Here is a 102,348-nt window from a genome sequence, read left to right as displayed (position 1 = left end):
CAGAGTTTGAAGGACAGGGCTGGGCTGAGGGTATGGATGCATTTCCCCATTGTGTCATACAATCCTCCTTCTCAGGCTGACTTCTTTTAGACCCAGGCTGGGTAGTACGGTGTGATAGAAAAAATCTGACCAGAATCTATATGAGCACAAACTGGGAAGAATTCTTTAAAATTTGAGAGTAATATAAAATTTCTCTCAAATCCTGGGCTCCAGTAGGTGTACCCACACAACACAACCTAAAGAAAACAGTGCAGATGAAAATATTGTAGAAGCTCTACTGAACAGCCAGACATTTTCGTTGCCCCTAGGACTAAGATATTAGAAAAGAACTGTTGATTTTCTTAGAGGATAATCTAACCCGTTCTGATTTCTCTCCATTTCCAGAAGTTGCTGAAAAACTGAGGTCACTATAGATCACGATCTGAAGCTTTTCAAAGATCCCATTTAGCTGAGATAATTCCATTTTTCTCTCTTTCTGAATTCTGATGTTTCTGGTGAAAAAAAACCAATTCCGCCAGTGACACATAAGGACTCAAAAAGCCAAGAACATCTGCACATTGCCTGAATAATATTGGGGTTCATGTTCCCAAAAGAGATTAAGGTAATATTTAATTTTAGTTCCCTGAAGGTTGTCTTATATTTTTCCAAAAGGATTTATTCCTGCAATCTTCTGTGACTATCAACACAATTTAATTTTCAGGAAATCAAGGGAGGCAATTTAGTGTTGTGGGAAAAGTGCTGCTGACTTTGCCACAGATTTTACTGTAATGCCAAGCAAATCACTTTCTGAGCGTCAAAATCTTTATTAAAGAAGGGGATTGGATTAGATTGCACTAGATATTCACAAAATTTTTTCAAATTCTAAAGTTCTATTCTCAGCCTCTATCCTGACAGTTCTGGCCTTCATATGATGTCCCATGCCAATTGCCATGCAGAATAAATTAGAACTACTGGTTTCTAGAAACTTATGGCCTGTAAAATAGCAATAGTCAGATGTCCTTCACACACTGGTGAGTGTGGGAAGCTCTTGGAGAAGTGCAGAGTGGGAGGGTGCCAAGGACCTGAAAGGTCTTATGAAGCTCCCTGCATGGAGAACGAGAGGGAATTCGGAGGCACTTTCTGAGTGATGAAGGAAGAGATTTCATGTTAGGTACATGTTAGGTACTTTTATGTATATTATCACAGTTAATCCTCACAACTGCTTTGTGAGGTAGGTACTATCATTATCCTCAGTTTATAGATGAGGAAACAGAAATTAAGCAACTTTTCCCATGGTCCCAGAGTTAGGAAGTCATGGAGTTATGATACAAAACTGGTTTGCTGTTTCCAAACGCCAGATGCTAAACCATTTCACCATACTTCCTGGCAAAGGAGTATATTATTGTGTCAGAGAAGACAGAAATTAAGCATGAGCAGTTCACAGGCACAAGAGACAAACGTGTATTAGAGCAAAATTACAGGAAATTGTCTCCAAGGCTAGGAATTATATAAGCATAAAAGAGTGGGAGAGTCCTCCAGTGTCTGTTTTGTGGGGGAGTGGGAGTAAAGGAAGAGACTGGCTTTAGCAAATGCACAGAGTTAGGAAGGAGCAAAGTGAGCAAAGAGGCCACTCCAGCTAGAGCAGCGTCCATGAAATCAGGTTCTGGGGAGAAAGGGTTGGAAAGATAAGAACTGACCAGTCTGTGGGAGCCCTGAATGCCAGACTAACAAATATATAATATTTTTTCACCATATTAGGCATACACGAGATACTCAGTAAGTATTTGTTGATTGTCACAAATTAGAGAGAATTAATTTCAAGCCTAGCTACCAAATGTAAGTAGGAAACTGTTTTCGATATGGGCAGTATCTGTTCAACTTGAGTCCCCTGACCAACTAGAACAGGAAGAAAGCATGTTAGCACATTGTTTTTAACTCCTTCACTTTGTGATATGCTTCATAATTTCAAAATCTTTTTTTTTTTTTCAGTTCTATCGAGATACAATCACATATCAAAATCTTTATAGTTAGCTTATGTGGAGGTCAGGAATACCATACTCACTGATAAAGATAAAGGGAAATGATCAAGATGACGGCAAGAGAGAAGATGAAGAGATTTTAAAAATAATAGAACTGTAAAGAACAAAAGTATTGTAGGATGCAAGAGCATGGAATCCAGTGAAAAGTCCAGCTCTGATGACTTAGGAGAGCCCAGGGTCAGGCCTCAGAGCCAGGTAAGTACTGAAGAGCCAAAAGAGGGCAGGTGGGGGCACCTAGACCTATAGGAAGCTAGACAAAGGGTCTGGCTTCCTACACACAATAGTGTGTTCAAGTTGGGACCTACCATATTAGCAACAGAAAGAGGAATGTAACAGTGTGATCTCACCAATGGGATAATCCCCTAACAATATTACATTTTTTACTTAATTTAGTATATCGTTTCTCACCATAAAGATCACAATGGTTTCAAATACTACATTCTCTCAAACCATTCCTGAGAGGCATGAAAGAACTCATAACGGTTTGCCATTTATGTGTTGAACCTGTATCTCTAAGAGATGCAAACAAGTTAAACTAGACTAGAACTTTGTGGTCCTGTTAGATACAGTATTTTATTTTAATTGAACTGTGGAAGTAAAGACTGAAGCTTTAAAGTCTAAAAATTTTCGTCTGGGATGTTTAGTCTGTAGCCAGTCATCTGACAGTCAGAAGTTTGGCATGACTAATTCTTCACAGTCCATTTGCTAAATGACACATTATAAAAGCAAGCACACTGAAAAGGATGTGCTTGTTTCCAAAGCTTCAACCTCATTGTAGACTGATTGTTTTATATTGGTGCTTGTCTAACCATTTTATGGTGCAAAAGGCTCTAACCACACATATATGTTAAAGACTCCTTGAAATGTTCTCACATTGGCAAGGATCAGAAACACTAGATAAAGTCCAGAGAGGTTGTCATGCTGGCCTCAACATAAAGGCCACCCAGAAGGATCAGGATTTTACTATCCTGATTAAGATAAGATTTATTAACCCCTGAAATGCTTATTCTTATAAAATAGCTTAACCTTCTCTATCCCACAGTTAGAAAACTTGTGCTGAAAAGTAAGCAGATCCTAGTAGAACGGTTGAGAATGCTAATTAAGTAAGCTCAGCAGAGCTGCTTCAAAATAAAAAAAACTGAACATGAGAGAGATGCAAACTCTGATGACAGGAAATTTAAAGATGGATCCAGAAACAGTAGCTTAGGTTGACACACTGTTGATAGTTTGTTTTTCAAGGCCTTTGTCTATTTCGTCTTATTCGTCAAATTTATTGCCATAAAGTTGTTCATAATGTTCCCTTATCGGCCTTTTAATATCTGCCAAGTCTGTAGCGACTTGACAACATTGGGCTGAATAAGCAGAATTGGTTTGAGAAAGAAAAAAAGGAGAAAAACTTTGAGGCTTCTTTGATAGACCATATGAAGCCACAACGTTTGCAAAGAGCATTCCCCCCACCTCAGCCAAGAAATGCAGGTGAGGCAAGTGGGGGGAAAAAAAGGAATTTTTTTATGGTTCTAGTGATGGGGCTGTTGGTCAGATTAGCTGTCCATTTGTCTGCAAGCTGCTTTCTCCTCCCATTCAGTGCTCCCTGCCATCACAGTGCAGCTGCTGGCCAGGAAGCCTGAGGAAGGGGCTCCCTCTGGAGCTGATGGCAGTGGCACTTTGGAAAGTGCTGGCAGGGGGTGGGCTATAAAAAACAATTTGGTCTGGGAACAAAAGGCATCAATCACAGCAGTGTCATCAACCCTTGATTTGAATGGGGGGAGAGAACTTTCTGGGTCACCTTGGAAGCAGGAAAGGAACAACCAACATCATTTTATTTAGTTCTCCTCTCTTTCCTATGGACTAAAAGGTCTGGTTTAATAGGAAAAGCTATGCATGACTGTTCCACAAAGATCTTTTCCTTTGGTGAGGTGGCAGAAAGCTATCTTATTTGCAACCTCTATCTGAAATTGCCAGAAATCACGGCACTCTATCTTTAGAAGTAAACTTCTGTGTTAAAGGCTCTCATAAACCTGGGAGTTTCTGAGATTTAATTAACTTTTGGAAAACAATTATGGATCATAAATGAAAGGTGTAAAGTTTCTATAGGGAAGGTTATTAGTGAGGGGACTAACGAAAATAAAGAACCCAAGAAAAGCCCCTGAAGTCACAGAAATAGCAAACAAAGAAGAGAAGAATTGGGCCACCTCTGATTCAAAAATCAAAGCTTTATCTAAATAGTTTCCACAAAGAGTTAACTGCATAAAAGAAGTGGCAGTATTTCTGAGCTGGGAAAGTATTTCCTCAGAAGTATCTGTGATCCTTTCAAATCAAGCTAATCTGTGGCACCTTAAACCAGGGCAGAAAAACTGTTGCCCTGGGCTCTCTGCTTCCAGCATTATTCTACTCTTCAAAACCCCCCAAACAGAAGCTGAGGTAGGGATGTCGGGGTTAGCAATGTACCATACTTCTTGGCTAAGTATAAGAAGATGCAAAGAGGCCTGGGAAGAGGGAGCCTCCAAGATGCCATCCCAGACCTAAACTTCTAAGGAGTAAAGGAAAAGCTAAACTTCTCTTTAGTTCCAAGTCATAAGAAAGCTGCATCCTTGCTTGCCTTCTTCTTTGGTCTCTTTGAGTCCTGGAGAAAGAACTAAATGAAGTGATATATCTCAAGCAATAAGAATAGCACACTATCATTCAGTGTGAGAAAAATGCATTAAATCACGCATTTAACGACCACAAATTTGCTTGCAGTATGTTGGTCCCACCTAACAGGATATGTCAGAAGGCAGTCTTCTCCCCTTTTTAGTTACCTAGAAAGTAAACAAGGAGGCAGTCTTCTCATTTTCCTATTCACCCTATGCTATACTTTCCATTTCTGGCCCATGAAATAATGATCTCAAATGTGTCCAAAATTAAAGAATCCTACAGCTAACTATATTATTTTCCCTATGTGTGTATTTTTGTCTATTTCATCTCCAAAATATATTTAAAATTGTCTGTTTTCTCTAATTTTTTTCCCTCCATTTTTATTTAGTTCTTTATTTTTTAAAGATTGGCACCTGCGCTAACATCTGTCGCCTTCTTCTTCTTCCCTTCCCCCTCCCCTCCCCCTCCTCCTCCCCTCCCCCTCCTCCCCCTCCTCCTCCTCCCCCTCCTCCTCCTCCCCCTCCTCCTCCTCCCCCTCCTCCTTCTCCTTCTCCTCCTCCTCCCCTCCCCCTCCCCCCTCCTCCTCCTCCCCCTCCTTCTCCTCCCCCTCCTCCTCCTCCTCCCCCTCCTCCTCCTCCTCCCCCTCCCCCTCCTCCTCCTCCTCCCCCTCCTCCTCCTCCTCCTCCTCCCCCTCCACCTTCTCCTCCCCCTCCCCCTCCTCCTTCTCCTCCCCCTCCCCCTCCTCCTTCTCCTCCCCCTCCCCCTCCTCCTTCTCCTCCCCCTCCCCCTCCTCCTCCTCCTCCCCCTCCCCCTCCTCCTTCTCCTCCTCCTTCCCGTCCCCTTCCCCCTCCTCCTTCTCCTCCCCCTCCCCCTCCTCCTCCTCCTTCTCCTCCCCCTCCTCCTCCTCCTTCTCCTCCTTCTCCTTCCCCTTCTCCTTCTCCTTCTTCTCTTTTTCTTCTTCTTCTCCCCAAAGCCCCCCAGCACATAGTTGTATATTCTAGTTGCAGGTCCTTTTGGTTGTGCTATGTGGGACGCCGCCTCAGTGTGGCCTGATGAGCAGTGCTCCATCTGCGCCCAGGATCTGAAGCACCGAAACCCTACGCTGTTGAAGGGGAGCTGTGAACTTAACCATTCAGCCACGGGACCAGCCCCCTTCCCTTCATTTTAAAAAGACAAATGGCAGGTCTGGAGACTGAAGCTGACTTCCAGAATGGAATTTTTCTGCCGTAAACAATGCTGTCTCTTTTTTCCACAAGAGGTGGAAATCACCTCCTGAAGGTGTCACACTGGAATCCCATTGTAAAAACTATTTGCTTTTTCCCATATGCTTTTGGCTATTGCTCAAAATATAGCGATCTACTATTTATCTTTGTTGTTAAGATTTTAGTTTGTCTTCCCAACACTGATGCAAAAGGTGTTTTGAAATACAGTAGGCACACCAGTCTCAGGAGGAATATGTCCAAAAATTCAGATAAACACCAGCACTGAGAAATTGCAAAACATCTTGGCCATAAACAGCATAAAGATCATCTGTTAATAAGGAAGTGTTGCCAACCCTTTTAATGCTGACATCCATTAAGATGTTTATCTTTTAAACCCTAAAAAAACTACAAAAGCAGTAACATGATCACTGTACAAAAACTTAAAATACAGCTAAGCAAAAACAAGAAAAATAAAACAGCATATTCCCACCATCCAGAGATTATATAATAATATTTGAGTGGGTATCCTTCTATATCTTATTCTACATATATATACACATACGTATCTTTTTATCAAAGTGAAACCACACTGTATATATTGCTTTCTAACATGCTTTTAACTTAACCATCTTTACCTTCCAACACAATATATTTTCATCTCATCTGATACTAAGTGTAGGTTCAAATCTTCCCAGTTGTCTCAAAAATGTCCTTTGCAGCTCGTCTGTCTAAACCAAGTCCAATCTAGAGACAAGTTTTGATTCTGATTATATATCTTAAGTATCTTAATCTAAAACAGTCCCTTTTCTCGTGACACCAATTTGCTGAAAAGACCTGGGTAGCTGTCCTGAAGAACATCTGATTTTCTAAATTTTTCTAGTTGCTTCTTTATGGTGTCCTTTAGATGGTCACTTGATCTCCTATGTTACTTTAAGCTGGAAGTTTGGCCTAAAAGCTTGATAATTTTAAGGTACACATTTGGCTAGAACAAATCATAGATGATTAGCATATTTCATTTGTATCAAATCAAGAGCTACATAATATCTGAATGTCTCCCTCTCAGTGATGTGAAAAATTAGCCACTAGATTATGGTGGTAACAGTCAGATTGTTTCTTTTTTTTCCCCAACTTCATTTATGAATAGTTTTAAAGTACAGAAAAGTTGAAAGAATAGTACAGTGAACACTAGGGCACCCGACACTTAGACTGAACAATTGCTAATATTTTACTAAAATTGCCTCATCTATACGTGTATAAAAATATTTCTTTCTTCATGAACCATTTGAAAATAAATTGCAAACATCAAAAATTTTAAATAATTCAGAATGCATCACCTAATAATAATGACATTCTCCTTTTATGGCCATATCATTTTGGCCCTAAAAAATTTAGCAATTATTCCCTCATGTCACCTAAAATTTAGTCTATATCTAAATTTCCTTAATTGTCCCCTGCAAAGGTCTTTTATAGATTTTTTTTTTTAAACCAGGATCCAGTCAATATCTACTCATTGCATTTGGTTAAGAAGTTTCCTTAGTCTCTTTTAATCTAGAACAGTTCCTCCTCATTTCTACTTTTTGTTTTATAATGACATTGGCTTTTAGATGAGGCCAGTTTAAGCATTTACTCTTAATAAAAGTGATTTGCAATCTGGATCTTTTCTAAGTCAAAATTTCTTTAAGAAATGAGAATTTTACAACACTTTTTTTTTTTTTTGAGGAAGATTAGCCCTGAGCTAACTGCTGCCAATCCTCCTCTTTTTGCTGAGTAAGACTGGCCCTGAGCTAACATCCGTGCCCATCTTCCTCTACTTTCTATGTGGGACGCCTACCACAGCATGGCGTGCCAAGCAGTGCCATGTCCGCACCCAGGATCCAAACCGGTGAACCGTGGGCCGCCGGGAAGCGGAACATGCGAACTTAACTGCTGCACCATCGGGCTAGCCCCACAACAATTTTTTGAAACCAGTACCTTGTCACAAAAACATAACTGGGAAACACTAACCTACAGACTATTTTGGAGAGTGACCAATCATCCCATTTTGCCCAGAACTGAGGGGGCTTCCAGGATGCAAGTGATACAACCAGGAAATTTCCAGGCAAACCAAGATGAGTTGTCACCCTACATACGGTCACCTTTGGAAGGCACTTACTAATGTTGAGGAAATAGTTATATAGTGATTATTTAAAATCATAACCTAGTTCTGATCATTTTCATTATACCAAATAAGTATTTATATACTCATACTTCTTAAACTAAACTGTGAACTGAGCATTAATTATGCATGTAGATATAAGATACATGCTTGGGAAAACGTCATAACTAAAATTCCATGTCTTACTTCTCAAACTTTAAAAAAAAATACAGCAACATAATACAGCCTTCTATTACTTAATGTTACATAATTGTTAAAATCATACCCTAAACCAACAACGACTGCAGTACATTGAGCTCCATAGAGACAGCACCAGGGCAAGCGAGAGCCAGATGGGCACTGGTTGACGTTGTGCCTTGCTGAGAGGAAATAACTAAACATGGGCAAAGCAGATCCCAAGAGACCAAGAAGCAAAATGTCATCATATGCAGTCTTTGTACAAACTTGCCGGGAGGAGCACAAGAAGCAACCAGATGCTTCAGTCACCTTCTCAGAGTTTTCCAAAAAGCGCTCAGAGAGGTGGAAGACCATATCTGCTAAAGAGAAAGGAAACTTTGAAGACAGAGCAAAGACAGACAAGGGCTGTTATAAAAAAAAAAAAATGCAGGGCCAGCCCAGTGGCATAGTGGTTTAAGTTCACATGCTCCGCTTCAGCGGCCTGGGGTTTACGGGTTTGGATCCCAGGTGCAGACCTACACATCGCTCATCAAGCCATGCTGGAGGTGGCATCCCACATTAAGAATGGAGGAGGAACATTGGCACAGATGTTAGCTCAGTGATAACCTTCCTCAAGTGAAAAGAGGAAGATTGGCAACAGATGTTAGCTCAGGGGCAATCTTCCTCACCAAAAAAGGAAGGAAGGAAGGAAGGAAAGAAGGAAGGAAGGGAGGGAGGGAGGGAGGAAGGAGGGAAGGAAGGAAGGAAGGAAGGAAGGAAGGAAGAAAGGAAGGAAGGAAGGAAGGAAGGAAGAAAACCTATATTCCTCCTAAAGGGAAACAAAAATAAGTTCAAGGATCCTAGTACACCCAAGAAGCCACCTCCAGTCTTTTTCTTGTTCTGATTATTGCCCAGAAATCAAAGAAGAACATCCCAGCCTATCCATTGGTGATACTGCCAAGAAAGTGGGAGAGATGTGGAATAACACGCTGCAACCTTGAGAAAAGAAGGCTGCTAAGCTGAAGGAAAAATACGAAAAGGATATTGCTGTATAAGCCTATGCAGCAAAAAAGGGAGTCATCGAGGCTGAAAAAAATCAAGGAACAGAAGGAAGATGAAGATGATGATGATAAACAAGTTGGTTCAAGTCTTTTTCCTTGTCTATAAAGCATTTAACCTCCTTGTACACAACTCATTCCTTTTAGAGAAAAAAGTTAAAATGGAAGACTTTGTAAGACCTGTTTTTTAAACAGTACAATGTCTTTTTTGCTATAGTTAACACACTGCTAAATGTGTCTTTAGCTAGCCCTGTCCGGTGGTATTTTCAATACCACCAACCTTGCCTGGTACGGTATGGGGGTTGTAAACTGTCACAGAGATTTAAAGCAGGTTCTTGTTGGTGCACAGCACAAGTTAGCTATACTTGGGAATGGTAGCTTTTTCATCTGCAGTTGTCTCTGATGAATCCTATTTGAATTAACTGTTGCTTTCTGAACTGAACACCACTTTGTAGTTGCAAAAAGAAAAAAAGTTGCAGTTGTTTTATTGGCATCCTATATGCTTCTAAGTAAACACAATTTTCTTTTTAGAAAAAAAAATAATCCCCTAAACCTATATTTTACCCTAGTGAATGTTATCTGCTGCACAAAACACAGTTATTCTCTTAAAACTTATTTTTAAGAAGTAATTTATTTCACGCGTAGTTACTTAAACCTTTAGGAATTATGTTTTCTTTCTTTCTTTTTTTTAAGTAGAAGCATGCCTTTTACAATACAATAGTTCGTGATTTGTTCTTTAAAGGACTTTACTTTTAAAACGTTCTTCTGCAACTGGATGGTGACAAAGTTTAGGTTTGTTGGGATTATTTTTCAGCAGCCAATCAGCCAGCCAAATCTATGAAAAAATGAAAAACATCCTCAAGTTAATAAACATTTAAATACTTTATACAACACATAGTATATCAATTTAAAACAGTTTTCAAAAATTGCTTTAAGAATAATGAGAAAATGATCATTAAAAATTGAAACACTGAGTTTTACATTATGCAAGATTGTCAAGTACAGATCCAAACTGGAAAAGAAGTAAAACTATCTCCATTCACAGAGGACATGGTCCCATATTTAGAAAACCCCAAAGAGTCCACAAGAAAGCCACTAGAACTAATAAATGAATTCAGCAAAGTTGTAGGTTAGAAAAGCAACACATAAAATTCAGTTGTGTTTCTATACATCAGCAATGAACAATCCAAAAAGGAAATTAAGAAACCATTTTTGGGGCCAGCCCAGTGGTTAAGTGCACACATTCTGCTTTGGCGGCCCAGGGTTTACCAGTTCAGATCCCGGGTGCGGACATGGCACTGCTTGGCAAGCCATGCTGTGGCAGGTGTCCCACATATAAAGTAGAGGAAGATGGGCACGGGTGTTAGCTCAGGGCCAGTCTTCCTCAGCAAAAAGAGGAGGAGTGGCAGCAGATGTTAGCTCAGGGTTAATCTTCCTCAAAAACAAAAAAAGAAAGAAATCATTTTTATTATAATAGCACTGAAAAAATATATCTAGGAATAAATTTAACCAACTTGTATCCTGAAAACTATAAAACATTGCTAAAAGAAAATAAAGGACCTAAATAAAAGGAAAAATATCCCGTGTTCACGGAAAGACTTAATACGGTTAAGATGTCAATACTACCCAAAACAATCACAGACTCAGTACAATCTCTGTCAAATTTCCAACAGTCATTTCTGCAGAAATGTAAAAGTCAATCCTCAAAATCATATGGAATATTTCAAGGGGCTCTGAAAAGCCAAAACAATCATGAAAAAAACAAAGTTGGAGGATTTTCCGACTTTTATCCTTCCTGGTTTCAAAATCTATTGCAAAGCTACAGAAATCAGGGGCCGGCCCCATAGCCGAGTGGTTAAGTTCACTCGCTCCACTTCAGCAGCCCAGGGTTTCGCTGGGTTTGGATCCTAGGCGTGGACATGGCACCGCTCATCAGGCGATGCTGAGGAGGCATCCCACATGCCACAACTAGAAGGACTCACAACTAAAAATACACAACTATGCACCAGGGGGCTTTGGGGAGAAAAAGGAAAAATAAAATCTTTAAAAAAGAAAATGCTACAGAAATCAAAACAGGGTGGCATACAGAGAGACAAAAAGACCAACAGAATAGAAGGTGAGAGTCCAGAAATAATGGCCATACACATATAACCAATTGATTTTTTTTTTTGAGGAAGATTAGCCCTGAGCTAACATCTGCTGCCAATCCTCCTCTTTTTGCTGAGGAAGACTGGCCCTGAGCTAACATCCGTGCCCATCTTCCCCTACTTTATATGTGGGATGCCTGCCACAGCATGGCTTGCCAAGCAGTGCCATGTCTGCCCCCAGGATCCGAATCGGTGAACCGCAGGCTGCCAAAGCAGAACATGTGAACTTAACTGCTGCACCACTGGGCTGGCCCCTGACCAATTGATTTTTAACAATGATACCAAGTCCATTCAATGGAGAAGGTACAGTCTCTTCAACAGATGGTACTGGGACAACTGGATTTCCACATGCAAAAGCATGAAGCTGCATGCTTACCTCACACCACATAGAAAAATTAATTCAAAATGGATCAATAACCTAAATATAAGAGCTAAAACTCTTACAATATTAAATGAAAGCATAGGAATAAATCTTCATGACCTTGAATGTGGAAATGGATTCTTAGATGACACCAAAAGCATGAGCAACAAAAGAAAAAATAGATAAATTAGATTTTGTCAAAATTTTAAAACTTTTGTGCATTAAATGACATTATCAAGAAAGCACCTAAAGGGGCTGGCCCCATGGCGGAGTGGTTAAGTTCACGCATTCTGCTTTGGCGGCCCAGTGTTTCACCAGTTCGAATCCTGGGCACGGACATGGCACCACTCATCAAGCTAGGCTGAGGCGGCATCCCACATGCCACAACTAGAAGGACCCACAACTATGTACAGGGGGACTTTGGGGAGAAAAAGGGAAAATAAAATCTTAAAAAAAAAAAACAAAGCAAAAAGATAACCTACAAAAGGGAAGAAAATACTTGCAAACCATAGATCTGATAAGAATTTAACATCTTCCACATATAAAGAACTCCTACAACTCAACAAAAAAAAACTCAGTTAAAAATGAGTAAAGAACTTGAATATGAACAGACATTTCTCCAAAGAAAATATACGAATAGCCAAACAGCACATGAAAAGATGCTCATTATTAGTTGTAAAGGAAATGCAAATCAAAACCACAACAATAGACCATTTCACATCTACTAGGATGGCTATAATAAAAACAAAAACAGAAAAGAATAAGTGCTGCTCAGGATGTGGAGAAACTGAAACTCTCAAACATTGCTAGTAGCAAAGTAAAATGGTGCAGTCGCTGTGAAAAACAGTTGGGTGGTTTCTCAAAAAGCTAAGCACAGAATTAGCATGTGACCCAGCAATTCCACTCTTATGCATATACCTCAAAGAATTGAAAACAAGTACTCAAACAGATACTTGTACACCAATGTTCACTGCAACATTATGCACAATAGCCAGAAGGTAGAAACAACCCTAGTATTCATCAATAGATGAATGGATAAGCAAAATATGATATATACACACAATGGAATAATATTCATCCATAAAGGAATGAAATTCTGATACATGCTACAACCTATATGAACTTTGAAAACATTATGCTAAGCGAAATAAGCCAAACGCAAAAGAAGATTGTCTGATTCCACTTATATTAAATATCTATAATAGGCAAATTCATGGAGACAGAAAGTAGATTAGAGGTTACTAGGGCCTGAGGGGAGGAGATAATGGGGAGTTATTGCTTAGGTTACAGAATTTCTGGTTGGGTTGATGAAAAAGTTTTGGAAATAGATAGTGATGATGGTTGCATAAAATTGTGACTATAATTAATGCCACTGAATTGTACACTTAAAAATGGTTAAAATGGCAAGTTTGATCTTATACATATTTTATCACAAAAAACTAAAAAGAAAGATTGTTAAGTATATACAGAAGCATTGAAAATAACGTTAAAAGTAATTATTTATTGTGGTATTGTTGTTAGAACGTAAAGATCCTTGTAACAGAATACATGCCAAGATATAGAATTTAATACATGATAAGTAAGGCTTCATAAATCAATGTACAAGGACAACTGGTCAGAAAAAAATCAGTTTAGATCTTCATCTTGTGTTACACACAAAAATAATTCCAGATGCACGGGAAAATTAAGTATAAAAAATTTACAAGTAAACAAAAGTGAATATTTAGCAAAACTTTCAATGGGAGAGGCCTTTCTAAACTTAGATGGTAAATGAAAACTCACAATAAGGAAAAAAATCAAGGTCTGACTTATTGAATATTATTTAAAACGCAAAATTGAAAGTTAAACAAAAAGGGAAATATTTTTGCCGTAAGTCTGATTAAAGGTTGATGTAACTAACATACAAAAAACTCTCACAAAACTCCAACAGGTAAGCGGACAAAAGACAGATAGATAATTCACAAAGGAGGAAATACAACTAAACACAAGGGAAAATGCTTAACCTCGCCAGTAAATATATACATATAAGTTAAAACAATTGAAATATCATTTCTTTTGTCTCTTTTGCCTGTTATCAGATCAGTCCCACTTCCACTTCAGTGTTTTTAACTTACATCTAATACTAATGTGGATGGGGTGAAATGGGAATTATACATTTGTGATCACAGTGTAAACTGGCATGGCCTTTCAAGAAAGCAATATGATAGTATGTACTGTGACCTGAAAATATTCACATTAGAAATAACAACACAAAAAAAGTCAAGAAAATTCTGAAAAAGAAGAGTAACTAGGAGGCTTAGAACTACCTGATTTTAAAATATAAAGCTACAATAATTAAAGCAGTGTGGTACTTGCAAATGAACAGATATATAGGTAAGTAAAACAGAAAAAAATACAGAAATAAACCTAAATGCATGCAGGAACTTAGTATATGTTAACAGTGCAATCTTAAATCTATGAGGAAAATAGAGATTGTTCAATAAATGGTTTTGGCCAATTGGGTAACCCAGTGGAAAATAAAATAAAATGTGGCTCCCTACCTCACTCTCGATAGCAAAATAAATTCCAGATGATCAAAAATATATATGTAAAAAAAGGAACATAAAAAGTACTAGAAGGAAACATGGGAGAATGTTATTTATAATCTCAGAGCAGAAAACCTTCTTTAAATACAGCCAGAAACCTAGAGCTCAATAAATTCGGCTACATTAAAATTAAAATATCTCATGAAAAAAGTCAAAAGACAAGCGATAAACTGAAAAAATCTACTAAACAACAAAAGGATATTTTCCTAAATATATAGAATTCCAACACAATAAGGAAAAGATCTAGAACCACCCTTCTCCTCCAAAAAATGGACAAAGGGCATGGGTAGGAAGTTCCCAGAAAAGGAAATGCAAACGACTTTAAGCAGCATATGTAAAAAGACACTCAGACTCACTCATAACAAAAGAAATACAAATTAAACAGATTAAAATGGTACCAGATATTATTTTTCATCTATCAGATTGGCCAAAAAACGCAAGGCTTGAAAAACATCAGGCACTCTCATTCATTTTTGATCTAAGTATAAAATGGTACAACCATTACAAAAGGTAATTTGGCAATATTTATCCAAATTAAAAATGCACATATCAAAAACATCAAAATAACATTCTTTTTGACTCAGTACTTCCATTTGTAGGCATTTATTCTATAGACAAATGGTGTGCTGACATGTGAATGAGGATATTCACTGCAGCAGTTTACAATAACAAAAGAGTAGAAAGAACCCAAACAACCATCTAAATGGGACTAATTAATAAATTGTAGAGCATCCATACAACAGAATGCCATAAGCTGTTCTTTTAAAATGTGGAGATTTTGTTGGTGGTGCTATGCAAAAATTTATAATACGTATTAAGTAAATAAGGTTAAAAGTGTCAAATAGTATATTTAGTGGCTAGCTACTAAATTTTGTATGTGTATGTGTTTTTAAGCACATAAACATATGTATGCTTATCCGTGCATAGGTTTTCTCTGAAAGGATACACTAAAGGCTGGTAACAGTGACTCCAAGGAGTACAACTGGGTGGCTGAGGAAGAGGAATAAGAAGAGTTACTTTTCACTATATATCCTTTTGTAACTTTTGAATTTTATACGATATTCAAATATTACTTATTCAAAAAAATAATTAATCAAAAAATAAAGTTCTTTAAGGGCCAAAAATTTTTAAACTTCATATATTTTGACATAATTCTACTTTGATCTCTTTCCAAATGAAACAATCCCAGTGTGTGAAAAGCTCTATACTCAAAGCTGTTTATTATCACAGTATTTATAATAGCAAACAACTCAAACAGCAAAAAAGGAATAGTAAAGGTAATAAAAGAAATAGATCATGTGCCTATTAAAATAATCTCTATAGGGCCAGCCCCAGTGGCCTAGTGGTTACGTTTGGCATGCTCCACTTTGGCAGCCCAGGTTTGGTTCCTGGGCGCAGACCTACACCACCTGTCTGTGGCCACACTGTGCCAGTAACCCACAGATAAAATAGGGGAAGACTGGCAATGGATGTTAGCTCAGGGCAAATCTTCCTCAGCCAAAAAAAGAAAAAAGCCCACCTCTTTTAAATATAGCAATGTTCATGGAATATATGTTTATATATAGTCATATAAAAAATAAAACCTCAGCAAAGAAAAAAAAAGGACTGGAAAAAAATAACAATAATAGCAGCTGATATTTAAGCACTTATGCATTACACACCTTGACTAAGAATTTTACAAGCATTTATACATTCAGTCCTAACAATATCCCTATTAGGTAGGTAGGTACCAAATATATCTGTATTTTACTGAAGAGAAAAGAGAGATTCAGAGAGAGGTTAGGAGTCTGGAGGCAGAGGTGAATCCAGGCAAGATGACATCAGAGACTATGTTTAGGAAATGGAACCAGGGGTATCTTTTTCTTCTCTTCTTTACATTTTACATTTTTACATAGTTTCAGGTTTCCTACTAAATAAACATATATTACTTTTATAATATAAAGAAATAATCTGCCTATCTTTTCTTTTTGGTAAAAGTGACAAAGTTAGTACAGGAGATTAAATTTTTTGTCTTCCAAAGGGGATTCCCTTTGGGAGTGTTTACAGAGTCTAGAAATATTATTTTGGTAGGGCTGGTATTGAAATAACCTTCCCTGATTATCTTGGAGAGTCTTCAAATGGGTGGGAGCAGCTGTAAAGAAGGACCCAGGATGACATTTGGCCCTAGACAACTATCCTAGCTCTTCCTCCCCAACCATTCTTCCACCCGCCTGAGCAACGTTGAGGCATGTAGGGATGTGAATGAATACAAGTTTTCTACTTAAAAATTTTAGATATCATGAGAAACAAACATGTTGAACAGGGGCTGGCCCGGTGGCGCAGCAGTTAAGTTCGCACACTCCACTTCTGGGTGGCCCGGGGTTCACCAGTTTGGATCCTGGGTGCAGACATGGCACTGCATGGCACGCCATGGTGTGGTAGGCGTCCCACATATAAAGTAGAGGAAGATGGACACGGATGTTAGCTCAGGGCCAGTCTTCCTCAAAAAAAAATGTTGAACAAAATTCAAGTACGTATCTAATTTTACCCTTTGATTATATAAGTTGTACACAAAAAAACAATGCTCAGCAATTGAAGGATGCAATAATTGAAAACGTATTTAGGAACAATGTTTTTTAAGAGTTAAAACACATCAAGGAAATAAGTAATCAAAAGTTATACACAAAGAAACATCTAAAATGTATATGAAATAGTTTTTAAAAACAAGTCCCAATACTTTCACTGTTTCAAAGAATACAATGTTTTAAATATAAAAACCATAGACAATATTCTTTAGTGTAAATAAAAAGATTTCTTACAAAAGGATCTGCTGGTTTTTGCTTACAAAGCTCTGTGAGTCCTTCAAGCAAGGTTGGTGTTACATATAAATTTAAATAGTCCTTAGCAGCTTGTCCAACTGGAATGGGCTCAACAATCACTGCAAATACAAATGTATTCCCATTAAAGCCAAAATAAATGATGAAATATTATATAGTCATTAAAAAATCTTCAAAGAAATTTTAATGCCATGAGAAATAAAAAGCTTTTTTTTAAAAAAAAGGAAACAGAACTAGATACATAGCATAAGTTTGTTCAAAAACACACAAGCACACACAGAGAAAAATAATAAGACTACATAAGACTGGCAAAAAACATATCAAGGTGCTAATAATGATCATGTATAAGATTCTGATTATGTTTTCAACTATATCCTTTTCTGCATTTCCACTTCCACGTTTTTTATAGTAAATAATGGACAACATTATAAAAAGAAAAATACGAATGAAAAACATGTAAAATCCAGGAGATTAATTCATTTCAAAAATTAATTTCTGCCAAGAAAATGGCAGGCACCTTGCAAAGTGTATAGATACAACAGAAAATAATATATAGTTTTTGCTCTCTTATAGACTACTGAATATACACATAAAATCTATTTCTGTCTATATAATATGTATCAATATTCTTGCTCTTATTTTTCAGGTTTTTAAATAAATTATTTCAGATAGGGAGATTTTAGTCTCTTCAGCTTTGTTTGAACACTATGTAGGTGAACCAAACTTGCAATACAACAAAGAATATATTTCTACAAGAAAGAATATATTTTATAAGTCTTGGTAGGTCTTTAGAGGTTGATGTCCATCGATATGCTACTTTTGATAAAGATGAGAAAGTGAAGCTACTGGTCTCATGTGGGCAGATCTAAATCTTCACTGGTCCAAGGGAAAGGAGGGTGGGAGGACAGATTTCTGTAGGACTAGTGTACAGGCTCAGTCTCCATGAGACAAGGACTAACAATGGGAGTCCTTTGCCACGATGCCAGGAAAAGCTGAGAGAAGGCTCACAGGTCTTGGATAAAAGGTTCCTTTCCCATTAGTCTCATAATAGCACCCTTCATTACACTGATCACTGTAACAATTTTATTTCAGTTACACAAATATTTGTCATCTGTCTCTTTTACTCTTTCAGTTCCATGAACGTTAAGACCATGTTTATCGTGTTCAATGTTCCCTGTGCCCAGGCCTTTGGTAGTATCTTAAAAATGAGAATCTGATGTTGTCCCTTCCATCCTTAAAATGCTTCAGTAGCTCCTCATTGCATTTATAGTCAAGACAGAACTTAACACCATGGCTCACAAGACTCTCTACCATGTGACCTCCATATATCTCTCCAATCTCATCTTACATTTCTCCACCCCGATCTTTCAATTTATAGAATGTGCCATCTTCTTTCCTGCTTATGACCTGAGCACATGCTGTTCCTTCTGCTAGAATGTTCTTCCCTTCACTCTGGTTAACCACTACTTATCTCTTGGATCTCAGCTAAAATGTTACTTCCTCAGTCAGGCCTTTCTTACTGTAGTCTCTCACGATACCCTCTAATTGCCTTGCATAGTACTTACCATACAATAACTATGCAATTATTACAATGATTATGCAATTATTTGGGTAATTATTGTTTAATGGCTATATTTTGAACACTAGACTATAAACTGCATGGGAACAGGAACCTCATCTATTTTTTATAATTTTATTTTTAAAAAACAGCATTATTGAGATATAATTCACATATCACAAAATTCACCCACTGAAGTATACAATTGATTTTTTATAAATTTATAGTTGTGTGATCCTCACCATACAGTTTTAGAACACTTCCATCACCCCAAAAATGTTTCCTTGTACCCGTTTGCAATTCCGTGCTTCCACTCCTATCCTCAGCCCTTGGCAACAACTGAGCTTCTTTCTGTTTCTAAAAATTTGCCTATTCTGGACATTTCACATAAATTGATCATATAATATTTGGTCTTTTGGGGCCGGCCCCGTGGCCGAGTGGTTAAGTTTGCGTGCTTTGCTGCGGCAGCCCAGGGTTTTGCGGGTTTGGATCCTGGGCGCAGACATGGCACTGCTTGTCAGGCCATGTTGAGGTGGTGTCCCACATGCCACAACTAGAAGGACCTGCAACTAAGATATACAACTATGTACGGGGGGGATTTGGGGAGATAAAACAGAAAAAAAAATTTTGGTCTTTTGTGCCTGGATTCTTTCACTTAGCACATGTTTTGAGATGCATCCATGGTGTAGCATGTATCAGTAGCTTGTTCCTTTTAATTGCTGTGTAGTATTACAACATATAGCTATATTAAGTTTTGTTTATCCTTTGATGGACAGCTGGATTGTTTCCAGTTTTTGGCTATATTAAATAATGCAGCTATGAACACTCACATGCGTCTTTATGTAGATGTATGTTTTCATTTCTCTTGGGTGGGTAGATTCCTCTAGTAGAACTGCTAGTGGAGTTACATGGTAAGTGTATGTTTAACATTTTCAGAAATTGCCAAACTGTTTTCCAAAGTGGCCGTACCATTTTACAATAATGTACGAGGATCACAGTATCTCTATATCCTTGCCATTGACTATAGCCATTCTAGTGGGTATGCAGTGGTATCTCATTGTGGTTTTAATTTGCATTTCCACAATGATTAATTATGTTGAGCTTTTTTTATGTGCATATTAGCCATTCATATATCTTCATTTGTGAAATGCCTATTCAAATCTCTTGTCTAGTTTTTAGTTGGGTTGTTTGTCTTATTATGGAGTTGTAAGAGAGTTCTTTATATGTTCTGGATACAAGTTCTTTATCTGATACATGACTTGCAAATGTTTTCTCCCAGTTTGTGGCTTTTCAAATTCTTTTTTTTTTTTTTTAAGATTTTATTTTTCCTTCTTTTCCTCCAAATCTCCCCAGTACATAGTTGTATATTTTTTTTAGTTGTGGGTCCTTCTAGTTGTGGCATATGGGACACCGCCTCAGCATGGCCTGATGAGTGGTGCCATGTCCGCACCCAGGATTAGAACCAGTGAAACCCTGGGCCGCTGAAGCAGAGCACGCAAATTTAACCACTCAGCCATGGGGCCAGCCTCTCTTTTCATATTCTTTTTTTTTTTTTATCAAGATTATGATAGATTACAACCTTGTGAGATTTCAGTTGTACATTATTGTTAGTCATGTTGTGGGTACACCACTTCACCCTTTGTGCCCTCCCCCACCCCCCCTTTGCCCTGGTAACCACCAATCAGTTCTCCTTGTCTATATGTTAACTTCCACCTATGAGTGGAGTCATATAGAGTTCGTCTTTCTCTGTCTGGCTTATTTCGCTTAACACAATTCCCTAAAGGTCCATCCATGTTGATGAGAATGGGACAATTTTGTCCTTTTTTATGGCTGAGTAGTATTCCATTGTGTATATACACCATATCTTCTTTACCCAATCATCAGTTGCTGGGCACTTGGGTTGGTTCCACGTCTTGACTATTGTAAATAATGCTGCAATGAACATAGGGGTGCATGGGACTCCTGGAATTGTGGATTTCAGGTTCTTAGGATAGATACCCAGTAGTGGGATGGCTGGGTCATAAGGTATTTCTATTTTCAACTTTTTGAGAAATCTCCATACTGTTTTCCATAGTGGCTGCACCAGTTTGCATTCCCACCAACAGTGTATGAGGGTTCCTTTTTCTCCACAACCCCTCCAACATTTGTTACTCTTGGTTTTGGATATTTTTGCCAATCTAACGGGTGTAAGGTGATATCTTAGTGTAGTTTTGATTTGCATTTCCCTGATGATTAGTGATGATGAACAACTTTTCATGTGTCTATTGGCCATCCTTATATCTTCTTTGGAGAAATGTCTGTTCATGTCCTCTGCCCATTTTTTGATCAGGTTGTTTGGGTTTTTTTTGTTGAGCTGTGTGAGTTCTTTATATATTATGGAGATTAACCCTTTGTTGGATAAGTAGCTTGTAAATATTTTTTCCCAATTAGTGGGCTGTTTTTTTGTTTCAATCCTGTTTTCCCTTGCCTTGAAGAAGCTCTTTAGTCTGATGAAGTCCCATTTGTTTATTCTTTCTATTGTTTCCCTCATCTGAGGAGTCATGGTGTCCGAAAAGATTCTTTTGAAACTGATGTCAAAGAGTGTACTGCCTATATTCTCTTCTAGAAAACTTATTGTTTCACGCCTAATCTTTAGGTCTTTGATCCATTTTGAGTTTATTTTTGTGAATGGTGAAAAAGAATGGTCAATTTTCAATCTTTTACATGTGGCTGTCCAGTTTTCCCAGCACCATTTGTTAAAGACACTTTCTTTTCTCCATTGTAGGCCCTCAGCTCCTTTGTCAAAGATTAGCTGTCCATAGATGTGTGGTTTTATTTCTGGGCTTTCACTTCTGTTCCATTGATCTGTGTGCCTGTTTTTGTACCAGTACCATGCTGTTTTGATCACTGTAGATTTGTAGTATGTTTTGAAATCAGGGATTGTGATGCCTCTGGCTTTGTTTTTCTTACTCAGGATTGCTTTAGCAATTCTCAGTCTTTTGTTGCCTCATATGAATTTTAGGATTGTTTGTTCAATTTCTGTAAAGAATGTCATTGGGATTCTGATTGGGATTGCGTTGAATCTGTAGATTGCTTTAGGTAGTATGGACATTTTAACTATGTTTATTCTTCCAATCCATGTGCATGGAATGTCTTTCCATCTCTTTATGTCGTCACCAATTTCTTTCAAGAAAGTCTTGTAGTTTTCATTGTATAGATCTTTCATTTCCTTGGTTAAATTTATCCCAAGGTATTTTATTCTTTTCGTTGCGATTGTGAACGGGATTGAGTTCTTGAGTTCTTTTTCTGTTAGTTTATTGTTAGTGTATAGAAATGCTACTGATTTATGTATGTTGATTTTATACCCTGCAACTTTGCTGTAGCTGTTGATTGTTTCTAATAGTTTTCCTATGGATTCTTTGGGGTTTTCTATATATAAGATCATGTCGTCTGCAAACAGCAAGAGTTTTACTTCTTCATTGCCTATTTGGATTCCTTTTATTTCTTTTTCCTGCCGAATTGCTCTGGCCAACACCTTCAGTACTATGTTGAATAGGAGTGGTGAAAGTGGGCACCCTTGTCTTGTTCCTGTTCTCAGAGGGATGGCTTTCAGTTTTTGTCCATTGAGTATGATGTTTGCTGTGGGTTTGTCATATATGGCCTTTATTATGTTGAGGTACTTTCCTTCTATACCCATTTTATTGAGGGTTTTTATCATAAATGGATGTTGGATCTTGTCGAATGCTTTCTCTGCATCTATTGAGATGATCATGTGGTTTTTGTTTCTCATTTTGTTAATGTAGTGTATCACGTTAATTGACTTGCGGATGTTGAACCATCCCTGTGTCCCTGGTATAAATCCCACTTGATCATGGTGTATAATCTTTTTGATGTATTGCTGTATTCAGTTTGCCAGAATTTTGTTGAGGATTTTTGCATCTATGTTCATCAGTGATATCAGCCTGTAGTTTTCCTTCTTTGCGTTGTCCTTGTCAGGTTTGGGGATCAGAGTGATGTTGGCTTCATAGAATGTGTTAGGGAGTGCTCCATCTTCCTCAATTTTCTGGAATAGTTTGAGAAGGATAGGTATTAAATCTTCTTTGAATGTTTGGTAGAATTCTCCAGAGAAGCTGTCTGGTCCTGGACTCTTATTTTTGAGGAGGTTTTTGATTACTGTTTCTATTTCTTTACATGTGATTGGTCTATTCAGATTCTCTATTTCTTCCTGATTCAGTTTGGGGAGGTTGTAGGAGTCTAGGAATTTGTCCATTTCTTCTAGGTTGTTCAATTTGTTGGCATATAGTTTTTCATAGTATTCTCTTATGATCCCTTGTATTTCTTTGGTATCTGTTGTGATTTCTCCTCTCTCATTCCTAATTTTACTTATTTGAGATTTCTCTCTTCTTTTCTTAGTGAGTCTGGCTAAGGGTTTGTCGATTTTGTTAATTTTTTCGAAGAACCAACTCTTTGTTTCATTATCCTTTCTACTGTCTTTTTTGTTTCAATATCGTTTATTTCTGCTCTAATTTTTATTATTTCCCTCCTTCTACTGACTTTGGGCTTTGTTCTTCTTTTCCTAATTCTGTTAGGTGTTGTTTGAGGTTGCTTATGTGAGATTTTTCTTGTTTAGTGAGGTGAGCCTGTATTGCAATGAATTTCCCTCTTAGGACTGCTTTGCTGCATCTTTTCATATTCTTAATGATGGCTTTTGAAGCACAAAAGCTTTTAATTTTTATGTAGTCCAATTTACCAATATCTTCTTTTATGGATCACGCTTTTGTGTCATATGTAAAAATTCTTTCTCCAACTCAAAGTCACGAAGATTTTCTTCTATGTTTTCAGCTCTTATGTTTAGGTGTATGATCCATGTTGAGTTCAATTTTATGTAAGGTATGAAACAAGGGTCTAAGTTCTTTTTTTGCATGTGGATATCCAGTTGTCCCAGCACCATTTGTTGAAAAGACCATCCTTTCCCCCATCAAATTGCCCAGGTACTTTTGTCTAAAATCCATTGACCATAAATCTAAGGATTTATTTCTACATTCTCAATTCTGTTCCATTGATCTATATGTCTATCCTTATGTTAGTACCATACTGTCTTAATTATTGTGGATTTGTAGTAAGTTTTTGAAATCAGGTTAGTGGAAGTCCTCCAACTTTATTCTTCTTTTTCAAAATTTTTTTAGCTCTTCTAGATCCTTTGCAATTCCATATAAATTTTAGAATTAGCTTGTCAATCTCTATATAAAAGCAAGTATGGACTTTGATAGGAATTGCATTTAATTTACTGATCAATTTGGAGAGAACTGCCATCTTGACAATATTGACTCTTCTGATCCATGAACATGGGGACATTTATTTATTTAGATATTCTTTTATTTTTCTCAGCAATGTTTTGTGCTTTTAAATGTATAAGAACTGAGCTTCTTTTATCAAATTTATTACTAAATATTTTATTATTTTTGGAGTTAATGTGAATGAAACTGTTTCCTTAACTTCATTTTTGGATTATTTGTTTCTGCCTCATCTATTTTTGCTGAGCATTTATTATTTGTCTCTAGAAACTAGGGTGGGATGAATTAATGAGAAAATAAAACGTGTTTTCATGTTTCTTACATAGATGAACTTTCATTATGCTTTTTAATGACATTTATAATTTATACATTGCATTGTATATTTATTTTTATAGACTTTTAAAATATGATCATCTTGAGAGCAGGGACATCTTATTATTCTTTACATGTCTGGCACATAGAAGGTAACTCAATAAATTTGTTAAATGAATGACTATAGCAAAGCTTTGAATTAGCCACCCCTATTAAAAGGGAAAGGGAAGACCACTACCTTTTTCAAAAGTTAAGAACATGTCTTTGAATATCTTTTAACTTGTTTTAATTACTCATCATATAGGGTTTTGCACATAGTTCTTGACTGACTGCTAAGCTAGAGGGAGTTCATACCAAATCTCAGAATTTACTTCAAAGAACTTCACATTCCCACAGCAAAAGATCTGCAGTGTGGTAAGTAACTAATCATTTATATTTATCCTACAACTGCTGCTTCTCAAATGTCTAATTATATCTCTTAAACTCATGTCTAGAGGATTAACCGGTAAAATCAAGGCCAATCTAAAATCACAGTTTAGGGATAGAAACCTATGAGTAAGAAGAACTTCCAAATGTATCTTCTACTTAAGAGAAAGTACGTTTTCATCCTCTTTTGGTTAAAAGCTAAAGAGGAAAAGTCTAATTCACTAGTAGGACTAAATCTAAAGTGCTACACATTAAAAAGACATCTCATGCTTGAGATGTGCTTCAAAATAATATGGAAGCAGAAGTAGGACAGGGGTTATACACGAAATAAGACTGACCACAGGGGCTGGCACTGTGGCCAAGTGATTAAGTTCACACACTCCGCTTTGGCAGCCCAGGGTTTCACTGGTTCGGATCCTGGGCACGGATCTAGCATCGCTCATCAAGCCATGCTGAGGCAGAGTCCCACAGAGAACTAAAAGGACCTACAAGTAGAATATACAACTATGTACTGAGGGGGCTTTGGGGAGAAGAAGGAAAAAAAAAAAAAAGATTGGCAACAGATAGTTCAGGTGCCAATCTTTAGGAAAAAAACAGACTGAAAACAACTGTTGATGTTGGGTGATGTGTTCATTAGGGGTTTATTATACTATTCTGCCTACTTTAGTGTATGATCTAAATTTTCCACAATAAACAGTTCCAAAGAAAAAGATACTTCAATGGAATGGATATGTGACAGAAATTAGATCAGTAAGAATAAAAGATGTAAGCAGGCAAACCCTTTTGTGTACAAATGTCTACAAAACAGTTTTTGTTCGTTTTAGAATCAGGACTTTTAAATCTCCAGGACAGTTTTCAGTTTTCTTTGAATAAATCTTCTGTAGAAAATACTGAGGAACAGGTCTAAATGAGTTAGAGAAAAATAACACGCCCCCCAAAAATTCAAAACTGCCTTGTGCTTTGCATTTTTTTTCTTTATAATGAAAATCACCAAATTTTCTTCCTACCCTAAAAATATTATTGAAAACAAACTAAAAATCTCAGTGTTGTTCCTCATTATGCCCACTTCTAAAAGGTTTACAACTTCCATAAGGGATGGAAACAAAAAAGGGCCTGAAAACTATTAATTTTATAACTGCATGAGCATTTGTTAGGCAAACAGTAAATTTTTAGAGAAAATGGTAAATCAATCATAATTTCCAAGGGAGATTCTTGTTTTCATGTGTAACAGACTTTACTGATGCATTAGGGATAACTAAAAGGAGTTATAACACAGAAGGAGAAGAGAAACCCTAAATATGTCTAGTCCAAGAGCAAAGAAAGAAAAAATATATAAACTTTTCTTGAAAGATTCCCGATAGGGCACAATTTAGTTCCAAGGGAAATGCTGAGTTTTCCATTTTTGGCTTCAAGTTTTCGTTTTTTGGTTTTTTTGCTGAGGAAGAGTTGCCCTGAGCTAACATCTGTTGCCAATCCTCCTCTTTTTCTTGCTTGAGAAAGATCTGCCCTGAGCTAACATCTGTACCAATCTTCCTCTATTTTGTATGTGGGTCACTGCCACAGCATGGGACCCCACCACAGCATGGCCAATGAGTGGTGTAGGTCCATCTCCAGGATCCAAAACTGCAAACTCAGGCTGCCAGAGCAGAGCACAGCACACTGAACTTAACCACTATGCCACAGGGCTGGTCCCAGCTTCAAGTTTTTAAGGAACTACAACTTGAAAATATGACAAAATATATTGGAGAAAAACCGTGTTATCTTCTGTCCCAGCTACATCCCCAAAATAAAACAAAAAGCAAACAATAAGGAGACGTGATTGACTAATTACTCATCTGTAGCTCACCTTCAGGAAACATGAATCGAATTTCTCTTTCTGCTGCAGCAAAATCATTACTCCCATGAAGTGCATTCCTTAGGTCATCTGTGCCATAAATTGCCCTTAGACTAAAAGCAAGTTAGAGATGATGACCATCCAATTTGACATCCTTTCCTTAGTTTTCACATGTGTATTCTACTTAGGAATTTTACAAAAGCATTGCCACTTCTCATATATACAGGTTTTAATCTATTTCAAATTTAAGCTTAAATCTATCTAGACTAGGGTCAGATATATTTAAATCTGCAGGAGAGATACACTGGGAAAATAGGAGTTCTCTGGGTAAAAGGAGGTGTAGTTTTGTGAGAAGTGAAAAAGCAATGCATATTCAAAAGTGCAAGAACTCAATGTCCTCTGGTTTCCAGACATTAATGATAATGCTGAAAATCTGGATTTCTGGTCTGTATTATCAATATTCTTCTAAAATACCATACCAATTTTCCCATGAAAAATCCTACTTCAGTGGCAGTTTAATTCAAGGTTGAGAAAAGAATAAGCCTCATCAACCATAAATCAGATATTCCATGAGGCCTTTTGTGGTATTTGGTATTAAAGATAGACTTTTAAATAGTTAAGGCATAAAATGAACCTCCCCCACACAACATACACACAAAAAGCAGCTGATTCAGGAAGTCTCAAATAAAAGGAAATTCCTATTATAATGAAATCAGATTTTTTTTTTTTTCATTTTCATAGTTGGATTTCACTTTTCCCCCTAGGAAAGTTACCTGTCTGGGTGTGTCTCCTTAGCTAGTAAGCTATTACTTGGTCCCAAAAGTTCTTTCCAGTAAGAGATGGCTTTATGTCTAGCTAATATCATAGCAACAAGTGGCCCAGAACTCATGTAAGCTGTTAAATTGGGGAAAAACATTTTCCCATACTGTTCCACGTAAAAGTTACTACAGTGCTCAGGGCTGAGATGCAGTTTTCTTCTCTATAAGAGAAACAAAGTTAACAAAAGCATTTAAAATGACAGCTCAGTAATACATCATTAAGTCATTAATAACTTGAAATTAGTAACAATCTGATTACAAGTTTGAGATATATTTTTGTATTATGAAGAAAGAGTGAGATAAGAAAGTTAAATGTAGGCTATAAATAAAATTATAAGATTATTTTCATTCTAGGCTGGGAATATGAGGTGTAGGAGGACTCTGGACTCACCCCCTCCCACAGACAAAACAAATTTACAACTACTCTTGGAACAATTACCTCTGAGAGAGAACCAGAAACTGGATAAAAAGAATGCCCACAACAAGGGACAGTGCTGACTGAGGTGGAAGAGGCAGAAATGCCTTTCTGGAGAGGAAAACAGCCACATTCTAGCCATGGCACTTTACATCCAGGAACAATCTTAAGATATGAAGCTTCCTGTGGAAGAGCAGGGGATCTGAAGAGGAGAGCTATGCCATAATAAGCAGCTTTTGAACTCAGCACAACTGAGACAAGTGTCATAATATCTGGCTTTGCTGGCTATTAACAACAACAAGGAATACCCTCAGAAAAGCTACCAAACATAAGAGAAAGAAAAGCCTGCTCTTAAAGGGTACACACACAAATTCACCCATTTCAGAAAGCAACACAAAATCACCAGGAAGAAAGGTACACAGTCCTTTGATGAAGAGAGACTGACTTGGTGGGCTCTGGGTGCATCTCAGGGAGGCAGGAGGCAGCTGCGGCCACCTCCCCAGGAACTGAGACATTGGTGACAGCCATTATTGTGCTCTAGTATAGGTGTGCTGACACAGACACAGGCAGACACCACTGGAGTTCTTACCCTGGTCTGTTAGCACTGGGGTTTGCCCTGCCCACTAGAGTACTGATTTAATCCAGCTCAGCCAGGGCAGGCAGCCTGCCCTAGGAATGGACCCCACCCACCAACAAGTCCTGGAGCAACTTGTGGGTCTGCATAGACAGGGTGTGTGGAACCTCTTCAGCAGGATGAGTGGGTCCACTCAGTGGGGCATGGCATCTTCATGGGGCAGGATTGTGTGGACAGGGTGGGTGGGCCAGTGGGTGGTGGGGCTTGTCAGCTGTAACAGACTTGTTCTTCTCAAACAGCCATATAGGGGATCTGCCCCACCTTCCAATGCCTAAAGCAATTGTGTGCTGCCACGCCTGGGGCCAGCCCCACCCAGCTGCACTACTGAGAGAGCTGACAATAGCCTTGTACACCAGAGGCCTACAGCAATTGTGAGCCCCTGAGCCTAGCAACCAGCCACATTAGGGTCCTACTCACTTAACAGAAAAACTGTAGCAGGAATGTGCTATTAGACCTTGCAGCCAGCTGTGCTGGGGCTCCCACCATCTGATAAAGTGACTGCAGCAGCCACACGCAACTGAGCCTTACAACCAGCTGTCTAGGGGGATGGCCTAGCCTTCCCGTGCACCTGCAGTATTGGCAAATCTGCCACAACAGAAGGACACATATAGCCCACGCAGGGGACACTCCTGGAACATTTGGAACTGGTGACAAGAGGGAAGCACATTGCTGGGCCTTATAAGGATCTCCTACATAAGGCCACTTCTCCAAGATCAGGAGACATAGCTGATCTACCTAAAACACAAACATAAGAACAGAGAAATGGAAAAAATGAGGAGACAAAGGAATATGTTCCAAATAAGGGGACAGGACAAATCCTCAGAAAAAGAACTAAATGAAACAGAGATAAACAATCTACCTGACAAAGAGTACAAACTAATAGTCATAAGGACACTCACTGATCTTGGGAGAAGAATAGATGAATATAGTGAGAACTTCAACAAAGAATTGGAAAATATCAAAAAGAACCAATCAGAACTGAAGAATACAATAATGGAAATGAAAAATTTACTGGCAGGAATCAGTAGCAGAGTAGATGATACAGAAGAATGGATCAGTGAGCGGGATGAAAGACTAGAGGAAATCACCCAAGCTGAACAGAGTAAAGAAAAAAAATTAAAAAGAACCAAAACAGTCTAAGGGACAACATCAAGTGCAAGAACATCTGTGTTATAGGTGTCCCAGAAGAATAGGGAGACAAAGGGGCAGAGGATCTATTAGAAGAAATAATAGCTGAAAACTTTCCTAACCTAAGGAAGGAAACAAACATTCAGGTACAGGAAACACAGAGAGGGCAAAATAAGATGAACCCAAAGAGGTCTACACCAAGACACATTGTAATTGAAATGTCAAGAACTGAGACAAAGAGAATCCTAAAAGCTGCAAGGGAAAGGCAACAAGTTACATACAAAGGAACTCTTTTGTATGGCTAACTTCTCAGCAGAAACTTTGTAGGCTAGAAGGAAGTGGTATGATATATTTAAAGTGCTGAAAGGGAAAAACCTACAGCCAAGAATACTCTACCCAGCAAGGTTATCACTCAGAATGTAAGGAGAGAGAAACTTTTCCAGACAAGCAAAAACTAAAGGAGTTTATCATTGAGAAACCAAACTTACAAGAAATGCTAAAAGGACTTATTTAAGTGGAAAAGAAAAGACTACAAATAGGAATAAGAAAATTATCAAAAATAATAATAATAAAAATCACTGGTAAAGGCAAATATACAGTAAAGGTAGCTGATCAATCACCTACGAAGCTAACATGAAGGTCAAAAGAACTAGTACTATCTATTTCCAAGATAAAAGGTTAATGGATACACTCACACAAAAAAGAAGTTAACTATGATATCTAAAACAAAATGTGGAAGGAGGGGAGTAAAAGAGTAGAGCTTTTAGCAAGAGGTCAAACTTAAGAGACCACCAACTTAATATAGATTGCTATTTATGTAGTTATTATATACAAACCTTATGGTAATCACAAACCAGAAACCTATAACAAATACACAAAAAATTAAAAGGAAGGAACCCAAACATAAAACTAAAGAAAGCCATAAAACCACCATAGAAGTGAGCAAGAGAAGAAGAAAGGAAGAGAGAAGAACTACTAAAACACCCAGAAAAAAGTAACAAAATGACAATGACTACATACTTATCAATAGCTACTTTAAATGTCAATGGACTAAATGCTCCAATCAAAAGACAGAGGGTAGCTGATTGGATTAAAAAACAAGAGCCATATATATATGATCCATAAAAGAGACACATTTCAGACCTAAAGACACTCACAAACTGAAAGTGAAGGGATGGAAAAAGATACTCCATGCGAATGGCAATGAAAAGAAAGCTGCGGTAGCAATACTTATATCAGACAAAATAGACTTTAAAACAAAAACTGTAGCACGAGACAAAGAAGGGCACTACATAATCATAAAGAGAACAATTCAGAAAGAGGATATAACAATTATAAATATCTATGCACCCAACATGAGAGCACCTAAATATATAAAGCAATTACTAACAGACATAAAAGGAGAAATAGACAGCAACAGAATAATAGTAGGGGACTTTAACACTCCACTTACATCAATGGATAGATCATCCAAACAGAAGATCAACAAGGAAACACTGACCTTAAATGACACATTAGACCAGATGGACTTAGTAGATATCTACAGAACATTCCACCCAAAAACCACAGAATACACCTTCTTTTCAAATGCACATGGAACATTCTCCAGGATAGATCATACATTAGGCCACAAAATAGGCCTCAATAAATTTAAGAAGACTGAAATAACACCAAGCATCTTTTCTGACCACAATGGTTTGAAACTAGAAATCAACTACAGGAAGAAAACTGGAAAAGCCACAAACGTGCAGAGATTAAACAAAATGCTACCGAACAACTACTAAGTCAACAAAGATGTCAAGGGAGAAATAAAAAAGTACCTGGAGACAAATAAAATGAAAATATGACATGCCAAAATTTATGAGATACAGCAAAAGCAGTTCTAAGAGGAAAGTTTATAGCAATACAGGCCTACCTCAACAAACAAGAAAAATCTCAAATAGACAATCTAACAGCACATCTAGGGAACTAGACAAAGAAGAACAAAGCCCAAAATCACTAGAAGGAAGAAATAATAAAAATCAGAGTGGAAATAAATGAGCTAGAGACTAAAAAAAAAAAAAATAGAAAAAAATCAATGAAACTAAGAGCTGGTTCTTTGAAAAGATAAACAAAATTGACAAGCCCTTAGCTACACTCACCAAGAAAAAAAAGAGAGAAGCTTCAAATAAATAAAATCAAAAATGAAAGAGGCAAAATTACAACGGACACCTCAGAAATACAAAAGATTCTAAGAGAATACTATGAAAAGCTATATGCCAACAAATTGGATAATCTAGCAGAAATGGATAAATTCTTAGAATCATACAACCTTCCAAAACTGAATCAAGAAGAAATAGAGAATCTGAATAGACCAATCACCAGTAAGGAGATCAAAACAGTAATCAAAAACCTCCCCAAAAATAAAAGTCCAGAACCAGACGGCTTCCCTGGCGAATTCTACCAAACATTCAAAGAAGACTTAATACCTTTCCTTCTCAAACTATTGCAAAAAACTGAAGAGGAGGGGAAGCTTCCTAACTCATTCTATGAGGAAAACATTACCCTGATACCAAAACCCAGACAAGGATAACACAAAAAAATAAAACTTCAGGCCAATATCATTGATGAACATCAGTGCAAAAATCCTCAGCAAACTACTAGCAAATCAAATATAACAATACATTAAAAAGATCATAGACCATGATCAAGTGGGATTTATTCCATGGATGCAGGGGTGGTTCGACATCCACAAATCAATCACTGTGATATACCACATTAACAAAACGAAGAATAAAAACCACATGATCATCTCAGCAGATGCAAAGAAAGCATCTGACAAGATAAAGCATCCATTTATAATAGAAATTCTGAATAAAATGGGTATAGAAGGAAAATACATCAACATAATAAAGGCCATATATGACAAACCCACAGCTAATATCATACTCAACAGAGAAAAACTGAAAGCTATTCCTCTAAGAACAGGAACTAGACAAGGATGCCCACTTTCACCACTCTTATTTAACATAGTATTGGAAGTTCTAGCCAGAGCAATCAGGCAAGAAATAAAATAAAAAAATAAAAGGGATCCAAATTAGAAAGGAAGAAGTAAAACCATCACTATTTGCAGATGACACAATTTTATATACAGAAAACCCTAAAGAACCCACCAAAACACTTTTAGAAATAACAAATGAATACAGTAAAGTTGCAGGATATAAAATCAACATACAAAAATCAGTTGCATTTCTTTTTTCTTCTTCCCAAAGCCCCAGTACACAGTTGTATATCCCAGTTGTAAGTCACTCTAGTTCTTCTATGTGGGGTGCCACCACAGCATGGCTTGATGAGCAGTGTGTAGGTCTGTGCCCAGGATCCAAATCAGAGAACCTCAGCTGCCAAAGCAGAGTGTGCAAACTTAACCACTTGACCACCAGGCTAGCCCCCAGTTGCATTTCTATACACTAAAAACAAAGTAGCAGAAAGAGAAATTAAGAATACAATCCCATCTACGATTGCAACAAAAAGAATAAAATACCTAGGAATAAATTTAACCAAAGAGGTGAAAGACTCGTACGCTGAAAACTATAAAATATTGTCGAAAGAAATTGAAGAAGACACAAAGAAATGGAAAGATATTCTGTGCTCTTGGATTGGAAGAACATAGTTAAAATGTCCATACTTCCTAAAACAATCTACAGATTCAACGCAATCCCTATCAAATTCCAATGATAGTTTTCACAGAAACAGAACAAAGAATCCTAAAATTTATATGGAACAACAAAAGACTCCCAATAGACAAAGGAATCCTGAGAAAAAATAAAACTGGAGGCATCACACTCCCTGATTTCAAAATGTATTACAAAGCTATAGTAATCAAAATAGCATGGTACTGGTACAAAAACAGACACACAGATCAATGGAACAGAACTGAGAGCTCAGAAATAAACCCACACATCTATGGACAGTTAATTTTCGACAAGGGAACCAAGAACATACAATGAAGAAATGAAAGTCTCTTCAGTAAACGGTGTTGGGGAAAATAGGACAGACGCATGCAAAGAATGAAAGTAGACCATTATCTTACACCATACACAAAACTTAACTTAAAATGGATTAAAGACTTGAATGAAAGACCTGAAACCATAAAACTTCTAAAAGAATACATAGGCAGTACACTTTTCAACATCAGTCTTAGTAGCATATTTTCAAATACCATGTCTGGCCAAGCAAGGGAAAGAAAAGAAAAAATAAACAAAAGGGACAACATCAAACAAAAAAGCTCTGCACAGCAAAGGAAATCATTAATAAAAAGACAACCTAACAATTGGGAGAAGATATTTGCAAACCATATATCTGATAAGGGGTTGATATCCAAAATATATAGGGAACTCATACATCTCAACAACAAAAAAGCAAACAACCCAATTAACAAATGAGCAAAAGATCTAAAAACATTTTTCCAAAGAAGATATACAGATGGCCAACAGGCACATGCAAATATGCTCAACATCACTAATTATTAGGGAAATGCAAATCAAAACTACAATGAGGTATCATCTCATGCCCATCGGAATAGCTATAATTAACAAGACAAGACATAACAAATGTTGGAGAGGGTGTGGAGAGAAGGGAACTCTCACACACTGCTGGTGGGAATGCAAACTGGTGCAGCCACTATAGAAAACAGTATGGAGATTCCTCAAAAAATTAAGAATAGATCTACCATATGATCCAGTTTTTCCACTTCTGGGTATTTATCCAAAGAACATGAAAACACGAATGCATAAAAATATATGCACTCCTATTTTCATTGAATCATTATTCACAATAGCCAAGACTTGGAAACAACCTAAGTGCCATCAAGCGACAAGTGGATAAAGAAGATGTAGTATATACATACAATGGAATACTGCTCAGCTATAAAAAAAAAAAAAAAAAAAGAAATCTTGCCATCTGCAACAACATGGATGGACCTTGAAGGCATTATGCTAAGTGAAATAAGACAGAGAAAGGCAAATACCTATGATCTCACTCATAAGGAGAAGATAAAAACAACAAACAAACACATAGACCCAGAAATTAGATTGGTGATTACTCGAGGGGAAGTGGTGAGGGAGGAGGGTGAAAGGGGTGACCAGGCACACGTGTGTGGCGATGGATGATAATTAGCCTTTGGGTGGGGAACATGACGTAGTCTACACAGAAATCGAAATATAGTGATGTACACCTGAAATTTATATGATGTTATAAAGCAATGTTATTTCAGTTAAAAAAAAAAAAGATTTAACCTAATTAAGAAAAATCATTCCTGTTTGGCAGCCTTCTTCAACATAGTTTGTTAATGACAAATTCACAATACCCCCTTCTTGAAGTAAAAACACTCCAATCAATAATATTTTGTTAATATATACTTTGTATACATTAAAATAACAAAATTGGACATTATAATATTCCAAATTCATCTTTCCCTATCTATTTGTTGTACTATCCTATTTATTGTGAAATTTTCCTATTTTAGTTTAGGGAGCTGGTCTCATTATGGTACTTAGAAATAACATGCAGTATAACCAGGCAGTAAACAAGTTTTTCAGCATAATATGAAAGTTGTGTATTCTTTATTCTGGTTCTGCTAATAAATATGTTGATTCACTGTGATCTTAAGAAAAATTAGTTGGCATTAAGTTTCTCAATTCAAAAGAATATGAAACGCTTAAGACAAATAAATGTTATTTTCTTCACAAATGAGAGACTATACAAATGAATCATTAAATTTAAAAAATCATAGAAGCTGAGTTGGTCATTCTTCCTACTGGAAAGTATCATACTTTCCCTAAAAGTAGCTATTTGAGTGCTTTTAAAAAATTATTCATGGGGCCGGCCCTGTGGCAGAGTGGTTAAGTTCACACACTCTGCTTCAGTTGCCCAGGGTTTCGCCAGTTTGAATCCTGGGCACAGGCATGGCTCTGCTCATCAGGCCATGCTGAGGTGGCATCCCACATGACACAACTAGAAGGACCCACAACTAAAAATACACAACTATGTACCCAGGGGCCTTTGGGAGAAAAAGGAAAAATAAAATCTTAAAAAAAAAAAAAATCATTCATTACTACTGTTTTTCAGTTCCACTAAAAGTGGATCATGAGGGAAAAGGCTCAAAATATAAGAGAGGGATTCAAAGTAGACGTCAAGGAAGAATTCTGGCTGGAGTAAGGATGATGAAACATGGAGATAAGTCACTAGGTGAAGGCTGAAAAATTTCCATGATTGAGGCAGAAATCCATCTTTCTAAAATGGGTTAGATTTTCCTGAGAGTACAGTGTAAATTTTACCAAGCGACCTACCTTTTAAAGCCCCTTCCAAAACTATCATGTGTCCTCAGGTTTGAGAAACTTGGTAAAATTGCTTGATTTGTACTGAGGAACCTAGGTTGTCCAGAGCAAGAAGCCTGGAAAGATGTTTACCTAGGTGGGTCAGCACTGGTACAAACAGGCTCTACTGGACAAACATGACATTCTCACCAGGCAAGAACAAATTACTACAAAAAAGGTGCTGTATCTGTGCTCATATTGAAATTCATATAGTTGAGAAATAGAAGAAATTTGACAAGTTACAACAGCAACTGATTTAGTATAATCCACGATTCTGTTATTTAAAACTAAGACATGCTAGTATTTGTGATTCTTATGCATATTAGTGTGGAGTCTTGTTGTTGCTGGGTTAAAAAATAAAAATCTCATCCGTCACAATGTAAGCCCTTACCTGCCACATACCCCTTAGCAAGCAGGGGAAGCTACTTTCTGCAGGTGTGCTGGCTAATGCAGCATAATTATAAAAATGAAGGGCTCATCTTAAATTAAAGTTGATAATGAATCAATGAATCCATTGGTCACTAGATCAGGTAAAATATTTTGGAATTTGAATGAATATTTTCACAAAGAAAAGCACTGGTACTAAAAAATATCAGAAAAGGAACCATGAGTTTGTGAAGGAAAGACTGCCACCTACTGAAAGGACACATCATTTTTCAGAAGGTTTTCCCTAGATGGGATAAGTAAGCCTCAAGTTCAATGGATTCCCAACTACAATAAAGCCTATCTTAAAAGCACACAATACAAAGGACAAATATTGTATGATTCCACTTACATGAGATACCTGGAATAGTCAAAGTCATAAAGACAGGAAATAGAATAGTAGTTACCAGAGCCTGGGGAGGGGGTAAACAGAGAGTTAGTGTTTAATGGGTGCAATGTTTCAGTTTGAAATGATGAAAAAGTTCTAGAGATGGATAATGGTGATGATTGCACAACAACATCAATGTGCTTAATGTCACTGAACTCTACACTTAAAAATGGTTAAAATGGTTGGGGCTGGCCCCGTGGCACAGCGGCTAAGTTTGCATGTTCCTCTCCGGCAGCCCAGGGTTCACCGGTTCGGATCTCGGGTGCGGACACGGCCCCATTTGGCAAGCCATGCTGTGGTAGGCACCCCACATATAAAGCAGAGGAGGATTGGCAGCAGTTAGCTCAGGGCTAATCTTCCTCAAAAAAAAAAAAAGGTTAAAACGGTAAATTTTATGTTGTATATATTTTATCACGATTAAAACAAAAAAGCAGCATACAATATACCAAGGCCTTCTTTGGTCTGAAATGTACTGCTGACTAGGCAAAGTGTTAAATATTAATATTTATACTAATTTTTAATTTATAATTAACATTAACCATTTAAGTTTGTCACTAATTCTTTTTAAATGATGGACTTTTTTAAAAACTTAAATGGATATCTTTATCTTATTTTTATATTTTTTTTTTCTAAAATTAATGGGTAATATACTTACAGGGTTAAAAAATTCAAAGCAATATAAAAAGGTATATCCTGGTCCTAATCTACCCTGTTCTTCCCTGCCTTCAATTGGCAACTTTTTTTATTTTTTTGAGGAAGATTAGCCCTGAGCTAATTACTGCCAATTCCCCTCTTTTTTCTGAGGAAGACTGGCCCTGAGCTAACATCCGTGCTCATCTTCCTCCACTTTATATGTGGGACATCTGCCACAGCATGGCTTTTACCAAGCAGTGCCATGCCCACACCCAGGATCTGAACCAGCGGCTGCTGAGAAGCAGAATGTGCGAACTTAACCTCTGCACCACCGGGCTGGCCTCGCAACTATTATATTTATTTATCTCTTAGTGTTTCATTTTGCAAATACTGGCAAGCATGAATATATATCACTTTTTCTCTATGACAAAAGGTTGTTACACATTGTTCTGAATCTTGCTTTTTTTTTTTTCGTAACAGAGGGTTCCTTATTCTTTTTACAATCAGTCACATAGTATTCAATTTGGTGGATTCGCTAGAGTTTATAACACTGGGCTGTTTTCAACCTTTTGGTGGTAAATAAACAATGCTGCAAAAAATAACTTGTATATATGTCATCTCATATTAATACATGGATTATAGGAAGGGTTCCCAGAAGTAGGAATGCTGGGTCAAAGGGTAAATGCCTCTGTAATATTAATAAAATAATCACCAGATTCCCTTCCAAAGGGGTTGCGCCATTTACTTTTACATTTTTGCCAGATGGTATCTCAGTATCTTTTTAATTTGCTTTTTTCCTTAGATTTCAGGCTAGTTAAGTAAATGGGTCTACAAATGGCCAACAGAAACCAGAGGAAATCAAATCTTCATGTGGAAGGGTGTCGAGGGAGAGGGATTGTCCTATTTTATGGGGGGAAAAATGTTTTTAAATGCATAAAAAAAATCCTGGAAGAACAGAAAGTGTTCAGTGGTTGCCTCTCTCTGGAGCCTGGGAGTTGGGGTGGGAGAGAACAGGTGAAAGGAAAAGGAATTTTACTTCTCACATCCTTTTGAAGTGTGAAAAAAATTTTTTAAAGCTATCACATATAACTTTTATACTTAGAAGAATAAACCTAAATTTAATGCTAAATACTGAGGATCTAAACAGATTAACATATTTGCATAAACATAAAAAAAGGAGCAGAGAGAAAAAGACATGATCACGTGCCCAGAAGTTACCTGAACAATGGTGAATCCAGATCTGAGAATAATATCTTGTATCTCCTCCTCCTTGTCAACAATATCTGGTTTGATAATGGCCAGAGTTTTTTCTACATATATCTGAGGTGGGGGCATTGATATCTCCATTCTGGTTTTTCAGGGTACAATTTAAGAGATTCTTGACAGGTATCAACTGCAATGACATGCATTCCCCCACCCCAAATTTAATGTAATCGTGATTAAGAATAGCATTAGGTGCTTGATTTTATTAATTTATAAAGTTAGAAATTGCGGATCTTTTTCTATAAGCACTGTCTCAGTAATACGATTTCTACTCTGCGACTAAGTCGTGCTGTGGGTTTTCCTAAGCGCTTTCGAGGTGGAGAGGTCAAGGGACAATCCGAGGGCCTAGGACTGGCGCAGAGTCTCGGGGCAGCAACAACAGACTGAGTCGGCAATCCCTCCGGCCACTCCAGCAGCAGATGAGCTGCCCGCTACGCCTGTCCCCGCCCAGCCCCGCCCGGCAGGAACAACCACGCAGAAGGTCAGGCCTGTTTGGAAAGCAGAATCTCTAGGTCCCCTGGGCCCTTCGGGGCTGCAGCTGCAGATTCCGAGTCCGACCCTTGTCTGGGACTCACCTTAACACCTCTCCTCCAGTGCCACCACAACTGGTTTCTAGGAGACCTGAAGCCCTGCTTAAGGACGGTGGCTGCAGAGGGCCAATCCCAGCAGAGTGCTTCACAGCCTCTGGCCGGTTCCTTTTAATCAAGACAGGGAGCCAGTCACAGGCGTTTTTATCCCCCTTGCAAATCTTAGAACACTAGATGTCTTTCAGCATTTCTCATAATTTATCTTATCTCATCCTCCTAGACATTTGAAGGACACTTCAATTATCTCCACTTTACAAATGATGAAGCAAATCACATACACTCTCCCCTCATCCTACCCCACCTCCTTCCAAACAGTGTATGGAAGAAAACTCATGTCAAATACCTTACTCATTTCACCAGATGATACTGTCCCCTCTATTCCCACCTTCTGTCATCATTAAAAAGCAATCTTTGACTTGTGAAATAACATTTATTTATAGAGGAGTAATAAGATGTCTAATCTAGTTACCTCTAAATTAAGCCTATGGAACAAAGATGTGGACACATTTACGGCATAACCCAAAGCTCAGCTCTCCCCATTTTCTATATATTATGACCACAGGCACCTTTGACTCCTTGGTTGTGAGTTAAGGCATTATTCTTATTAGAAAAGACAACTGAGAAGTGGTAAACAAGTAGTGGGAGCCTCTGTGGGCCAGAGTCTCAATGAGAGGTCCAAATTCCAGAAAAGTTCACGGTAGCGGCTCCAGGTTAACAAGACAGGTTTTCCACCATCCATGAAGTCGGCTGCTTCTCACTCCAGACTATTTAAGTCTCTTCTTTTGTCTAACCAAATACTCAGCACCTACAGGGTCAAGGCAGATAACAAGCTATGAATCTTCAAAGCGACAGAGGTTTGAATGCAATTTTATTTTTCTGCAAAGAGATTTGACTATGCTGTTTTCCTTAAAGTATGATGCTGCCCATAAAAGAAACCCTCAAATGTTTTCTTCTGGCTATATGTCTTATCCCCTACAGATGGGACAGTGTGAACATACACTAATAACAAGTGTAGCAACCAAAATATAGAAAGTGACTCCAGCCTCTGGTTTGCATGTTTAGCCCTCTAACTTGAAGCTTGGGAAGCAGGAGCTCCTGTTACTTTATCTATCCCCAGCTCTCTTGAGAGCTCTTCACGGCTGCCTGCTTTCCTGGACTACTTTACTTCACTATCTATTAAAGCTGGTCTTGCAGAGGCTCAGGGTTTTCTTAACTAGCACGTACGTCAATCCTTCAGGGCCTTGAATCACCTCTAAACACAAACTCTAGGAGCACAAGGTCACTTCAACATCACCCTTAGTCTCACAGACTTTCTAAAATCAGATTCCAGAGACTACTCTCCTTTTTCTTGCAGTTCTCTATGTACAGTACCTGAATCTGCTCCAAGACTTCTCGCTGCATCTCCACAGCCATATGGTATACATGATGATCAGAGTCATTGTACATCACAGCATTTTGGAACATCAGCATCAGGTCCCTCTGGAACTGAGCCATGGTGCGAATCCGTCCCTTAGACAGATTCCTTTTCAGGCTAGTCAAGTCCATGGGTCTACAGGCGGCCAAGAGAAACCAGAGGAAATCAAACCTTCACGTGGAACATGTGGTGGGTGACCTAATACGTTCTCTTGGAGAACTACCCAGCTCTTAATGAAAACAGTAATAAAGATAATAATCCCCATCAGATAATAAAATAGCATCAGCAGCTAACATTTGACTGTGTACAACAGGCCAAGCGTAATGCTAGGTATATGAACTCACTTGATCCTTTCAGTAAACCTATAAAGTGGGTATCATTATTATCACCAACTGGCAATGAGGAAACTGAGATCTAAAGAGGTTAATTACTTGCCCAAAGTCAAACAGCCCCAGTTGCAATTCAGAGGCAGCCTGACTCCAGAGCCCTGAGGCCCAGCCACTACACTCTATTATTGTAGGGGGAGTGCTGACCCCAAGTACCAAAGTTGTAAAGAGCTCCAACGATCATTGTAACTACATGGTAGTTACTGACTGACTGTTTACAATGTGTAGTTATATACTAGGTATTTAATCTACTTCTCTTAATACATAATCAAAAGCTAAGAATTTTTTCTTCTTTCATGGAGATGAAAAGAGTGAGAATCAAGTGAATATTAGGATAAATAATTATTTAATGAGATATAGAAAGTGGGTATATAAGAGAAGGCACAGCAGTGTAGAAAGAGGGCTGAACTGGGAGGTAGGGATCTGGGGTTTAGTTCTAGCTGTGCTATTCACTATTGATCACAGGCAAGTCATGACCACCTCTGAGCCTTAGTTTCCTCCTCCAGAGAATAAAGGAGTCTGTCTCCAAAGGTACTTTCCTGTTCTTTCATACTCCATTAACACACTGCTTTTTTTTTCTTACTTTTATTTTTTTTTCTGTTAATGTAGTATTAGTTTATTGTGCCAAAATCAATCAGTGATTTTTCACAAATCTTAAGCAAAATTAATTGGAACAAAGATTAAAATCAGTCATTTTATTAAATTACCAGATCTTGCTAAATAAAACAACTTTGGTTCAATTTTACAAGTAAGTAACACACTGCTTTATGACAGCATTTTCGACCAATTATGCTATAAAAATCCAAAATACTGCAATCATCCAATGTTTGTAACATCCATTGGGATTACCATCTTTGCCTTAGCACACCTATAACTGGCTGAATAAAGACGGTGTTTCCTTTTAATGTTTTGCTCCAACAGAACAGTGTCAAAAACTACCAAAGGCTAATGTAAGATAATAATGAATGGATCATTTTACTTAAAAGCCAATACTGAGGGGCCAGCCCACTGGTGTAGCAGTTAAGTTCGTGCACTCTGCTCCAGCAGCCCAGGGTCCCCTGGTTCAGATCTTGGGTGTGGACCTACACACTGCTTATCAAGCCATGCTGTGGCAGGCATCCCATATATAAAATAGAGGAAGATGGGCATGGATGTTAGCTTAGGGCTAATCTTCCTCAAAAAAAAAAAAAAAAAAAAAGCCAATACTGAAAACAAAAACCTATATTATCCTTTTGTTCCCTGCCTTCCTTCTCAAATGAAGACTGAGCTCACCATAACTTTACAAACTTATTCAGCTATAAAATATATCTTGAATTTGTAAGTAATGTAAATGAAATAAGGACATAATCTAATAGATGGGAAACAAAGTATGAAAAGACAGATATAAAAGCAACCAACCTTTCTTGACCCCTTTTCCACTGACCTTTTCACCACATCCTTGTATCCTGGGGCCTGCCTTTCTGACACAGGCTTCAGAAATGGACTGCTGAACCTGTTAAAGGACAAACCAAGAGAGGATGAAGAAATTCTGGAAAGTCGCTCTAAACGAGAAGTGTGGCTGTGAATGCCAAGAATGGCTAAGAGACCTACCTGTGACTGGCAATCATCTTCCAGACTGGCAGGAGAGTCTTCTTAAATAGCAAATGATCCTGAACAGGGTCACTCTGGCCTAGATCAGACCTATGGGACAAAATAGGACAGAAAAGAAACAGTAACTTCACAAATGGTATTCTGTCTCCCCAAGGTGGGCAAAGAAGTTTTCTCAACACATAGTGTTCCTAGTTAACATCTGAAGGAAATAACACCATAAGAATAAAAACATATTTAATGCTTCCATAAGAGACCCCAAATTCTGTAAGTATTCTCTCATTGGTCACTATTATCGAATGAAGTGGTTACTTCATAAAGCATACTACAAATCTACAATTGCCTCTTGGACTTGCTGATTTGCTCTTCAGCACCTGTGACTCTAAAGAACTGGTCTATGAAAGTGATCTTTGTTCACTGATGTTTCACAAGTGCCTGGCACATAGTAGGTGCTCGATTAAGTATTTAATAAATGAATCTGATCCTGTTTTTATGCAGAAATATGCCACATTAATAAGTATTTCTCCCATATTTCCAGAGAAAGAAATACTTGGTTTCACATTCCAAGGAATTCTCTTATGTTTCATCTGAATGCTACAATTTAAACATTTTTCCTTTTTACTCTCTTCTATATAGTAATAGTTAAAATACCTAAGAAAAATTCATTTCTCCTCAGGGCCCTTCCTTCTCTGGGCTAAACTGCCTCATTTATTTAGTTTTTCTCTGGAGCTGCAATGTTTTATGTCATTTTATACTTTTCCCAGTTGGCAAGTTTTCTGTTTACTCCAAAGTTAAACATCATGTTGCACTTCCCACTTTACACACTACATTATACTCTCTAAATGGATTCTCTTCACACCTAAGGTTTTGCACCCTCATTTTGCTTTATGTACTGTATTGTGTGCGTTCATTTGAGCACAACTCACATCTCGTTTTACTTTTATCCAATTTGAGCAACTCTACATAACTACTCATTTTCATGATGCAACATCTCACCTCATCTAAATTACATACCACAAAAATCAACATACCCTTAAACCCAGAACCCTATCAAAACAAGGCAGGTAAAGCCTAAAACAAACATCTTCCTTTGTTTCTAGTCAGCAAACCAGAATGAACAGTAGCTCCTTGGTATGGTGCAATCTTGTTCATACACCAACGCAACAGATATTTAGTAAGTTTCCATTATGTGAAAGGTGCTGCGCTAGGTTCTGTAACCTCATAATCAATCACCTTTGCAATGTTTTAAGAAATAATCCCTTGCTTACCTTTATCTCTATGTATTTAGAAATGCATGTCAAAAAACTACAAGTAAAAGTGTGGGAGTGGAAAGGACCTACAGACTTGGACTGGTGCTACAAAGGCTCTACTTCTCTTTACTCCTGCGAGTCAATACAAACTAAGGGAGAAGCCAGAAAAGAGGCACTTGGAGAATGTCTATCTTTCAAAGAAGTTTTAAGCTTCCCCAATGATTACACAAGAACTCAGCTTTCTATCTCCCCTTAAACTATCTGGCCAAGCAGATTCAATTACTACTATCTATTGCGTTCTAATAAAGATTTTGTGTTTAATCTAATTTCTAAGATAAGAGTGTGTAGTTTGCCATTCAAGATGCTGAAATGTTATGAAAGAAAATGTCCCAGATTAGAGATTTCCTGTTTTTTGAATAGTCATAATAGGCCAGCTGCTCATACTTACACAGGGAGTTACAGAAAAGCAAAGGAAGCAATTCTTCAACAACCTAGATTTTAAGCTGTATTCTTTCTGCGTAACCAAAATTTAAAGTCTGCTATTTAAAAAAATATATATGCATGGTTCGGTATCTTAAACAAAAGAAGGCTAGAATAACTATTTGCTTGCCTTTCCACAGATAATGTAGGTGGATCTGGGATGTAGTAAAGGAAAAAAAAAAGAGAGATCATGTTATCTTCTCTCAATAGATAGATACAAGGCTAGGCCCAGAAACAGAACTATTTATTACCATAACAAAAATACTTTGTTTAGGGGCCGGCCCAGTGGCGCAGCGGTTAAGTTCGCATGTTCCTCTCCGGCAGCCCGGGATTCACTGGTTCGGATCCCGGGTGTGGACACGGCACCACTTGGCAAGCCATGCTGTGGTAGGCATCCCACATATAAAGTGGAGGAAGATGGGCACGGGCGTTAGCTCAGGGCCAGGCTTCCTCAGCAAAAACAGGAAGATTGGCAGCAGATATTAGCTCAAGGCTAATCTTCCTCAAAAAAAAAAAAACCAATAAACTTTGTTTTTCTGATTTAAAAAAAATTCACTTAGGAAAAATTAAGATTCTAAAATGTGCCCTTAGCCTCATAATTATTTATAAAAAGATGAGACTATTATATAAACAATTTCCCAAGATTCGTGAAAAAGAAAGAACGGAGATGATAACTTTAAAATAATTTTGAATTTCAAGTTAATAGGAGCTGTTTTAGTATATTGAAAAGGATAGTTTGCATAACATTAGACTTAAGGTACAATCTGATGCAGCAATGTTTCCTAAATAAATAGAAAGCAATTAGAGAGAAGGGTTATTTATAAAAGAGATTCTTAATGTTGATGAAACAGACTTGTTTTATAAAAGAAAAGCATACAGACTTCTAGTTATACAATAAAATTATACTTAATTCTATTTCTACTGTTTTCCAACTCTAATTGCCTTTTTTTTAATTTACAAAAGTAATCCATGTTCCTGGGAACAAATTCAAATGGGCATAAATAGAAGTAAAAGTATGAAACTTAAGAGCCTCGGATAAAAATCTATACTTACAGCTTTGAGGAGGTAGCACGACTGAAAAGGATATCCACCAGAGGAGTCTCCGGAATGCTGAAGCCATCATCACACTCACCTGCAGAGGGCTGGTCTTCCATCTCTGACACATACCCTTCACCCAGGTCCTCCTCTTTGGATTCTTGCTGAACCTCCCCCTGGGAATGCCAAGAAACAAAGGAAACTTTAGAAAGAGATTTACTATCTGCAAGGTAATTTTACTTGTATGGGGTAAAGGAAGGTTGACTTTAAGGTGAGAAAAGGCCAATTATATAAAGCTATAAAAGAAATTAGAAAAAGGTGACTTAACTAGACCTGTCAGTGAATTATTGGCAACAATCTTGCTGGAGAACTTTGTAACCCAAGAAAAAGTGAAAAAGCAATAAATTCAATTCTAGACGGATGCTGCATTCTTTTAAAACTGCCATTATCACTTGTGGCCCTGGAGCTAACTAGTCTAGCTGGTCAGATAATATTAATGATAATGGCACTCTAAATTTTACTGATTGCTTACTATAAGCCAGGCACTATGCTAAGTGCTTTAAATGAATTGTCTCATTTAAACCTCACAGCAAACCTGTGAGGAAAGAACACTATAATCCATTTACAGCAGAGTAAACTGAGGTTCTAAAATGTTCACTCACATGCCGAAGGTGGCACAACTAATTGGTGCTGAAACCAGGATCTGGACCCAGGTTAGCTGAACTCCAGGAGTTAGCCTATGTGCTCTAACCACGCTGTTCTGCTTCCCTGTGTGGAGGACCAATCTGAGTGCTGGTTTAAATTATTCACTTACCTCTTCACTCTCTGTGGGTAGTCCCTGAACTGCACAAATATCTGAAGGAGCTGGAGCCACCTCCAGGCTTCTATTTTCTCCCAGTGACCTCTTTTCAACTACCAAGGGGTCTACCTTGGCTGAAAGCTCTTCAGGCTCTCTGAAGGGCTCCCCTTCTCCTTCAGCGGCTTCAACTTCCCTTCCCTCTTGTCTGGTACCAGATGGAGGGCAGCAGCCTTCACTTGATTCTTTGCTACTAATGCATAATGGCTCCATTAAATAGGCTACCTGCAATCATAGTTTATTGTTAGATGCATAGGAACACCAATGGAAATCATCATCCATATCAATAATGCCATATGATTATACGGCCCCTGTGACTAAGTCTGAGACGGCAAATAGGTTCATTCATTCATTCAATCATTTAAAATTTATCAAATATCTTCTATACACAGGCACTGGACTAGTTGCTAGGGACCTAACAGAAAACAAGATTGATATGGTTCTTGGTTCTTCAAGGAGCTTATGTTCTAATTTTTCAGCTCAAGTGTCAACTCTGATCAGTTGAGAGTGGCTGTCTACAAAACTGCGGAAAATTTTGTCTGACGCAGAATGCAGATAGAAGTGGCAACATTTTAACTGGATTCTTGCTGATCTTGACCTAGGTTCTCCTGAATGTGTGCAGTTGCCACATAAATATAAACTCTCTTTCCAATTCTGTTCATTTCTGGTCCTCAGCCCTTAACCAGGTAATAAGGACTCTGTAAAATACTGCCTTGAAGTCATCATGTTATAAGCTTCAAGGAGAGTTTGGGTGTCACCTCCCCTGACTCTGAAAGAACGAATTGCAAGGATACTCATAAGGCAGTCCTGCATACAGAAATTCCATTTCCTATGACTCAGGCTCCTAATAACTGGGGTCTTAGAACATTCAGTCAAAAAGTACATATTTGGCACATATTTTGTATTAGCACCAAGTGCTGAAGACACAGCAATGAACTTAGTCCCTGCCACTGTGGAGCTTTCATTTTAGTAAACAGTATTAAGAGTGGTAGAAATGTGTACAGGTAAGCATTCTCTCAGAAAGTTGAGACTTTTCCAACTTTGGGAATAGTGGCTCCCCATTACCTCAGAGAGAAAGTGGAGGAGGTTCTGGCGGCTGACTTGCTCTGCCTCTTCCTGAGATTCTTCACTGCCTCCATCCCCCAAAAGCAGCTCACTAGGTTCTCTCTCTGGGCTGCTTTCTTCTAGTTCCTCAGCACCTGGCTCCTCAGTTTCCCTCCAACTGCCCACATCAAGATCCAGACTGGAGTCCCATGAGCTGAAGAGGGACCTGCAGTCGTTGCTCAACTCAGAGTCATTCGAATAGTCTTGTTCAGAATCCAACCAAACCCACTCATGTCCCATCTGTAAATACACAGAAAAAGATGCATTTCATTCACTCAGATCAATATCCCTAAGGCATTTCCATCTCCCAAGTTCAGGAGAAAGATAAGGAGCCAGAAGTTTCTTTCCAGTCATTACTAGGAAGAGTAAAAGCTAGCTGAAGGGAGACACCGGGAGACCAAACGATCTGTCACTGGGAATAAAGAAAAAGCCCCATGTCAAACAGTGTTACCCAATAATTATTTTTTCTTGGATTTCCTCATACTCCAAAAGAGTATGAGAACAACTGGAAGAGAAAAAACTAGAGCATAGCTAACTGAACAGAAGTCCTCTATCCCAAATCACCCTTAAACTCAATGGCAAGGCAATAAATTTGAGGAACAAAGGATTCTTTCTCAGCATATAGACATTTTTAACCTATCAACCATTGACTCTTCAAAGCACACCTTAAGATTACCTGTGGCATCCTTCTGGTCATATCCAACTCTGACTTCTCAGAATGAGAACCGCAGCATCAAGTTTTTAAAATATCTTCCCTTGCTTTCATTACACTACACTACCTTGGCTTTCTTACCCCTTTGTCCTCTACCTTTTACAACTTTCAATAAATCTTTGTCTTCTATGTTCTTGCTTGGTCCTCTGCTTCCTTATTCATGCTTCCTTAAAAAACTGAGGTTTCAACTTTGATCTCTATTCAAGTGGCTCCCAAATCTCTCCACCTTTACTTCTTATATGCATTCTGGTCTCACTTCCCCATGTACCCCAAAGTCAATTCCCTTTAGGTATCCTATCCTACTTCAACTCAGCATTTCTAAAACTAAAATCACTTTTCTTCCTGAATATCTCCAAAATCATTTGCTCTCCCCAATTTCTTTATCCTTATCAACACTATTTTCTTAATCCTGTTTTGACTCTTCCTTCTCTTGTATTCAGTAAGCAAGTCTACTTCCCAATTTTCTTCCAGTTTTTCTCAATGCTCATCCTTTGTTCCTAAATAAATGCCACAGCCTCCTGGTCATTTATCTTTAATCCAATCTACTCTGAACAGACAGCCTCCCTAATCAAGGCTTTACAGTAACTATCACCTCAGATATAAATTTCTCAATCTGCCACTCAAAGTCCGACATACGTTAAGCCCTATTTTGTCCCACTGGCCCAGTTATCTGTACTTCACTATTCCTTAAAATGATCCGTTCTAATGACATTGGTCTCCTTATTGCTCCCACCACAGATGCCTATACCTTCAACTCAGGTTGCTAAAGCTCATCCATCACCTTCTCTACCAACTCAAAATCTGTGTCCTTTAATGGACCACCTCCTCCACAAACTTCTCCAACCTTCAGGGTTTCATTGCTTACTTCACATGCATGTTTGCAGACTGTTTTGGGAATATCCTGTAGTTGTTTAATTTTCTAACTAACTCCTAGATTGACTGAACTCCTTTCTCTCACCTCACAAGGACTGTATCTTCTATTTCCTTAGTATCCTAACAAGCTTTAGTTCTAAGCCAAAAAGATCTGTGACTTCTAATCATCTTTCTAAAACCCATCTTTCTCAAGAAGGCTCAAAGTACTAGATAATACTTTATTAATCTCCATCTCTTTATAATAAGACTTCTAACTAATTCATTTCACTGAGATAGTTTTTACTTAATAAGAGAAGTGGGAATAAACTCAGGTGATAAATTTGCTAACTCTTAAACTGAGTTTAGCCTTCAAACATCAATGGTATGAATTCTAAAACACACAAGAACCCTACACAGAGAAAAAGATAGAAGGAACAGTAAAATACTATCCCAGAAATACCACCTGCAAAGATAGTATTAAGGAGGACAAATGTCCGGGATAAAAATCAGTGCTACCCACATCCATGCTCAAATCTTCTTTAAACAATGCCAGGAACAGAACTCTGAAAACCTTAAGTTTTCCCAAAAATTCAAGAAAAGTTGAATAATATAGTCCTTATTGTACAATGCAACACTTTAAAATATTAATTATAAATTCAATCTTGGTTACTTACCTTCTCTGAGCTGTAGAAGAACAATTCATACTACAAGACCACTATCCCCTCTAACAATCTCACTCTCACAAATGATGAAAGTTATTATGCAGAAGAAATCACAAGTTACACATACACACACACAAAGAACACACCAAGGCTAGAGTTTTCTTTTCTTTCAGAGTTTATTGTATACATACACATTTCACAGGGTTTTTTTAAAAAAAGTCTGTACACTTCACAAGACAGTACAAACTAGCTACAATCTGCTAGCTACACAGTAGGACATTAACACAGCCCATGATTTTTGCCCTAAAACAGGCAATTGTGTTACTCCAACTCTCTGAAAGAGATTTTCCCAGTTCATGTCACATGGCCCAGGCGCCTCCTCTTCTGTAACTTCCACTTCTGGAACTGGGCCCACAAGCCCAAGCTCTATCTTGTTTACTTCTATTTCAGGTTCAGCCTGATGAGCATACTCTGAGGCTTCATTTTTTCATCTTCATATCTGCTTCAATGGCACAGCGACGGCCCCGGGTTCCCCCATCCTAAATGAGAGGCAAACAAAGAAAGGCAGCATGAATGAGTTGGTTAGGAGGTAACAGAGAAGGTGCAACAAGAATGCTGGGGATTTGGTTTTTTGGGGGAGTGGGGAAGAGAATCAGCAGAAAAATCCAGGAAATGAGGGGTATATATATCTGTCTTCCCATAGAGTAGGCTAAAAAGCACCTGGTAGTAGTTTGTAAGAGGAAACAGAGGACAGAGAGTCTTGCTCCTGCCCACCAAAGAGGGCGCCAGAGTTTACCTGGGGTCCCACAGAATGACTATCAGTCATCCCACCCAGGCCCCAAATCATATACAAAGGAACAGGAAGAGTAAAGGAAAGGTGGGAGAGTCAGAAAGGGCAGTGGATAGTGAGATTCTTGGCTAACATACCTGTCCAGCTGTTGGTCCCTATAAGAAAGGCCTTTCCTGCAGACTGACCCTGGCACTAGTTCCCTAGCACCTCCTGACAGTTGTTTTCCATGAGATCAGGACAATCAGAAGGCTTCTTTCCATCTGCTGCTCTCTCCCTGCAGCCCAGCTCCTTCCTCTTGTGCAATATTTTGCTGTCTTCAATAGATAAAAGATCCTATTAACCAGCCTTGCAACAGCCAGCCAATTGCTTGGGGATCCAGAGTCACTGTTGCAGGCCAACAAGAAAGAATGGAGATTATAGTGTTCTGTCCGTGGTACAGGCTGAGGCCTGTAGGCGAGATGAACTAGTGAACACTTTTGCTGGGCCAGGCCATTTTTACATTTCTAACAGGCAAGGACTCTAAAATTTTTAGAGCTCATGAACACAAGTTGCCTTTGAGACAACAGTAAGAATAAAAATACCACCTTGCATTTGTATAGCACTTTAATTTTTTTTCAAGCCAGTTCCATATCTATTATCTTATTTTACCCTCACAACATCCCTGTGAGGTAGGCTGGACAGGTACCTCATTATATTAGCTCCATCACACAGATGAGGAAAACAAGGCTCCAAGAGATAATCCGGTGAATTTAAGATCATGTGGTTTTCTAGCCTGATGACCTTCCATTACATCATGCCTCAGTGCCCCATAATGAACAACAGAGAGTCACAGAGTCATTCAATTCATGGCGGAAAAGACTGAAAGTCTTTAGACTATCTTTGCTAATAAGCTTATCTCTAATTCCACCAGACACTATTGTATGCATTGGTCATTGTTACTGAGATCTTTATCTTAAATTTGTGTCTCAGGCATCAGTCTTGCAACTTAGTATTAGGGAAAAAGCAAAAAGAACTATGTGCTGAGTATCTGGTGGTATAAGGAACATTTTTTAAAAAGCCAGCTAGCAGCTGCTGTTCTAAGCAATCTTCCACTTGTAAGAAAAGAATTGGCAAAAGGTGGAGTCAAGAAATGAGGAGCAGGTGCATCCTAGATCCTTACCAAGAATACCTTATTTCAGCCCAGGGAACTCATAAACAGTCCTACCCAGAACACACACACACACATGCAGAAAGACAGGAATGCGGAAGACGACACAGTTTCTTATTCCATGACCTGAATAAACAGAAGTTCAAGACACTGCCACAGTCTGCATGTTCAATTTCCCTCTGCTACCCACCCCCAGCAGGAGCTGAGAATCTTTGTGGCAACACCGCCCCTTGCAGCCATTCAATACTTACAAAGAGAGAGAGAAGGAAGGCAGGAGAGCCCATGGGGACACTGTCCTGTTAGAGGACAAACAAACACTGATCAGGTTCCACGGAAACTTTCAGCCGCAAGCACCCCAAACCTCAGGACAGAGACATAAGCACCACACACACACAAAGACAAAATTTAAAAACTCAAGAACAAGAGGAAAGAGATCCAAAAGCAATCTGGCCATTATGCCTCTAGAACACGAACTGATGGTCCCCAACTGCTGCAAGCTAAGTCATTTCCCCCACCTTGCGAGCACACTCTCAGAGGAATTAATAATTCACTCACTCAGCTCACAATTTCTCCCATGTGACTGGGCCTTCCAGTCACAGCAAGTTTCTTCAATGTTTGGATGGAAGCAAACCACCACCATTCTAAGATCTACATGTCTATACACTGTTGGAACGTAGAAGTCCAGCAATACCAAGTACTAACACAAGGTTCCTTGGATGCTTCAGACTTCTGGCAGTGAACACTAGCACATAGGCTCTTTCTTGGTCTCCTCACCTTCTCTGAAGCATCCTGTTTGCGGGTAGAATCTCTCCCTCGAAGACTTTTAGCACTGATCCCAGACTCAGATGTTTGCATAATCAACTGTGTGGCCAGGAATTGCTGTAGAAGAAATAGGGTTGGCCTTAGAGACCTGATCCAGTAGGGAAGAATTAAGACAACTTGGGTTTTGTAAGAAGGACTCTGTATAGTATCCTTCTGCAAATAGCATTCAAATACATATTGACTGATTAGAAGTTCAGCATATTAGGTTTTAATTCTAGTTGTGCATGACAAAGAATCTGAAAATGCAAAGGGCTCTAACTTTTTTTTGCTATAATATAGGATCAAAATCTCTCTACTCTAGGGGCCGGCCCAGTGGCACAGTGGTTAAGTGTGCACATTCCGCTTTGGCGGCCCAGGGTTCACCGGTTCGGATCCCAGGTGCAGACAGCACCACTTGGCAACCCATGCTGTGGCAGGCATCCCACGAATAAAGTACAGGAAGATGGGCACGGATGTTAGCTCAGGGCCGGTCTTCCTCAGCAAAAAGAGGAGGATTGGCAGCAGACGTTAGCTCAGGGCTAATCTTCCTTAAAAAAAACAAAAAACAAAAAACCTCTCTGCTCTAATAATGAGAAAGAGAATAAAACTAGATGAACCAAAAATCATTCAGCAATTTAAGTAATTTGGCAGACTGCAGAGATAGACAACATCCTTTCAAGATCAATATCCCAAGTTCAATATGCCAAGGGTGCCTGGCAATGCAACTGCAGGATACAAATAGGTTATCTGTGATGAAAAGGGAAAAGAAACTCTATCTGATGACTGTCTGCTAGGTACATACTTAATGTAATTTAAAAATATACATTCAGCATTTTATAAAAATTTTATTTAAAAACTCCATGAAACTAAAGCTATTACCCAAGAAGGGTTGAATATAGTCATGCACTGCACATTTCAGTCAGTGACGGACTCCATATACGACAGTGGTCCCATAAGATTAGTAATATATAGCCTAAATGTGTAGTAGGCTATACCGTCTAGATTTGTGTAAGTATATACTATGATGTTCGCACAACAAAAATATCACCTAATGAGGCGTTTCTCAGAATGGATCCTCGTCATTAAGGAATGCATGACTGCAGGCCATGGGCATGGCCATATTCTCCCACAACTTTCACCAAACCAACATGAGAAAACCAACATGAATCCAGCAAGAACAAAATTTTATGTTCCTGTGTTCCTGATGCTATTTCAAGTAAAAGCCACTGCACCCCTTTCTAACATCAATATGAATCCTTCCCTTGAGTATCTGCATTTCAACCTTGCTAAAACACTAAAGATCCTCAAAGTACCTGGATCTGCTCTAAGACGTCTCGCTGCATTTCTACTGCCATGTGATAGACATCATGGTCCGAGCTATTATACATTACAGCATTCTGGAACATCAGCATAATGTCACGCTGAAATTCAGCTGTGCTACGGATCAGTCCATTTTCAATGTTTTTCTTAATAGTTGACAAATCCATAGGCCTAAAAAAAGAACAGGGGTAAATGGCACAGAGAAGGGAAGAGGACTCAACTGGATCCCTGAATGTATTATTACCATATCAACCTGGCAGTCTTAGCTGGCAGGACTCAAATGCTAACCCCTCACCCCAAAACATGCACTTAACCCAAAAACCAAAGTCAGTCTATAAATTAAGTATTGAGAAAGGTAATAAAGGGGGTTAATTCTTTTAGACTATCATTGGTGATCCAGCCACTGAAATGATCAGACCAAATGATTGGTCACCCTTACTCACAGCAAAAAACATCTGCTTTAAACTTAACAGTCTAAAGCAAAAATCCACCAAGCCTAGACAACTTACAATTCAGGCAAGACAGCATGCTGAACAGATCATGGCTTACCTCTGTACAATGCTGTGGTAGCCAGGTGCTATATCATCTGTAACAGGCTGCAGGAAGACATTGGCATACCTGTCCAAAAAGAATAAGGTACAATTACTGACTTAGCGATCCTCCAGAAGCACAGGTGAGGGAACTTGATCTAAGCAGCTGAAAGTTGTAAGAGCCAATGCCCCCAGGCCCATATAAGCCAACTCAGACTTTTTTCTAGTCACCAACAATGAGGAGCAGCAGAAGAAAATGTTCCCACTGACTGGTAAAGCCCACTCACCTATGATTAGCTGCAGCTCTCCATACAAGCATGATGGCTTTCTTCCAGATTTTCTGTGCCTGAATAGCTTCTTGATCCTCACTACAGACAGAACTGAAATAAAAGAAATATATGAGCCCCACTAGGCATAAGTCAAAAAAAAAAGTCCTAATTATTTCTTGTCAACTGTTTGTTCCAGGCCAAGAAAGGGAAGAAGAAAAAGTAAGATTAAAGAAAAGATCCTCTCCTCCTTCTCACCTTCACTGCCTTGACCTCAAAGAAAGAATCTCAGATACTCACAACTGCGAAGAAGCAGGGCTGCTGGGGATGGAGTCTGCCAGTGTGTGGGATTGCAGCGTAGCATTGTGTATGCTAAAGCCATCATCACTCTCGCTCACAGGGGGTTCATTATCCATTTCTGACAAATAGCCTTCTCCTTGATCTTCTTCCTTAGGCTCCTCTAGGCTGGCCACTTCACTGACTCCATCTTCCTCCTCATCCTCACCTGGGGCATCCTTAGACACAGTGTGCTCCAGTCAACAAATGCAAGCAAAGCTATCCAGCAAAGCGTCATTAAAAACGATCTGTCTTTGGGTTAGCTCAGTTCTGTAAAATGGCCTCACACTGTTTCCTGACTGAGACCTCTATCACTTATACTACCATCTACTTACAGACACTGACTGATCAAGTAATTCAGAACCTGGACAAAGAATAAGACCCAGGATCTTTTTAAAAGGAAGAAAAAAAAAAAGCTACTTACTTAAGACTAAGCTAAGAGGCGTTCCTTCTTTCCCCTTGCTCTTGAGAGGAACTCTGACCCTGGGTACAAAGTTATCAAAAATAGTTTTACTTTGTGTCTCATCTGATGGAGCAAGCTCACATCACATTACTTTAAGTCTGTTTATTACTACTGCTTAGTAATTCTAAAAGGAAAACGCTGAATGATTTTCTCTGGATAGTGTAATTAATAATCTGATTTCTTATATGTTCTCGCTGGCTCTGGTATCCCTATTCACTCCAAATCACTTTGGATGTATCAAAGCTTCTTTGTGCATTATATGCAAAGAAAGGTCTGTGTGACATTCACAAACTCTTTCAGATGGGAAGCACATGTTGCCATAGAACTCCCCCTATGCCTGACTGTCCACTGCAGCTTTTCGCCATGCAACTCCTTAACTGGATGGGAGTTTACTGAAATTCATGAAAAAGGTAGCGCTATAGGGAAATCTAGTCACATAGCAAGAGGGATAAAGAAAAGTCTGAAATACCTTTATCTGGCTTCCAAAAATAGTCCCTGATTCTTCTTTCAATGAGTCTGCAGAGGAGAGAAAGACTACCTGAAGATTTTTCCACCTTAGCCTTCCCCTTCCTATGGACAATAATCCCCTGCAGCTCTCCTTTCCATGCTGACCTATTCTGCCTCCTCTACTTGCCCACAACCCACAAAATCCCTCAAAAAGCCAAAGCAAACGATTTCAAGTTAGTTACAGAATATAGATTTCCTGGCATTATTTACCTGACATTTCAAACTTGTGCTGAGTCTCTGCCTCTAAAGGATCCTCAATGGGATTTGAGCCATGTGATGGAGACAACATGCTTTCAGGGGATGCCTGAAGACCAAAAAGAACAAATACCCTAAGTACTGGTAAATCACTACAGCTTATACAATTTTATTCTTCAATGATGAGACCATAGAAGAAATTCTAAGTTCTACCCACATAACATGATTCTAATGGTCACCTTAACAGGAATAGGATAAGTATATATAGTACTGATCACATTTATGTGCCTTGGACACATCAAACATGTCAGAATTCAGGAATGAAACAGGAAAACCAAAGGCCTAAACTGTCACTTCTTACCTAAGGTATAACCCTCCATCCTTCCAGCCCCTGATCTTAAATACCTCTGTCTTTACAGCTGTAAGTGGAGTCTCATCGCCTTTCCCACTGGAAACATCTGCTTCAGCAATCTCTCCAGTTGCAGTACTTCTGGGTTCCTCGTCTAAGTCCTGACTCCTGAGTTCCGGTGGCTCCATACTTGTGGCTGGAACAACTCCTGCTACTATTTCAGCCCCTGAAATCCCTTGCTCTGGTTCTGCAGGTTCCATTTTGATCTCAACACTGGGCTCCCTGACGTCCACCAGTTCATGAATTCCTTTGTTTTCTGTGTCCTCAAAGTCCAGCCTCTCTTGCTTGACCGTCATCTCTGGTGCAGGGAGAGGCATTGGCTTGTCCCGCTCCTGCTGGATAGGGTGCTCCCAGGGTCCAGGCAGGGACTGGGGATCATCATTCTCTTCACAGAATGAAAGTGCTGCTTCCACTGCTGCCACATCCAGCACTTCAGGATGATCATCTACCTGTCCCATAATACATACACTGTTGAAGTCACAGAAAGAAGCCCAAGTCCCTCAATTCTGTTAGCACCAAATGAGATGGCCTGAATCTGCAGCTTCTCTCTCCATCTTCTCCAAGTAGTAGAAGCAACCAATGGACAGGTACCTGTCCTATATAAACTAGTAACATAAGGATGGCTGGGGAGACAACTACTATGTCAGTACCAAAGGGCTTTGAAACTACAGAGATGGTGATGGGAAGAAGCAGAAGACTTGTTTGCTTACATAATTCTTACTATGAGAAGCAAGGAGAGGCTGAAGAGAGAAGCCTATGTAGGACCCATGAGAGATTCTTTTAGGCTTTGCTGAATAGTTACCTTGTCTTCAATGATGGCAATGATGTCTCCAACAGTTTCAAAGTCCAGCTCTTCACCTGTATAAGACACAGCAATATCCATCTTCTCAGCCAGATCTAAATCTTCCTTCCCATCTATGCTGGGAGCCTTTGATCCTCCAGGGTCCTCTGCTACCCCTGATCGGAAACATTCTTCTTTGATAGAATTGATGATCATGGAGATTTCATTGCTATCCATGGAAACAGTCACAGTATGTGGATCCCCCACAGCCTCCATGGGAACACAGGTGTCAGGCTGACTCACTGAGTAACAGGAAGAGAAAAGCATCTCAGAAGCTTATTTGGTACTAAGTGACCACCTGGAGATCAGGCCAAGGCTGCAGACAAATGTCAAGTACTCATACACTAAAGCTCAAAAACAGTTATCTTACATCTGCCTATGTTTTCTTCTCTATAGCTTTCTCTAGAAAGTTAAGGTGAGAACCCATTCTCAAGCCCACTTATATGTATACTTAGTGTTCTTCCCCCAACACATAAATGCCCACCCACCTCTTCTCACATGCTTGTTTTCCTAAGGATAAAGATGGCATATATCCATGGAGAAGAGAACAGAAGTATCTGAATTGGAGCTGATGCACTTGGTCACTTTTCTTTAACTAAAGCTCAAGATGAAATTTTGGACCTAGTGGCTGCTCAGGGCGTGGGTCAGGGACGCACCTGGAGCTATACTCTCAGGAGTGGAGACAGCCGGAGTAGAGGATGGTGCTGGCAGCGCAGGCATCATGACAATGGTAGCCTGGGACACAGACTCTACAGGAGGTGGCACAAGTTTAACTGGAGGTTCACTGGCAACAGTAGTGAAGGAAGCAAGAGGTGTGGTGAACTGTGTAGGACCAGCTTCTAAAAGCCGGGAAAGAGTGGGAGCACCTAACAGACAAAGAGGTAGACAAAATGAGGTAAAAAGAAAGCACATGAACAAGCAGCAATAGCCATTTTAAGATTCAACCAAGAAAACTTTTAGTCTCAAAGGATGAAAGCAATTCCTCTGTTGAATAAGCTTATTATCTATATCCTTACTTTCTCCAAACTTACTTAAAACCTGCCCAGTTAGGAATGACCCAAAGCACTAGACCACACAATGTATACGAGAAATGGGTGGTGATTTTTTTCTCAGAAGAAAATTAAACAATAACCAAAAAAAACCCCCAAAAAACACCCCACCCACACACAAAAAACTGGTATGAATAAATCTGTCACTTCTGCTGAAGGTAAGCATGCTGTAAACCACCCAAATTCAACACCATTCAAATACCAGTATCTAATGTTTGTTTGGTACATTGCAAAGCTTTTTTTTTTCACTTTGCATTTTCTACCTTATTTAATTCTCACTACATCCCTGTGAAGTACATTCATTGCAATTAATAAAAGAGGAAACTGAGACTAGAGAGTTCATTCACCCAATCCAAGGTCACGAAGCTAGTGTGTGGCAGGCCTAAGACTCAAGTCCAGTTCTCTGGTTCCAAATCTCATCCCCCTATTCTATAATCTCAGATCTCTCTAGCACTCTTCCATGATTTTATAAGCCCCAGAGAAGCAGCTTCACTATTAACTTCACTATTGCTCTCATCAATATCTATGCTGTGGTCATCCAGGGCTATCATTATTTTGAAGATGGAATGGATTTACAATGTGGAGCGCTATATGGTTTAACAGGTAAAATAGCACCGGGTTGGGCTTTATATTTAAGATTGACAGTTGCTTAGTCACAAAGGCTAGAAACCAAGGGCAGTCAATGTCAAGTTCAATATCTTTAAAGTAAAGCAGATAACAGAAAAGTGGCGACTTACCTGAGGCAGCAGGGGAGGCTGCAACAGTGTTGGCTGTTTGCTGCATCTCCCCACCATGTATCATGGGAAGGACCCCGCCTACCTCCAGGAGGACACCTGTATTGTTCAGGTGGCCAGAAGCCACAGCCATTTCATTCTCATTGACCTACCAAGGAAGAATAGAGGTGAAGGCTACACTCAAGCTTTCCTTTACTACCACTTCCCAAAAACGCTCCAGCAGTTGACCAAACTTCATGAAACTAAAAGTTAATATCCAAAGAGAATAATTTCAGACCCACGGGAAACTCTAATTTTCAAAACTTATTTGACAAGAGTTCTCTGGAGAAGAGAACCAAGATAATTTGGGTTTCAGATACCTCAGGACCCAAGGATACTATCAACTTACTGTTTTTTGTTTTTGGTTTTTAATTTTTAGGTTTTTTAATTTCGTTTTAATTAATATTTAACTAGGAGATCTCGTCCTCTTTTGAACTTTTTTTTTTTCCATGTCATATTTTAGGTCCCAGGCACTCCCTTCCAAAGTACTAAATCACCACAGCTCTCAAACACCCACAGAAGTCTCCATACCAGTCTGGGGCTAGTAGGCAGGAGGCTGCCCTTCTTCAAGAGCTCTGACAGCAGAGGGGAGGGGGGTGGAGTTGCTTTCTGTCCAAGCATCTTTTTCTGGGGTGAATCATCTGTTACTGGGGTCATGGGGGCTTCTAAGGGTGCAGAGCCTGGAGGAAGGGTGTCAGGAATCCCAGGAAACGAGGTGACTGGGGTACTCGGCAAAGTCCCAGGGGTTACCTAAGAGACAACAGAGAACCTTTATCTGACTTCTCAAACTCTGGAAGGTTCCCTACTAATCTGGATGGGTTAGTGTGTCTAACTATTACTTTATTAGTGCTGAATGGAAATGCCCAAAAACCCTCTACCCCTCCTACTCTCAGCCACACCTTTCTTGCCCACAATTTTTTCTCTTCCACCCATTCAAACCCACAATGAGCCAACCATTCCACCAACCTGCCTTTTACAAACTCCTTTCCCACCAGCAATTATTATATTTACAAGAAAATTGCCCCTTATTTCATCAGGAATTTCATAAGACTAGTATACTTACAAACAATTCTTTTACATAGTCTTTTACCTATCTCTCAAAAGGTCAAAAACCTCAATGTTTTTAGGTCCATCCTTATCTTAGAGCATAGAACATGGTAAATTAAGTCTTTAACATTCACACCAAGAGACGAAGTTGCCTCTAGGCCAAAAGTGGTTTCCTCATTACTCAGCTCTCTGCTGGCTTATTGTCCCTTTGCTGATTAATTCCTGCAGATGGAAATATACTCACCCCAGAGGTCGTCTCTTCCACAGTGGTTGCAGTCAAGTCCCCAAGTGGATAATCACCTCCTGGGGAGGCAGAATCTATAGGAGAGCGGACCATCACAGTGGGTAACCTCCGAGGGGGTGTTTTTACTGCTTGACGAGCTAGAACATATAAGAGAACAATTTCTAAGTCTTCAAGATTAAATAAATGAAACTAAACATTACTCTGCTATTACATAATAAAGGACAAATAAGGATGCTGCATTACTAAAGTAGCATTATGAGTTCGGATTAGAAAGCTTTCTTTAACGCTTCTGAGAGGTAGGTAACTTTTTAGCCTGACTTTTCCCAAGAGTAATTTTTACACTAAGCAAATTCACTTAACTAGCTATCCCAAAGGTCCTTGGAGTAGGAAAGTGATTTAAATACCTCTCAATATCCTCTTCAACAACTTATTAGGATTCTGCTTTGTTTTAACAAGAGAAAACGACCTCATTAGCTCAAAGCATGTATTCCTAGAGTTACAAATGCTTAACTTCCTCCCTTTATCCAACGACTGAGCTATTCTCAATCTTTTTACAGGCCTTTGACTTCTAAAATCTTAATTATGTTCAGTGTCTTATTACCAAGCCTTTTGTCCTAAAAGGACACAAAGTCTAGTGAGATCTGAGCAGAGCTAATTTTCTAAGAGCTTCCTCCTGGACAAAAGGGGATATTTTTATTCTGGTAAAAGAGAAGATGACAGAGAAAAGTATGCAAGTAAATTGGAATTAGTAGATTCTGTTACAAAAGAGTCTTCAATTTTCATTAGTGTGCAGTACTGCATAGTCAATTGCTCAACAGTCACTAGGTTCAGCTTACCCTGATATGCAGCATCTGTAGCCTTCCTCTTTACTTCAGCCTCCTCTTCCTCCAATTTTTTTTTCCTGAAGAAGGAATTAAGGGTTAGATCCTAACCAGCTCTAGCTCCTCCTCACAGTGCTCTCACAAGGAATTTTTTGCCAGGCTAGCACTTTCTGAAGGAAAGGCCTAAAAAGGAATCTTTATCAGCAAAACAGGGAATTTTGAGTACACTGCCTAACTAACAGTTCTTTTATTTTCTTCCTCTTTTCCCGAAAGCCCCCCAGAACATAGTTGTATATTCTAGCTGTAGTTTTTCTAGTTCTGCTATGCAGGACGCTACCTCAGAATGGCTTGATGAGCGGTGCTAGGTCTGCACCCAGGATCTGAACCAGTGAAACCCTGGGCCACCAAAACAGAGCAATGAACTTAAACAGGGCTGGCCCCTAACTACCAGTTCTTTACCCAGGCAAACTAGAGCCACTTTTAAGTTAGGACTAAGTTATGTTCTCACATTGAAATGTTCCATCACATTACTTTCCAGGACTCACATCCCCCTCCCAGCTACCAGGCCACTCTGCAGCTTTCCCTTTCTAGAACCTCTCAAGTCTAAAGGGATGGAAGATGAAGGAAATAAGCTAGATTACTTGAGGAAGAAAGGGAGTAAAAAGAAAGGAGGTAGATAGAAGAACAATGTAATATAACACACATCGCAATGTCATTGCAAAGCTCATCCAGTCTGCTGTCCATGTGCCCAGCTTGAATTAGTTCTGCATCTCTTTTCAGCCGTCTGTAAGGAAGAAAGAGAGGTAAGTAGAATGGGTTTTTTAATCCGCTATTTAAAAAATTCTGATGAGTATCAGAAGTCAGCCTCTTTTGCCTCTCCCAACCCATTTGGCATTCTCTCTAATAAGTACCTATATTTTTCCTGGGTTTCCTTTATCACTTTCTTTAGTTCCTCAACTCGTTCAGCAGTCAGTTTCCGAACAATGACATCTTCAACAGTTTCTACCACTTCTCCCTTTTCACCTCTTTTCCGTCTGTGGAAAATTAAAAAACAAAAAACAAGACACATACATTTGAACAAGAGAACATTTGTTCTCACTCCCACTTGCTTTCTTTGAGCCTCCTCCATGACCTAACCATAGACAACTTCTGCTATACTTTTATCACCCAGTAATATAAATAGATATAAATCAGATTTCCTCAGTAAACACTCTCCACTAAAAAGATTTGGCTTGGGGCCAGCCCGGTAGTGCAGTGGCTAAGTTCGCAAGTTCTGCTTCTCGGCGGCCCAGGGTTCACTGGTTCCGATCCCGGGTGCAGACATGGCACCGCTTGGCAAAAGCCATGCTATGGTAGGTAGGCATCCCAAACATAAAGTAGAGGAAGATGGGCATGGACATTAGCTTAGGGCCAGTATTCCTCAGCAAAAAGAGGATTGGCAGTAGTTAGAACAGGGCTAATCTTCCTCAGAAAAAAAAAAAGATTTGGCTTAAGTGCCTGGCTTTGTACTCACTTTGGGGTCTCAGTGGTCTCTAGAAGCTCCGAGTACTGAGAAGCACAATGCTATGAAGAAAAAAAGTGAATATGATCAGCAAGCCTGGAAAGGAATGACCTTTCAAAATTTCAACATATTAGACTAAGGTTTAGAAAAGGGGGCTATATGTAAGATGTAAGTGGTTTCTAAGAGGGACATTACTTTGCAATCAAATCAGTTCAAAATAATCAATACCAGGACACAGAAAAGGGAGTCTCCTGGCCTGGAATTTGTGTATTTGAGGAAAGACAACCTAACAGCCAATATATTTATAGCTCCTATCTACTGAGTAGTCACTTTAAGCAAGGCACTGTGCTAAATGCTTTACAGGTATTACCTCAATTAATCTTTACAACAATCCTGAAGCAAAGTTTATCTCTATTGTGAAATAGGGATAAACTGAGAAAACTGAGGATCATGGTCCAAAGTTTTTAAGTGGAGTCATATTGAAACTGAATCTATCTAACTCCTAAGCTTGAGCTCTTAACTGTTATGCTACACTGACAAGAACAGTTTGTAATACGAGCATACATGGATGGATTGACAAATAGTGGGAAAAACGAAAAAGTATTCTCAACTATTCTCCCTTTTCATGGTATAAAAGCCTTGTGACTAAAGGGCAGGGCCTGGAAGGGAACCCACTTCACATTTCAAAGACTGCTCTAAAAGAACACTTGCTTGGGAACTTATTTTTCTTTCCTGACAAAGATGATTATATTATCTGCCTCCACAATTTTTTTAGATTTCTGTAAATTAACAGATGGGCTTTAATTCTCATTAAATTACAAAGCCAAAATAAACATCAATACATCTAAGACACTGACTATACAATCCTAACCCTGATTACACATCTGACCTACCTTGGAAATTTTATAAGAACACACAATCCATGGCCATCTCAGAGGTATAGGGAACTTACTTTTTGAGAGAACCAATCTGGAGGGCGGCCAGGTTCTGCAAAGGGCTTGATTGCTCTGCTAACTGATACCCTGCAAAAGGAGAAAAGCCTTATTACCCATCAAATAGAAAAAAAAGGAGGGAACATATGCTGAGAGTTCAAGGTTTGAAGACCAAACTTTGGAATAAAAAACTGCCACTGTAAAGTATTCTGGAATATGTGACTATGGAAAACGACACAACTGCTTAAAAGTTGTTTAGAAGGAAAGAGTCATTGCTAAATAGTTTTCCTAGGTGATATATCTCCTGGGTGAAGTGAAGGTATTAGAACCCAGTAAGGTACCATTTCTGTTCATTTTGGAAAATATTTTTATGTTGATTTTAGTTCTTTTAGAAAAGATTTGCCTTTTGAAAAGCAATTTGTAATACAGTCCAGACCCAAAAAAGTTATCTTTTGATCCACTAAGAGAGCTCCTAGGAATGCAATATAAGGAAATAATTTAACAAAAGAAGGAAGCACCAAGAAGACAGCACCATGTAGATTTGATTAGACTATGAACAGTTAGGTTTTTCCTAAACACCTGCAAGACGATGCTTAACTTATGGCACTTCAACTCTATGAAATTAAACAGTTCATAAAAATAGTTATGAAATACATGTGGTGATATGGAATATATTTATAACATAATATTAACTGAAAAAAGATGACGATTTTTTGCTATGATGCAATCACACAACCTTTAGAAATGTTGTCGGTATAAAGACAAAGAAAGAAATAGGCAAAATTGAAGAGAGTTGGACTGGAATGGGATGAAAGAAGACTGTAAAGGGGCTTCAACTGTGTCTGTTTTTCTTTAAAAAGATCTGAGGGAAATATGACAAAATATCAAGATTTGTTAAGTCCAAGTAACAGGTACACGTGCACTCTATTATTCTCCACATTTCTCTAGGTGGTTGAAATATTTCATAATTTTAAAAAAGAAAAAAGTTTTTAAATTTTGTGTTGGATAATGGTATCAGAGCTCTTTTCCTTTATAAGAAGTAATTTAACATTGTTAAATGGATGGCTATCAGCAAAAAATAAAGTGCGACCCATAATTTACGCCGTATACCAAGAAAACCCCGAAATGGATCAATGATTTAAATGTTTAAAAAAATTTAACCATGGAAGTACTAGAAGAAATCATAGAATTATTTTATAATCTCAGACTAGGGAAGAACTTTCTAATTATGTCCCAAAATCCAGGAGTTGTAAAAGAAAATTATTAATAAGTAAGCTATATTTTATAAGTCTTAATGTAAAAATATCACCAAAAGCAAAGGCAAATGGCACATTAGTAAAACAAATGCGTCTCATAGCTCAGACAAATGGCTAATCTCTGTAATATATAAGAAGTCCCCAGAAATTAAAGAGAAAGACTAATAATCAAATAACAAAAAGGGAAAAAGCAGTTACAGAAAAGGAAATACAAGTGGCTCTTTAACACATGAAGATATTCAACCTCACTCATCATAGGATAAATGCAAATGAAAAATATGGGAACTATTTCTCATCTTTTATAACACTGTCAAAGATCAAAACCATCTAACAACACATTCTATGAGCCAAGGCATAGAAAAACATGTGCTCTGATATATTACCAATGGGAGTATAAATTGAAACAATTTCTGAGTGAGGCAATTGAAAATATCTATCAAACTTTATAAACTTATATATTCTTTGATCCAATAACTCTAATTTCAGTTTTAGATATAATTTATACACAATTATGCAAGGTTATTATTTCTATTAACAAATGTCCATCAACAGAGACCATTTAAACAAATTATGGTATATCCCTAAAACATGCAGCTGCCAAAAAAAAAGAAAAAAAGGGAATGAGATAAAACTTCATATACAGATATGCAATGATCTCTAAGATAGAGTACTAAGTTAAAAACAGAGAAGCAGCAGCAGCAAGGTAAAGAACAGTACGTATAGTCTATAATCATTTGTGTTCAAGAAGGGAGAGGGAAAAAGAAAATATATATTTGCTCATGTATACAAAATTAATGCAAGAGACACACAAGAAATTGCTAACACTAGGGAGATAAGGTACAGTGATGAGAGGAAGACATTGTGTATCATTTTGAACCTATGACTTAGTACTTCCTCAAAAAATAAATACACCTTAAAATTTCAAAGTTTTACTTAAATGTTCATATACTGTTTTTCTAATAAAAATGTGAAGAAATATGCAGATTGGATTCTATTTACTTGGTGTTTTGTCTAAAAATGAGTTCAGGGGCTGGACCAGTGGCATACTGTTTGTACACTCTGCTTCAGCGGCCGGGTGTTTGTAGGTTTGGATCCAGGGTGTGGAACCAGCACCACTCATCAAGCCATGCTATGGTGGCATCCCAAATACAAAATAGTGGAAGACTGGCACAGGTGTTACCTCAGGGACAATCATCCTCAAGGGAAAAGAGGAAGATTGGCAACGGATGTTAGCTCAGGCCCAAACTTCCTCACCAAAAAAAAAGAAAAATGAGTTCAGTTTATATTTGAGTTGAGCTATATACATATCTTTTTCTTTCTTTAAAGATTGGCACCTGAGCTAACATCTGTTGCCAATCTTCTTACCTTTTTTTCTCTTCTCTCCAGAGCACCCCCAGTACATAGTTGTATACTCTAGTTGTAGGTCCTTCTAGTTGAGCTATGTGGGACGCTGCCTCAGCGTGGCCTAATGAACAGTGCTAGGTCTGCACCCAGGATCCAAACCAGTGAAACCCTGGCAAACTTAACCACTTGGCCATGGGGCCAGCCTCTGAGTTGAGTTATATTTAAGTTCAGGCTGTCATTTATCAAATTAGTATGATTCATTTTGTCTTGAGGTTTACCATTTAATTTGGCCCAAGAATAGCTGCTACCTAGAGCCATCCCTGACGGCCTAGCAGTTAAAGTTTGGTGCACTTCGCTTCAGCGGCCTGGGTTCAGTTCCCATTCACAGAACCACACCACTCGTCTGTCAGTAGCCATGTCATGGCAGTGGCTCACAGAGAAGAACCAGAAGAATTTACAACTATACACACCTATGTATTGGGGCTTTTGGGGGGAAAGATAAAGAAAAAGGAGGAAAATTGGCAACAGATGTTAGCTTAGGGCGAATCTCCCCCTCTGCAAAAAAAAGAATAGCTGCTACCAGAATATACTGGTTTCACCTTAGAAAAGTTATTTGAAAAATATATAAAGTTGCAGAAATGCTAAGTGTGAACAGTAATAGTGCTTTTGTAAATTCATTTGAATGGTTAAAGTAGTAAAGATATATATATAAACACGAATTTGTATATTAACTAATTACAAGGTTTAAGACAATTAAAGTTGTCCTTAGAGCCTGATCGCGGACATGGCACTGCTCATCAAGCCACGCTGAGGCAGTGTCCCACATGCCACAACTAGAAGGACCCACAACAAAGAATATACAACTATGTACTGGGGGGCTTTGGGGAGAAAAAGGAAAAAAATAAAATCTTTAAAAAAAAAAATGAAAACGGGGGCGGGGGGGTTTGGGGGGGCCGGCCCCGTGGCACAGCGGTTAAGTTCACACGCTCTACTTCTTAGCGGCCTGGAGTTCGCTGGTTTGGATCCCGGGTGCGGACATGGCACCACTTGGCACGCCATGCTGTGGTAGGCGTCCCACATATAAAGTGGGGAAGATGGGCACGGATGTTAGCTCAGGGCAAGCCTTCCTCAGCAAAAAGAGGAGGACTGGCAGTAGTTAGCTCAGGGCTAATCTTCCTCAAAAAATAAAATAAAATAAAATAAAATAAAATAAAATAAAATAAAATGAAAAGGGGTATGTCCTGGTAGCAAAAAAGATTGGAAACCACAGTCTTACTTTCTGGTACTTAAAAAGAAATACTGAGTGCCTAGACAATTCAATAGGAAAAGAATAGTCTTTTCAACAAAAAGTGGGTACTGAGACAGCTGGGTACCTAAATGCAAGAGAGACCTCTGCCTTACAACATACACAAAAACTAACTCAAAAATGAATCAAAGACCTAAAATGTGTAGAGATAAAACTATACTTTTAGAAGAAAACATAGAAATAAATGGTTTCTTAACTATGACACCAAAAGCACAAGCAACAAAGAAAAAATAGACAAACTGGACATATCAAAACTAAAAACTTTTTTGCTGTAAACAATACCAATCAAGAAAGTGAAAAGTCAACACACAAAATAAGAGAAATATTTGCAAATCATCTATCTGACAAGGGATTTGTGTCCAAAATATACAAAGAATTCTTAAAACTCAATAAAAAAAAATCAAAAGATCTGAGCAGACATTTCTCCAAAGAAGATATACAAACGGTCAATAAGCATGCGAAAAGACGCTCAGCATTAGTCATCAGGGACATGCAAATCAAAACCACAATGAGATACCATTTCATACCCACTAGTATGGACATAACCGAAAAGACAGTAAGTGTTGTCAAGCACAAGGAGACATTGGGGCCCTCATTTATTGCTGGTGGGAATGTAAACCAGTGGGGCCCCTTTAAAAATAGTTTAGCAGTTCCCCAAAAAGTTAAACATAGAGTTACCATATGTCCCAGCAATTCCATTCTCAATTCAAAAGAACTGAAAACCTCATACATGAATGTTTATAGCAGCATTAATAACCATCAAAACAGTGGAAACAACCCAAATGTTCATTAACTCATGAGTAAATAAATAAAATGTGGCATACCCATACAATGGATTATATTAGTCATAAAAAAAGGAATAAAGTACTGATACATGCTACAACTTGGATGAACCTCGAAAAACATTACACTAAGTGAAAGAAGCCAGTTACAGAAGGCCACAAATTATATGATTCCATTTACATGAAATGTCCAAAACAAGCAATTTATAGAGACAGAAAGTAGATGAGTGGGTGCCTAGGGATGGGGGGAGGGATGTTAGGGAGATGGTGAGGAGATGGCAGAGTGACTCTTAAGGGGTAAGAGGTTTCTTTTAGGGGTAAAGAAAATGTTCTAAAATTAGACTGTGGTGATGGTTGCACAACTCTGTGAATACACTAAATTCTGTGAATATACTGGGTTAATTTTACGGTATGTGAATTAAAGCTGTTAAAAAATAAACACTTAAAGGTTAGTATAATTAACTATAGGAATCCACCAATGTAAAAAAATACCCAACAGTTTCTAAGACCCAAGAAAGCAGACATCCTAGATATCTTACCAATTTTGATCTCCACTCCTCATGACAGAAGATGCTAAACACAGCTTCTCTCGGATAGACCATGGCTCTGTGGGGCCAGTACTCAGCAGCTTGTGTTCTGAAAGGACAGAAGGCTTAGAGACAACCAGTGAAACAGTAGAGTAGTTCTAAGCCCCAAAGGGAGGACTAGAAGCCTAATACAAAACATCCCAATTTGTAAGGACAAAACAAGCTACTATCACCAAATCTTGATTTTCATATGTTTCATAGTAAAACATAACCACGGGGACGGTATCTATTCATTGTATTTGAATTGCACTCTGAATATCTGGCGGAAGATTTTATTTCTTCAAGTGCCATGGCTCCTTTTCTTTATAAAAAATAATCATAATAATAAATAAGGAGTGTCAGATTAAGATAAGGCAGTTCTCCCGAAAGATCCAGTTTTAAGAATACTTTATTCCAGTTTGAACGCAAAGGCTTATTTCCCGCGATTCGCAACGCCACCTCCCCTACTGTCCCGCCTCCTTCTTAGCATAAACTTGTTTACTTCCTTCACTAATTCCTCCCTTTAGCTGTTGGGCCTAAAGAACCTTTTTCATCCATGAAACAGACAAAAATGGCTGAGACGCAAGAAATGCAATTTTCCCAGTGGCACAAAAAGCTCACGGTTAAAATACCCCCATTTCTCTAGCAGATGGAGTATGGGCCTCACAAACGTGGGTCAAAAAATGAATGCTGGCCACTCCGTGTGGCTCACAACATTTCTTCACCTGCGCGCCCGAGTCTCTAGAGCACACTTCTCTCTCACCCCGCAGAGCTCCCCAACACATAAGGATTCGCTGAGCTGCTTCTCTCAAATCTCAGCGGCCTCCCTGAGACACAAGACAACACCGCTGGGCCCCTAACGGTTGGCCTTCACAACACCGTCGAGCGAAGGTCTCTGAAGACCCTGGGCTCTCAGGCAAATCACTGCTCCTACTCTCTAAGCATGTGACAGAAATCTGCTGCCTGGCCTCGCCTCTACAAAGGCCTTCCGCGCAAAAGCACCGCAGATACTTACTACCCGTTCCTGCCGCCATCTTGGCCCCGAAGTCTCCAACCCCGGAAGGGAGACCGTCTAGCGGGGCCGAAACCCGGGGAACTCTGGGAAGCAGAGTCTGGGCGTTTGTTTGCGGTGCCTCCTGGGAAATGGAGTCTTCCCGCCCCGACCTGCGAAGAACAAGCACCCTAACCAGGTCTCTTGTGCGCTCTTGGGAAGGAATGTGCTAAAGAACAGAGGATGACGGCCGAAGCCTCAGGATTTCCTTTAGGCTTCTTAGAAAAGAAATACCTAGGGTTCAAGAAAAAGTGTTAAGAGGGAAGAATTCCAGGCGACCCAACTCCAAACTCCGACAGTTGGTAACCCGGACCCATATTAAAGCGGAGAGGTCAAGCCCCCAAGCAAACGGTCTCGCGCGGCCCGGCCCGCCCCCTTTCCTTGCTCTGATTGGTAGCTGCAAGCTTCGCTATCTGATTGGCCGAGCGAACGCAGCGCGTAATTTAAAACATTGTATCAGTAACAAAAGGTGTGCCTCGTGGGCGGAGTTGTGCTCTCTGGCAGCGAAAGTCCAGGTTCGGCGGCGAAAGTCAAGGTTCGGTGGCGGAGTGTGAGTGAGTCGGTACCAGAGGAGGAACAAGTGTCGCGTCTTCAGGTGAGTGTGGAACTGTGCTGGAGCCCAGCTGGGATGCCACCTCTTGCCCTCGCGGAATAGGCTTTCAGAAAGCGGAGCTGCCGCCATCCCTTTTTTTAATCCCTCTCTGCTCACTGTGGGCCTCTGGCCGAGGTTGGAGAAGGAGCCTAGCTTAGCGAGACCACCTCAACAACACCGGTGGGTGAGGCACCCCCTACTTAGATCGTGGCCTTTTGCTTTTGGAGTCAGATATCTGTTCATTCCTGTTCGCGGTCGGACCTGCCGCCTCAGATTGGATTAAATGATTAACTCCTCTCATCCCTTTTCCCTCTGCTGGTAGTTGAAGGGAACAGGGACCAGGAATTCAGGCAGCGAGACCAAGATGTCCTGGGGCAAAGGAATTGTTTCTTAACCTAGAATTTGCAGCCCCTCTGTCCCTTAAGGTTCTCCTCCCTACCCACCCGTGTCTATTTTTAGACCTAAGCTGCCCCTGCTGTCATGTCGCAAGGGATCCTTTCTCCGCCAGCCGGCTTGCTGTCAGATGAGGAGGTCGTAGTCTCCCCCATGTTTGAGTCCACAGCTGCAGATTTGGGGTCTGTGGTACGCAAGGACCTGCTGTCAGACTGCTCTGTCATCTCCGCCTCCCTAGAGGACAAGCAGCAGGTAAAGGAGTTGGAGAGTGGCAGAAAAAATTTTACTTCTAGGTTCTTCAGCTGTTCTAATAACTAAATTTACAGGTTAATAGGAGAAAAACAAACTTAATTTTGTACTACAAGAACCCCAGAGAAATATGAGACCCAAGGCAGTCAGGCAATTGAGGCTTATGTGCCATCCTGAGCTAAGGAATGGTATAAGGGCCTGGGGCTTCAAAGGGGAGCAGGGCAATTCACAGGAAGATAAGAGCAGATGTTTGGTAATCAGATGTTTGCCCTGCCATGTAGGTAAGTCTTTCAGATAAAAAGTTATCTCTGGTAATAGCTCTCTTTCTGGGCCAGGCTCCCTACCTAAAATCTTTTAGGCAGTTAAGGGAGAGGTAAAAGTTTTTCTCAAGTCTGCTGGATCACGATTGCCTTCAGCTCAAAATAATCCACATGCCAAAGTGACACATTTTGGGGTGGCGTATTCTGCTCCCCTTCAGTGGCTTGGGGGCAGAGAGTGATATCCTCAGCCTACTAGTTGTCCGTACAGAGTAGTATGAGGTCAAAACCCAGCAATCTTGAGGGTCTGAATGATCAATTCAAAATTAAGAGCAGGACGAATAAAAAATGTAGAGTTGTGTATCCATAAGAACTATTATTTGCATTGCATTGATGAAATACCCTCAAGTGCATACTCTCAGGTAATCCTATGAGGAAAGGCTAACAGTTATCTCTCCTTCACCGTGAGGCCCAGATGTGTTAATAATTTGCACAGGGTCATACTGCCATCAAGTAGGTGGAATGTACATTCAGGTTTTGGGGGTTTTTAATGTGTCACCACCACAGCATGGCCACCAATGAGTGGTGTAGGTCTGCACCAAGGAACTGAACCCAGGCTGTCCAAGTGGAGTGTGCTGAACTTAACCACTACGCCATGGGGTCAGCCCCAACATTCAGGTTTTAATGTCAGCCACAGCTTCCATTTATGGAGCCTTTCTGCTAAGCTAGGTTTCTCAGCTGCACCATTATTGACATTTGGGGCCACATAATTCTTTGTTATAGGGGGCTGTCCTATGCATTGTAAGATGTTTAGCAGCATCCTGGCCTCTACTCACTAGATGTCAGTAGCTCTTTCTCACTTGTGACAACCAAGAAACCTCACCTGACATTGCTAAATGTCCCTTGGGAGGCAAATGCTCCTGGTTGAGAACAGCTCCACTCAGAAGTCTCGACTTATAGAGAAAATTCATGAAAGCAGGAGCCTTGATAGTGTCCCTCACTGTGGACTACCAGAGTTCCTGGACCATTGTAGACAGATCTCTAAATATCTGTTGAATGGATGAGGTGGGTGCTACTATTAACCCCATTCTATAGATGAGGAAACTGAGGCAAAGAAATTTAAAGAACTTGTTCAAGGTCTCAAAATTATTAAATGATGGAATTGAGATTCAAATTCAGGTGTGTCTGCCTCCAAGGTGCTTAACTACTGTGCTGTGCCTTAATATCACAGGCTGATTTTCCTACTGGTCAACCACTTCTAACTCAGATAATCAGCGTGGCGCCACATATTCAGGATACTGAAGAGACAGGGAAGGGTGATAAAGTAGTGAAAAGTCCATGTGGATTGGAATGATTATGGAACCAAAGAGTAGCTGCACACAAACATTTGAGGTAGAATGGGGGTAGTGTTAGTGTGATTCCCAGGAACTATGTTATGTTTGCCCATCTTAAGTAACTGCTGAGATTAATCTGTGGTTCTGGCCTGAAATTCTGCCACAGGCTCCATCTGAGGATAGTACGGAGAAGGTGAAAGTATACCTGAGGGTCAGGCCCTTGTTACCTTCAGAGTTGGAACGACAGGAAGATCAGGTGAGTTTCTGAGAAGAGAGGATCTGAGGTACAATGATGCAATACCCAGGAATATTTCCTTCTGTGACAACTATGTTTTCCCCCTTCTCAGGGTTGTGTCCATATTGAGAATGTGGAGACACTTGTTCTACAGGCACCCAAGGACTCCTTTGCCCAGAAGAGCAATGAGCGGGGAATTGGACAAGCAACACACAGATTCACCTTTTCCCAGGTATGGAGGTACCGGTCTGCAAACAAGGGACCAACATGTAGGGGGAGCTTTATTCTCTTTAGAGGGAAATCTTTTTATTTCACTGTGAGTACCTTATATATGCATGTCTACAATTTTGGGGACCCTTGTTGTGTGCTAGTCAATATGTCAAGTACTTTATATGCATTAATTCCCAACAGCTCTATTATCATTATTGTCCCTATTTTCCTGACAAGGATACTGTGGCTCAGTGAAGGTAATGTTGCTGAAGCTATGTAGCTAGTCATTGGTAGAGTTAGGACTTGAATCTAGATCCATCCGTCTCCAAAGTCCACTCTTGTGCCCATTATGTTGCCCCATTGTGTGTGCAGCATCGGACTTAGTGGATAGCATTCCTTAAGTATTTATTGATTTGAATGCAAGATGGACTGGCAGAGTGGTTGGGTCTGCAGTGTTGCAGCACTGCAGAAAGAAGATGCTTGAGTAGTCTCCAAAGCCAGCCACCCAGAAAGGGATGCATCTGCTGACTCTGCACAGGAGGCAAATGGGAGGTGAAGAATGGCCCCTGAGAAACTGGGTCTGTCTTTAGATCTTTGGACCAGAAGTGGGACAGGCATCCTTCTTCAACCTGACTGTGAAGGAGATGGTAAAGGACGTACTCAAAGGGCAGAACTGGCTCATCTATGCATATGGAGTCACCAACTCAGGGAAAACCCACACAATTCAAGGTGAGTAGTAGGCCTCCTAGAATTGCTGACTGGCGTCCTTTTGATGCTCTGAGTTGGGGAACAGCACTTGCCTCAGCTGTCTGCCATTCACATGCCTGCAGGTACCATCAAGGATGGAGGGATTCTGCCACGGTCCCTGGCTCTGATCTTCAATAGCCTCCAAGGCCAACTTCATCCAACACCTGATCTGAAGCCCTTGCTCTCCAACGAGGTAATCTGGCTAGACAGCAAACAGATCCGGCAGCAAGAAACGAAGAAACTGGCCCTGCTAAATGGAGGCCTCCAAGAGGTGAAGTGTTGGTGTTCACAGAGGTGGGGGTAGAGGGACAAATCTCTGGAAAGTTTTGTACTTATCTTCTCCCTGGGTGCCCCCAGGAGGAGCTGTCCACCTCCTTGAAGAAGAGTGTCTACATTGAAAGTCGGATGGGTACCAGCACCAGCTTTGACAGTGGCATTGCTGGGCTCTCCTCCACCAGTCAGTTTACCAGCAGTAGCCAGCTAGATGGTATGTACCGTAACTGTGCTCTATTCCAGGTAACACTAGGAACACACTTCCTGCTCCCAACTGCTGCCAGGGGTACAGACCAAAGGTTGCAAACTGATTTCCACCTTCTGAAGCCCCTGCAGGCCAAAGGGGAGATGGACTACCCTATGGTTGATGCCCTGTACATTGGCTTCTTCCCTAGAAACAAATCACCGATGGGCACAGCCAGACACTGCCCCTGTAAGTGTCCCTGCAGACATTCGCTTCTCCATCTGGATCTCCTTCTTTGAGATCTACAATGAACTGCTTTATGACCTGTTAGAACCACCTAGCCAGCAGCGAAAGAGGCAGACTCTGCGGCTGTGTGAGGATCAGAATGGCAATCCCTATGTGAAAGGTATGGGAAAGCAGGGAGGTTGGTATGAACCCTGAAGGGGACTTGGGGAGAGACTAGGAAAAGAGTTAGGTGCTCCCGTCTCATGTATACCTTTCTTTCCTTGGCCTCAGATCTCAACTGGATTCATGTTCAGGATGCTGAGGAGGCCTGGAAACTCCTGAAAGTGGGTCGTAAAAACCAGAGCTTTGCCAGCACCCACCTGAACCAGAACTCCAGCCGGAGGTGAGTGAGTTGTGAGAGCCAACCAGTCAGTATTCTGGGAAACATCAGTTCTCCACCTGGTCATGGAAGGTGTGCAGTGACTTTTCTTTATCTTAACTTCCAGTCATAGCATCTTCTCAATCAGGATCCTGCACCTTCAGGGGGAAGGGGATATGGTCCCCAAGATCAGCGAGTAAGTGTCTCCATTTAGAAATTTGGGCTTCTTGGCCATAAATGGTAGTGGGGGGAGGGGGCAAGGGAGGTCCTCAGAAGAATTACTTCTGTTAGATTCTTGCTGCCCTTCCTTGGATACAGAGATTTTTTGATGGGTCCTCCCCTCCCCAGAACTACATGAAGGGCTTGAAAGCTTGTAACATGTGGGTCCTTATGTCAGATCCTGTCCATCATTCAAGGTTATCACTCTGTGATCTGGCTGGCTCAGAGCGCTGCAAAGATCAGAAGAGTGGTGAGCGGCTGAAGGAAGCAGGAAACATTAACACTTCTCTACATACCCTGGGCCGCTGTATTGCTGCCCTGCGCCAAAACCAGCAGAACCGGTGAGCTTTTGACTGCAAGCCATGGGCCTGGATGGCCTGGAGCTCTGCAGTTTGCTAAGAGACTTCCTGGTCACCACTGAGGATAGTGTTAGGATACCCCAAGGGCTGGAGTACTGCTCACAGCTCTATTCTTTCTGATTCTCTGCCAGGTCAAAGCAAAACCTGGTTCCCTTCCGCGACAGCAAGTTGACTCGAGTGTTCCAAGGTTTCTTCACAGGCCGAGGCCGCTCCTGCATGATTGTCAATGTGAATCCCTGCGCATCTACCTACGATGAGACTCTTCATGTGGCCAAGTTCTCAGCCATTGCCAGCCAGGTGAGAAGCTGTAGGTTTGATGGTTGTGCTCACTTTGGGCTGCTACCTTTATTTATGGAAGCTACTAGGGACTAGTTATGGATTCAATTAAAATTTCTCCCCGTTCACTAGCTTGTGCATGCTCCACCTGTGCAACTGGGATTCCCATTGCTACATTCGTTCATCAAGGAACCCAGTCTGCAGGCCTCTCCCAGCTTGCAGACAGGAGCTAAGACAGACCCAGGCCTTGATGATGACATTGAAAACGAAGTTGACATCTCTATGTATGGCAAGGAGGTGAGAATACAAGAAAGCTTTGGTGCAGCAGCTTGATGGCTATACATTTTCCATGCTGCCTTCCAGGTGGGCCTGTGGCTTTTTGGGGGCATGGGTATCTGTTACGTCTGACCCATGTGTCCTTCCTAGGAGCTCCTACAGGTAGTGGAAGCCATGAAAGCACTACTTTTGAAAGAACGGCAGGAAAAGTTGCAGCTGGAAATACAGCTCCGTGATGAAATTTGCAATGAGATGGTGGAGCAGATGCAACAACGGGAACAGTGGTGCAGGTACCAACTGAATGACCCCTCTTGGTCCATTGCTTGGACCACAAGTGGGAAGTAGGAACTAGGATGGAGTTGTTTCTCAAGATCTGTCCTCCAAACTCACTTCTCAGGATCTTTACTCACTTCTCTTTGCTCCTGACAGTGAACATTTGGACACCCAAAAGGAACTATTAGAAGAAATGTATGAAGAGAAACTAAAGATCCTCAAGGAGTCACTTACAAGTTTTTATCAAGAAGAGCTTCAGGTGAGTTGCCCTGAACCAGTCCCAACTAGCTACTCAGATACCCATAACTAGGTTGCCTGAGGTAAACAGATTTTATAAACTCTGGTAGGAGCAGGAATATGTAACTCACTTTTCTCTAGTCTCCTTAGTGCTTTGTATGTGTCAATCTATGTTTGGCAAATTGATTAAGGGTTTGGTCGGCCAGGAAATGGTATAAGTGCTAACAAACAAGCTTTTGAGGCATAAGTATCAGGGAAGGTTTTGTTCACTGTTCAGTCATCTGCTCCTGTAGGATTTGTCTGACTCTGGACAGAATTATGCTGCTTCTCTCTTAGGAGCGGGATGAGAAGATTGAAGAGCTAGAAGCTCTCTTGCAGGAAGCCAAACAGCAGTCAATGGCCCATCAACAATCAGGGTCTGAACTGTCCCTACGGCGATCACAAAGGTTGGCGGCTTCTACCTCCACCCAGCAGGTCCAGGAGGTTAAAGCTAAACTGGAACAGTGCAGAGCAGAGCTAAACTCCACGAATGAAGGTGAGGGAGGAGAGAGGGCAGCAAGCCTAACAGTGGCTCAGGGAAGAGCTGTTCTTCAAACTTGGGCCTTCTGACACCAACTCCAACATAATTTCCTCAACTCCAAGCTACTTCCCCTGATTTTTCTCTCTAGGATGCATGCGGCCTCACTTTTTATATTTGTTGCAAGCTACTATTAACTCAGTTAAAGAGGTAAGCCCAAGGCTACAAAGCATACATATTGAAGATTCTTGTTTCCTTCCCTCAGAGCTGAGGAAGTATCAGAAGATGTTAGAACCGCCACCCTCAGCCAAGCCCTTCACCACTGATGTGGACAAGAAGTTAGAAGAGGGCCAGAAGGTAATTACCTTTCTCTGTTACCAAAGCTCTTACCTAAAGCAATTTCCAACACTATATCCTTGGTTCATGTGAGGGCAAAATGATGTTTTTTGTGCACAGTCCTGGGAAGTGGCTACTTCACTCAGCTGACTAGCCTTTCTAATTTTACTTCTCTTCAAATGGCTATCCAACTCCTCCAGATCATTATCCTGGAGGATCTTGGCCACAATTTGGTTCCTACTTCTGCTTTTTCAGAATATAAGGCTGCTACGGACAGAGCTTCAGAAACTTGGTGAGTCTCTCCAGTCAGCAGAAAGAGCCTGTTGCCACAGCACTGGGGCAGGAAAACTCCGCCAAGCCCTGACCTCTTGTGATGACATCTTAATCAAACAGGTTAGGGCAGCCTATTATGTCCCCTTCTCTCCCGTCAGCCCACTTCAGAGTCTATGTGAGAAGGAGAATAAAGAGCAGAAGAGAAAAAAATGAAGATTTTTAGGCTGATCTTACAGTGAGGGGAGTTTCTCTTCCTTGCAAAATAAAAACAACCATTCACTAAGTAGAAGACACTGTGCTAAGTAATTTATAGATATTTACTCGTAATAACAACCCTACAGAGGTAGATACTGTATTAAATCCAAGATGCTTAGATTATAAGATACCATTATTTTATGTACCACCAAAACAAAATACTAACAATTGAACCATGAAATTGGTCATCAGTTAATGCATCCTGATTCCAGAGATATTAAAATGTAAAAAAAATACATCGTAAACACAGCACTTAATTTGATACCTAAGAACTGGGGCTCTTGGAGGTTAAGTAAACTTATTTAAGCTCATACCACCTTATGTGTTAGAAAATGTTCTATTCAGTGCTGTTGGTTTGGGTCTTAAAAGAAAATACTCCCTGTTCAACTATAAGCTCTGACTTCAAAGAATCTTTTTGTAAAAACAGTCATTAGTAACTGCGAGTAGATGGTATGTATTACCTTGCCCTCTTGTTTCTCTAATATGCCAAAAATGTTTTTTATAACTTTATTGATCTTCCTTAGGATCAGACCCTGGCTGAGCTGCAGAATAACATGATGCTAGTAAAACTGGACCTTCGGAAGAAGGCAGCATGCATCGCAGAGCAGTATCATACGGTGCTAAAACTCCAAGGCCAGGCTTCTTCTACCAAAAAGCGCCTTGGTGCCAACCAGGAAAACCAGCAACCAAACCAACAACCCCCAGGGAAGAAACCATTTCTTCGAAACTTACTTCCCCGAACACCCACCTGCCAAAGCTCAACAGACTGCAGCCCTTATGCCCGTATCCTGCGCTCACGGCGCTCCCCTTTACTCAAATCTGGGCCCTTTGGCAAAAAATACTAAGGCTGTGGGGAAGGAGAGAGCAGTCATTGCCCTGAAGTGGGTCAGCTGCTCAGCTTAAGAAATATGTCTCTTTTAAGCCTTACCATATACCTGGAACTCTATCTCAAATGCAATATTCAGACACTAGTTATTTTTCTCCCTTTTGTAATATAATCACCTATGTAACCTCATGCTTTTTTTCTTATATGGTTTCTATGCACAAGTTATATTAAATAAAGATATTATTCACATTTCTTATTTGAATTCCAAATTTAGCAAAACCATTAAAACAGAAATTATAAAAGGAGCAGAAAAGCTGAAAATCAAGCATCATTCAGGTTCACGGGAACCTTGCACAGGAATGGCAAGTGGAGACGGGTAACTACTATACAGCTAACCTAAGAAAACTTGATAAGAAATGAATTCAAGGGACATTAGATATTCTAAACCTTCCTTAATATAAAATGAAGTATCATACATTAGAAGGTGAATGGGTAAGAAACTTTTTCTGGAAACAAGCATAAAAGGGCTGGGCCCTGAGCTCAGAATACTTCATAGCACCTACCGCACAAATTCATTGTAGCAGACATTTAGTCATAGCATATTAACTCCTACTGAATACAGGCCTGTATTCAAGGCCTGAAACCCTCCAAGAGTGATTCCCTTTACCTTGTCTAATCAGGTGAAGGCTGGAAAAACAACATTCTGTTGGAAATAGAGGAGAAAAAACCAATTACATCAAAAATATTTATTAAAACAGACCAGCTTGGAGTTTATTCTTGTCTGTACAGTCATAAGTTATCACTCCCAAATGTCCATGACATTATCTGTAATCCTGTCTTCTTGCTTTGCTTTAGTAGGGATATAGCTAACACTATAGACATCTTTGGCCCTCAGTAGGGGCTATCAGCAATTCCATGCTCAGTGGGATTCTTTTTGCCCTTCTTTTATTCAACTCTATTAAGTTACTTCCAATTTGAAAGCTTCTCAGAGACTCCTCAAAACTATGTTTTAGAAGAATGTTTCCCTAGAGTAAGAATATATAGCTTCACTCCATTTAAACCTAATCTCTGACAACAGAATAGTCATGCCCAGCAAATCCAAGAATGAAGAGGTCATGTCTATCCAGTGCCCTGACCTTCCTAGGGTATCCAGTGCCCCTACTGCCAGCAGAAGGTAGAGTGGCAGACTTCTCTCCCTTTCTTGCCTCTCTAAAGAAATCTCCCAGTCCCAGCAGCAGTAAACATTTGTTCCTGTAGCCTTGCCTGTACTAAAGTGCTGTTAAAGGGATTTTTTTCTTGTGGGGGGGAGGGAAGGTATGGGAAGAAGGCAAAGATTGGCAGCCACTCTCTGAACAGAAGAGAGATGGAAGTGCTTCTAACTGGCAAAAGAAAATGTCTGTTCCTCCCAGGATTCTTCTGTCAGTCTGCCCTGAAGATGATTCTGTAAACTGTCCCCAAGGAGCTGTTTCCATCTGTACAACCAAAAAGCACTAAGGTCCTTGGAAGAACAGGTGTGCCATTCTTTACATGGAGGTATGGGTCTGGCAATGTGATGGCTTGAAGGTAGCCAACTATGGTGTGACTGAAGAAAGGTTGAGTGGAGAAACTCTGCGTGTGGGAGTGTTGTTAGCAGACAGTGAAACAGGGAGGAAGAAAGGAGCAGGCATCTCAGTGGAGGGAGTCTCGCCTTGGTTCCGAAGCTGTAGGATTTGCCGGAGTAAGGCCTTACCTTCTTCCCGAGTCTGAAACAAAGTCAGGCAACTGTTTCAAAATATGTCCAAGGATACTCTCAAAAACAGGTTCTAAAACACTGATATGTAAGTTCCACAGATCAAGGTAGTTTTTCGTCTCACCTTCTTATTCACTTTCCACCCACACATCATGGTAAAGATCATATGTTTGAGCCTAAAATCCAAACCCTTTATTAAAGAACTGATACTCACATCATTGAATGCACAACACTTTTGGGCACAAGTTGAAGCTTCATCCCACAGCTTGCACTTAAAATAGTACTGGGCCAAATAGCGGAAAGCAGTGCTCTCCTCCAAGTGTTCCACTATCTCCTAGATAGGGAAAGCAGGAATAACTGAGATGATAAGAATAAGATCAACAACCCAATTCTCATGCTCGTGACACATACCCCACAGGAATAGATATCTTGGATATATTTGATGTAACATTGGGCAGCCTGTTCTGATTCAGTCAACTGTTCATGAAGCCTACAAAAGAAATTGGTCTTTAAGTACAAATCAGATCTCAAAGCAAACTAGTGAGAAAAAGGAAAAGCCCACAATTAAGACCAAAAAATGACAATACATAGACAAGTAAAATTGTGACATACATGGCACACTGGGACCCAGGACAGTATTAGTGCCCAGATGTGATGGTTACTTCATCAAAGCTTAGAATCATTACTCTACTACTGGTGATGGAGGGAGGGTCAATAAACATCTAAGCTGGATAATACAACTTTGCAAAAATTCTCTGATAATACCCTGAGTGAGATTTTAAAAAGGTACTAAGCAATTCATATTTTTTCTAAGAATCCAGAAAAGAACTGGCAGGAATGAAACTACATTTAAGAACCTCTTTGCCTATTATTTCTGAGTTATTTCTTATTTTCCTGAGCCTTATCAGGAGATCAGTACTTAAAGTAGTTTTCCTAGACTGCTCTGACATGAAAATTTCATTTCATTTCTTTCAATTCATTCTTGATCCTTTGCCTAATAGGAAAGTACTTCCCCCTTCAAAGAGAAGTGGCATTCTCTCTAGTCAAGATGGCTAAATTTCCAGACAAGTATCCATACACCCTGTTCCTACCCCACACTCATGTAAGAGGGATGGGAGGCTCCAGTGCATGCAGGACCCACCATAGCAGAGAAGCCAACAGAAATACCAATAGCATTTCACTCCTTTCACTCACTTTGCCAGTTTCACCAGGGCCATTTTCTCCACATCTCCCACAGCGTAAGCTCTCCAATAACACTGTCAAAAAAATAAACTGGTCACTTTGACCACTGCCCCATGTGCCATGACTAATCACATAAAGGCTCTGGCCCTACAAGCTTCCCAGAAGTTCAGACTTGCAGAGTGCAAGGCATTTTTTACTACATCTGATAGGTCCAAGCTACATATTGACATTCCCAATGATGAGGTCAGCCTCACTTTGCTTTTTAGACTATGCACCTATAAATATACACACTTTCCTATGTAAATAGATCAGAGTGAAGGAAAATTGAGCACAGATAGTCCCACCCTTCATCCAAACAGCAGATTTCCACTCAAATTCTCCAGAACCCAATTTCAGGTACCTTTTTGGCTTCCACTAGTTGATTGAGTTTTTCATAACATTCTCCTAAAGCAACCAGCATACGAGAATCATTTGGCCTGAGAGAAGAGGAACAGGCAATCTGAGCAAAGATTTTACAGGTACCTAAAGTCAGTCCTCCCTTGAGGAACCACCACCATCACTATTTCAAATCTATGCAAGGACTGGTTTTTAATCCAATGCTTCTTATAACTATATTATTTTGTGTTCACAATTATAACCCATTACTAGAATACACTACATAAAAACTAGCAAAGAACATATGGCAAGTTTAAACTCAGATCTCTAAGAGCCAAAACCATTCACTGTGATTTTTCAGTAGTGATCAAAAGAGAAAGAAGGGGCCGTCCAGTGGCGTAGTGGTTACGTTTGCATGCTCCACTTTGGCGTCCCAGGGTTCACAGGTTCAGATCTGGGGCACGGACCTACACACCACTCATCAAGCCATGCTGTGGTGGCATCCCACATACAAAAAAAAATAGAGGAGGACTGGCACAGATGTTAGCACAGGGACAATCTTCCTCAAGCAAAAAGAGGAGGATTGGCAATAGATGTTAGCTCAGGGCCAATCTTCCTTACCAAAAAAAAGAAAAGAAAAGAGAAGGAAAAGCATCAGCCCTTCCCACAACAAACACATTGTCAAGTGGCCAGACTTACCGAAGCTGGTGAGCCCGTCTATAATAATAAAGGCAGTAAAACGGCATCTTAAGGATTTCATAAGTCTGCCCAAGGCCATACCAGGCTCTATAGTCCCGCTTATTGACCTCAATGGCATGTCTGAGAGATGGGTAAGAGGGCAAAATCAAGGTTAACGACTTGCAGACTCAATAGAGGCTCCTAACATCACAGCAATCTGCTCCACCTCACCCTCCAACTAGAAGCTCACCTATAAGCCTGAATAGCAGCAGATGTGTTCTTCATCTCCATGTACTCATGTCCCATCAGTGTCCAGGCCCCAAGATACCGAGGATTCAATTTCAGAGCTCTCTGGAAATATAAGGCTGCTTTCTCATGCTGAGAACGCAAACTATAATAATTGCCTGATTGAAAAACAAAAAACAAATATGAGTAACTAGAAAGGTAAAAAATAAAGGTCCACTAAAATGGACAGGATTCCACAGAATGGGCATGAAACCATATCCCATTCCCCCAAAGTCCTTGCAGAAAAGCCAAACTGTACATAAGGGGAATATCATCATTCCCCTGGGAAATATACTGCATCTATCACACATTCTGGTATAAAATTAAAAGTGTTCTCTAACACTGCAAGTTTTTCTTCATTTTATTTCATCTGGATATAGCATTTGTACACATATTTTCTTAATAAAAGGTAGGAAATTTCTAGAATATGCTTTAAATCAGTTGTTTTCCAACCATATTCCTAGGTTTCTAAAGAGGTACCTCAAGGATTAAAAAGGCAGAGCTCTGAGCTCCCCTCTCTCACAAGAATCAAAGCAGTTCTATTATCATTGGTCTTGAAAAGAGCAAGTGAAAGATATTAGGACTCTGTGAAAGAATTTATTTGAAGAAAGGGTATAAAAGCCATCTGTCTGATGTCAACTGGTAAATGGATGAACAAAATGTGGTATATATCCAAACAAGAGAATACCACTCAACAATAAAGAGGAAAGAACTATTGATACATACTATAACATGCATGAACCTCAAAAACACCTAAATGAAAGAAGTCAGACAATAAGATTAAATATTGCAAGATTCCATTTATATGAAATTTCTAGGCTGGTCCCATGGCCAAGTAGTAAAGTTCACGCACTCTGCTTCAGCGGCCCAGGGTTTCATCAGTTCGGATCCTGGGCATGGACATGCACTACTCATTAGTCCCCGTTGAGGCTGCGTCCCACATACCACAACTAGAAAGACCCACAACTAAAATATACAACTATGTACTTAGGGGATTTGGGGTGAAAAAGGCAAAACTATAGAGATAGAAGACAGATCTGTGCCTGCTGGGAGATGGGAATAGAAATGACTGCAAATAGACCCAAAGGAACTTTTGGGGATGATGGAGTGTTCTAAACTGGATTATGGCTATAGCTATGATTACACACTGTATAAATTTATAAAATCCCGTTGTTGCCACAACTAGAAGGACCCACAGCTAAAATATACAACTATGTACTGGGGGGATTTGGGGAGAAAAAAGCAAGGGAAAAAAACAATCCCATTGAACTGTAAGCTTAAAGTGGGTAAATTTTATGATATGTAAATTATACCTCAATAAAACTGTTTTTTAAAAAAGAATGAATTAGAGCTATACTAAGACTTTGATGGATTTTTCAAGAGGTATTACTGAATGAGAAAAGTAAAATGCAGAGAAATTTATATAATACAATTCCATTTTTGCAGAGCAAACAACGCAATAAATCTTGCATATGCATGTATATATTTTTATGTGGTATGGAGCATGCTAACACAAGTATTTTAAAGGGGGAAGGGTGCAGCAAGGAAAAAAAACCCTGCACTTTAAAAAATCTCCTCTATGTATAAATTGTATGTGCATAAATAAACTAGACAAAAAGGTGGATTTAGATGTATATATACTAACTTGCAAAGATCATGATATACTGTCAAGTGGAAAAAGCAAATTGCAGAGAAGTTATATGTTTCCATGTTGGTAAAAAGTAACAAAGCCTCCATTCATGTTTTGTTTTTTTTTTATCTGTCTAGATTCAGCTGTTAGTTTGATTCAGGAGAAATCATTTATAACAACCACACCCTGTACCTGATCATTTAAGTTCAAATTCAAGTTCACGTTCACGTGGAAAAAAAGATGGAGGGCTCTGTCCTACACCAGGATATCTTTACTTCTGCCACTGGCTCAGATGCATACACAGAAGAGCAAGCAGACTCTAGGCAGAGTGTCCAAAGGTTAACTTTTGTAATTGAATAGGAGAAGTGGGGTAGTGGTAGCAAGGGTATAAGCCCTAGCTACTAAAGGAGTCAGGATGACAAAGGAGATGTTAAGGAAGTCAGAACAGGCAAGTTCTGAAAATCTTCTGACCAGTTGGAACAGCTAAAATGTACTGAATGATTACAATGTGCTGGGGAACTTACACGTTCTAGGTGCTTTGTATGTATTAATTTATTTAATCCTCACAACAACTATATGAGAGAAGGTTCTACTGTTATTACCCTTTATGGATGAGGAAACTATAGCAGAAAGAGGTTAGGTCCAAGGTCACACAGCTAGTTAGCAGCAGAACCAAGATATATAGAGATATATAGATACACAAACAAATGCTGCCTCTCAGAGATTGTGACTTCAGAAAAGATGCAGAAGGAAACAATCAATGCACATCAAGACATAAACGCAGAAGCAAGGACCAAACAAGTAGGAGATCCTTGCCATCACTCTATTCTTAAGTTGTTTCATGCTCTCTCACATCCTTAGTTTCTTTTCTTCTCTCCATCCTTCTTTCTCCTTTCACTTCAGCTATAATGTAAAAGCTGAAGTTATTATTCTTTGTCATATCTAATGCTCCTTATTCTTAGTTTTTAAGGTAGTTGTGCTGAATTCAACAAAAGTTTACTAAGAATTCAAAAAACAGTTTATTAAGGAGTTCACCTCAAACAATTATTTAAAAAACCAAACTCCTAAATCATTACTCTTCATATGTATGTGTCCTTTGATTTTAATTGGCTTTAAAAAAAGAACTGTTCATTATCTCCCCTACCTCTATTTCCTTTCTTCATGTAAAGGGTACTGTTATCAAACTGGTTACCCAGTCACCAATTTCTGTTTGTTCTACTTCCTGAATAAGTCCAATTGTCTCTCTCCATTCCTTCTGCCAATACCTCAGCTCAGGATCTCATCATCCCTCAGCTGGATTACCACAAAAGCCTCCTAGCTTGTCTCCCTGACTCTAGTCTTGCCCTTTTTCTAATCCTCCCAGCACAATGTCTCCAGTCATCATTTGAAAATGAAAATCTGAAAACTTTCATCACTCTCTGTTTTAAAATCCTTTAGAAGGTTCCTACTACTTTAAGAATAAAATCTGGGGGCCGCCTCCATGGCCGAGTGGTTAAGTTTGCGCGCTCCGCTGCAGCGGCCCAGGGTTCAGATCCTGGGCAGGGACATGGCACCGCTCGTCAGGCCACGTTGAGGCAGCGTCCCACATCCCACAACCAAGTGCAACCAAGATATACAACTGTGTACAGGGGGGCTTTGGGGAGACAAAGCAGAAAAAAATTGGCAACAGTTGATAGCCCAGGTGCCAATCTTCAAAGAAAAAAAAAAGAATAAAATCCAAACTTTCAGCAAGGCATAAGAGGCTCTTCAAGATCTGGTCCCATTGTGTACATTCTCATCTCCCACACCATGCTCCAGAACACTGAACTATTTCAAGCACAATGTTTGTTTTACACATCAATGCCTTTGCAATGCCTCTGCAATGCCATTCCCAAGTCAATCGTCCTCCTCCCTTATCAAACTCACTCCTGCCCATTCTTCAAGCATCGCCTTCTCAAGAAGCCTTCCCTAATCTCAGACTGGATTAAATACCTTTCCTACATACTTTCTTAGCATCCTATGTTTACCTCAATCATCACACTCAATCCACTATAGTATAGTTGTTTTCATTGGTCTACCTCAATAAGCAACTAGGGTAGGTCCTGTAATACAAAGCACAGTGTCTGGAATTCAGAAGATGCTCAAAAGATGTTTTCTGAACAAACTGAAGTTTCACCCTCACCTTAATGGATGTTATACCTTATTCATAGCGCTCTGATATTGAAGACCATTTGTTTCTAAACTTACCTATGTTCTCACAGGACTTACTATGTTTTTTAAATGTTTCTTTCCCATACTAGACCACAACTTCTTCAAGGAGTGGAAATATTTATTGAATGTTTGGTGAAGAGAAGTTCTATCTATTTATTAACAACATCTTGACCTAGATAGGTACGAAGGTATGATCTCAATGGAGTGTCACCAAAGACACAGGAATGGTATCTCCCTCCTAGGGAACCTAGGCTTTCCATCACAATCAACCAAGCTTACTTTTTTCCAGGAGTAGCCATTCATCTGTCAATGTCAACTGATTATCAGGCCACACTAGTATAACCAAGTACATAGGGCTGTGGTTCTCAACCAGGGATGATTCTGATTCCAAGAAGTTATTTGGCAATATCTGCACAATTTTGGTTGTCACAACTGGGGCAGGGGGTTACTGGCAGCTAGCTGGTAGAGGCCAGGGATACTGCTAACACAGGACAGCCCTCACAAAAAAAAAAAATCAGCCTAAAATATCAATAGTGCCCAAAGTGAGATTCCTTGATGAAGAGAAATAGGAACTCTCATCTCTTTTCATACGACTGGACATTCTAACAAACATTTCAGTAACATTAAGGTTTAAAATATACATACTTTTGATCCAGCCTTTCATTGCTAGGAACTTATTACATACACAGAGTTGCATAAACATGCAAAAATAAATGCACACATACAAAGACGTTTCCTAAAACAATTTTTATATTAACAAACATTGGCTACAACTTATATAATACAAAACGATTAAAAATGATGGCACATCTATATAATAGAATACTAAATAGCCATCAAAAATAATACAAATCTACAGACGTCAGCAACACGGCAGCATGAGCTCACTGGAGACTCTCTCCCCTCCAAATTACAACCAAAAAGAGCATCTGCTTTCCAACCAAAAAGAAAAATCCTAATAACAGAAAGCGTCAGAGACCCATAGCAGCCAAACGACGGAAGACAGAGAGGCTGGAGGCGCCCTGGGAGGAGCTGGAACAGGGTAGGAGAGAACTTTGCTCCCTCCCCTAGAGACTGGGATCGCTGCCGTGGCTGAGGGAAGGAGCAGGGGAGAGGCCACGCATCCGGGGTGATCCAGGACTCCCACCACGGGTGCAGTGGAAACCCTCTAAAGGGGGAAAGCTTTCAGTGGGGGAACCCCAGCAAGCCAGGGCCCCGGGAGACCAGAGAGTGAGAGCTGATCCAATCTAGGTCTGCGTAAGTGAAAGTGCCCCTCCCCCCTCAACCCACGCTGGGCGCCACCATCGTGGCTGAAGGCGGAGGGCTCAGAACACAAGGCTCTCGACCCCCATCTAGTGGCGACAGGCTGCAACCGAATAATAGCATCATGTGCAAAAACCGCTCCTCTACCATCCAGCAATTTATAAAAGCTCCAGTCCAAAAGGAAAACAATAAAAATACAGAAGTAGGTCCTGAGGGTTTAGAAATGGGTAAATTAAGTGACAATGAGTTCAAAATAGCTATTATCAAAATATTCAATGAGGCAAAGGGAAATATAGAGAAACAAGTCAACGAGTTCTGGAGTTACTTCACAAAAGAGATTGAAATTATAAGAAGAATCAATTAGAAATACTAGAGATGAAAAATACAATGGATCAGATAAAACAGAATACGGATTCCCTACATGCCTGTGTAGACACCACAGAGGAGCAAATTGGCATAATCGAAGATAGACAGGCTGAATGGCTCCAGACAGAGGAAGAGAACTAAGAATTAAAAAAACTGAAGAAAAATCTCAGAGAAATAGCTGACTCAATGACAAAATGCAACTTGAGAATCATCAGAATTCCTGAGGGTGTGGAAAAGGCAAATGGAGCAGAAAGTGTGCTCAACCAAATAATAGAAGAGAACTTCCCAAATCTAGGGATTGAGAGAGAAATGTGTGTGGAGGAAGCTTTCAGATCTCCTAGATTTGTCAATGTAAAAAGACCTACTGCAAGGCATATAGCAGTAAAAATGGCAAAAATGAACAACAAAGAAAGAATACTCAGAGCATCAAGGCAGAAGAAAATAACCTACAAAGGAACCCCCATCAGAATTTCAGCGGATTTCTCTACAGAAATCTTACAAGCTAGGAGAGACTGGAGTGACATATTCAAAACTTTAAAGGATAAAAATCTTCAGCCAAGAATACTCTATCCAGCAAAAATATCCTTCAGATATGAGGGAGAAATTAAATCTTTTCCAGACAAACAAAAGCTAAGGGACTTTGCAGTCACAAGACCTCCACTACAAGAAATCCTCAAGAAGGCTCTCATACCTGCAAAAAGAAAAAAGGGAGTAAGGGGTCACAAAACACAGAGTAGGGAGACAAATAGATAGAATCTGAATAGGATAGCAAATATTCAACTATAGCATTAGGATAAAGGGAAGGAAATCACGAAAGCAAAGACAATCTTATCACCCTAACCACAAACTCACAACACAAGTTGGAATAAGAGATGAAAATAATAATTTAGGAGGGGAGGAGGAAAGGGACTGAAACAGTCTAGGCTAAGGAAGTAAGAAACCACCAGAAAATGAACTACGTTATACACGAGATTCTGAATACAAACTTCAGGGTAGCCACTAAACTAAAAAACAGAACAGAGACACAAAACATAAATAAGGAAAAACCAAAGAAATCCAGCATAAGAAAATGCAGAAGTCAATGGGTAGGCTAAAACACACAGGACAAGAAACAAAGGAAACACAGGAAAACCGGAAAACGAGCAACAGAATGACAGCATTAAGCCCTCATGCATCAATACTCACCCTCAATGTAAACGGAGTGAACTCTCCAATAAAAAGACACAGAGTGGCAAAATGGATTAAAGAACAAGATCCAACAACTTGTTGCCTCCAGGAAACACACCTCAGCTCCAAGAACAAACACAGCCTCAGAGTGAAGGGGTGGAAGACAATCCTCCAAGCTAATAGCAAACAAAATAAAGCGGGTGTCGCAATACTTCTATCAGACAAAACAGACTCCAAGACAAGGCAGGTAAAGAGAGACATAGAGGGCCAATACATAATGATCAAAGGGACACTTCATCAAGAAGAAATAACGCTTATAAATATCTATGCACCCAACACAGGAGCACCAAAGTTCATAAAGCAACTATTAACAAACCTAAAAGAAGATATCAAAAATAACACAATAATAGTAGGGGACCTCAACACCCCACTCACATCAATGGACAGATCATCCAGACAGAAAATCAACAAAGAAACAGTGGAGCTAAACGAAAAGCTAAAACAGTTGGACTTAATAGACATATATAGAACACTCCATCCAAAAACAGCAGAATACACATTCTTCTCAAGCACGCATGGAACATTCTCAAGGATAGACCATATGTTGGGAAACAAGGCAAGCCTCTACAAATTTAAAAAAATTGAAATAATAACAAGCATCTTCTCCAATCATAATGCCATGAAGCTAGAAATTAATTACAAGAAAAAAGCTGAGAAAGGCACAAGGATGTGGAGACTAAACAATATGCTATTGAACAAACAATGGATCACTGAAGAAATTACAGAAGAAATCAAAAAATACCTGGAGACAAATGAAAATGATAACAGGCCATATCAACTCATATGGGATGCAGCAAAAGCTATATTAAGAGGAAAATTCATGGCAATTCAGGCACATCTTAATAAACAAGAAAAATCCCAAATCAGCAAACTTAAACTACACCTAACTGAATTAGAGAAAGGAGAACAAACAAAGCCCAAAGTCAGCAGAAGGAGAGAAATAATAAAAATCAGAGCAGAAATAAATGCTATTGAAACAAAAAAGGCAGTAGAAAGGATCAATGAAACAAAGAGCTGGTTCTTTGAGAAGATAAATAAAATTGACAAACCCCTAGCCAGACTTACAAAGAAAAAAAGAGAGAAAGCTCAAATAAACAAACTGAGAAATGAAAGAAGAAGAATAACAACAGACTCTGCAGAAATACAACAGATTATAAGAGAATACTACAAAAAACTATATGCCAGCAAAATGGATAACCTAGAGGAAATGGATAAATTCTTGGACTCCTACAATCTCCCAAAGCTCACTCAAGAAGAAGCAGACAATTTGAACAGACCAATCACAAGGAAAGAGATTGAAACAGCAATCAAAAGCATCCCAAAGAATAAAACCCCAGGACCAGATGGCTTTCCTGGGGAATTCTACCAAACTTTCAGAGAGGATTTAATACCTATCCTTTTCAAGCTATTCCAAAAAATTAGGGAGGATGGAACACTTCCTAACACATTCTACGAGGCCAACATCACGCTGATACCAAAGCCTGACAAGGACAGCACGAAAAAGGAGAACTACAGGCCAATATCACTGATGAACATAGATGCAAAAATTCTCAACAAAATTTTGGCAACTCGAATACAGCAATTCATCAAAAGGATCATACATCATGATCAAGTGGGATTCATACCAGGGAGACAGGGATGGTTCAACATCCGCAAATCAATCAACGTGATACACCACAACAAACTGAGGTATAAAAACCACATGATCATCTCAATAGATGCAGAGAAAGCATTTGACAAGATCCAACAGCCATTTATGATAAAAACTCTGAACAAAATGGGGATAGAAAGGAACTACCTCAACATAATAAAGGCCACATATGACAAACCCACAGCAAACATCATACTCAATGGGCAAAAACTGAACGCCATCCCCCTGAGAACAGGCACGAGACAAGGATGCCCTCTATAACCACTCTTATTTAACACAGTACTGGAGGTCCTGGCCAGAGCAATCAGGCAGAAAAAGGAATAAAAGGAATCCAAATAGGGAGGGAAGAAGTGAAACTCTTGCTGTTTGCAGACAACATGATCTTACATGTAGAAAACCGCAAAGAATCCATTGGAAAACTTATAGAAGTAATCAACAACTACAGCAAAGTTGCAAGGTATAAAATCAATTTACAGAAATCAGTAGCATTTCTATACTCTAATAACGAACTAACGGAAAAAGAACTCAAGAACACAATACCATACCCAATCGCAACAAAAAGAATAAAATACCTCGGGGTGAATTTAACTAAGGAAGACAAAGACCTATACAATGAAAATTACAAGGCTTTTCTGAAAGAAATGGATGACGACAAAAAGAGATGGAAAGACATTCCATGCACATGGAGTGGAAGAATAAACATAGTTAAAATGTCCATTCTACCTAAAGCAATCTACAGATTCAACACCATCCCAATCAGAATCCCAATGACATTCTTTACAGAAATAGAACAAAGAATCCTAAAATTCATATGGGGCAACAAAAGACCCCGAATTGCTAAAGCAATCCTGAGAAAAAAGAACACAGCTGGAGACATCACGATCCCTGACTTCAAAACATACTACAAAGCTACAGTAATCAAAACAGCATGGTACTGGTACAAAAACAGGTGCACAGATCAATGGAACAGAAGTGAAAGCCCAGAAATAAAACCACACATCTATGGACAGCTAATCTTCGACACAGGAGCTGAGGGCATACAATGGAGAAAAGAAAGTCTTTTCAACAAATGGTGCTGGGAAAACTGGAATGCCACATGTAAAAGAATGAAAATTGACCATTCTTTTTCACCATTCACCAAAATAGACTCAAAATGGATCAAAGACCTAAAGCTGAGACCTGAAACCATAAGGCTTCTAGAAGAAAATGTACACTCTTTGACATCAGTATTAAAAGGATCTTTTCAGACACCATGTCTTCTCAGACAAGGGAAACAACAGAAAGAATAAACAAATGGGACTTCATCAGACTAAAGAGCTTCTTCAAGGCAAGGGAAAACAGGATTGAAACAAAAAAACAACCCCCTAACTGGGAAAAAATATTTGCAAGTAATATATCCGACAAAGGCTTAATATCCATAATATATAAAGAATTCACACAACTCAACAACAAAAAATTAAACAACCTAATCAAAAATGGACAGGAGTCATGAACAGACATTTCCCCAAAGAAGATATATGGATGGCCAACAGGTACGTGAAAAGATGTTCATCATCGCTGATCATCAGGGAAATACAAATCAAAACTACACTAAGATATCACCTTACACCCATTAGAATGACAAAAATACGTAAAACAAATAGTAACAAATGTTGGAGAGGTTGTGGAGAAAAAGGAACCCTCATACACTGCTGGTGGGAATGCAAACTGGTGCAGCCACTATGGAAAACAGTATGGAGATTCCTCAAAAAATTAAAAATAGAACTACCATACAATCCAGCCATCCCACTACTGGGTATCTATCCAAAGAGCTTGAAGTCAGCAATTCCAAAAGTCCCATGCACCCCAATGTTCACTGCAGCATTATTTACAATAGCCAAGACGTGCAAGCAACCTAAGTGCCCATCAACAGATAACTGGATAAAGAAGATGCGGTGTATATATATACAATGGAATACTACTCAGCCGTAAAAAAGAAGAAAATTGTCCCATTTGCAACAACATGGACGGCCCTTGAGGGAATTATGTTAAGTGAAATAAGCCAGATACAGAAGGACAATCTCTGTATGACCCCACTCATATGAGGAATTTAAATATGTGGACAAAGAGAACAGATTAGTGGCTACCAGGGGAAAGGGGGGGTGGGGGGTGGGCACAAAGGGTGAAGGGTTGCACCCTACAACACGACTGACAGACAATAAGGTACAACTGAAATTTCACAAGGTTGTAACCTATCATTAACTCAATAAAAAATTTTTTAAAAAATAAAAGAAATTTAAAAAGTGGAGAAAAAAATACAAATCTAGATGTACTAACATGAAGAGATGGAAAAAATATATTGTTAAGTTAAAGAAAAGGAAGTTACAAAGCAGTACGTATAATGATATAAGCTTTGCAAGCAAACAGTACACATACACATGTACACACCCACACATTTTTAGTATTCGCACAGAAAAATATTCTGGAGTCAGGTTCAGCAAAGAATCTCGGGGATGGGATTACAGTGAGCTTTTACATTTTATCACATATAATTTTGTTACCTTTGACAATTTTATATTGTTATTTTTACATGTGTATTTCTTGCCATAAAGATAAATCGTTTTTTTCTTTTGCAAGGGAGAATGGCCCTGAGCTAACATCTGTGCCAATCTTTCCTCTATTTTGTATGTGGGTCGCCGCCACAGCATGGCTTGATGTGTGATGTAGGTCTGCACCCGGGATCCAAACCCATGAACCTGGCCACTGAAGTGGAGCATGCTGAACTTAACCACTAGGTCACTCAACTAGACCCAAGATAAATCTTAAAAGAAAAAAAGAAGTGACTCTTACCAATCACACAGCATGTTTCTACACGATATTTATCAATTTCACAGAGGTTGTGAGCCAGATAACTCAACTCAGATTTCATGCTCTGGAAGAGGCAAGAAAGATGCTCTAAGCATGAAAAACAAACCCCCTAAATTATTTTTCTTGTAGCTAATGCAACTGGGTGACAATCCAAACCAGGAGATTAAAGCACAAAAGAGCTTAATCAAGTTCAAGCAAAAGAAGTAGCTCACCCTGACATAAAGAAGGTTGGAGAATGTGTCCATATTTTCAATCCTGTAAGGGTCTTGTTTCCTTAGCTCATTAAAAATAGAGAGGGCTTTGTCGATATCTGCAGAAAGAAGATACAGAGTTTAGAATACAACACAGTGCCACTTTCAGGGTTTGATGGTATTTCATTGTCCTTATTCACTCACCTCTGATATTGTGATAGGCAACTGCAATTTGGGAAACAATATATGAGCTCTTAGAGAAGCCCACATCAATGAGATTCTGATACTTTTGCAGCGCCTCCTCTATCAACTGCAATTCTGTGTATATATGAGCCAGAAAAAACTCTTTCATCCAGGTGTCTGGCAAAGACAGGAACTTCAGCTGGCAGCAGGAGAGAGAGGGACACACTTAATATACTTTAACCTCTCTCCCAAACGAACATCAAGGAACTATCTTTATTGTCTAAAGAAGTTTATTACCAAAATTTTATTAGAGCACCTAATAACCAACACAGGGAAGCTCAATTAAGTGAATAGGAACTACAAGCACAACAGGGAGGAATGACCTAGTTGGGGAAGGCTTCAAAGAAAAGAAAGGATTTGAGGTGAGTCTTGGAGGATGGGTCGACTAGAACAGAAAAAAGGAAGAGGAAGAGAAAAAAGACAACATTCTAGGTAAGAGCAACAACATAAACAGAGGAAAAACAGTCATGATGAATGTTGGTGAATAGGATGACAAAACTAGCCTAGTTTGAGGGGAGGCTATGTGCTGGGAAGTAGCGGAAAAATAAGGCTGAACTGGTAAGGTGGGTCCTATGGCGCAACAGGAAACGGGATGCAATAGGAAACCACTCCAATTTTTGGCAAGAGAATGATATGGTGACATGGGTTTTTAAGAATAAGTTTAGAAACAGTATGCAGGATGGCTTGGAAATGGGAGTGTAAAAACAGGAAAGCTAGATATAAAGTATTTATTACTTATAAGTAATCCAAATTTGAGATGATAACCACAATGGCAAAGGAAACCAAGAGAGAGAGATACACACAAGAAAGAAACCACAGCAACGTCTGACAACTGACTAGATAAGGGAGATAAGGGAAAGGGAAGAGACAAATATGACTCTGAGGCATCAACACTGGTGTCTTGAGAAACAGTGATGCTAACGAGAGTCTATCTAGTTTGGAGGAAGAAAGAGAATTTGGTAGGCAAGATGAGAAATTTGGTTTTGTATATTTTGAATTTAGAGATAAAACAAACTTTCAATGAAAGTCTAGCAGGCAGTTAGAGATGGTGAATACAAGTAAACAAAGATTAAGATTTCAGACAGATTTAGTAGCATGTATCATTACTGGGGGAAATCAACCAGGCTTTGGTTCTTTAGAGCCAACAAAAGGATGCTATCATTTCCATTAACTATTGAAGAACAGCAAAATAAACTCTATAGACAATATCCTCTAATAATGACTAACAAAATGATTGCAGTTTATAAAGCAATTTCATATACATCATTTCATTAATTAACAAATCACTAAATCTTTACAGAGTCCTATGACAGCTCAGAAGAGACCTTAAAAAGGTTTTTAAGACAATCTTTAATATCAGAGAAACCTTTCCTATAGCATCTTTGGAATTAGGAGAGAAACTATAATAGCATTTAGTCTATAAAACAAGTTACAGTAAAACCTGAAAGTGAAAACATGAATATGTGAAGATATTCTAATACAACTGGATGCAAATCCAACAGCAACTACCAAACAAGAGCTAAACATTAGTCTTCAAATGAAGATCTAAATCCCAACAGTGAAAGAGACTAGAGAAGGAGCAAAGAGCTAGCTATAATGAAAGGTTTAGCAGAACTCTTTCTCCCTCTACCCCATTATTACAGAATTATGTAAGACTGGAGCAGGAGGTTTTTCACATAGCTCATCTCAATTTACCATCTCTTTGTCTGTAATCAAGTTACAGAGTTCTAGCCAGGCTCCCCAGTGCAAAGGCAAAACATGAGTAGCCTCCACAAACACATCAATGGCCTCTTTCACCAAGTCCAGTTTTCGAAGCACCACACCATAACTAGGAAAGAAGGAAACAATCACAGGAAAAGTTAATGCTTTATAATACCTTCCTTCTACCCAGGAGAATATGTTATAGAAAGTTCCAAATTACTTTAACACTTACAGATAAAGGCCAAATCCATCAAGTTCCCGAGCCTGGTGTTTTTTGCTGAGCTCCACTCTCAATTCTCTAAGGGCCTCATTTTTCACTTGTCCTTTCTCCAGGGGTCCTAGGAAAGAAACAAAGTCTCTGATCTAAGGGAAGACAGCTGATCTTCATTTCATAGACCTAGAGACTGCCTTTGCATCAACCAAAGTTACTAAACCTGGAACTTCCAGGAAACATTTACAAGTAAACAATGATATCTTACACAATCCATTTACTTTATTCCAGAAACTGCTACTGATAACTTGTCTGTAGTCATATTTTGTTAGGCCCACACAAGTTTTTAAAAATTTGAATTAGTTATCAATGTTTAAACATCAGAAGCCTCAACTAAAAATCCAAATTTCCAGTTTCAGGTTGCAGGCAACAAGGTAGGGCCAAGGGAAGAAAGCCCTGACAACACTAGGCCCACATTCCATAAGGCAGCCCTCAGAGGAGCTGGGTGACAACTGGCCAGTTGTGCTCTTCGATTTGCAAAAGTCCTCCTCAGTCTACTCCACACATTTATATTACTTGCCTGGCTCCTGTAGGCCATTTGAGTTTGCAACCTCTGCTTTAGTCCAAAAGGTAAGAGAAAGAAATTCATACCTAGGCTGTCAACTGTTTCATCATCCTTTTTCTTTTCACCAGACTGTAAGAGAAAATCAATAGATCTTTTTTCAGTTTATTCTGAAACCTGTTCTAAAACTAGCAGCCTGCTTCTACCTAAAGGGCCCAAGTCCAACCAAAATGGCATCTACTATTGGTCACTAATTTTAAACAACTATTCAGGGACTCCCACAGGCCAAATCTGGAATAATCTAAGCACCACAATAATTAAGTACAGTAATAAATTATAAACAATTAAAAACATAGGAATCTTTGAGTCCATACTGATAAGAGATACATAAATGGAGAAGAAGTAAGGCTCTTGCTTACAGCAGAATGCCAAGTAGTGAGTAGTAAATGTGGAGAGGGTGCTGGAGTGGAAAATCACTTTACAACATCATAGTAAAGAATACTACAGGCAAGAATTAACAAAAGATTTCTTGACTAATGGATGGTTGGGTTACTGACATTTTTTGGCTATTACAAAAAATACTTCAATGAACAGCCCTGTACATATATCCCTATTTCACATATTAAAGTATTTCTACTGGACAACTTAAGTTCCTTAGAGTAGAATTGTTTGGTTATAGTATTTCACATTGACATAATCTGCCAAAATTGATATCCAAAACAGTTGTATGAACTTTCACTCCTAAAACAGGTCTACTACCCCACACCTCTGTCAATAATTATCATCAATATTTTTACTATTATCTTTCATACTGTCATTTTTTTTACTTTACTTATGCTATTTTCTTTATTATGGTTAAGTATTTACAAAGTACATTCACCAAGTAGGCTATTGTTGAACTATTTAAAACACTGAACTTTTCCACTTGGCTCTAAATAGGGATGCTTCACTTGAAGATAGAATGACATCTCAAAAGGCCCTCACCAGATATCTAGAATACATGTACAAGAAATAGGCTTTCTTGCTATTGCAGCCATGCAGGAAATGTGCTGCCCGATCATATTCTTTAACGTCAAAGTAGGCCTTGGCCAGGGTATAAGCATCCATATCCTGGGCATCCTCCTAGAAAAGAGACAAGCTTACGTAAGTGGTTGGGAACAGAACAAAAAACCTCAAATCCAAGAAGCATATTCATTAATTTCAAGATATATGAAAAAATAATTATTTTTCTCCTCCAAAAAACCAAACATATATAGAAAACATAATATATTTAAAAATATAATATATATTTTACGTATTTTAATATGCAATATATGATTTTTATATATTTATTTTATTATGTAGTAAGGTCAAAACTTTTTTCCAAAACATTTTTCCAAAATAAAAAATTGGGGAATAAAATAAAAATTTAAAAAACTAAACCAACACACTCAGAGGCTTGTAATATTTTTGCAAATGTAGTGGGAACTTGCACAGGCTGTAGCGTGAGGGACCTGGATTCAAATTCTGACTCCTTGATTTCCTGGTTTCATGACATTAGTAGGGAAATTACTTAGCTTTTCTGAGTATTCACTTCTTCATCTGTAAAATGGAGCCAGTAATACAGATTTAATATGAGAAAAAAGTGAAAAATTATGGAAAATATCTGGCATTAATGTCTGACATTCCCTTCCTTCTCCATGCTTTTCAATTCTTAGATAAATGCTATACTGTGCAATTACTTATACTTTCTTTTTCTTTTTTCCTTTTCTTCTTCTCCCCAAAGCTTTTCAGTATATAGTTGTATATTCTAGTTGTGAGTGCCTCTGGTTGTGCTATGTGGGACGCAGCCTGAGCATGGCCTGATGAGCGGTGCTAGGTCCATGCCCAGGATCCGAACCAGCAAAACCCTGGGCCGCCAAAGCAGAATGCAGGAACTTAACCACTCAGCCACAGGGCGGCCCCACTTATACTTTCTATACTTGAAAAAAGTTTTGACGTTAGTATTGCAAAAAGCATAGAACACTGCTAAATTCTGTATGTAAAAAAATGAAATGATGCACATTTAAGTTAAAAACAGACAAACCCCCAAATTCTAAGGATAATTAAAACTTTAATAATTTCGGGGCCCGCCGAGTGGCACAGTGGTTAAGTTCCCACATTCCACTTCTCAGCGGCCCCAGGTTCTCCGGTTTGGATCCCGGGTGTGGACATGCACGGCTTGGCATGCCATGCTGTCGTAGGCATCCCACATATAAAGTGGAGGAAGATGGGCATGGATGTTAGCTCAGGGCCAGGCTTCCACAGAAAAAAGAGGAGGACTGGCAGTAGTTAGCTCAGGGCTAATCTTCCTCAAAAAAAAAAAAACTTTAATAATTTCATTTTCCTCACCCTTCTTGCCCCAAATATTACCAGCACAAAACTGGACCCAAAATATATTCAGCATTTTCTTCATTGAATCAATAAGTCTTAAATGTGGTCATTCAGCTTAGGATTCTGGTGGCCCTTCTGGTGGCCCTTCCACACACCATTTGCTTATTTCTTCCCCCACCCCTTCCCAACTGCATTATACCTTTCGGAGGTGTATACCATTATACCTTTTGGTTTTGGTTTTTTTTCTTGGTGAGAAAGATTGGCCCTGAGCTAACATTTGTACCAATCTTCCTCTTTTTTTTTTTTTTTTTTGTACATGGGAAGCCGCCACAGCATGGCTTGATGAGCCCTGTGTATGCCCGCACCAAGGATCCCAACTAGGCCACTGATGTGGAGCTCGTGAACTTAACCACCATGCCACCTGCCGGACCTCTCTTGTTAAGTGGGGGAGGGGAGAATCAAGAAATGGCATTTTCAGGAAAAAGTGAATTATGATGAAAATCATTCTAACTACACAGACTATGTAAACATACATACCAAAAAGTTTATACATAAAATATACTCATATCTCATTTAATTCTCTCAATATCCTCATGAAGTAAATACTATTATCTGCATTTCACCGATGAGGAAACTGTAGCTGAGGAGGTTAAGTTGCCAAAAGTCACCAGTGTGGTTGAGATTTCAATCCAAAGCTATCTGAATCCAAAGTCAGTTTTGCACTGGTGTCAAAACCTTTCATTCTTCTCATCGTTATGAACACCATCTGGGTTGGGCTACAAGACCGAAAAGACTGAACTCTTAATCAAGGACTGTTTACAAATTCTCTCCAGCTTAAGAGCACCACCAAATCTTTCAAAGCTCAACAAAATCACACGGATAAAATCGCTTAAAACACCCAGCTCTTTTTTTTTTCCTTTGAGGAAGATTAGCCCTGAGCTAACACCTGCTGCCAATCCTCCTCTTTTTGCTGAGGAAGACCGGCCCTGAGCTAACATCTGTGCCCATCTTCCTCTACTTTATATGTGGGATGCCAACCACAGCATGGCGTGCCAAGCGGTGCCATGTCCGCACCCGGGATCCCAGCCGGGGAATCCCGGGCTGCTGGAGCAGAAGGTACGCACTTAACCGCTGCGCTACGCGGCCCCTTCCAGCTCCTTAAATGCTGGAATTCTCTCTTCAAACACTCCTTTAAGCAGTCTGCTCCCTTCCAGGGACAGGGCACTGAGTGCGTCTTCGGGTGACGGGGAGCGCTCGCTGTGAAGCAGCCCTTACCTCCGTAATAGGCGGCGGCGGCTGCAGCTCGGCCAGAGGCAACGGCGGGAGGGAGAAGGCCAACTCGGCGGACCTGGAACACCCACACAAACTGAATCAGCTCCCCAAGCCCCTCAAGGCCGAGCATCCAAGCCCTGTCTCTTCCGACCCCGACACCTCACCATTTGCTACTGTGCAGTAGGCCTCGCTCCCGGGTAAGGCCAGCGATGAGGAGCAGCTGCTTTTTAATTTCCCGCAAATTTGAGAAATCGCCACTCGTTGACAGGACCGGCACCACGGCAGCCGTCACGGCCGCCGGCACAACAGACGCGCTCGCAGCCATTTTCCAGGCTCGGCCACTTCAGCCAATCATCAGTGATAATACTAGCTGTCCGTGTGCAACGAAAAAGCCTGCTTGCTATTGGCGGGCTTTGGCTCCGGAAAGCCAATCAGAGATCTTTCTTTTCGTAACATCTCCAAGAGGCCGGGAAAGAAGAGACACCCATATCCCCGATTGGCCAAGGGCTAACTGGGGCGGGAAAGTTAGAAACAGAAAGGGGATGGGGCGGGGGGCGGGAAGCCATGATCTTTGGGCGGGGCGGGGAGGAAAGAGAGACTGGGAGTGGGAAGCTGGGAGTGGGAGCAGGGGCAAGAACGGATGCAGAAGGCAGAGTGCCCTGCACCTTAGGGGTGATGTGTTTGGACGAAAGACGGAAAGAGTGTAGTTTGTGAGTAGAATCTGTGCCACTCGACGACAAAGTGGTGTACGTATCCAGCAAGGATGTCTGGTACCCTCTGGATTTTTCCTTAACGCAGCAAGATGTGTGGCCACTAGTGGAAAATCCTTCCTCTTTATCCACCTTCTTTCTTACCTCAGCGGGGGAAAGCTAGCTAACACTTATTAAGGGCTTACCCAGGGACAGGTTCTGTACATTTACAAGTATAATCCGGTTTAACCCCTAAAACAGCTCTTAAGACATGCGTGTCATCCCAGTTTTACAGATAAGAAAACGGAAACTCAGAGAAGTTCTGTCACTCTTCCGGGAAGACCATCTAGATGATAACCCAGCTGCGACTGCAAATCCCAGCATTCTTAAACATTACCTCAACATTTTCAACTTTTTTTTTGTTTTTAACCCTTTCACAGTAATATATGATTTTATCAACTCCCTTGGGAACTATTTGAACGATTTTGTCATTCTTGGGGTGTTACATAGGACTGATTTTAGGTAAAGCATATTGTTTTAGAGTAATAAATATTATTAAAGATTGTGTTATAAAATCAACTTTATTGCACCATAATGTATAGCATATGAAGGCAAAATTCTACTTTTTTCTTGTTTCACAAGTGATGCACGCTTTATATTTGTCAAACTTTTAATTTAAGAAAAAAAAGCATGATGTGTTAGCAAATTAAAAAATTACATCATATCATACCCATGAATATATATATTGAATATAAAGTGAATAAACACTGACACAGAATGAAAAGTAACTGTTTATGTCATTATATATAGTAAAATAATGCTTTTATGACTTGTTTGGAACTCTTACATTTTGCCCTTTAAAATATCAAATTCTTTATTTTTGTAATTGTATATAATTTTACATTTTTATGTTTTGTTTTTAAATAGCAAGAAAATAGAGATGATTTCAAGATGCTTTTGGCAAGCACTTCTCTATAAACACATTTT

The 102,348-nt window shown here is 39.5% G+C and overlaps 5 protein-coding genes across 12 annotated transcripts; 1 reads left to right on the top strand and 4 right to left on the bottom strand.

Moving 5' to 3' along the window:
- Positions 1-9,835: 9,835 nt before the first annotated feature.
- Positions 9,836-39,248, bottom strand: NME5 (NME/NM23 family member 5). Of its 4 annotated transcripts, none has more exons than XM_014853797.3 (6): positions 39,166-39,248; positions 38,546-38,720; positions 27,309-27,514; positions 26,548-26,648; positions 17,115-17,233; positions 9,836-10,058 (listed from the first exon to the last, which is right to left on the bottom strand). In XM_014853797.3, the coding sequence occupies exons 2-6, from the start codon at positions 38,672-38,674 to the stop codon at positions 9,960-9,962; spliced, it is 654 nt and encodes a 217-aa protein (XP_014709283.1). In that variant the 5' UTR covers positions 38,675-38,720; positions 39,166-39,248; the 3' UTR covers positions 9,836-9,959. The 4 variants fall into 4 exon arrangements, with proteins under 4 accessions (XP_014709283.1, XP_014709285.1, XP_070373412.1 ...); XM_014853799.3 differs by having other exon boundaries at positions 17,141-17,233; XM_070517311.1 differs by lacking the exon at positions 38,546-38,720 and adding an exon at positions 32,745-32,976 and having other exon boundaries at positions 39,166-39,199.
- Positions 39,249-39,589: 341 nt separating this feature from the next.
- On the bottom strand, positions 39,590-47,655 carry LOC139046166 (bromodomain-containing protein 8-like). 2 transcript variants are annotated; one of them, XM_070517308.1, is made up of 7 exons: positions 47,251-47,655; positions 46,144-46,410; positions 45,348-45,505; positions 42,568-42,657; positions 42,401-42,469; positions 40,549-40,726; positions 39,590-39,982 (listed from the first exon to the last, which is right to left on the bottom strand). In XM_070517308.1, the coding sequence occupies exons 1-7, from the start codon at positions 47,527-47,529 to the stop codon at positions 39,932-39,934; spliced, it is 1,092 nt and encodes a 363-aa protein (XP_070373409.1). In that variant the 5' UTR covers positions 47,530-47,655; the 3' UTR covers positions 39,590-39,931. The 2 variants fall into 2 exon arrangements, with proteins under 2 accessions (XP_070373409.1, XP_070373410.1); XM_070517309.1 differs by lacking the exon at positions 39,590-39,982 and having other exon boundaries at positions 40,573-40,726; positions 42,376-42,469.
- A 2,010-nt stretch (positions 47,656-49,665) lies between these two features.
- Positions 49,666-69,933, bottom strand: BRD8 (bromodomain containing 8). 4 transcript variants are annotated; one of them, XM_014853804.3, is made up of 22 exons: positions 69,757-69,933; positions 68,715-68,811; positions 63,508-63,577; positions 62,568-62,617; positions 61,966-62,088; positions 61,758-61,838; positions 61,070-61,134; positions 60,234-60,370; positions 59,474-59,692; positions 58,907-59,051; positions 57,777-57,986; positions 57,082-57,362; positions 56,276-56,728; positions 55,886-55,979; positions 55,638-55,684; positions 54,670-54,884; positions 54,391-54,483; positions 54,123-54,191; positions 53,567-53,744; positions 52,227-52,331; positions 51,704-51,748; positions 49,666-50,054 (listed from the first exon to the last, which is right to left on the bottom strand). In XM_014853804.3, the coding sequence occupies exons 1-22, from the start codon at positions 69,773-69,775 to the stop codon at positions 49,995-49,997; spliced, it is 2,856 nt and encodes a 951-aa protein (XP_014709290.1). In that variant the 5' UTR covers positions 69,776-69,933; the 3' UTR covers positions 49,666-49,994. The 4 variants fall into 4 exon arrangements, with proteins under 4 accessions (XP_014709290.1, XP_014709292.1, XP_014709291.1 ...); XM_014853806.3 differs by lacking the exon at positions 59,474-59,692; XM_014853805.3 differs by lacking the exon at positions 51,704-51,748 and having other exon boundaries at positions 49,669-50,054.
- Positions 69,934-70,154: 221 nt separating this feature from the next.
- On the top strand, positions 70,155-78,970 carry KIF20A (kinesin family member 20A). The gene is made up of 19 exons (XM_014853809.3): positions 70,155-70,387; positions 70,844-71,029; positions 72,784-72,873; positions 72,965-73,084; positions 73,653-73,791; positions 73,893-74,080; positions 74,167-74,296; positions 74,478-74,672; positions 74,783-74,894; positions 74,998-75,066; positions 75,287-75,430; positions 75,580-75,745; positions 75,857-76,021; positions 76,151-76,290; positions 76,430-76,532; positions 76,847-77,045; positions 77,293-77,384; positions 77,619-77,756; positions 78,416-78,970. The coding sequence occupies exons 2-19, from the start codon at positions 70,865-70,867 to the stop codon at positions 78,734-78,736; spliced, it is 2,676 nt and encodes an 891-aa protein (XP_014709295.2). The 5' UTR covers positions 70,155-70,387; positions 70,844-70,864; the 3' UTR covers positions 78,737-78,970.
- A 478-nt stretch (positions 78,971-79,448) lies between these two features.
- Positions 79,449-101,031, bottom strand: CDC23 (cell division cycle 23). The gene is made up of 16 exons (XM_014853810.3): positions 100,837-101,031; positions 100,676-100,748; positions 98,033-98,170; positions 97,138-97,180; positions 96,508-96,613; positions 96,270-96,402; positions 94,536-94,713; positions 94,353-94,450; positions 94,123-94,204; positions 82,932-83,085; positions 82,703-82,822; positions 82,029-82,104; positions 81,641-81,702; positions 80,858-80,936; positions 80,661-80,780; positions 79,449-80,459 (listed from the first exon to the last, which is right to left on the bottom strand). The coding sequence occupies exons 1-16, from the start codon at positions 100,995-100,997 to the stop codon at positions 80,289-80,291; spliced, it is 1,794 nt and encodes a 597-aa protein (XP_014709296.1). The 5' UTR covers positions 100,998-101,031; the 3' UTR covers positions 79,449-80,288.
- Between the last annotated feature and the right edge of the window lie 1,317 nt (positions 101,032-102,348).

Source organism: Equus asinus, chromosome 9 (assembly GCF_041296235.1).
Source record: "Equus asinus isolate D_3611 breed Donkey chromosome 9, EquAss-T2T_v2, whole genome shotgun sequence".
NCBI lineage: Eukaryota > Metazoa > Chordata > Mammalia > Perissodactyla > Equidae > Equus > Equus asinus.
This window is presented reverse-complemented; position numbering and strand designations above follow the sequence as displayed.

What these genes read in the sequence shown, in the direction of transcription:
- NME5 (XM_014853797.3), bottom strand. Translation starts at nt 38,674, where the DNA reads ATGGAGATATCAATGCCCCCACCTCAGATATATGTAGAAAAAACTCTG. An exon ending in CTGGATTCACCATTGTTCAG is followed by an intron (nt 27,515 to 38,545) that starts GTAACTTCTGGG and finishes TTTCTCTTATAG; the next exon opens with AGAAGAAAACTGCATCTCAG. An exon ending in AAAAACCAGCAGATCCTTTT is followed by an intron (nt 10,059 to 17,114) that starts GTAAGAAATCTT and finishes ATTTTTTCATAG; the next exon opens with ATTTGGCTGGCTGATTGGCT.
- LOC139046166 (XM_070517308.1), bottom strand. Translation starts at nt 47,529, where the DNA reads ATGGGACATGAGTGGGTTTGGTTGGATTCTGAACAAGACTATTCGAAT. An exon ending in CGTGCTACCTCCTCAAAGCT is followed by an intron (nt 42,658 to 45,347) that starts GTAAGTATAGAT and finishes TTTGTCCCATAG; the next exon opens with GTCTGATCTAGGCCAGAGTG. An exon ending in AAGATGATTGCCAGTCACAG is followed by an intron (nt 42,470 to 42,567) that starts GTAGGTCTCTTA and finishes GTCCTTTAACAG; the next exon opens with GTTCAGCAGTCCATTTCTGA.
- BRD8 (XM_014853804.3), bottom strand. An exon ending in GCACAAGTTTGAAATGTCAG is followed by an intron (nt 55,685 to 55,885) that starts GTAAATAATGCC and finishes TCTCCTCTGCAG; the next exon opens with ACTCATTGAAAGAAGAATCA. An exon ending in TTTTTGGAAGCCAGATAAAG is followed by an intron (nt 54,885 to 55,637) that starts GTATTTCAGACT and finishes ACTGTGTCTAAG; the next exon opens with GATGCCCCAGGTGAGGATGA.
- KIF20A (XM_014853809.3), top strand. Translation starts at nt 70,865, where the DNA reads ATGTCGCAAGGGATCCTTTCTCCGCCAGCCGGCTTGCTGTCAGATGAG. An exon ending in CCCTAGAGGACAAGCAGCAG is followed by an intron (nt 71,030 to 72,783) that starts GTAAAGGAGTTG and finishes ATTCTGCCACAG; the next exon opens with GCTCCATCTGAGGATAGTAC. An exon ending in TCTCAGCCATTGCCAGCCAG is followed by an intron (nt 75,746 to 75,856) that starts GTGAGAAGCTGT and finishes CCCGTTCACTAG; the next exon opens with CTTGTGCATGCTCCACCTGT.
- CDC23 (XM_014853810.3), bottom strand. Translation starts at nt 100,997, where the DNA reads ATGGCTGCGAGCGCGTCTGTTGTGCCGGCGGCCGTGACGGCTGCCGTG. An exon ending in ACATGTATTCTAGATATCTG is followed by an intron (nt 97,181 to 98,032) that starts GTGAGGGCCTTT and finishes TTTCTCTTACAG; the next exon opens with TCTGGTGAAAAGAAAAAGGA. An exon ending in TGATTACAGACAAAGAGATG is followed by an intron (nt 94,714 to 96,269) that starts GTAAATTGAGAT and finishes TCCTGCTGCCAG; the next exon opens with CTGAAGTTCCTGTCTTTGCC.